The sequence below is a fragment of the Marmota flaviventris genome, chromosome 11, assembly GCF_047511675.1.
Source record: "Marmota flaviventris isolate mMarFla1 chromosome 11, mMarFla1.hap1, whole genome shotgun sequence".
Classification (NCBI taxonomy): domain Eukaryota; kingdom Metazoa; phylum Chordata; class Mammalia; order Rodentia; family Sciuridae; genus Marmota; species Marmota flaviventris.
The window spans coordinates 37,507,632-37,651,810 of record NC_092508.1 but is presented as its reverse complement, the minus strand read 5'-3'; the positions used below and the strand labels follow the sequence as shown (position 1 = coordinate 37,651,810).

At 37.2% G+C, this 144,179-nt stretch overlaps 4 protein-coding genes and 1 non-coding gene across 10 annotated transcripts in view; 2 read left to right on the top strand and 3 right to left on the bottom strand.

The window, feature by feature from the left end:
• Hspd1 (heat shock protein family D (Hsp60) member 1) overlaps positions 1 to 9,429 on the bottom strand; it is a 10,023-nt gene extending 594 nt beyond the window's left edge. Inside the window, exons 1-11 of one of the 2 annotated variants that reach the window (XM_027924963.2) lie at positions 9,337 to 9,429; positions 7,996 to 8,171; positions 6,370 to 6,622; positions 5,824 to 5,906; positions 4,435 to 4,530; positions 3,874 to 3,967; positions 3,311 to 3,479; positions 1,681 to 1,780; positions 974 to 1,219; positions 488 to 662; positions 182 to 360 (exon numbers count right to left, since the gene is read on the bottom strand). In XM_027924963.2, coding sequence (XP_027780764.1) covers positions 182 to 360; positions 488 to 662; positions 974 to 1,219; positions 1,681 to 1,780; positions 3,311 to 3,479; positions 3,874 to 3,967; positions 4,435 to 4,530; positions 5,824 to 5,906; positions 6,370 to 6,622; positions 7,996 to 8,169 — 1,569 coding nt within the window. In that variant the 5' untranslated portion in view covers positions 8,170 to 8,171; positions 9,337 to 9,429. Of the gene's footprint in view, positions 1 to 181; positions 361 to 487; positions 663 to 973; positions 1,220 to 1,680; positions 1,781 to 3,310; positions 3,480 to 3,873; positions 3,968 to 4,434; positions 4,531 to 5,823; positions 5,907 to 6,369; positions 6,623 to 7,995; positions 8,172 to 9,110; positions 9,214 to 9,336 lie in introns of those variants that run through there. The other variant, XM_027924962.2, reaches the window with a different exon arrangement.
• A 94-nt stretch (positions 9,430 to 9,523) lies between these two features.
• Positions 9,524 to 48,308, top strand: LOC114083716 (MOB-like protein phocein). 4 transcript variants are annotated; one of them, XM_027924967.2, is made up of 9 exons: positions 9,524 to 9,764; positions 10,397 to 10,561; positions 26,517 to 26,579; positions 31,096 to 31,196; positions 35,514 to 35,556; positions 35,751 to 35,837; positions 39,749 to 39,828; positions 41,301 to 41,412; positions 41,530 to 48,308. In XM_027924967.2, the coding sequence occupies exons 1-9, from the start codon at positions 9,762 to 9,764 to the stop codon at positions 41,659 to 41,661; spliced, it is 786 nt and encodes a 261-aa protein (XP_027780768.1). In that variant the 5' UTR covers positions 9,524 to 9,761; the 3' UTR covers positions 41,662 to 48,308. The 4 variants fall into 4 exon arrangements, with proteins under 4 accessions (XP_027780768.1, XP_027780767.1, XP_071475064.1 ...); XM_071618963.1 differs by lacking the exons at positions 9,524 to 9,764; positions 10,397 to 10,561 and adding an exon at positions 20,883 to 21,029 and having other exon boundaries at positions 35,514 to 35,568; XM_027924964.2 differs by lacking the exons at positions 9,524 to 9,764; positions 10,397 to 10,561 and adding an exon at positions 20,884 to 21,029.
• Positions 25,339 to 25,411, bottom strand: Trnav-cac (transfer RNA valine (anticodon CAC)). The gene has a single exon. It is a non-coding gene; the product is annotated as a tRNA-Val (tRNA).
• Positions 48,309 to 71,729: 23,421 nt separating the features above from the next.
• Rftn2 (raftlin family member 2) lies at positions 71,730 to 134,516 on the bottom strand. Of its 2 annotated transcripts, XM_071618959.1 has the most exons (10): positions 134,277 to 134,516; positions 133,813 to 133,959; positions 114,991 to 115,174; positions 113,078 to 113,192; positions 108,888 to 109,167; positions 105,629 to 105,832; positions 98,908 to 99,029; positions 97,011 to 97,114; positions 82,496 to 82,574; positions 71,730 to 72,907 (listed from the first exon to the last, which is right to left on the bottom strand). In XM_071618959.1, the coding sequence occupies exons 2-10, from the start codon at positions 133,949 to 133,951 to the stop codon at positions 72,635 to 72,637; spliced, it is 1,500 nt and encodes a 499-aa protein (XP_071475060.1). In that variant the 5' UTR covers positions 133,952 to 133,959; positions 134,277 to 134,516; the 3' UTR covers positions 71,730 to 72,634. The 2 variants fall into 2 exon arrangements, with proteins under 2 accessions (XP_071475060.1, XP_027780834.1); XM_027925033.2 differs by having other exon boundaries at positions 133,813 to 134,516.
• Positions 134,517 to 143,431: 8,915 nt separating this feature from the next.
• Positions 143,432 to 144,179, top strand: part of Mars2 (methionyl-tRNA synthetase 2, mitochondrial) — a 3,201-nt gene continuing 2,453 nt past the window's right edge. The window contains exon 1 of the mRNA XM_027925039.2: positions 143,432 to 144,179. This exon is cut by the window's right edge and continues 2,453 nt beyond it. Within this exon, the coding sequence (XP_027780840.2) occupies positions 143,454 to 144,179 (726 nt within the window). The 5' untranslated portion in view covers positions 143,432 to 143,453.

The following is a 144,179-nucleotide window of genomic DNA, read 5'->3' as shown; positions in this document are numbered from 1 at the left end:
AAACTTCAGCCCCTTCTAAAAGAATTTTTAAAAAATATTCTACTAGGGCTGGAGCTGTAGCTCAGTGGTAGAGTGCTTGCCTCACACACGAGGCCCCGGGTTCAATCCTCAGCACCACACAAAGATAAACAAAAATAAAGATATTGTGTCTATCTACAACTAAAAATATTTAACTACTTACCTTTGTTGGATCAATGATTCCTTTTTCTACCATATTCACAAAATCTCCAAGCATAGCATCATAGCCAACTTCTGAGGAACTCTGCAGAATTTTCTCCACTATTAAAGAGCCTTCAACACCTGCATTCTTAGCAATAGTCATTGCAGGAATTTTGAGTGTTCTTTTAATGATTTCTATACCTGCAAAAAAGCAATTTTTAGCAAATTTACTTTCTTTCATTACTATCACTATATTATTCTACTTCAGTTATTCAGAAAACCAAAATCAGGCTTCAAGTAAACTCATTTGAAAGTTTTGTTTCTTTACCAATTTTCTGATCTTCATTAGCTGGAGTTAGTGAGTCCAAGGCTGGAATGCACCGAAGCAGAGCACAGCCCCCACCCAGAACAATGCCTTCTTCAACGGCAGCTCTTGTAGCATTGAGGGCATCTGTAACTCTGTCTTTCTTTTCATTCACTTCGACATCACTTGTCCCACCAACCTAAATGTTAAAAGAATTCCAAGTAGTATGGTCTCTCCCATTCAAGATGTAGACGCCAGATCATTTTTAAAAAGCACCCAGGGCCAGCCATGGTGGTATATACCTACAACCCCAGCTAACTGGAAGGCCCAGGCTAGAGGATCCCAAGTTCAAGGCCAACCTCTGCAACTGAGATCCTTTCTCACAAAAGAAATGTTTGGGGCAAGAAATCAGAATTTCCACGACCAAGTTAATCCCATAAATATTTATTTAAAAAAAAAAAAAAAAGGCTCAAGAAGTCAAGACACTTTACCCCCTATAATAAATCTTACCTTGAGCACAGCTACTCCATCTGAAAGTTTTGCCAGTCGTTCATTCAGTTTTTCCTTTTCATATTCACTATTTGTCGTTTCTAATTGCTCTGTAATTTCTTGAATACGCTTTTCAATTTGAGCTTTATCACCTTTTCCTTTCAAAAGCATGGCATCATCTTTGGTGACAATGACCTCTCCAACTTTTCCTAAATCATGAGGCTGAACATCTTCAATATTTAGGGTCAAACCCTCCTCACCAAACACCTACAAAAAACATTACAAAGTGAATGCCTATAAGTTACAGTGTCTTCCTTTGTACCAAGTTTATTAATGCAAGTATTTTGACAGGAGAAACATCTTGAAATACCACATAGTTTTTCAAAGCTACTACTAGGTCAGAACAAGATTTGAATAGTCTTTCATTGCATTTCCAACTTCTCACTTGATCATCACAACTGTCATTAGTATTATTTGAGAAAGAAAACACCACCCAGTCTAAATTCCTCAAGTTCTATATCCATTCTATCATATTCCTTCAAAACTGAAAACAGATATAGTCAGTAAACCCATTCTTATGCCAGACTAATTGCAACGAAAGAAAGGGAACCCAATCTAACTCCCACTTTCCAAACATCCAACAGAAACAGATAGTAGACATTTACTCATACATTTCAGACCTGGAAGTATAAATAACATTCAGTAAATGAACATCACATTTAACTTACTGCACCACCAGTAGCAATAGCCATATCTTTAAGTTGGTTCTTTCTGTTGTCACCAAAACCTGGAGCTTTAACTGCCACAACCTGAAGACCAACTTTCAGCCTGTTAAGAACAATTAACGATAAGATTTAAATAGAATAAAAATACCCGGCTTAGTTCCCCTTAAGTTGCAGTACTATTACTTAGGACTGCTGCCACTGGTTTTTCTTTCTTATTTTCTAACTTTGGTCAAATTAAGACCAGAAAGATATGAGACAGGTAGGACTATTTTCTACTCATATACATATTCCTATCTGATTACCTTTTAAAAAAATAAACGGTAAACCTCCCATTGCAGTTCAACAGCTAGACCCAGGAACAAAGATCACACCATTTTAGGTTAAAGGGTACACTGATAACTATTTTATAAATGGTAAAAATAGTAATAGATACTAAATTTGAGTCATCTAATAATCATTTTGCTCTATGGGTTCCAATCAATATTATAACAAGTTAGTTAGTATGAACAAGCAATGTTCTGAATGGATTCCTTTAAAATAAATCTTATATAAAGCTGATGGTGGCATTAAATTTACCTGAAATTTTATCAGGTAAATGAATACTTGGAATACAAAATCAAAGAAATGTCCATCTGAAAGCAGATTGTAGAACAGAAGGAATATTTAGATTTGACTCAGAGCTGGTCTATAGTACTGAGACAGACAGAAATCAGAACAGTAAGCTGTGATGATATGCCAAGTGAATCAGATATCAACTTCACAGCTATCAGTAAATGATTCAATAAAAACTCTGTAGGCTTTAGGGGAAGTGGATGTAGCTTCATGGTATATAGTACTTGCCTAGCACATGTGAGGCCCTGGGTTCAACACTCAGCACCACAAAAATCAAAACAACTACCAAACAAAACAAAACACCAAGGTAGGTAGGCTTCAAGTTTCACTATCTACAAGGTTTTTCTTGACTCCCCTACTCCCCACACTCTGGAAACCTAAGCTAAGGAAGATACTCCACATTAAGCAAGCTCACATAGAACTTTTCGATCAACTCAAGGTATTTTGTATCTGAAATACACTTGCTAATTAATTTGTACATTTTCACTATAACAAAACTAGGAAAGTATTGGGTTGGATATACCTCAATTCTAAGATAAAAAAATCTTAATGCTCGAGATTATGTTTATAGCATGAACATTACTTGTATTAAATTTTAAAGTGATATTTAAATACAGATTAGTGAAGAACTCACTTTGATCGCTAATTTCTTTCAGATTGTTTATTAATATTTACACGACATGAAGTGCCTAACATTGTTTTATTACCCTAGCTACAAACAAGTTAATCAAGCCAGGCATGGTAGCACACTCCTGTAAACCTAAAGATCCAGGAGGCTGAGGCAGGAGGATGGAAAGCTCAAGGCCAGCCTTAGCAACTTAACAAAGCCCTAAGCAACGTAAGACTTTTTTTTTAAAAAAAGGGCTAGGGGTGTAGGTTGGTGGTTCTGCACCCCTGGGTTCAACCTCCTGTACTGAAAAACATAAGTGAATCAAATGTGGAGACACAAAATTAATATCTCAAACAGAAATATAAATTAATTTTTCCCCTAGAAATATAAACCACATACACTGCCTATTACCTATTCAAAACAAGTGTACTTAGAGCTTCTCCATCAACATCTTCAGCAATTATGACCAACGGTTTACGGTGAGCATTGGCAATTTCAAGAGCAGGTACAATGGACTGGACGCTAGAAATTTTCTTTTCACTCAACAGAACATAAGCATCCTGGAATTCACATTTCTGACCTGCAAAAACAATGTATGTTTCACATCAACATTTCACTACTGAGAATAATTCGACTACAACTTATTTAATGAAAAGTTAAAACAATGCTTCAATACCATTATTAAAAAAGTGGTGAAAAGGTTCATATTTTTTCCTTCTTCGCTTACTATAATATTAACTTTTAAAATATCACAAATCTGGGCTGGGGTTGTGTCTTAGAGGATTTAGCACTTGCCTAGCATGTGTGAGGTACTGGGTTTGATCCTTAGTACCACGTAAAATAAAATAAAGATATTGTGTCCACCTATAACTAACAAATGTTAAGAAAAAATATTACAAATGCTTTCTAGTGGTGTGCTACCAACTAATTAACACCTATACTAGTGAGGTGTATTTTTAAAGTTTTGCTCTTACCTTTTGATGTATTAATAAAGTACGGAGAGATATAACCTCTATCAAACTTCATGCCTTCAATAATTTCTAATTCATCCTCAAGTGTTTTTCCATCCTATCAAAAGTCAAAGAATTAGATATAGGACTTCACAAAACTTGGAATTACAGACCAAATTAATAACAATACAACCCACTGGTCATAACTCATTTAGAAAGAAGTATGCAAATGCCTAGAGCATTCAACTCCAATTCTGCAACAATTTCCCAAAATATATATTTGAATAATTCTTCCAGGGGAATGAAACAGTATTACCTAACTCAGAACAGATTCATTGCAGGAAACCAAAGCTATTAGTTCACACAAAACCCAGTAAGTACTAAACTCCGTAGAGATGAGAACACATTAAGTAAAGTTTCAATTACCAGACACCTCATTCAAGCTATAGTTAAAAATACACAGTTGCCAAGCAGATGCAGTGGCACATGTCAATGGTTCCAGCTACTTGGGAAAAAGGAAGAGTTTAGGGCCCATCTGGACGATAAAGCAAGACCCTGTCTCAAAACAAAAAACCAAACACTTACCTTTACTGTAATCACACCCTTTCTTCCAACCTTTTTCATTGCATCAGAAATAATGTTGCCAATTTCTTTGTCTCCATTTGCAGAAATGGTAGCAACCTGAAATAATTGTTACTCCTCAAAATTAAATGGTAATGCTATTGTCCTCAATCAATACCCTTGGAGTTTCCTAGTAGCTTCCAAACTGATACTTCTATCCAGAAGAAAGGGGAATTCACTACATATTTTTTTCTTTTCCATAGTGGATATTGAACCTGAGACCTCACACATAACAATGTATAAGCAACACCCCAGGCCTTTAAAACTTGGTTTTTTGTTTGTTTGTTTTTAATTTTGACACCAAGTCTTGTTGCTCAGGCTGGTGTGGAACTTTGGAAACCCCTGCCTCAGATCCCCGGTAGCTGGGATTATAGGTGTGTATGTGGTAGATTTAATCAAATATTGATTCTCTGGTTCAGTGCTTTTTAAATTTATTACTTTGAAGACGGAATAAATACACTATCTTTTAAAAAAATATTTATTTCTTAATTGTAGTTGGACACAATACCTTTATTTTTCTTTAATTTTTTTTAGTTGCTGATACTTTTTATTTATTTATATGCGGTGCTGAGAATCGAACCCAATGCCTCACACATGCCAGGCAAGTGCGCTACCTACTGAGTCACAATCCCAGCCCTTCCACAATACCTTTATTTTACTTAATTTTATGTGGTGCTGAGGCTCGAACCCAAAGTGCATGCTAGGCAAACACTGTACTGCTGGGCCACAACCCCAGCCCAAATACATTATCTTAAACAAAAACAGCAAGAAAAAACTGATCTCATTATTTTTTGTTGGCAAATGAGGTGATATCATAAATTGACATCAAGGATAGGAGTATAGCACCATAATAAGAGTGCTTGCCTGTCACATGAAAGACCCTAGATTCAATCCCTAGCACTGCAAGTAAAAGCATAACTGACAAGAATCAAGAACATGTTCATGTGTGTATGAATCCATTTTACAGCCACACAGAATAACCCATAAAGATCTAAATGACAGGGCTAGGGATGTGAATTGGTGGTCTTGCCTAGCATGTGCAAAGGCCCTGGTTTTATCTCAAGCACAAATTATGGCAAGAGAATTTTAAAAACATTTTAGAAGTGCAGGGCATGGTGGCATTAGCAGGCAAACCCAGCAACTGGGGATGCTAAAGAAAGAGGATAACCCAGCCTGGGCAACTCAGGAAGACCTGCCTCAAAACAGAAAATAAAAAGGATTGGAGGATGTAGTTCAGTGTTAAAGCACCCCTGGATTCAATCCCAAGTATGAAAAAAACCAAAACAATAACATACCAACCCATACATATCACTAAAAGCAAACCCTTATCATAACATTACAAAATGTCCTTACCTGAGCAATTTCTTCAGGAGTTGTCACAGGTTTAGACTGCTTCTTGAGTTCAGCAATTACAGCATCAACAGCTAACATCACACCTAGTTCAAAAACATATATTGGTTTCATTACTTCCATGTACAGTAGAAATACTGAGGTGACTATTTACTGGTACTACACACTGAAACAAGGGTTCTTATGCATGCCAGGCAAGCACTCTACCACTGAGCTACACTCCCAGCTCATGACTAATATTTTAATCCCTTAATTAAGCCTGTATACAGCTTTTGTACCAGTGCTTTTCCTAATCACATGGAGCTGGATAATATGCAATGAAGCAGTAACTTAAGATTTACCTAGTAAACCGAGTCTCACAATACCAAAATTATTTTGAAAACCGGACCAAGAAAAGGTCCATGGGTATGATTTCAAGTCTTTCTAATTAAAGTATGTTGCCTGTTTCTAAGGTTTACTCAACACCTCTCACTCCATTGTATGACAGAAAAGAAGTCTTACTTCCAAAAAGTAGTATTTTTAGAAATAGTGAAATAAAGACATTCGTACCTCTCCTGATTTCCACAGGATTAGCACCCTTGCTAATCTTCTCAAAGCCTTCTTTGGCAATAGAGCGTGCCAGTACAGTAGCAGTGGTGGTGCCATCCCCGGCCTCTTCATTTGTATTATTGGCAACATCTTGAACAAGTTTAGCTCCAATATTTTTGTATTTATCCTTTAAATCAATTGACTTTGCAACAGTCACACCATCTTTTGTTACTTTGGGACTTCCCCAACTCTGTTCAATAATTACCGTTCTTCCCTATAATTGCAGAAGGAAAAAAATATGACAAGATCACTTTGGGCAACTATTTAAAATCCTCAATACAAATTGTATCATTCGTATCAGTCCCACAATATGAACCTCAAGGGCAAGTTCATCCACATTCTTGGTTTACAGACAAAATGACCTCTCCACTTCTCTGCCAAGAGCATTAACTTTGAATGAGGTATTATGGGAGGTAAAAATCCTAGGGACTAAAAGATGTCATCTTATAAAATGAACAAGAACACAAGACAAACTATAAAATTCCAGAACATTATTAAAATATTTCACACTTAAGTTTTGGCTAATGCCTGTTTGCTTTAAATTCAACAAAATAATAACCATCATTAAACAGTCTGCTCTTCCAGGTTTACTAAACATTAAACACAGCACGTATAGGACTGGAAGTGTTGGGATCTCAACCAAGCTACTACTTTCTATTCCTGAATGTGAAATGGAATACTTTATAACTGAGCAGATAAAAGAAGCATCACTTGGCTGCATACCACCTTCAAAGGCTTCCTCAAAATATTGCCACTCAGTATTCAATGATATAGAATTTTATATGTGCTTTGGAACAAGTGATGGCATAAACACACTATTATCTATGGGGAAAGAAAATGAGACGCTATAGTTCAATGGGCAATAGTTTTCCAAGTGCAGATGAAAAAAATTGTGGAGATGGATGGCAGAGATGGTTGCACAATGAAAATGTAATCAATGCTCCTAAAGTATACACATAAAAAGAAAAAAGGGTAAAATTTTAGCTAGGGTGGCACAGGCCTGTAATCCCAGCTACTCAGGAGGCTGCACAAGGAAGATCAGGAAGTTGGAGGCCACCTTAGAGAACCTGCCTCAAAATAAAACAAAAATGGATGGGGATGTAATTGCAGGGGTAAAACAACTGCCCAGCATTCAGGAGGCCCTGATCCACAATAAAGTGTAAATTTTTTTAAGCATATTTTACTACAATATAAACACACACTCATTTGAGATATGGTAAGACATAAGCCATACTCTTTCATCCCTCTATACTTAACATTAACTACTGGGAAAAGATCCAAAATTTCAAGTAGGCAATCAAAATTGTACCTCTAAGTTTTAAGAATCCACCTTGAGCTATGAGTTACTTCCCGATTACATCACACACTGTACAAAATAAATGGTCGATCTGGCTGAAGCAGTTTAAGTTTTAAGACCACTAGATCTAGATAGACAACTAGATAGACAAAACAAAAAACGGTCCCCAGAAAATACAATAGCTTCAAATTCTTTTAAGTACTGTTCCATAGTTCAGTGAGACTACCTACATTAACAAAACGTTATTCCTTACTTAATATTGTAATTAAAATAATAAAGAATACTGATACCTTTGGCCCCATTGTAACAGCTACAGCGTCGGCTAAAAGGTCTACACCTTGAAGCATTAAGGCTCGGGCATCTGCACCAAATTTTACATCTTTGGCATAAGCCCGAGTGAGATGAGGAGCCAGTGCCCTAGACACTGGTCTCATCTGGCGAAGGACTGTGGGTAGTCGAAGCATTTCTGGGGAAGAAAAGGAGATGATCAATAATAAGCACTACTCTCGTGTCTCAGCAGAGACATGTCTACCTGTGTTTAAAAAAAAAAAAAAAAATACATGCAACGTTTGATGTGGGCTGACCTCTGATAACCACCACTATGTCAGAGCCATGGAACGCAGGGCAGCTTCAGAACAGTTACTAGCCCTAGCTTAGAAAAGACGCCCCCAGGCCTGACCTACAGCACTAGCACAAAGCATATCCAACTCCTTTCCCATGGCCACCTACCCCAGTCGCTCCAAACGAGTTAATATTTTACCGCTAAAATGGCCTTGAAAGAAGAACCACTCCAAAAATGTCCCTGCGAAACCCAGGCAGTGGGAGTAGAGAGGAAGGTTACAAATCCGAGTGAGCACGTAAGTATAGGTATACTTGGCGATGCAAAACGCCGCTCAGCAAAAATTGTCTCCAAGTATCCACCCGAGGTTACTGTATCAGAACAAATTACCAAGGCCGCGATGAGGAGGGCACCCGCCCGGCCCACTCCGCAGCCCCACGTGTCTTCCCTTCAGGACGCCCCCAGCAAGGTCAAAAAAGGAGGTACAGTATTTCTGCTACCAGCGGGGTAAAAACCAGTTCCTTCACGGAAGCTACCACTCGCCTTAGCGCCCCGCAGTCGGCCTGGAGCGGGTTGCACATGAGCGCCCAAGTAGCTACTACCCCCAGATTCTATCCCGCAGGCATGTCCGCCCTCCTTCCCACGCCTGGACTGGGGCCGCGAACCGTCCGCACGTGATAGGAACCCTCATGGCCGCGCGAGGCCTGGCTCCGCCGGCTAGGCCCGCAGAGCCGTGGAGAAGTACCGGCTGTAGCCCGCCGGCACTCTCAGGGACGTCTGCGTTGGAGGAAGGCCTACTCCGGGGTCGCCAGTCCTAGAACGAAGCGGCGCAAGGCGGCCGCGTACCTGCGGGGCGTCGGCAGGGAGTGCACGCGGCAAGGCAGACCGTCTGCGGCGAGTGAGGGACAGAGTGCAAGGCGCACACGGCAAAGAGCCCGAATCCCCTCCCTCCGCCACCCCTTACCCCCCCACACCCGCCTTGCGGCACCGCGCCTGCAGGCGGCTCCCGCCCCCTCCGAGTCGGCGGGCCCGGCCATCAGCATAACTTGCTCGCGAGCCCCGCCCCTCCTACCCGCGCAGGGTCAGGCTAGCGGGCCCAGTCCTCTCTTGCCCGCTTAGGCTAGTTCCCGGGCCACTCTCAGTTCCAGAACTTTCCGGAAAGCTCCGCGCTCTCTTAGAGTCAAGGGTCAAATCGCGTCATTTCCGGGAGGGGAAACAGGGGTAGATCTTTCACCTGGGCTGGCTGCCTAGAAAAGCCTAGAAAGAGCGCCTCTTTTCTTCCGCCTCCCAGCCCTCGCGTCAGTGGCCTGCGCTGAGTCCTTGGGACGAATCACGGCGCGCGCTGGCGCGGCCGCCCTCTCTCCCGGGGGCGGGGGCGGGGCAGGGTCCATCGCGCGTGCGCGCGGGACGGTCTTTTCACGTGTTCCGAGGGCCGGACTGCGGGTCTCTTTGCGGCGGCGGCACGAGAGCAGAGTCCGAGCTGCGGCGGCGCGAGTCATGGTGAGTCCTGCGTGGCCCGGAAGCCGCCGGATCCTGCTCGGTTAGGATCCAACGGGGAGTCCCTAGCGGCCCTCTTTTGGGCCTGGTAGGTGATATGGTGGGCCACTTGGTGACCGCCCCCACCTGTACCCCGGGGAGGCGAGCCCCGCTCGACCCCTTCCTCCACCGCGAGTTTTTTGGACGTACGCGTTCCGCAGGCGTGGTGGGTAGGGGGCGGGAACTTGGACGCGTGCGTGGCTGCCAGCCTGCTTCTGCGGGGCCTTCGTGGGTGTGTGTCTTGGAGAAAGAGCATGGCCTCAAGTAAAAAGATTGACCTTCATCGTTTCCTGAAAATGTCCAGAAAACCTGAGGACGGAAAATATTTGACCTTGGAATGAAACTAAGGTTACCCCTAAAAATAGACTGGTTGCTGATGGCGAGAAGCCACAACGACCCTAAAGGGACATAGGGAATGGGAATTAAACTTGACGTATAAAGCGGAACGTTCAAATTCACCTCCTGTGAATAATATAAATTTTGGTATTAACTTTGAACTCCAGAACATGTTAGATGTAATGCTTATAGTGGTGTGGTCTGTTGAATGTAATTTACATAGTGTTGTTTCAGCTCTTTTAACATTTTTTTTTAAACAGGCTGGACAAGCATTTAGGAAGTTTCTTCCACTTTTTGACCGAGTATTGGTCGAAAGGAGTGCAGCCGAAACTGTAACCAAAGGAGGCATTATGCTTCCAGAAAAATCTCAAGGAAAAGTATTGCAAGCAACAGTAGTAGCTGTGGGATCAGGCTCTAAAGGAAAGGTAAATGGGCCACAGTGTGGAACTAATATTTTTGTGTGCATTGCAAGAAAAAGAAGAAAGAAAATCTTGTGTTATTTTCTAGGTAATCTCTAACCTTATTTTAATGAAAGTGATTGTAAAATAATCACTTTGCTTGTTTTATATGATAGGGATTTCCAGTGTATTGAAATTGTCCTTATTTCCAGTGTTGAAATTGTCCTTAGCTTTTTAGTAGGTTCCTTATGATCGTTTTCTTCAAATTCTAAATTTTTGACTAGACAGAAGGTTATGTCTCAAGAAGTCACTGGGTTTTTTAACAATTCACTGAAATTAACTCCAATCATTGACCTTTGTTGGCATACCTGTGAAAGGAACAGTTGACCTTATCCTTGTAAATTTTCTCCAGTTAACTGTGTAGACCTCCAGCTTTTAAAAGTGTCGGACAGTAAATGCTTTTATATATATTTGGGAGTCAAATATGATAACCACATTGTTCCAGTCTCCTCAAACTTAGTTCTACTAAGGAACTGTCCTGGAATTAGGAATAGGAGGACTTTCAAGAAATCCTTTTATTTCACGTGTCCATAGATTATGTTAATATTTAACAATTTTAAAGTTAGGTTTGGTTAGTTAAACTTTGCTTTTCCAGTAAAATTCCTTGGGCTTTTACCCTTTAGTCAGAACCTGAGTTTCAGTTGAAGTATGTTCCTTATTGCAAATTAGGATTTTAAAGTGATGTTTTTGTTGTGAAAAACTGCAATTCTAGTATAAAGTAGCCACCCAGTTACCTTCATTAAGTGAGGGTTGGGATTGTTTCTCAGCGGTAGAGCACTACCTACCATATGCAAGGTGCTGGGTTCCATCCTCAGCACCACATGAAAAAACAAAAGTATTGTGTCTAACTACAAAAAAATAAATATATATTTTTTAAAAAGTTAAGTGTTAACTGGATGTATTTGCTGATAAACATCTTTATTATCTTAAGGGTGGAGAGATTCAGCCAGTTAGTGTGAAAGTTGGAGATAAAGTTCTTCTCCCAGAGTATGGAGGCACCAAAGTAGTTCTAGATGACAAGGTATGTAAACTTAATAGTTCTAAAAAGAAGTTAAGTATTTGCTCTTAGCTGTCTTAACTAATAGTTTCTCTATTTGCAGGATTATTTCTTATTTAGAGATGGTGACATTCTTGGAAAGTATGTAGACTGAAACAAATCACTGTTGAAATGGCATCCTATGAAGCTGCCCATTCCACTGAAGTTCTGAGATCTTTCATCATGTAAATAATTTCCATGTGTCTTTTATAATAAACTGATGATAATCTAATAACATCCACTGTCTCAAAATCTTAGTTTCCCCGTACTTGTGTAAACATTTCCAAATAAAATATGTAATGAATGGTTAGTCTTTATTTTATAACTTAAGGTGGTTTAGAGTTCTCCAGCTTATGCTTTTTTCAAGTAATCTAGAAAATTCTGAGAAAGGAGGTTTCTAGATAGATGACTTTTCATGTTGAATTTAACATAGTTGTTTCATCCTGATACAAAGCCATGGATTTATACTTTTAAAAATTCTGGCTTAAATATAACAACCTTGTAGTATAGTCTTTGGTTGATGAATCCATTGTTTGGGTTTTTTTTCTTTTTTTAATGCCTCGTTTCTTAATTTTTGTGTTGAAAAATTTATTTCCTGAATGAATATTTCCAGTTTTCAAAACAACACTACTACTTAATCTATTTGGCAAAAACATGCAAGGCGAGATATAGTCACTAACATAGGCTGAATGCCTTCTGTTTTCCAAGGTAGGAACTTTGTGGTGGTAATAATAAATAACCAAGGACACTCAGTAGGAAGTATCAAAGCCAGAATTTGGACTTCAAGATGCTATTTAAAACTTTATCCTTTGGCTTTTGCTAGCTACTTCTGAGCATTTAGAACACATTATTTGAATTAATTCTGCTGATCAACACTGGTATTGGGGAACAGGTAGTTCATTACTTACATATTTAGTATACCGTATGTTGATTTTTAAAAATTTTTTTTGGTGTTGATGGACCTTTATTTATATGCTGTGCTGAGAATTGAACCCAGTGCCTCAAACATATGAGACAAGCACTCTACCACTGAGCCACAATCCCAGCCCCCATAAGTTGGATTTAACAGAAAGAAAATGAAACATTTTCACTGAAGGAGATAAATAGCAAGAAATTTAAGATTCCAACCTCCCACCTCTTCAGTCCTTTTCTTCCTCCAGGGAGAAGTCTTTTCTTCTTTTCTGCTGTCCTCAATAAAGCTTCTACTTTCCACTCTTAAAAAAAAAAAAAGATTCCAACCTGTTCTAGAGTTAACTCCTAAGCAACAATCTCAGCTAATGGCTGTGTCTTTTGTACCAGGGATTGAACTGAGCCATATCCCCAGCCCTTTTTTTTTTTTTTTAATAGAGACAGTTGCTGAGTTGCTTAGGGCCTCATAAGTTGCTAATGCTGGCTTTGAACCCCAAATCCTCCTACCTCAGCCTCCCAAACCTTTGGGATTATAGGCATGTGCCAAAGTAGTATGTGCCATTAATATGTATATACATTTCTGTTTGTGTTGATGTATTTATTTTTTAGTTAGACACAACATCTTTCTTTGTGGTGCTGGGGATCGGATTGAACCTGGGCCGCACGCATGCCAGGCGAGTGCGCTACGCTTGAGCCACATCCCCAGCCCAGGCTAGATAGTTTTGAAGCCCAGGTTTACCTTCACAATTATTTCCCTTTTGAGCAAAGGTTGAAAAGCAACATAGTGGTCTGAAACATGCAGTTCCTAAATTTTTAAGACAAAGTTGTTTTCCCTATTTTAATCAATATTATTTATTTATTTAGTCATTCTGCTAGGCAAACATCACAATAGAATTACTTAAATGTTAATAAATTTATCTCCTGATTTAGTAGGTTTGGATGGGGCTTTCACATTTTATGTGTAACCAGGTAATTTCCAAAGATGAATCCAAGGTTTGAACACTTTGATCTCAAAACTTACTTGTGTGGGTAAGTTGGAGAAATGGGAAAGCCATGGCCTTGAAGTGTCCTAGGTTCTTTGTGACAAGCTGTGCTGTTGCTGCTTTATTTTAAAACTGGCAAAGCACAGCTTTAGGGAAGGTGAAGGTGAAAGTAGTGCTCTGAAGAATGAGCCAAGGGGGAGAGCGGCTCAAGGCCTTTTTGTGATACATTTTTTTTTCTTACAGTTTATCATTTTGACTTTTTCTGCTTAGTATGTGCAGGAAGTCATTTTGGTATAATTAATAGCCCTTTTGGCTCCTGGGTATTATCTCAAATTCTGAAGCGTTTACTACCTGAAAGTTCTTCCCATAGTTTCAAGTTTTTCTTTTTTTTTTTTTTTTAATGTTGATGGAATTTTATTTTATTCATTTACTTATATGTGGTGCTTAGAATCGAACCCAGTGTCTCACACATATAAGGCAAGCACTCCACCACTGAGCCACAACTCCAGCCCCTCAAGTTTTTCGTTTTTACTTTTGGCCTTAAATGGGGAGTGAACTCAGGAGCACTCTACCACTGAGCTATGTTCCCAGCACTTTTAGGTTTTTTTTATTTTGAACTGGTCTCACTAAATTGCATAGGTTGGCCTCAAACTTGCAATCTAGGCCCAGATTGAATTTTGTTTTGTCATGCTGGGGATTGAATCCAGGGCTTTGTGCATGCTAGGCAAGCACTCTACCAACTGAGTTATATCCCCAGCCCTTGTTTTTTAATATTTTGATCTTGGCTGTATCTGGAGATTTTCCTATTAAAAAATAACAGGCAATGTATCAAGCCACTTTACTCTTTTACAGATTAAGCCTAGTTCTTTAACCATGTAAAATTTAACTCAAGTTATGCAGAATTTCATCTCATTTAATGCCTTAAGACGTTGACTTGGAAAAACACCAATGGGCATTGTCTGGCTTGTGTGTCACTTCAAAAAGACCAGTTATTTAATAGTATTTTTAAGTCACTTTTTAATCATGTGGGAGGCATTGTAGGCAGTGAGGATTCAAGAACTGTAGGAGAGGCACACAATAAACAAATTAATAGCATGCTTTTCATGTGAAGAAATTGGAAAAGCTGCTTAGGGAATAACATAAGTAAGTACCCTGTTAAGAGGATAATACTGTGACTTGTCTCTTCTGATCATTCTACTTCCCAGAAAGTTAAACTATTACATTATCTGTTGCAACCTTAGTGGCTTTACACAACAGTAAACATTTCACACTATATATATGTAGATCAGAAATTGGGAGCTGGTCGAAGTCTGGGGGTCTAATGAGGCTGCCATTATCTGAAAGCTTCACTTGGGCTAGACAGTTTCAAAATACACTCACGCCAGCAAGTTGATGCTTTTGGCAGAAGCCCTCAATTTCTCACTACACAGACCTCTGATATGTCTGCTTGACTGACTTCACACTTGAAAGCCATGATCATAGGGCAAGAGACTAAGGCAGAAGCCCACTGTCTCATAACATCAAAAGTCACATTTCAACAACATCCTATTGGCTTTTCAAATCAGCCCTATTCAATGTGAAAGAATCACAGAAGTGTGTAAATACCAGAAGATCACAATCATTGGAGGCCAACAACTGCAGCCACCAATTTGATTAAATATTTTGGAATATTGCTAAGAGAGAAGTCACAAGAGTTTAGTATCATTTGCAGTCAGTTACCTAAGTTTAAATCCAAAAAAATTAACTGATAAATGTTCAGCAAATTTACTGAAGATGCATAAAATCATAAATGACACTGTTTTGTCCAACTGTGAATGTACATTATTACTATTGTTTTCTGCTGCTTCAACTTTACTCGGCCTGCAATGAAATTTCCTATATCTCATGAAAGTGCTACCCATACTTTAAAGCATATTTCAGCTACTTCTTACATTGTTCACTGGCTAAACTGTGCTTGACCTGACTTCCTTTAAGCCAGGATTGATGCTACAGTCCCATACTTGGCAATGCCCAGTAACAGAAAAAATGAACCATTTCTTTTGGCATCTCCTTTTGAAAACAAGAAAACTTTTTCCCAAAGTGCTCCATCAGACATCCTTAACATTTCTTTAGGATAAAATGGAGTTAAATGCCTACCCCATACTAATCATTGGCTTAAGCTAATAGGGATTTATCCCTCACTTGGAGATGAGATTTACCTTTCCTTGGTCACAGGAACAAACAGACAAGGAGCAAGATCCAAGTCTGTTTGCAAAGAGACTGCAAAAACGGAAGGGGTAATGAATAGGCAACCAACAGGAGCTGCTATACACTGGAGGCATTCTGTTTTGTAGTATAGTAATCTACATATTGCCCTTAAAGTCTTGGAGGAAAATCATAGCCTCTAAAACATTCATGTTTCTCACCATCTTACTCTGTACTTTGCATATGTTACTTGTTCACTCTTAATAGTCCTGTGCCTCGATGTTTTAGTCAACAACTGCATATAAAACAGTGTTCTTGTAAGATTATATTGCCTAGTGACCTCAGCCATTTTTGTTTATGCAAGTACACTATGATGTTCGGTCAATGACAAAATTGCCTAATGATGCATTTCTCAGAATGTATTTCTGTTAAATAAAGCAGAATTGTACTTTGATTTAAAAATTACCCAAAGTCACCAGGTGTGGGGGGCACATCCCTATAATCACAGCTACTTCAGGGGCTGAGACAGAAGAACTGCAAGTTCAAGGCCAGCCTATGCTATTTAATGAGACCCTATCCTAAAATTTTAAAAAATCATCAAGGCAGAAAGAACACTTCTGGATTTAACCTTCAGTATCCCTGTCTCTCATACACATACACACACACACACACACACACACACACCCTGAAACATACTTCCCAAAATGAATTTCATACTAGAGAAGATATTTTGAAAATTATGATACTTTAGATTTATAAAAATATTTTCTTCAGGAGACTTCTAAAACTGTTTAATATTAATTTTGCTTTTGTAGTCTGTTCAGTAGAGGAAAAGGACTATGTAGAACCTTCATTACAATTTAAGAAACTTTTTTTTTTTTTTTGGTACTGGGGATTGAACTCAGGGGCATTCAACCACTGAGCCACATCCCCAGGCCTAACAGGGTCTCAGTGGGTTGCTTAGCACTTTGCTTTTGCTGAGGCTGACTTTGAATTCAAAATCCTCCTCTCTCAGGTATGTGTGTCACTGTATCTGGCTACAAATTAAGAAGCTTTTAATTGATAACCTTGTTTGAAGTCTTAAACTTTTACTTTTTTTGGTGGTACTGGGGATTGAACTCAGGACCTTGTATATGTTAAGCAAGTGCTCTACCACTGAGCTATATCCCCCCAGTCTTTGTTTGAAGTCTTAGTCAAATGAATAGTCAATAGTCAAGTGAATCTAGATTGATTCTCAGTCCAGGGTCATTTTCTTTGGTTTATATTGCCTTTACCTGAAATATTCAAATAGGCTCCTTGACCTGAAATATTCTAGTAACTCTTCATTACATCTGTTATTACTGATTAAGTTCTTTTCTTCTTTTTTTTCCTGGTGGTGGTTGGGATCAAATCCAGGGCCTTGCACATGCTTAAGTAAGCACTGAAACACACATGACTGAGCTCATTTTAAATTTTCTTTTCCCCTCACCCCCAACATTTTTCTTGTTTGAAGATCATAATCTGCAGGCTGACAGAGGAATGAAAATGTGAAGGTTGTGAAGTAGAAACATTTCAGCCCTAAAGAACAAGGTTCTTCTGTGAACAAGGTCAGGATTGACATCACCATGCAAATTTATTGGACTTTCCAAAGAGAATGATGAGTATTTTTTTCCTGAGTTTAACATTTATTCATACATTTTTTTTTTACTTTGACACAAAATGGGCTGAAACTATTTAGCAAATCTGGAATTAATAGAACATTAAAATGACCCCCCCTTTGACTGTAGGTAACTACCATTTACACTCCGAGAAATTACCACACAATCTGTGGAATTTAAACGTAGTCCTTAGAATGAGGTAGAGTCATCTATAGACCAAGAGACATACCAAGAACTCTGCCTTTTCACAGATCCTTCCTCCATCTCTGGTAGGGAGGTAGTTTTTGAGTGTCATTTGTCCTAGGATGTTCTACATTTAGTGTTAAGAATTGCTGATCTGCACGTCTCCTTTGTTAAACTCTAAATAACATATGGTGAAAGTCTTGGGCTTTTCATGCTTGTACTTCAGTGCCTACCACATAGTGGGCCTTTTTTGTTTTTTTGCAGTACTGAGAATTGACACAGGTCCTCTGCATGCTGGGCAAGTGCTGTAGCCCTGAGCTACATCCCCAGCCCTTAATAAATATTTGTTGTATGAGTAATTTTTTTTCTTTGGTGGGGGTTACTTGAGGTTTAACCTAACTGAAACACATCTCCAACTCTTTTTTTAAAAAATTTTTGTTTTAGTTGTTGATGGACATTTATTTATTTATTTATTTATTTATTTATTTATATGTAGTGCTGAGACTCAAACCCAGTGCCTCATACATGGTAGGCAAGTGCTCAGCCACTTGAGCCCAAATCAAGCCCCCTAGCTCTTTTTATTTTTATTTACTTATTTAATATTATGTTTTAATTGTAGTTGGACACAATATCTTTATTTTTTTATTTTTATGTGGTGCTGAGGATCAACCCAGTGCCCCGCACATGCTAGGCAAGCGCTCTACTGCTGAGCCACAACCCCAGCCCCTCTTTTTATTTTTCATTTTGAGACAGGATGTTGTTGAGCTGCTCAGGGCCTCACTAAATTGCTGAGTGTGAAGATGACCTTAGGCCTGAGCCTAAGCAACTCCATTTAAAAAACCCCAGTTTGAAACCTCCAGTCTCATTAGGCACACCTAACAGAACCCTCCAGTATGGCCTCAGACAAGTTACTTCCTCTCACCCTGATAAACAGAGTGAAGCCTCTGGCAGGCTGTCCTCTCCTGATAAGAGGAAAGGTAAGAAGATCAGGGAGGAGACTACCTGTTTCTGACCCCAGGGTAAATAAGGATTGAAAGGGAGGGGGGGTCAAAAGCTCCCAAATTTGTTAAATAAAGAGCTAATGAATAGGGATTCAACCAGCCAAAACAAGGATGCACTCCGCATGATGAGGACCTGGACTGACTGACATCCCATCACTTGACAACGTTTTTCCTGATCCTCTGCATGATCCTCACTGCTCTCAAACTCTACCGCCTCTTCTGGACCCTTGTGACAGCTGCAACTTTTCCGTAGTACCTGACCCTCTCTTCAACTGGTTATCCACTCCACACCAGGAGAAGCCTGCCTTGGTTCCAGATCTGATCACCACAGTTTGAGTGAGTGTGCATCTGCTGGACATAAAGTCTAAGGTTAAGACCTTTGAATTTAGCACACAGAGGGAATGTCTGTCTTAGGCTGTCATGATTAAGTGTGTTTGCAGTGCTTATAATTAATCTAGAATTGTTTGCTGTGAATTGATTATGTCTATTGCAGTGCCTAACATTAAGGATTGTTGTTTTCTTGATTAAGAACCTATAGAGTGAAACTGTATTAATTTGAGTGAATAAAGCATTGAAAGGGGCAGAAGCACATGGAGATTCTTTATTTCTCCCTCTTGACTGCACATGTCGCAATTTTGCCCCCTTGTGACACTTAAGTTGGCCGTTAACTTGTGATCCTCCTGCCTCAGCTTCTAGAGTCGCAGGGATTACAGGCATGTGCCACCAAGCCTGGCAAATCTTTTAACAGATAGGAGCTAGTGCTAGGCAGAAAAAAAATAAGTCATTACTCTTATTTAAGAGTTACCAGTCTGCCTGGTTTGATGGCACACACTGTAATTCCAGCTATTCAGGAGGCTGAGGAAGGCGATCTCAACTTTGAGGTTAGCCTAGGCAATTTTTTTTTTTTTTGGTGGTGCTGGGGATTGAACCCAGGGCCTTGTGCCGGTGAGGCAAGCACTCTGCCAATTGAGCTATACCCCTAGCCTAGGCAATTTAACTAGACCCTATCTCAAAACAAAAACCAAAACAAAAATGGTGAGGCTGGGGATGTGGCTCAAGCGGTAGCCCGCTCGCCTGGCAGGCGTGCTGCCTGGGTTCGATCCTCAGCATCACATACAAAGATGTTGTGTCCGCTGGAAAAATAAATAAATAAATAAATATTAAAATTCTCTCTCTCTCTCTCTCTCTCTTAAAAAAACAAAAACCCAAAAACGGTGAATGGGGGCTTGGGATGTAACTCAGTGCTCGCAGGAGGCCCCAGGTTTAACCCCAAATACAGAGAAAAGAAAGTTTTTTTCCTTGAACCCAGGAAGCGCTTTACCACTTAGCTACATCCCCAGTCCTTTTTTAAAAAAACTTTTTGAGACAGGTGTCTCTCTAAATTATTTAGGACCTCAATAAATGCTGAGGCTAGCCTCAAACTTCTGATCCTCCTGCCTCAGCCTCCCCAGTTGCTGGGATGACAGTCCTGTGCCACCGGGCACCGGCCCGGATCTTAAGTTTTCTTTTTTTGGGGGGGCGGTGCTGGGGACAGAACCCAGGGCCTTGTGCATGCAAGGCAAGCACTCTCCAACTGAGCTATATCCCCAGCCCCTAACGGATCTTAAGTTTTCTAAACAGGATTTTTCTTTCTTTCTCTCTTTCTTCTTGTTTTTTTTTTTTTTTTTAACTTAACTTTAAAACTTGGAATCCTGGAAGAAGTAAAAATCCCACCATCAAGGACTACTCATTTCCTTCTGCTTCCGACTTCCAAAAACGCTAATTGTAAGTACACCTAACGTAAAATACCAGACATCCACTCTACATTTTATAATGGCCGTCTGCGTCTTCTATCTACGCAAACTTGTCATTGAAAAAGTCCTTGGCTTTGTAGACAGCAGGTGGCAAAATATTTAATAGTCAAATTTCCAGTCTAATTTCAGATTGGGTCGATTTCATGCAGATTCCTTATTATTTTTCCCAGACTGGTCCGTTTTCTACTTTGCTTCCCTTAGGTGGATTTTGGGGAGAATTAAGTTTCTTTAAATTTTTGCTTGCACATGGGTTTACCAAAACGGTCGCCATTGCGTAAACTCTTCCCTTGTAATATAATTAACAAGAGCCCAAGGGGAGGCACCTAAATGTGACGCAAGCCGTGCACACTGCCACAGGGGTCACCACCCTCGGAGCCCGCCCGCGGTCCTCCCCAAACCGCCAGTAAGCCCCAGCCTTCCTGCCACTATTTCTCCAAGTCGACACCGGAACCTCCCTCCCCCTGCCTAGCCCGCCCTACTTCAGACTCCTCCCTGTCTTCCCGTCCTGCCCCGCGCGGACTACGGCTGTTCCGCAGAGTGCCGCCCCTCCCCAGATTCCGGACCGAGAGTGCCTCAGCGCCCCGCCCCCCGCGCAGGCAGTCGTCCCCTACATCCGGGTACCGACTCGAGCCGCCCAGACTCTGGCACTATGGTCATGGCGGAGGGGACGGCAGTTCTGAGGAGGAACAGGCCGGGCACAAAGGCGCAGGTATCATCTCCACACCTTTCTTGCCAGGGAACTCTCGGTACCCAGCGGTGCCGCGCTTGCAAGCTGGCGGCCGCCGAGGGAAGGTTGGGCCCCGGCCGCGGGCGGGCGGGCGGGCGGGGGCACTGGTGCCCGGCCTGCTCTTCCGGAGCCGCAGCCCCTCTGTCTGGCTGAGGCGGCAGTGGCCGCCCTCAAGGCCTGCAGAGCTCAAAACTGAGTGGGGGCGTGAGGCGCGCGTGGCGGTGGGGAACAGGGGTGCCTGCCCCGGCCCCGGGCTGTAAGCCTGTCCGGCGACTGCAGGTAATGATCTTGGGGATGAGTTCCAGCTGACTGGCGCCGAAGGGGCGCGGCCAGCCAGGTGGAGACCTTGGGGTTTTCCTAGGGTCAGGGCCGGCGGTGTGGTAGGGGGTGCTAACACAGCCTACCTCCTCCCCGCTTCCATTGCCTACTTGCCTTGTGACGTACCTGCCGGTCTGCTCCCATCCAGCTTGTCTAGCCGGATGCGGGTGGCAATAATTTATCCTCCTCCGGTTGTTTGCCTTTGACCATCACTCCCTCTGCTTCCCTGCAGCTGTTTTCTGGTCCAGCAAGTTTTCAACACCAAGTTGCGACTTGTTAGATATCATTCTTTTTTTTTTTTTTTTTTAAATATTATTTATTTATTTTAAACTTTCCAGTGTTTTTTAGTTGTAGTTGGACATAATATCTTTATTTATTTACTTTCATGTGGTGCTGAGGATCGAACCCAGTGCCTTGCACATGCTAGGCAAGTGCTCTACCGCTGAGCCACAACCCTAGCCCCCTAGATATCATTCTTTATAAATTTCCTTGTTAATTTCAATGAAGCATAGTCAGGGAATGAACTGATTATAATCTCATCAACTTTTAGTAGAGCACTATTTGGGGTAAGCTGGTGCTTATTTAGGTATTGCTTCTTAGGATTTGCAGAAGATGGGATGCTTCCCTTAAAAAAATTGAATTGGCATTCATACTTGATTACTCTCCCAGCCAAAATGACTTGCCATAAAATAGATGCTCTAAAATCAGAAGAGCATGTTTAAAATGTAATTTTAAGAAAAAGTGATGAGTCAGAAAAGAAAACAGTCATGGAGCTATTATCATGTTTGTGAAAATAGATTTTAATTTCTTGTACAAAATTATGGAAAAGAGACTTTTCAGAGGGAGTTTATATATCTGCACCTCTTTCCAGATCCATTAAAGGTAAGGAAGCTGAAGCCTAGGGAAACAATTTACTGAATTTGCTTAAAGTTACCCGGTTAATTCACTAGTGACTTTAACAAGTTGTTTCTGCTGCTGTATTTTAGAATTGTTTTGAAAAGTTTTAGTATATAGTCACTTTGTCAGTTACTTCTACTGGCAGTTTTGCCTTCATACTACTGGAAATTTTGTAGGCTTTCTTTTACCATTTCTAAACTTTTTTTTTCCTTCTACAGGGTCTTTTCTCAGATAACTATTTCTTATTCTGTGGCAACATTGTTTCTGATTTTCTGATTTTTAAGTGATCAAGTTTCCTTTTTTTTTTTGATGGTGGGATAGGAACTGTGGACCTAGTATGGTAAGCAAGAGCTCTGTCACAGAGAGCCCTGGCCAAAAGTCCTTAATTTTGAAAATTTATTTTAAACAAATACTGTAAAATATCTGTTTGCTATGTTGTTATAAGAAAGCTACTTTGCATTTTTCCACATTATCACAAATCAAGGCTAAGTAAAATGTAGGAAGATTAAAAGAAAAAAAGACTTTAGCAGTATTCTTGTTTGTCACATGAATTTCCTTCAGTGAATATCAAAAATGATGTATTTAGAACTATAGTATAAAAAGTAGGTGATCTATCTTTCTACTTTTTTTTTTAATTGGTTAGACTGGAATGTAGGCACATAGTTGTTTTTCAATAAATATTAACGATTAGATGAGAAAAATTTCCCCCTTACCAGAGATTGAACCCAGGTTGCTTAATCGCTGAGCCATATCCTCAGCCTTTTTATTTTTTATTTTGAGACAGGGTCTCATTAAGTTACTGAGTCTGGATTTGAGCTTGTGATCCTCCTGCCTGAGCCCCTGGGATTAAAGGCGTGTACCCGGCAGAGCTAGATTTTTGGTGTCTCATAACATGTCTAAAATATCACAATTATGATAACTGGGGTTTGGCTTAATGGTAGAGTGCTCACCTCGCACGTGAGAGACCCTGGGTTTGATCCTCAGCACCACATAAAAATAAATAAACAAAATAAAGATATTGTGTCCATGTATAACTAAAAAAATGTTTTTAAAAAATGATGCAAAACTTTTTATTCCCAGTGAAATCATTAACATCTTTTCTATATAGTATTACTATGTATACTCATTAATATTTTTAAAACAAAATAATCTACAGTTTTTATTACCATATTGTTTTTTTTTTTTTATTTATTTGTTTAGTAGTGATAGGGATTGAACCCAGGACTTTACACATAATGGGAAAGTGCTCTTATCATTGAGCTACATCCCAGCCATAATCATTCTAATTTTTTAAATGAAAGAATAAGAAACATTTTTAAATGTGAGTCATGTAGGAAAAATTTAAAAACTGCTCTTTAATATTTAGATAATGTCTAAGGAAAGCCATCTGGGAACAAGTTCGAAAAGATTATTTTATTTATTGACATTTTTCCTTAATAAATTCAGTTCAATATTTTCTTTCAGATAGTACAACTATGAAAACTTAAACATTGGTGAAATGTTTAAGATAATTAAAAAGATATAACCATCACCTAACCTCAGAATATGATGTTGCTAATGTTTTTCTGTCTTCTACTTCCCCCAACCATCCAGAAATGGTGATTTCTTTATACTTTTAATATATGTGCATTATATCTGTAAATATATCTTGCATTTTCTTAAACTTTTATTCATGTGATATCATACACTGTATATTCTTCCAGTTGTGGGTTTTTTTGTTTTGTTTTTGATACCAGGGATTGAACTCAGGGCATTTGACCACTGAGTCACATTTCCAGCCCTATTTTGTATTTTATTTAGAGACAGGGTCTCGCTGAGTTGCTTAGCACCTCTCCCATGCTGAGATTGTCTTTGAACTGGCTATCCTCTTGTCTCAGCCTCCAGAGCCACTGGGATTACTGGCATGTGCCACCCATTGCACCTAGCCTTTTTTTTTTACTCAATGTTTTGAAGACTTGCCTATGATGGTTGATTCAAATTTATTGAACATTGATTCAAATTTATGGAATATTACTACCTTTTCCCCCTTCTCAGTTTTACCCCAGAGACTTTTATTGAAGACCAACTGTGTGTCAGGCATTGCTTACTTACTAAGAATATATAGGTACACTTTGCTGGAAAATCAGTCAAATCTATTAATCACTTAGCAGGGTTCACAGACATTCCCCTATCTATAGATGATTCAGAAATAGTACCAGGTGTGTCACAAAAACATCCCCCTTAGAAGAAGTCATTTGTGGAGCCCGAGTTGTGGCTCAGTGGTAGAACACTTGCCTCGCATGTGTGGAGGCACTGAATTCGATCCCTGGCACCACATAAAAATAAATAAAATAAAGGTACTGTGTCCATCTACAACTAAAAAAAAGAAGTCATTTGTCCAAATGCTATATAATCCTAGTTACTTGGAGACTGAGGAAGGACAATTCTAAATTCAAGGCCACCTCAACAATTTAATCTTGTCTCAAAATGAAAAAAGGGCTAGGGATGTAGTTCAGTGGTCAAAAGCCCCTGGATTTAATCTCCAGTAGCCTAAACCAGCAAACAAAATAATCGTCTTTTGGATACACACAGCCTTGGGGATCCAACTGGGATCTAACCCAGGACCTAGAACATGCCTAGTGCTCTACCCTTGACCTGGACAGCCAAATGGAGAGCTACTTGTTTTGTTTTGTTGTTGTTCTTTTTTTTTTTTTTTTTTCTTAAACCAGGTATTGAACCCAGGGATGCTTAACTTTTGAGTTACATCCCAGACCTGCTTATTTTTTTTATTTTGAGACAGGCTTTTCCTAAATTGTTTGGGGCCTTGCTAAGTTGCTGAGGCTGGCTTTGAACTTGTGATCCTCCTCCTCAGCCTCTTGAGTTTCTGGGATTATAGATGTGTACCACTATGCCTGGCTGGATGACTACTTTTTGATGGAGTTTGTTTTTATTTAGCAATTTGAAATTATCTGGAATTAGAATGATTTATAATATCTTTCTAAAATAACACTTATGGAGCCATAAATAAGCTACTTTAGGTAAGAAACTGATTTAGTTTTTTGATGCCTGGAGACTTTTTTTTTTTTTTTTTTGGTGGTGGTGGTGCTGGGGATTGAACCCAGGGCCTTGTGCATGTGAGGCAGACACTCTACCAACTGAGCTATATTCCCAGCCCTAGACACTTTTTTTTAGTGCAACTTTTTTTTAGAGGTGTTTAACTATCATCAACAAAAAAATGATAGACTCACCTCCCCAATTAAGTTATACATGAAAGGTTAATGGGAACCAGCTCTGAGAGATTTGTGGTTGAAAAAAATGTGATTTGTAGTTTGCTTGTCTGTTTATTTATTTATTTATTTTTGAGATTTTTAAAAAAATATTTATTTTTTTAGTTTTAGGTGGGCACAATATCTTTATTTTGTTTTTTTTTAATGTGGTGCTGAGAATCGAACTCGGTGCCTGACACATGCTAGGTGAGCGCACTACCACTTGAGCCATATCCCCAGCCCTGACTTGTAGTTTAATTTAAAAATAATCTTGATGTTCACCTAAAAACATTGACTAAAATTTTTTTTTGAAAAGAGGAGATATTTCCTTGTTCTTTCTTTTTTTAAAATATGTCTGTAGTTGTCGTTGGACCTTTATTTTATTTATTCATTTATATTTGGTGCTGAGAATTGAACCCAGTGCCGCACACATGCTAGGCAAGTGCTCTACCATTGAATCATAACCCCATCCCCTTTTTTTGGGGGGGTGGATACTGGGGATTGAACTCGGGCACTCAACCACTGAGCTACATCCACAGCCCTATTTTGTATTTTAGTTAGAGACAGGGGTCTCAGTGAATTGCTTAGTGCCTCACCATTGCTGAGGCTGGTTTTGCACTCACAGTCCTTTTGCCTCAACCTCTCCAGCTGCTGGGATTACAGGCATGCTCCACTGTGCCTGGCACTCCAGCCCCTCTTAATTTATTTCTTTTTTTTTTTTTTTTTAAATATTTATTTATTTATTTATTTATTTTTTAGTTTTCGGCAGGCACAACATCTTTGTTTGTATGTGGTGCTAAGGATCGAACCCGGGCCGCACGCATGCCAGGCGAGCGCGCTACCGCTTGAGCCACATCCCCAGCCCTTAATTTATTTCTGATAATCACATTATAAAGGCTTTTCTTCCTCTCTAGTGTGAGCTTTGGATTTTTATTCAGAATCAAAATTAATATTAATGCATCCTCTTTATAACTTTGTATATGTTTTAACCTTGAATTTATTTTTATAGGATTTCTATAATTGGCCTGATGAATCATTTGATGAGATGGACAGTACACTTGCTGTTCAGCAGGTAATAAGAGATTCTTTTATAACTCAGCCTAATTATTTTATTACCTCTTTGGCATAGTTAAGTATTTCTATTTTTTTTTTAAACAGCATAAACCAGGTTCCACTGAGTTAATGAAATGCCCATTTAAAACTTTAATCAAGCCTCATTTTAAGATGGTATATTAAACTATAGTCAATCTTAAATTCACTTTAATATGTTATTTTATACCAGACTAGAGTACTAAATTTGATTTTATAATGAACTTAACTCAAAATTATTTGAATGATAATTTGAATAACAGATAATTAAACAACATCTGCAGTTTGGGAAAAACAGTAGTACTTAGAGCCAATTATTAAGGATTGCATTAAGGGTTTAATAGAAGAGTGACAAAGAGTGAGGTGTAATAAGAGCTGGGGGTGTAGTTCGTGTGGTAGAGCATGTACAAGGCCCTGGGTTTGATCCCCAGCACTATAAAAAAAAGAAGAAAGAAGGTAAAACAACAAAAATAAAAGCAAGAAATTGGGGTATACTAGTAGATTAGGTATTAGTTAAGCTATAATTTTATTTGCTTTTAACAGTGCTAAGAATTGAACCCAGGCCCTCATGTGTACTAGGCAAGTGCTCTACCACTGAGCTGTATTCCCAAGCCCTAGAAGTGGTTTTTCCATTCCTAAGCCAGAATTTCTATTTGACCACTCTCTGTCATCACTGTAGTATTTATTTTGGGGTTTCATATCAAGCCTAGAGTTCTTTTTTTGGTAGGGGAGGTGTGTGTGTGTGTGTGAGGGGGGGGGGGCGGGGAGGGAGGGAGGGAGATTGAATCCAGGGCCTAGCACATGCTAGGCAAGTGCTCTATCATGCTACATCTTTAGCCTTTTTATTTTTTTTTATTTTGAGATAAGGTCCAGGCTGATCTCAAATTTGTTATCCTCCTGCCTCAGCCTCCCAGGTAGCTGGGATTATAGGCATGTGCCACTGTATTGAGCTGTTTTTGGTTTTCTTTCTTTCTTTCTTTTTTTAAGAGAGAGAGAGAGAGAGAGAATTTTAATATTTATTTTTTAGTTATTGGCGGACACAACATCTTTGTTTGTATGTGGTTCTGAGGATCGAACCCGGGCCGCACACATGCCAGGCAAGCGTGCTACCACTTGAGCCACATCCCCAGCCCTTTGGTTTTATTTCTAAACTGAAGATCTCTAAGACAACTGATGAAAGTGGCTACTCTAAACAGAATTTCACTGTAGACAAAACAGTCTCATACCGAAAAAAAAAAAAAAATTATATTTAGGACATTCATAGCTAGAGAGAAGTCAATACCTCCCTTCAAAGCTTCAATGGATAGACTACCTCTCATGTTAGGAGTTAATGAAGCCAATGGCTTCAAGTTGAAACCAAGGTTCGTGAACTATTCTGAAAATCCTAGGACCCTTAAGAATTATACTTAAGCCAGGTGCAGTGGTGCAAGCCTGTGAAAAGAATCTTTTCTGAGCAGAAGGTCTCAACAGTGGGCTTAAAATATTCTGAGGACTGTGTTATAAACAGATTTTGCTGTCATCTAGGCTTTTCTTTTTTTGAAACAGGATCTCTCTATGTTGCTGAGACTGACCTTAAGCTTGTGAGTCTTCTGCCTTAGCCTTCTGAGTCACAGGGATCGCCAAGAAATACAAAAGAATCAGGGTGTATACTCTATTTTTGATGAATTTTGTTCTCTTTATCACTCCATGGCTTTAATATTTCAAACCATTATTTGTCTTTGACCTCAAGTAAGGTGGTTTAAGTGAGGCCAGTAAACATTAATGAAACACTTTCTCTGTTTCAGGTGCTAATACCAAAATGCAAAACAAAACTTAAGTCTTTGTGTTCATGGTCTCACTATTTGTTGGAGACATAAGAAAATAAGTGCTATTTTTTTGTGTGAAATAAATGCTAGTAAAAGTTCTGTAGAAGGAATCGTGGGGTAGGAAAGATAAAAATGAATAGACAGATTGCTAATTCAGATGATACAAAAAACAAATGTGGTCATAAATCAGAAAATTCTGTGTAGACTGGAATTCAGGCATACCTTAGAGAAATTGTAGGTTTGAATTCCAAACCACCACAATAAAGATATTGCAATAAAGCAAGTCACATGATTTTTTCTGTTTCCCAGTGCATATAAAAGTTTACAATTACCCTGTACTGTAATATCTATTAAATGTGCAATAACAGTCTAAAACACTAATAAGTATACCTTAATTTTAAATTATTTTTTGAGTTGGAGGCGCATTTATTTATTAATATTTATTTTCTAGTTTTTAAGTGGACACAACATCTTATTTTACATTTATGTTGTGCTCAGGATCCATCTCAGTGCCTCAATCATGCTAGGCAAGCACTCTACCACTGAGCCACAACCCCAGCCCCTGGAGGTGTAGATTTAGTATAGCTTGCACTTAGCATGCATGAGGCCCTGGGTTGGAACCCCTGCACTGCAAAAACAAAGCAAAAAAGCAAACAACTTTATTGTTAAAAATTGCAATCGATCATCAGAGTTCAGTAAGTCATAATCTTTTTTTAAGAATGGAGACTGCTTTATAACTTGCAACAACTATATTTGATAGCATTTTCCCCCTTTTGGTACTGGGATTGAACCACTGAACCACATTCCCAGCTTTTTTTTATTTTTGAGACAGGCTCTTGCTCAATGGCATAGGGGATTGCTAAATTGCTAAGGCTAGCTCTGAATTTCTTGCCTTAGCCTAATCCCACATGCCTGGGATTACAGGCATGTGATACTGTGCCTGGCTGTTTGATAGCATTTTACCCACACTAGTTTGACTATAAAAATTGAAATCAAGCTGGGTATGGTGGTGCACACCTGTATTTCCAGCTGCTTGGGAGGCTGAGGCAGGAGAATCACAAGTTCGAAGCCAGCCTCACCAATTTAACAAGGCCCTAAGGAACTCAGCAAGACCTTGTCTCAAAATAAGATATGAAAAAGGTCTAGGGGTGCTGGGGTTGTGGCTCAGTGGTAGAGTACTCGCCTAGCATGCATGAGGCACCGGGTTTGATCCTGAGCAGCACATAAAAATAAAAGGTTTTGTGTCCACCTAAAACTAAAATATATATATATATATATATGTTTTTTAAAAAGCTCTTTTTTTAAAAAAAAAAAAAAAAGGTCTGGGATGTGGCTCAGTGGGTAAGCACCTGTGGGTTCAGTCCCCCATACTAAAAACAACAACAACAAAAAATTGAAATCAATCTTTTCAAACCCTGCTGCTAAGTTTATATAATATTCTAAACCTGTTGTTGTCATTAACAGTATTTACAGCATCTTCATCGGGTGTTTCTTCTCAAGGAAGCATGTTTTTGCTTTTCCCTAAGAAGCAACTCCATCTGTTAAAGTTTAATCATGAGATTGCAGAGATTCAGTCACATACTAAGGCTTTGTGTCTAATTCTATTGTCTTGCCACTTCTATCATATCTGCAGTTCCTCTGCTGCAGTCTTTAACCTGTAAAAGACATTTGTGAGGGTTGCAATCAACTTCCAAACTCCTGTCAATGTTAACGTATTGACAGCCTCTCACAAATCACAAGTGTTCTTTCTTTTTTAATTTAAATTGTTTTTCAGAATGATACATAAAAACATACAAGTTGTACATGTTAATTGGGGTAATGAGTGTTTTTTTTGGGGGGGGGGGGTACCAGGGATTGAACTCATAATCACTGAGCCACATCCCTAGCCCTGTTTTGTATTTTATTAGATACAGGGTCTCACTGAGTTGCTTAGCGCCTCATTAAATTGCTGAGGCTGGCTTTGAACTCCTGATCCTCCTGCCTCTGCTTCCCGAGCTGCTGGAATTGTAGGCGTGTGCCACCGTGCCTGGCCATGAGTGTTCTTTATACCATTTAGAATGGTAAATCCTTTCCAGGTTGCTGGGATTACAGGTGTGCAGCACCAGGCCTGGCTGCTTGTCAATTTTTAAAACAACTTTCCTTGGGTATAATTAATATGCCATATAAATAACCATTTAAAGTGTACAATTCTGTGGTTCTATTCAGAGTTGAACAGCCTCAACTTAGTTTAATTTTGGATTGTTTTTGTTGACCCTAAAAGAAAACCCCATCCCCAATAGCAGTCAGCTTCATTCTCCTCTCTGCCTTCCTCTTCTCCTCAAACCTTAGCAACTGATAATCTAGTTTCCATCGCTAGAGGTTTGCTTAATCTAGATATTTTATATAAATGGAATCATATGATATATTCACAGTCACATTTACATTGTCTATATTTTATATTCATATGAAAACTATGGTTTTTCAATTTTGATCCCAGTTCTAGTTTTGATACTCTATCTCCAATGAAGTTGACTTGGAAGGGTTACCTCCTTTTTTGAGTTAACGGATGATTCAAAACTTGATTTTCTTTTTAGTGTATAACCCAAAAGTTGAACCACAACTGCAGTTTTGTATTAAAAAATGGAATACATTTAAAACCAAATTTGTCACGTAGTACAATATTTTAATTAACCATAAGAACTTCTTTGTTTATAGTATATTCAACAGAACATAAGGGCAGATTGCTCCAATATTGACAAAATTCTTGAACCTCCTGAAGGCCAAGATGAAGGTGTGTGGAAATATGAACATTTAAGGTAAGTTCTTATGATACATTAAAAAGCAATTATGCTTATGGTAAAGATATCCTTCAGTATCTACTAATGATAATAATGAATCAGACCTTGTAAAGATCAAAACGCCACATTCTAAAGCTTTTGTGTCTTAATTGTTAAAAAGGTTCTTCAGCTTTGTTGTTCACTGGTTGTTTCCATGTGGAGTAATGCTACAAAGTCACTTGTTTTGAAAGGTGGCTGCAGACTTGCTTGTGCATGTTTCTATATTTAGGGATTTGGGCTTACTGTCTTTTTACATGGTTTTCCTTAATTGTATCCCTTAACTACAGATGCATTTTTTTCCATTTTCCCACTCATGAATAACTTTAATAGAGGATCACCTCTAGGTCCTAATCTAGGCTTAATATCTGATGAATTACTTAAGAACTGTCCAAACTTCCAGTCTTCCCTTTGGTAAATAAAGATTAATTATATTCCTAAAGTAAGGATTTTTATGCTTTCATTATATCCTTTGAATGAGATTATTGTTGACTAGTGAATAGGTAGAGTTAACATTATTATTTTTTGTTCTGGGGATTGAACCCAAGGGTGTTGTTACCACTGAGCTAAGTTCCCAGCCCTTTTATTTTTTTATTTTTATTTTTGAGACAAGGTCTAGTTGCTTAGGACCTCACTAAGTTGCTGGGGCTAGCCTTGAACTTATGAGCCTCCTTCCTCAGCCTGTTGAGTTGCTGGGATTACAGGCATATGCCACTATGCCCAGTTTAGAGTTAACTTTGGAAGCAGCAACATCCTGAAGTTAGTACTAAAATTGTAAACTTCCCAGTGCAAGTAAGAGCTGGGATGAGTTGACAGATTAAATATAGAGAATACAGTATAAGTTTAACTGCATAATACATTCTCAACTTGTAGACGGGGCTTTTTTTTTTTTTTTTTTTTTAATTCTTGATGCTGTCTGTTTGCTAAGATGTATATGTCTTGATATGTTCTGTTAAAATGGTTGAGCAATTTTAGAATGATACAACTTCTTTATATGCTTTGCCAGTTTATTAGACAAATCACTTGAATATTTTATTTTAATATATTTATTTTTGTGGGGGTGAGAATCAAACCCAGGGCCTCACACTTTCTTTCTTTCTTTTTTTTTTTTAAGATCTCGCTCTATTGTCCAGGCTGATCATGAACTTAAGCTTTCTAAAAGTGAGGTCTTCCCGGGGATAGAACTCAGTTGGTAGAGTGCCTGCCTCACCTGCACAAAAGCCCTGGGTTCAATCCCCAGCGTGCACTCGCGCGCGCACACACACACACACACACAAAATCTAAAAAGTAAGGTCCAATTTCAGTGTACAGGGTTTTATTTCAGATCTAAGAAAACATTTTGTTCCCTATTTAACCTATACTGTGAGATATGCATTATATGAAACATATAAAAGTTTTATTCTGTTTTTCCTGGTGCTATTATATTTACTTTTGTTATTTTTTTCTACTAACCACTTTTGGAGGGGTGAATTTAATATTGTAGTCATATATGTATTCTTTGGTCTCTTTGTTATATTGTATGTCACTGTAGTTGACCAAGAAGAGTTCCTTAAGTAGCCTTTTTGGGCTTTTTTTTTTTTCCTACATTCTTGATGTTATTGAACCTGAGGCTATGTACTTGCTGTTATTGGTTAATTAATTATATTATGATGTTAGTTTGAGTTGGATCATGACTTTATTCAAATCTCCCAGTAGCTCATTCTGAATCTTTATGATTAGAAAAAGATACCCCTTTGAATGGTGTACAGTTTTATGCCAGGATGTGTGGCTTGATACCTGAGATGTCAGACTAAATTTCTGTCCTAGCCTGTCTCTTCAGCTCTGCCATTGTATGTATTGCCCTGTATTAGATTAATTTAAAGCCTTGCTGTTAGGTTTGTACTGTTTATCCCAGATTATACCTGCAACACTTCAAAACAGTTAATTTTACTGTAGACTATAAGAAGGTTGGATTAGGTAAGACATTTGCTTATCACCACCACTGTTCGTTACCACTTAATGGGAAACAACTCAAAAACCCATAACCTGTAGCCTACTGATACAGGGAAATAGAAGATGATGGATAATTTAGAAGTAGTGTTATTTTTGCAATCTAAGAAGAAATATTAGGCATCTGGAAAGAAAATTATAGACAACTAAAAATTTGATTCTTGTCTTTTTGTTTTCTTCTATTATAGTGTACCTAAAATAAATATGTAAATGAGTGTAGTTTTTCTTTTACCAAATTAGTTCATATATGTCCCCTTTATTCTTATCATTTGGAAATCCCTTTCATCTTCTAATTGTTTAGGTTTTAGCTTTGCATTTGGGGGGAAGCAAAGTTTGTTTTGGTTTATTTGGTTGTTTGGTAGTTTGTATTTGGGATTTAACCCAGGGACACTTTCCCACTGAGCCATATCTCCAGCCCTTTTCAATTTTATTTTTTTGAGACAGGGTCTCACTAAGTTGCTGAGGGCTTTGCTAAGTAGCTGAGGCTGACCTCAAACTTGCAGTCCTCCTGCCTCAGTCTCCCGAGTTGTTAGGATTATAGTTCTGCCATGCCTGGTGGAACCAAAGTATTTTAATTTGTTTGCGGGGGAAACAGTTTTGATTTTCAACCTTGATATGGTACACTAAATATTATTAGATAGTATTTTTATAGGGAACACATTCAGTAGCTTGACAACTATAAAATTATTTTTATGACATAGAGGATTGTCTTACATCAAATGCCTGTCTAAAACTGTCTTGTAATTTCCTACATTCTTCATTTATTAAAAAATATTGAGGGGCTGGGGTTGTGGCTCAGCGGTAGAGCACTCGCCTCTCACATGTGAGACCCTGGGTTCAATTCTCAGCACCACATACAAAAATAAACAAGTAAAATAAAGGTGTTGTGTCCAACTACAACTAAAAAAATTTAAAAAAGAATATTAAGCACTTACTGTATGTCAGTCATTATATAGGCTTTACAATTATTAGTTTGTTTTAGAAGAAAAGAATATTACCAAAAAATTGCCAAAGGCCTGGGGGTACGATTTAATGGTAGAGAACTTGCCTAACATACACAGGGCCCTGGGTTTAATTTCCAACAGAGGGGGAAAAAATTGGCAAGATCTGTTAAGTAACAAAAGCATTTTAGAAAATTGTATATGATCTGATCCCAAAATATTTTTAAAAAATTTTTTTTGTACTTGTAGATGGACATCATGCCTTTATTTTATTTATTTTTGCATGGGTTGCTAAGGATCAAACCCAGTGTCTCACACATGCTAAGTGAGTGCTCTGCCACTGAGCCACAACCCCAGCCCAATACCAATATATTTTAATCTGTACATAGAAAAATAAATTTGCATTAAAACAGTAGTTAACTTTTGGGAGAAATAGTTGAATTATAGAAAATTTACATCTTCTACATTATAAATTTGGTAGTGTTTGACTTTTGTTTATTGTTTTAGTTTTATGGTGCTGGGAATAGAACCCAGAGCCTCATACTGGCTAGACAAGCAAGTGCTCTTCCATTGATGTACACCCCCAACTCTGAAGATTTTAAAGGAGTATATTATTCATAATGAGAATAAAACTTTGAAAATACATATAACACATTTATTCTATCAGAAAAAGTCTAGTATTCTGTGTCTCTTTGTATATGAATATATACATATACTTTTTTAGACAACTGAAATATTACTGTAAACAGACATTTACCCTTTGTATGTATATATGTGCCAAAATTTTACTACCCTCCAATTGAAATATTTCAAAAAAATTTGTCATATTATAGTTCCTGTGAACATCTTTGTAATCTGTATCTGCTGCAGTTCTAATTATTTTATTACAATAGATGGATGACCTAGTTTAAAAGTACACAATTTCTAAGACTCTGGTTAAATATTTTCAAATTACCTCTTACAAAAATCATATTAATTTCTAGTGTATAAAAGAGCAATCAGCTCTCTGGACTCTGCTGTTGAACCTTTTTGGGTCATTGCTTTTGGGTTTTAATATGTAAATCTTTGGAAGAAATGTGCCATTGTCAGTTCTGGTGGTGGTGATAATAGTGATGAGAAAGGAAAAATGATACTGATGAGATTCTATTTCTACAATTAATTTTCTAAAAATAACTGGAGCCAGGCATAGTGGCATGTGCCTATAGTCCCAGCTACAAGGGAGCTAAGGTGGGAGGATTGCTTGAGCCCACAAGTTCAAGATCAGTCTGGGCAACATAGCAAGATCCTGGCTCAAAAAGAAAAAGAAAAAAAAAAAAAAAAACCTGTGGAGAATAAATGTGATTTTTCATTTATATATTTGCATTTTCAGGCAATTCTGCCTTGAACTAAATGGACTTGCTGTCAAACTTCAGGTAATATTTTCTGTAAGTTAAAGCTGTAATTAAAAGTTCTGATATATTTCTGTTTTTGTAACTTAATGTGATTACAAAGACTTATCCGACTTTTCTAATAATTTTTCTTGTATTTTACATGGAAATGTAGTAACCCAATGATAATCATTTTCATCATTATTTTACATATTAACAAATACAATTATTTTTAACAGAGTGAATGCCACCCAGATACTTGTACTCAAATGACAGCAACTGAACAATGGATTTTTCTTTGTGCAGCTCATAAAACTCCAAAAGAGGTGAGGATTTATGAAATAGAATAACTAGTAATCATCATAACCTAAATATATTCAAGACATTGGTAGGCAGATTTTTAGGATTTTCAATTTCTGTTTGTTTGCCACTTGGTTTAGAATGTCTTGCCTGCAAGGTTATTACCACAGTGCTGTTTTAGGATTTCTTATGATTAGCATCATTTTTCATACTTCAGCAATTACGTGCAGTAGAACTCACTTTCTGATTAACTGACTTACCACAAAATAATATTTTCACACTAATAGTTGAGATATGCTTGTTTATATTTTTGTTGTCATGTTCTTTTTTTAAAACATTTTTTATTGTTGTTGTAGATGGACACGTATCTTTATTTCTATTTGTTTGTTTATTTATTTATTTATTTGGTGCCGAGGATTTTGAACCCAGGACCTCACACCTGCTAGGCAAGCGCTCTACTACGGAGCCCTTATAATTTCTTTTGAGAGGCAGAACCATTGATTACTTATTGATGTCTAGTCTTTTTTTAAAAAAATACTTTTTTTGTTGTTGATCGACCTTTAATTAATTAATTAATATGTGGTACTGAGAATCAAACTCAGTACCTCATACATGCTACGAGAGTGCTCTACCATTGAACCACAACCCCAGACCTGATGCCTAGTCTTAGTAGAAATGTTACTTTTGAGATTTTTAATATTTATGTTGTTTTTCTTCTCAGTTTTTGTCAGGGTATACCCTGAGTGTGAACAATAGCAATTGTTTATCATATTTATTTTAAGTCATTCCTTTTTATTATCTGATGCCTAATATGTATTCACTTTTCCTTGTTTTAAAAATGTCCTTTATAGCTGGTTTGTTTACACTATGCATTGTGTTTCCCATGATCTGCATTTTTAAAAAATCTATAGTAATTACTTTTTACTTGACATTTATTAAGGATATTGGTCTAGGCCAGTTCTGTAGAATTATTGATCTTCAAATGCTTATTATATTGAGAGATCTCTAAAGCTAAAGACAAGCGATGTTCAACTTGCAAAATCAGTATTTGGTGTTCTTTTGTTTGAAAAAAGATAAATTCCTATAGGCGCATTGGCTCATGCCTGTAATCCCAGCGGCCCTGGAAGCTGAGGCAGGAGGATCACAGGTTCAAAGCCAGCCTCAGTAAAAGTGAGGCACTAAGCAACTCAGGAAGACCCTGTCTTTAAATAAAATGCAAAATAGGGCTGAGGATGTGGCTCAGTGGTCGAGTGTCCCTGAGTTCAATTCCTGGCACCCCTCCACCCCCCATCCCCCCGAAAAAAAGGGGATAAATTCCCAGAATAAGGAGTATGTGGTACCTGTGTAAGCAAATGGTAATTATTTGGAAGACCAGTTTCATTCAGGATTACATTTTTTGTATTAGTAGAGTGAAGTAACATGAAGATTGTGCATCAGTTTATATCTGGGAAAATCCACATAGCTTTTCATTGATAATTCCCTGAAGTTGGCTAGTTAATGTAGTGATCAATATGATAATTGAAGTTAAGAAACTGTATTATGTCAGTTTTTCATTTCTGTGACCAAACTACCTGACATGAACAACTTAAAGGAAGAAAGATTTGTTTTGGCTAATGGCTTAAGAAGTATAAGTCCATGTTGGGCTGGCTGTAATACTTTGGGCTTCAGGTAAGACAGATCATGGTAAAAGGGCATGGCTGAAGAAAGCTGCTCAGCTCATGACAGCTGGAAAGCAGAAGGGAGAGAGTGGCCAGGAACTATAAATACCCTTTAGGGCATGCCCCCAGAAACCTTCCTCCAACCACGTCCCAGTGCCTACAATTTCTACCACCTCCTAGTATTCCATTCACTTATTAATGGATCAATCACTAATGAAGTCAGAGCCTTCATGAACTAGTCACCTCCTAAAAGCTCCACCTCTAAACATTGCTGCATTGGAGACCAAACCTTCAGCACATGAGACTGTAGGGGACATTCTATATCCAAACCATAACAAAAACTAAGTCAAGAAGACCAGGTTCATTTTGCCCAAAGGTAAAGATGCATTTTTCTCACTTTGGGTTAGAGATGTTCTTCTGTTTGTAATACATTATGTCTTAAATATAGTGTCATTCTCACATCTACTGTCTTCCTTATTAATATTAAATGTAAGCTGGGATAATCATTAGCATTAGGACCTATAGTGAAGTCTTAAATTGCAACATTGCTTGCTGAGTTCTAGTTACAATGAATTGGCCAAATGTCGAGGAAGGATGATAGTGCTATTTCCAAGTGATAATTTATAGAATGATGTTAATGTTAAAAATAAAAACAGAAAGCCAGGCATGGTGGCACACACCCATAATCCCAGAGGTTTGGGAGTTTGACAGGAGGATCAAAAATTCAAAGCCAGCCTCAGCAACTTAGCAAGGCCCTAAGCAATTTAACAAGTAAGCACCCCTCGGTTCAAACCCCAGTATAATTTCTGAACTCTTTTGAGGTAATTGTGCATAATCAAGAAACTATAGAAATTGACAGACTAGTAGATAATAAAATTGCCTTTAATTTGATACAGGGTCTCACTAAATTGCTAAGGCTGACTTCAAACTTTTGATTTTCCTACCTTAATTATCCAAGTTGCTGAGATTATAGGTATATACCTCCTGCCCAGGATTTTTTGTTTGTTTTTTGGCACTTGGGATTGAACCCAGGTATGCCTTACCACAGAGCTCCATACCCAGCCTTTTATTTTTTATTTTTCCCATTCAGTGAGTAGGGCCTCCCTAAGTTGTTGAGGCTGGCTTCAAATTTGCAGTCCTCTTGCCTCAGCCTCCTGAGTCTCCTGGATTGCAGGTGTGTACCACCATGCCCAGCCAACCCCACCCCCTTTTAGTTGTTTATATGTTTGCCATGCTACCATACTGAGCTGTCTTTAGTAGTTATTGCATTTCTAAATATCAACTTCAGTTTCAGCACCTGAAAAATAATTCAAATTACTAAATAAAGCTAGAATCATTATTATTCCTTTCTCTAGTTGTTTTCCTTCTGGTCCACTCTTGGCTTATTCCTAATCATCCTTGTCCCTTGATGTTACTTCCTTTCTGTCTTCAGGGAAATTACTTTGTAGTTTTATTTTTCTCTTTAAGTTTACTGACTCTCCATGAGCTGATATATTTAATTGTTTCTGATAAATGTAATAGAATAAGACAGGTTTATTAAAACTTAAAGATACTTAAAATTTTTACATGAGAATTTAAAAGAGGTTCAAGGAGAAAGTGTTTTAGAGAGCTTTTAGATTGGCAAATGGCATCCCAGGGGGATAATGAGGGATGTTTTCCAGGTTGTAGGAAGGCAGTGGTCCCTGGAAATAATTTGTGAAGGGAAGGAGGCTTTGGGACGCTTAGTAATGTATAAACCAGTAGGCTAGGAATTATAAACCAGTAGGCTAGGAATTAGTGTATCTGGGATGTTGTTTGGGAGCCCTTTTTCCTAACTATATGATTTGCATAATTATTGACCATTCATTTGACGTTGAATGTATAATCAGGTTGGATTAGTTAAATTAGGGGTGCTTTTCACTTGCTTTTTTGTTTTTGTTTTTGCATTGCTGGGGATCATCCCAGGACCTTTTACAAGCTAGGCAAACGCTTTACCACTGAGTTACATCCCCAGCCATCTTCCCAGTCCTAAACATTGTTTTCTTCTAGGTTTATTGTTTGGAATGAAATTGGGAGACTGATTAGTGTATTTTCTAGAAGCCTGATATTATGGTTCATGTGAATATAAAAGCTTTATTTATTGATGTAACATTGTCTTTTATGATCATTTTGAAATTGTAAAGGACTTTTTTCTTAGAATATACTCAAGTCTTTGGAGTAAGTTACCTAGATAATAAATATACCTAATTTAAGAGATAGAGCTTTTTGCTGATGCATTTTTAAAATCTTTTCTTTTCTAGTGTCCTGCTATAGACTATACTAGACACACACTTGATGGTGCTGCGTGTCTTCTGAATAGCAATAAATATTTTCCCAGCAGGTAAACAAAGCTTTAAACATGATGTTAAATTTTGTGAGTTTACTTTAAAAGATTGATGTTTTAAAACTAAAATTAGGTGATGGTTATTATTTTTTTTAAGCTATGTTTATTTGTTTATGGATTTTTGTGGGCTTCTTGGTTTTTGTTTTTATTTTGGTGGTACTGGCAGTTGAACCCAGGACCTTGTGTGTGCTAGGCAAGACTCTACCTTTGAACTACATCTTTAGTCAAATTACTGTGATATATTTTGGCTTGCTCATATAATTCAAGTTTTAAAATTAGGATTATAGTTAAACAGCAGGACTTGTTTCCCAAACCTCATAGACCAAGTCAATCAAGATTAGTTCTGCCTCTGTGCATCATTTCCTAGGTCTCTTCCTATTATGCTTTAGAGTTGAGATATTTACGAGCTTGTTCACTTGAATCGCTGATAGTCAGCCTCTACTTATACAGCATGCCTACAGTACAGACTTTCCTAAGTTGGAGCACTTGTTTTTGTAGGATTCTTTTTTCTCTCCTATAGTTTTTTTTGTTTGTTTGTTTCCCTATAGATTTTTAAGATCTGGGAAGAAGCCATGTATACATTATATTATTGGTGAGGTTTGTGATTGGTCTTTTATTCTTTTAAGACATTTGTTACTAACTTGGGAGGCTGAGTCAGGAAGAAGCAAGGAAGATTGGCCAGCTTGGGAAACCTGGGGAGACTCTGTCTCAAAAATTTTGAAAAAGGGGATAGGAATATGTAGCTCAGTGGTAGAGTACTTGACTACCATGTGTGAGGCCCTGGATTCAATACTCAGTACTGGGGAGTAGGGGATGGGGAGTCAATTTGTTTCCTGGTGGTTGGACTTGAGATTTTTTTCCTCCAAAATATTTATATTTGCTCAAGAAGCTCATATAAAATACTTTTTTTTTAAAGTGGGGCTGGGGACATAGCTCAGTTGGAAGAGTGCTTGCCTCGCATGCACAAGGCCCTGGATTCAATCCCCAGCACCACAAACAAACAAACAAAAGTGATTTTATTTCAATATCCTGTATATACATATTTTTTAAAAGAATATCAGAAATAGGCATATTTTGATTTTTCAAAAAATCCAGTTCTATAGAATAAGGAATATTCCTCTTTGTTTTAATCTCCTCTACTGGACAGAGTATTAACATAGTAAAATATTGTATTAAGTTTTGAGTTATCAGGGATTCATTTTAACTGTATTGAACTTTATAAGTTTCAGAACTGTAATATTGAATTTAACTTCAGTACTGTGGTTAAGGTGAAAGAGCACTGGCCCGGGAGTGAGTATTGGGAGGGTTACAGGTCTGCTTCTGGCACTTGTTAGTATTGTGTGATTTTAGATTAGTCACTTATTTTTTCTAGATGTAGATTTCTATACTTGTAAATTGAGAAGATTGTATTATATTGTCCTAACATTTTATTGAGCTCTACGAATCCATGATTTTGTTTCTGTTTTTAGGGTTAGCATAAAAGAATCATCTGTAGCAAAACTAGGATCAGTATGCCGTAGAATTTACAGAATATTTTCACATGCTTATTTTCATCACCGGCAGATATTTGATGAGTATGAAGTAAGTATATTTCATTAATTATACTAATAACATTTTTATCAGAATGATAATATGTGTTGATATTCTAGTTTTTTGATTTTGGATAATGAAATAACTTCTTTTCCTTCCTTTCTACAGAATGAAACATTTTTATGTCATCGATTTACTAAATTTGTGATGAAATATAATTTGATGTCGAAGGATAACCTGATTGTACCAATTTTAGAAGAGGAAGTTCAGAATTCAGTTTCTGGGGAAAGTGAAGCATGAAGGGAATCATACAGAAAAATGTACTGATCACATAATTAACGTTAATTATGTACTGTATATATATATATCATTTTAGACACATCAATCATGTATCCACATTATAGCTTCTTTCTTTAGTATAGGTTTTTGTATGCTGTGTGTTGCCTTTTAAAATGGGAAATACTTTTTAAGTTATTCATGAGCTGTATATTCACCAGTGTGGCACTCACAGTTTTTAAATAAGATTAGTATTATCTGTTTATAATGCTTGTTAATAAAAGAATTTACAGTTTGGTAAAATTGCTGCTAAACAATCATTGGATCACAATCCTCATCAAATAAACCTATCTATAAAAATGAGTGAGCTTGAAGTTTCAACAAGCCATTTACTGAAAAGATAGTAATGTTTTCCTTTGGTTTTACCCCTGAGTTTAGATATTTTAAACAATTCTGTAGTACATAGTTTCATCTTAACTGTTAACATTTTGAAAATTAGGTAAGTGTTTTAAAATTCTGTTTATAGTTTTTGATATACATATGTGATTATTATCCAAATAAAAGAGCAAATGAGGGATTAGTAATACTTAAATAAGTTTACTATGCTACATAAAGTATGTTCTAGGCCAGTATAGTATAGTTGGAAAGGTTTTACCTTTTCATAATAGCAGATTATTAAATATGTGATGATGATAACAGTAAGGCACTAAATGATGTTCCCACTGGAAACCTGCCCTGTCTCCTCCTTCTCATATCCCTTAATCCTCTCCCCAAACCACTTTGGCTTAGAAGTTTTTTCACCATGATTTAGTTGTGGCTTATTCCTATTTATATTTGTATTAATTGCTTACAGATTATACCTCATATTAGCAATTATATTACACTACAGGAAAACTGTATTGGCATAGGCTCTTGCTTATCTTTGTTTTGGGAAATTGTTCTTACTACTTATAGCCTTAAGATAGTTTGACGTTTCCTGTTAGTGATATTAATCTTCTAATCCTAGCAGCATTAAATAGAAATGAAGACATACTATAGTATTTATTTTATGCCCCCTCCCCAAAAATTTATGTTGAATTATTATACAGGTGAGATTATTTGTAGTAATTTACAGGTTCCAATGATGTTTATGCATGGTCATATGTTTTGGGACTTTGTTATAATTCATTGTCTTTAACAAAAATTCAAGTGCAGGTTTAACAATTTTATAATTTGTTGAGTAAGGTTTTTTGTAAAGTGTTGGAGGTCTTATTGCCAAACTGGTTTTAATGACTCACTAAGATAGGATAAAAAAATTGTACGTGTTGTGAAGAAAATACTGAAAGCCATCTCTTGACCAAACTTAAACAAACTTGAGGAACTTTTTTTTTTTTTTTTTTTCATTTAAAGGAGTTATTTTGAAGTGAAGATGAAAATGTATTCATCTTAATTTTTTGTTAATTTGAGGAAATAAATTATACTGTATTACAAGGCAAGTATGTACAGAAAAGGGTGGGAAATAGTAGAAGACTGAGAGTATGTTTATATAGTTTATTCTTTTCCAAGCCTGCCTGTCTTTTTGACTTTAAACAGTACTATCCCAGCAGCCACAGTCATTACTGTACCACAAACCACAATTATCTTTCAAGAAGTTTTATGTTCACAGTGAAAGGAATGTATTGACTTTGAAATTATGCATTTATATTAATGTTAGTATAAACCAATGGGAATAGTACTTTTTAAACAAATTTGCTAAATATTGAGAGACTAAACTACTAAGTTAATAAATTATATGTAGCAATGTAGCTGTTCTCTGGATGGTGTCTCACAATGGATTTCTGTTGCTTGAATATTTTCTTAGTGAACATTTGAACTAAGGTAGTGACTGGGATTGGTGATTTGGCTAAATATTTTGAATCTTAGTGTTAACAGGGAAATAAAATACCATTTTTTTCCTAACTCATTCCATCCTCCTCCCTGTACTGTGTGTTTGGAATTGATCTTTAAAAAACAAACTCACTCACTCCAAAAGAAAACCTCAGTTCATAGTCTTGTTTTTGTATTTTGTATTCATGTTGACATCTCACTAATCCTCATTATACTGTGAAATTAATTGACTATACTTGTTAAGACCTTAAATGAAATTATTTCTGGTTTTCTTTAATACTATTTACAGAATTTTGAAAATTCACATGTACATAAGTGGTGTTTTTTTAAAAAAGGATTATTGAACCTGAGCTGGCAAACCATTGATTAATAAAGTGTTATAAGAAGAGGAAAAATGGGGAATTCACCGTTCTGTGTGATAAGGAAGTTAGGCTTTACTTTTTGTTTTAAAAACTTTATATAAATCCAAAAGTTAAAATTAGATTTTCTTTTCATAAAGACATATAGTCAACTCACTCTCTTTTTCCTGTTAATTCTGAGAAAGTAGCCAACTTCTAATCACTTACATTTCTCTTAAGAATTATAAAGTTCCTTTGTCTATATTTTCTTTTCTATGACTTGAGGTGTCAAATTTGCATTTCTAGAAGTATCTCAGGTTTTTTTTGTTTCATTTTTGCAGTGCTGAGGATTTAACCCAGGGATGCTTAACCACTGAGTCATATCCCTAGCTTTTTTTATTTTTGCAGTGAAACAGGATCTCACTAAGTCACTTAGGACCTCACTAAGTTGTGGAGGCTGGCTTTGAATTTGTGATCCTCCTGCCTCAGCCTCCCGAGTCACCAGTCTTATAGGTGTATGCCACCACACCCAGCCTGGTTAAATTCTTAATAACCACATTTTTTACTATCAGAATAAAATTAGAAACCTGTGATTGAGTTGTGGTTATAAACACATTTACTGATTGTGAGAGTCATTGTAGTAGAACTAATTTTTTTTCCATGATATTTTGCCTAATCTCTATATGTTGACAACTTTAATTTTCAGGACTTTCTGTAATTTTATTTCTGCAATTCTGTAATTAATATTCAAGAATATTTCTAGAATGTACTAAAGCTTTTTTTCTATAGTTTCTTGCTAAGCAAATGTTTTAGTTAAAAGTAATTGATTTTTATTTTTTGAACCATCTAATTTTTTTCCATGTTCATTAATTTCTTTAAGGATATTAAATAATAATTTGGAATTTTTTTCCGATAATGGCATCAGATGCTTTTGCATCTGGTTTTCTTTTTTAAAATTCTTTTTAGTTATATGTGACAGTAGAAAGTATTTTGGCAAATTATACATACATAGACATGTATTATTCTAATAAGAATCCCCTTGTAACTAATTGTTAATGAAACAGACAATACAGATGTATTTGTACAACACATTTAGCAGTTTGAGATAGTCAAAACATTCACATCTGTTTCCTGAAAAAATAGGCATTATTACTGTCTGGCACACTACAAAACTGGAAAACTACTATGAGTCCACTAGGTGTTAGATGACTCATCCAGCAGGTTGAGGAGCCTCATTCTTTGTGTGATTTCTTTCCTGCCATTGATAATTTTTTATAATACAGAAAGTTTAATATCAAGTATGTGAAACTAAATTTTCATATTAATCTGACTTTCTAAAAGATAAATATATTAACATTTAGATTTTTTTTTTAAAAGAACAGGATAGAGTATTTTTGTTAGTTTGTTTTGTTTTTTTAAGAGAGAATTTTTTAGTATTTATTTTTAGTTTTCGGTGGACACAACATCTTTATTTTTATGTGGTGCTGAGGATCGAACCCAGTGCCCCGCGCATGCCAGGCGAGTGCACTACCGCTTGAGTCACATCCCCAGCCCCGACATTTAGAATTTATATCCATGAAGATAGTATATAAAGGGCCTGATCATTGTCAAATTATGATGACATCAACATTCAAAACTAGTCAGATGTTCATTTTTTAGTGAAATCGGGATTTTATCTGGAGCTAGATTTCTATAAGCCTTGGTAAGTGCAATTTATAATTACATAAACAGTGTGTTTACCACTTTAGGAAGACCTCATGAGAGCCATCTGTACCTTGTGTAACAAAACTTTTCCCTTCAAAATTGTAGTTTTGGGGTCTGGGAGTACAGTTCAGTGGTAGAGCATTTGGCTAGCATGCTTGAGGGTCTGGGTTCGATTCCCAGCACCAAAAAAATTATGATTTACATTATAGGTGGTAGGATTATCAGTTTGTATATGTGTGTGAGAGAGAAAGAGATGTCAAAGTAAATGTTCATGTTACAATGCATTGTTAAAGAATTTTTCTTTCTTTCTCTCTTTCTCTCCTCTCTTTCTTTTGAACCCAGGGGCGCTTAACCACTGAGCCACATCCCCAGGCCCCCTTTTTATGTTTTATTTTGAGAAGAGAGAGCTTCACTAAGTTGCTGTGGCTGGCTTTAAACTCAAGATCTTCCTGCCTCAGCCTTCCAAGTTGCTGAAATTAACAATGTGTGCCACTGTGCCTGGCCGTAGAAGAATTTTCTACATCCCTATAAGTATTTGCTTATTTTAAATATTTTTGGTTTTCCTTAGTATCAATGTCTAGAAGAAAGTTGTTTTTAAGAGCTTAAATAGAATTCTATTTTTCCCCAACCTCTCTCAGAGATAATTTGAAAGGAGCTGATAAAGAACTAAGGGAACCCCATCTAAGGGAATAATGGGTAAAGTCATTATTGCAATAGCAAATGAGGTGATCCTTTATTCACTTCCAGTAATTCAATTGGATCTCTTTGAGGTTAAATCCCTACTTACCTTCTCAAAAGGTACCATTATGTTTTTAAAACTACTGGGGGCTGTAGCTCAGGGGTAAAATACTTGCCTAGCATCTGTGAGGCACTGGGTTCGATTTTCAGCACAAAGGTCTCTTGACAACTAAGAAAATGTTTAAAAAAAAAAAAAAAACAGGAGGGAGAGAAATTATACTTGATTTTTGATAATACTTAGATCACTTTAAAAATCTTTGTTGCTTTTATGGAAATAAAGATTTAGCTTAAAAAATGGTGGTTTTGGCTTTTTAACATTTTATAAAACAAATGTGTTTCTCGGGTTCTGATGTTGAGATACCATGTCAATGATTATATTTGTTTCCTGTGGCTGCTGTAGTAAATTACCACAAATTTAGTGGCTTAAAACAATACAGATTTATTCTCATTTCTTCAAGTCAGATCTCAAAATCAGTTACACTGGGCTATAATCACATTTCTGGTTCCTTCTGAGGCTCTGAGGGAGAATCCTTTCCTTGTTTTCTTCTAGTTGTTGGTGGCTACTAGCATTCTTGGGCTAATGGCTGCATCATTCTAGTTTCTACATCCATTATCTCCATGCTCTCTTCTGCAGTGGGATCTCCCTCTACCAATGAGCACATTTGTGATCACATCCTTGTGGCCACTTGAATCCAGGTTAGTCTCCCACGCTCAAAAGAATTTTTCTTTCTCTCTTTTTTTTTTCTTTTTTTGTGGTGCTAGGGATCAAACTCAGGTCTTTATCCATGCTAGGCAATAGCTGTACCATAAGCCTAAGCCATGTCTCCCTCAAAATTCTTAATCACATTTGCAATGTTTCTTTTGCTATCTGAAGTGACATTCACAGGTAACGTGGTTATAGGGGCCTTTGTTCAGCCTGCCACAACAGTTCTCTCAAATTCATATTGTTACTCTCAAAGACTTCTCTTTCTATGGACTTAATCTTGACTCTGATAGAGCTATTATTTATTTCCTACTTGTTATCCACTTCTTCATGCCTCCCCCCATTTACACACATTCAAGTCTCTAAAAAGGTTGAATTAATTTGAGATCACTTCCTACAAATTACCATTTACTTCACCCTCCTCATAGTTCTTGGTAAGATTTATTTTTAAAATTTATTGTGGTAACAACACTTTTAGGGTCTCCTCCTTCTTTCTGTGTTCTGATAAAAAAACACAGCATTAATCGTTTTGTGACCTACCAGATTTTTCCCAGCAGGCTTGAGCCCAAACCAGGCCCTTGAGCATTCCTAGGCACTGATAAAGATGTTTAGGTTGTTCCCCAAAACTAAAGGAAACTGGCCCTGGTCCTGAGACAAGATTCCTTAAATACTGGAATGAATTCTGTACCCTGGCTTCCGTGCTGCAAACATACCTAAGTAAGACACCTCTTTCTTGCCTCTGTTGAGAGGATTACCTGCAGCACTCTTAAATTTCCCTAATAGTTTGAACTGTTCACCCTGGCATTTAGGGCTACTTTCTTTGGAATCTGAACTGGCCCCATCTCAGTATGGTTAGGGGCATTCCATTTTGGGAATTTCCATGCATCAGATTTTAGGACAACTCCAGCTTTGTTGATGGGAAGAAATATTTGAGATTTACCAATTTACAAGTTTTAAGTATATAGTATTGTTGACTGCAAGTACAATGTCAGATAGCAGATTTATAGAACTTATCTCACTTGACTGCAACTTTTGATTAGTGACTCCTCGTTCCCCTTTCCTATGCTCCTGATAGCCACCATTCCACTCTTGGATTCAATACATCTTTCTATTTTTTAGATGCCTCATATAAGTGAAATTATGCAGTATGTGTCTTTAATTATTTCATGTAGTGTAAGATCTTCAAGCTTAATTCATTTTCTTTTTTAAAACACTATATTGTATGTATTATCACATTTTTTTGTTCATCTGTCAATGGGCATTTAAGTTGTTTGTATACCTTGGCTATCGTAATAAACCAAAGAATGCTAATGTCTTTTCAACATTTGGATTACAGTTCTTTTGCATATGTGCTCAGAAGTAGCATATGCATTTGTACTCTTGCACTCTGCCCAAACCCAAGTTTTAGATTCAAGTTTTAGATTATTTCCTAAAATAAAGCCAAATCTGGGGGCTGGAGGTCTAGGGGTAAGCACTAGTCTAGCATGCTCAAGACCCTAGGTTTGACCCCGAGTACCTCTAAAAAATAGAAATATAAAGCAAATCATATTGATTTTGGTGATACGAAGTCACTATACTGTCCCCAAATAGATAAATCTCCTCAATGTATATGCCAAACAACACTGCACAAACCTGATAATGAAACTGTTATTATCCCTTCTGGATGCTCTGGAGACTATAGACTAGCTGGTAAGGAGCATTCCCCACCCCCTGCCTCGGAAATGGAGATTGAACCCAGGACCTCACACGTGATAGGCAAGCACTCTATGCACTGAACTACATCCCCAACCTGGAACACACTTCTTTTTTTTTTCAGAGGAATATTTTTTTTCTTTTTTTTTTTTTTGTATTATTAGTTGTTCAAAACATTACAAAGCTCTTGACATATCATATTTCATACATTTGATTGAAGCAGATTATGAACTCCCATTTTTACCCTGTATACATATTGCAGATTCACTTCGGTTACACATCCACTGTTTTACATACTGCCATACTAGTGTCGTATTTTGCTGCCCTTCCTATCCTCTACTATCCCCCCTCCCCTCCCGTCCCCTATCCTCCTATCTTCTCTCTCTACCCCATCTACTGTAATTCATTTCTCTCTCTTGTTTTTTTTCCCCTTTCCCCTTACTTCCTCTTATATATAATTTTGTATAACAATGAGGGTCTCCTTCCTTTACCATGCAATTTCCCTTCTCTCTTTCCCTCCCCCCTCTCGACCCTGTTTAATTGTCATCTTCTCATGCTCTTCCTCCCTATTCTGTTCTTAGTTGCTCTCCTTTTATCAAAGATGACATTTGGCATTTGGTTTTTAGGGATTGGCTAGCTTCACTTAGCATAATCTGCTCTAGTGCCATCCATTTCCCTGCAAATTCCATGATTTTGTCATTTTTTAGTGCAGAGTAACACTCCATTGTGTATAAATGCCACATTTTTTTTATCCATCTATTGAAGGGCATCTAGGTTGGTTCCACAGTCTACCTATTGTGAATTGTGCTGCTATGAACATTGATGTAGCAGTATCCCTATAGTACGCTCTTTTAAGGTGTTCAGGGAATAGTCCAAGAAGGGCAATAGCTGGGTCAAATGGTGCTTCCATTCCCAGCTTTCCCAGGAATCTCCATACTGCTTTCCAAATTGGCTGCACCAATTTGCAGTCCCACCAGCAATGTACAAGTGTATCCTTTTCCCCACATCCTCGCCAGCACTTGTTGTTGTTTGACTTCATAATGGCTGCCAATCTTACTGGAGTGAGATGGTATCTTAGGGTGGTTTTGATTTGCATTTCTCTTGACTGCTAGAAATGGTGAGCATTTTTTCATGTACCTTTGATTGATTGTATGTCCTCCTCTGCGAAGTGTCTGTTCAGGTCCTTGGCCCATTTGTTGATTGGGTTATTATCTTATTGTTTAATTTTTTGAGTTCTTTGTATACTCTGGATATTAGGGCTCTATCTGAAGTGTGAGGAGTAAAAATTTGTTCCCATGATGTAGGTTCCCTATTTATCTCTCTTATTGTTTCTCTTGCTGAGAAAAAATTTTTTTAGTTTAAGTAAGTCCCATTTGTTGATTCTTGTTATTAACTCTTGTGCTATGGGTGTCCTATTAAGGAATTTGGAGCCCGACCCCACAATATGTAGATCGGAGCCAACTTTTTCTTCTATCAGATGCAGAGTCTCTGATTTGATATCAAGCTCCTTGATCCATTTTGAGTTAACTTTTGTGCATGGCGAGAGAAGGGGATTCAGTTTCATTTTGTTGCATATGGATTTCCAGTTTTCCCAGCACCATTTGTTGAAGATGCTATCCTTCCTCCATTGCATGCTTTTAGCCCCTTTATCAAATATAAGATAGTTGTAACTTTGTGGATTAGTCTCTGTGTCCTCTATTCTGTACCATTGGTCCACCCGCCTGTTTTGGTACCAGTACCATGCTGTTTTTGTTACTATTGCTCTGTAGTATAGTTTGAAATCTGGTATCGCTATGCCGCCTGATTCACACTTCCTGCTTAGAGTTGCTTTTGCTATTCTGGGTCTTTTATTTTTCCATATGAATTTCATGATTGCTTTATCTATTTCTACAAGAAATGCCATTGGGATTTTGATTGGCATTGCATTAAACCTATAGAGAACTTTTGGTAATATCGCCATTTTGATGATGTTAGTTCTGCCTATCCATGAACAGGGTATATTTTTCCATCTTCTAAGATCTTCTTCTATTTCTCTCTTTAGGGTTCTGTAGTTTTCATTGTATAAGTCTTTCACCTCTTTTGTTAGGTTGATTCCCAAGTGTTTTATTTTTTTTTTGAGGATATTGTGAATGGGGTGTTTTTCCTCATTTCCATTTCAGAAGTTTTGTTGCTGATATACAGAAATGCCTTTGATTTATGCGTGTTGATTTTATATCCTGCCACTTTGCTGAATTCATTTATTAGTTCTAGTAGTTTCTTTGTAGACCCTTTTGGGTCTTCTAGGTATAGAATCATGTCTTCCGCAAATAGTGATAATTTAAGTTCTTCTTTTCCTATTTTTATGCCTTTAATTTCTTTTGTCTGTCTAATTGCTCTGGCCAGTGTTTCGAGAACTATATTGAATAGAAGTGGTGATAGAGGGCATCCCTGTCTTGTTCCAGATTTTAGAGGGAATGCCTTCAATTTTTCTCCATTCAGAATGATGCTAGCCTGAGGCTTAGCATAGATAGCTTTTACAATGTTGAGGTATGTTCCTGGTATCCCTAGTTTTTCTAATGTTTTGAACATAAAGGGATGCTGTACTTTGTCGAATGCTTTTTCTGTGTCTATCGAGATGATCATATGGTTCTTGTCTTTAAGTCTATTGATGTAGTGAATAGCATTTATTGATTTCCGTATATTGAACCATCCTTGCATCCCAGGGATGAATCCTACTTGATCATGGTGCACAATTTTTTTGATGTGTTTTTGTATCCGATTCGCCAGAATATTATTGAGGATTTTTGCATCTAGGTTCATTAGAGATATTGGTCTGTAGTTTTCTTTCTTTGAGGTGTCTTTGTCTGGTTTTGGAATCAGGGTGATGTTGCCTCATAGAATGAATTTGGAAGAGCTCCCTCTTTTTCTATTTCCTGAAATAACTTGAAAAGTATTTGTATTAATTCTTCTTTAAAGGTTTTGTAAAACTCCGCTGTATACCCATCCGGTCCTGGGCTTTTCTTGGTTGGTAGTCTTTTGATTGCTTCTTCTATTTCATCCATTGATATTGGTCTGTTCAAATTGTGTATATCCTCATGACTCAGTCTGGGCAAATCATATGACTTAAGAAATTTATCCATGTCTTCACTATCTTCTATTTTATTGGAATATAGGGTTTCAAAGTAATTTCTAATTGTCTTCTGTATTTCTGTAGCATCTGTTGTGATATTGCCTTTTTCGTCCCATATGTTAGTAATTTGAGTTCTCTCTCTTCTCTTTGTTAGCATGGCTAAGGGTCTGTCGATCTTATTTATTTTTTCGAAGAACCAACTTTTAGTTTTGTCAATTTTTTCAATAGTTTCTTTTGTTTCAATTTCGTTGATTTCCGCTCTGATTTTAATTATTTCTTGCCTTCTGCTACATTTACTGTTGTTTTGCTCTTCCTTTTCTAGGGCTTTGAGATGAAGTGTGAGCTCATTTATTTGTTGTTTTTTTTCCTTTTTTTTTGAGGAATGACCTCCAGGCGATGAATTTCCCTCTTAAAATTGCTTTCATTGTGTCCCATAGATTCCGATATGTTGTGTCTGTATTTTCATTTATCTCTAAGAATTTTTTGATTTCCTCCTTTATGTCTTCTGTAACCCATTGATCATTCAGTAACATATTGTTCCTTTTCCATGTGATGTAGGATTTTTCCTTCCTTTTTTATCATTGATTTCCAGTTTCATTCCATTATGATCAGATAAAATTCATGGTATTATCTCCACCCCTTTATATTTACTGAGGGTTGCCCTATCGCCTAATATATGGTCTATTTTTGAGAAGGATCCATGTGCTACTGAGAAAAAAGTATGTCCACTTGATGATGTCAGTTAAATCTAGGTTATTGATTGTGATATTGAGTTCTATAGTTTCTTTATTCAACTTTTGTTTGGAGGATCTGTCCAATGGTGAGAGAGGTGTGTTGAAGTCACTCATAATTATTGTGTTGTGGTCTATTTGATTCTTAAACTTGAGGAGAGTTTGTTTTATGAACGTTGCAGCACCCTTATGTGGTGCATAAATATTGATAATTGTTATGTCTTGTTGGTGAATGGTTCCTTTTAACAGTATATAATGTCCTTCCTTATCCCTTTTGATTAGTTTAGTTTTGAAGTCGATTTTATTCGATATGAGGATGGCCACCTCTGCTTGCTTACGAGGACCGTGTGCGTGGTATATTTTTCCCCAACCTTTCACCTTCAGCCTGTGTATGTCTTTTCCAATCAGATGTGTCTCCTGGAGGCAGCATATTGTTGGATTTGTTTTTTTAATCCATGTTACCAGCCTATGTCGCTTTATTGGAGAGTTTAAGCCATTAACGTTTAGAGTTACTATTGATATATGGTTTGTACTTCCAGCCATGTTTGATTATTTATCTTTTTTTTTTTTTTTTTAATTTGGTTTGTTTCTCCATGATTAGCTATCCCCTCGCCCTCTGGCTTTACTGAGGTACTTCCCACTGTTGGTTTTGGTTATTGTTTTTAATTTCTTCCTCGTGTAGTGTTTTGTTCAAGATGCTTTGCAATGCTGGTTTTCTGGCTGCAAATTCTTTTAACTTTTGTTTATCATGAAAGATTTTTATTTCGTTGTCGTACCTGAAGCTTAATTTTTCTGGATACAAAATTCTTGGTTGGCATCCATTGTCTTTCAGTGTTTGAAATACGTTGTTCCAGGATCTTCTCGCTTTCAGCGTCTGTGATGAAAAATCCGTTGTTAACCTTATTGGTTTACCCCTGAATGTAATCTGCCTCCTTTTTCTTTTAGCTTTTAATATTTTCTCTTTGTTCTGTATATTGGATATCTTCATAAGAATGTGTCTTGGCGTTGGTCTACTGTGATTTTGTATGCTCGGTGTCCTGTATGCATCTACAATTTGTACATCCATTTCCTTTTTTATTTCTGGAAAGTTTTCTATAATTATTTCATTCAGCAGGTTGCTCATTCCCTTGGTTTGAACCTCTATACCTTCCTCTATCCCGATGACTCTTAAGTTTGGTTTTTTTATGTTATCCCATATCTCTTGGATGTTTTTCTCGTGATTTTTTACCAGCCTTTCTGAGTTGGCTAGACTCTTTTCAAGATGATATATTTTGTCTTCATTATCTGACGTTCTGGCTTCTACTTGCTCCACTCTGTTAGTGATACTCTCAATTGAGTTTTTAATTTGGTTTATAGTTTCCTTCATTTCTAGAATTATTGTTTGATTTTTTTTTATAATCTCTATCTCCTGATAAAGATGCTTATTTGCTTCTTTTATCTGTTTATGTAAATCATTTTCAATGTGTTCTTTCATTGTTTGAATTTGCTGTCTCATATCCTCTTTAAGATTCCATTCCATCTGTCTAAGGTATTCCTTGACTTCTTTATTTGACCATTTTTCTGATGCCTCTAGGTCCTCCTGAATATTTAGGCTGTCCTGCATTGTTTGTACTCCTTTTCTTCCTTGCTTTTTTATGCTGCTCATGTTACTTCTTGTTCTGTTTGACTGCTGAGTTACTGTTTACTCCTGTAAATTTATTTGATGCTTGGGAGGAAAGGTATTAGAAGGGAAGGGAAGAAGTCACTAAAGAGAATGAGAGTAAACAGGTAGAATTCAAGGAAGGGGGAATAAGGAAACTGAAAAGAAATGAAAAGACAAAAGAAAAAAATAGAAAAGAAAAAAAATTTAAAAAAAATAATCAAAAAATAAAAAATAAAAAAATTAAAAAAATATTTTAAAAAATAAAAAAATTAAAGAAATAAAAAAAATGAAAATGAAAAAAAAACAAATAAAAAAAATTTAATAAATGCAGTCTTAGAGTTTGATTAACTTCTCTTCCAGTAGGTGGAGCTGTGCCCACCGGTCCAAGCTTCTCCTCTCAATACGCGGCAACCAATCACTGTGCAGCAGCTCCTCCTCCCAGACTGGGTGGGTCTCCCATCCTGAGTCCCTGGGGCCTTTTCTTGGTCTAGTCACTTCCCCACTTTTCCTCAAGCCAGGCCCCGCTCACCGGTGTTGCTCACCACAATACTGGCTACACGCCAGGTCTGCTGCTCCCGGGTGCCCTATTTTCTTGAACGACTGGGCACACTCTCCCTGTTTGCCATTCCCTCAGACCCTAAGTTTGTGGAGGTTGGGGCTGAGAACCGTCAGCATATTTTGCTTGCCCTCCGGTAGCCACGCCCCCGGTAGCTGGTGCAAGAGACCTCAGTTGTCAGCACTGGTGGGAGCGGTAGCCGGGGGTCCCATGCCGCGGGTACCGCGCCACTCCCGATTCCCTCCGTCTGACTATCACGGAAGAGCTGGGAGGGGCCCTTAAGGTTTCCCCGCTGTGTGGAGAGGGAAGGCTAGGGGGTTACACACCTGTTGCCGCCGGTTTCAATGAAGTTATCTCCTCCACCGCATTCTGGTGACGTCAGTTCTTTGCTATGGTGGTACCCCATGCAAATGGCGACAGTTCATTCCCTTTGCCGGGTGACCGATGCAACGGGTGGGTCCTGACTGGCTCTCTCAAGCCCCACTCAATCCTGTGGCCACTGCCTATGAAGGCTCGGTTGGTATTAACCTTCGCAGGTTCAGAAGGGCCAACCAGTTGTTTCAGCGGGATCGTTTAGCGCTGAGTCACAGCGGTTTGTCTGCAAGACACAGGCGAACGGGAGCTTGAATTCTGGAACACACTTCTTGAGAAGAAAAACTAGGCAACCATGTCCTCTATGCTACCCATATCCACCATAGGCATGTTTGCAAACGAGGCCTTCTTACTTTGTAAGCATTCAAAACACTACAGACTTGCTGGAACTTATCTCATTTCCTTAAATTCCATCAAACCAAAATATAAAGGGTTTATCCTCAACTAAATGCCATGGCTGAAAGTCCTCACAAACAGTATTATGGTCTCATTATGAAACAGCTTCAATCCCGTCAAGGTGTGGAGCTCAAGATCTCAAAAAGCTCTGCCAATTTTAGCAACAAAGCCATTTAAGAGCAGAGGGTTAGCTGAGGAGCAAGTCCTCCTCCATACTGTTCCTATGCAGCCTCCTTTAACACTGGGAGGAGCAGAGGGTATACTCCAAACTCGTTCCTTCTTCTGGGAACTTCTTTGGCTACAATTACTGTTTACTTATTTGAAGGAAGTGTACCTTCTACCTCATCTGATTTTCCTAGTGACTTCCAGAATGAATAGCATATTAGATGCTGCCGCAGTCTGGCAGGGCACAAATCACGAGCCACTCAAGCAGGAACAAACTTTATTTCCAAACTCCCGCGAATGACACACGCACGCAGCCTTCTCTCCGACACACCACACACCAATCAGAAATCCTTCTTCCAGAAATCCCTCCTCTGGCACTTCCCCAACAAAGGAGAACTCCCCAGGAATCCCCGGGAGAACTCCAAAGTAGCAGGCTGATGTGGACAGCAGGGATCTAATATACAATTGAATACACAGCTTAACATAACCATCATCATCTCAATGGCTTGCTGGCTTGTGGTCACCTCTCAACCACTCCGTTGTGGCAAAAATGCCATGCGTCATCCCAACTCGGCTGTGGCCCTCAACAAGATGCTTTTAAAACCCAAGATGCAGCCCTTCCCATTTCCAATCTCAGATCCCAAAGATAAAGCCCAGGAATCTCTCAATTTTAATTTTGTTTTTTGATACATAATAGAGGTTTGAAAAACATTTTTCCACCCCATTTTTTTCTATCTCTTTTACTTTGTCTTTCACAAACTGATATGCAAGGCCTGTCAACCACAGAATGATTGATTCTGTGCTTCAACTAAATGGTCATATAAATAAATCCATGTCCCCCTCCAAACAAACTGAGAAAAGATATAGTCTTTTTTTTTTTTTTTTTTTTTTGGTCCTGGGGATTGAACTCACGGGCACTGGACCACTGAGCTGCATCCCCAGACCTATTTTGTATTTTATTTAGAGATACGGTCTCACTAAGTTGCTTAGCACCTCGACTGGCCATTGCTGAGGCTGGCCTTGAACTCGAGATTTTCCTATCTCAGCCTCTGGAGCTTCTAGGATTACAGCCGTGTGCCACCATGCCCTGCAAGATATGGTCTTTTCAACAAATGAGTCAACAAAATTGGATATTCATATATATCCCTCTCCTTTTCTGTTTTTTTTTTAAAATATTTTTTAAAATATATCAATAGACCTTTATTTTATTTATTTATATAAATATATTTTATTTATTTGTTCATTCGTTATTTGTTCATTTACATGGTAATTCTGTGTGGGTTTTAAGGAGCTTTCATACTGATTTTCCACAGCTGCTGCACCATTTTGCATTCTCACCAACAGTATACATGATCCCATTTTCTTCATCAATACTTCACCAACACTTGTTTCATTGATAACAGCCATCCTGACAGGTGTGAGATGATACCTTAATGTATTTTTGATTTGGTCTTCCCTGATGACTAGACATCAAACATTTTTTCATATACCTGTTAATAATTTATATGTCTTTTTTGGAGAAATGTCTATTCAAGTCCTCAGCCCATTTTTAAATTGGGTCACTGTTTTTTTGTTGTTTGTTTGTTTGTTTTACTATTGAGATTTAGGAGTTCATTGTATGTTTTGGAGATTCAACAGATGCAGGTTTACAAATTTTTTCTTCCATTTTTTAGGTTGTCTTTTCACCCTGCTGATAGTTTCCTTTGCTGTGCAGAAGTTTTGAAGTTTATTTGTGTTTGTTGTCTGTGCTTTTGGTGACCTATGTATGAAATCATTGCCAAAATTAATGCCGTGAAGTTTTCCCCTTTGTTTTCTTCTTCTACATTACTATTTTGGATCTTACATTTAAGCCTTTAATCCATTCTGAGTTGATTTTTTGTATATGGTATAAGAATCCAGTTTCATTCACTTGATAGTGGCAGAGTTGGGGCTGCAAATCCCTGAAAGGCATGGTTGTGAACACAGAGAGACAGAAGGAGAAAAGTTGTTGGGTGTTGTGGCGCATGCGATGATCCTTCTTGGTGACTCAGTAGGCTGAGGCAGGAGGATTGCAAGTTCCAGGCAACTTAGCAAGACCTTGTCTCAAACAATAAAATGGGCTGGGATGTAACTCACTTGTAGAGTGACCCTGGATTCAATCCCCTGTACAAAAATAATAATAATAAAAAAATTTTTACCCAATGGGTCCCGAGAAATCAGCATCTTCCCCTCATGACTTCTCAGTAATGTAAAGATGCACCATTAAGCATTTCAATTTTAAAAAAGCAAGTTGTATTTTAGCCAGATCCTACAACCCAACAGGAAATGATGGGATTCTCTAGTTGGACCCAAAAGTGCTTCTTAAGGCCAAATTTAACATTGCCATCATTGTCTAGTCTCTGGGAATAGGTGATAATTTGGAAGTTGCATGAAATCTTTTCATGTACTAGAGTATTTGGTACAGCAGCAAGCTTACAAAACCCCTGATTTCCTTCCAGGGCATATCTTGATCATATTGTGATTTTAACTGTTTATAAAATAGACCCTTCTCCTACTTACAATTCTAAATAAAAATAGGCCAGTCATCAACTGCTAAAATCCCATCTGCCTTCAGTTAATACATAAGTAAACCAGAAGCTTCACGATGTCCCCATTCTTCCACAGGCCTTCCTATTCAGACAGCACTAACTTGATAATTTCTTAAGTTGGACCCAGATGTGCTGCTTCAAATCAGTGTGTGCAGTTGTTATCACTTGGCCGTTGCATTCTCTGTTTATGTATCAAGTGATTTAATATAAAATCTGAAATTCCAAATAATTGCCCTGCAAAAATTCAGTCTAGATAATCTATTTCCAATTGGGTGAATTAATAAATCAAGAAATTGTAAACTGAGTTTAGGAAAGCCCACCTGTAATTCCATTTTTTTTTTTAAGCAGAGGTGAGGATAAATTAAGAAAAAGTGCATCTTTTTAGGGTTTGTTTTTTTTTATTTTTTGTAATACTGGGAAATGAACCCAGGAGTGCTTTACCACTGAGCTATATCTGTAGTTCATTTTCTCTTTTGTTGAGACAGCATCTTGCTAAGTTGCTGAGGCTGAACTTGAAGTTGATATCCTGCAGTGATTACAGGTGTGTGCCATTGCACTTGGCTATTTTTCAATTGGTAAATTTGGACTATCTTACAGTTTATAGTTTTTTAACTCTACATTTTAGTGTGGTACTTTATGAAATTGTGTCTGTAAATTTATAAAATTTTGGTGAATAACAGATAAATTGTATTTTACAATATAATATTGGCTATATTAATGTCTTATCATGCCTAATTGGAGGTGCTAAGGCCTTGGAAACAACCTCTATTAAAACACGGCTTTTGAGCCAGGTGTTGTGGCACATGCCTATAGTCCCAGTACTTAGCAGACTGAGATGGGAGGATTGCCGGAGTCCAGGAGTTTGAGGCCAGCTTGGGCAACATAGCAAGAGCCCACCTCAAACAGCAAAAAAGCCATCCTTTGCTGGGTGTGATGATGCACACCTGTAATACCAGCAAGTCAGGGGGCTGAAGCTAGAGGATCACAAGTTCAAGACCAGCCTCATCAATTTAGCAAGACTCTCTTTCAAAATAAAAAAGGGCTGGGGATGTTGCTCAATGGTTAAGCACCCCTGTGTTCAATTACTGGCAGAAGCTTTTTCTAAGTTGTATTCACAGCCTGTTTAGCAATCAATGAAGATTTTCCTTTAGAATTGTGTTTACATATGGTTATTTTGAGTATCTGAATATAGTTAAATGTGTTAATACAACAGGATTTAAAATACCTTGCAGTGATTTGGGGGGAATTAGAAGAGAGACCTACTCCTTGTTATTTTAATTATGTACCAGTTCCCAAATATAACTACCAAGGCAAAAACCCAGCCGTCCAGAGGAAAGCTCAGATTTAGCAAGGTAACACCAAAAAGGATGTGACCATACTGATTGGAAAGGCCACAGTTTGTGAAGTAGGGTGCTAAGTATCAGAAGGAGGGACCTTTCTGGCTATCCAATCTCTATATATAAGGCATTATCTCTTCTGACAATCCTCAGGCTCCACTGATCTGCAAGTGAAGATTCAAAGGCCCTGAAATACACTTGTTCTCATTACAAGTCACAGAAATGAAAAAGATTACTCAGGTAGAATCAGAATGAAGCATGAAAAAGGACCAAGATGGATGGTTAATATAGTAGTGAAGGTGAAAGGGGGCCAAATGGGGAGCAGCCAGTAGTACAAATTTCTCTTGAAGCAAGGTCCTTTCTACCTACAGGGGAAGAACTCATCCTTGTGAGTTCTCTATTACCTTCTCTTTTCCCTTGCCTATACCTGCTGACAAGGAGCCATCTGCTGTTGTGCACCATCTGAGATCATCTCTCACATCAATGTGACCAAAAGACCTGACAAGAACATCTTAGAGATGGAAAAGTTTATTTGGAGCTCACAGTATCAGAGATCTCAGTCCCTAGAGGGCCAATTCCATTGCGTTGGGCTGAAGGTGAGGCCATACAACATGCGGGGGTGGGGGGGGGAGGTTGTTTCAGCTGAGAGAAACTGCACAGGTGGGTTTAGGAAGAAAAGAGAAGGCTCCAGGTACAAAAATATAACCCCCCAAGGCATGCACCTAGTGACTTACTTCCCCTAGCCACACTCTACTTGCCTACAATGACCACCCATTTAATCCATGATTCATTCATTGATAAGGTCACACCTCTCATAATCTAATCATTTACCTCATATCCAAACCATAACAGCTCCTGTGTCACATAGTCTTTGTTAAATACATTTGTAAGGAGCTGGGCCTGTGGCTCAGTGGTAGAGCACTTGACTAGCATTTGTGAGGCACTGGGTTGGATTCTCAGTACCACATATAAATAAATAAAAGTCCATCAAAAACTAAGAAAAAAAATTTTTTTTGTGAGGATTTCCCCACTTTTTTTTGTTACTGGGGATTGAACCCAGGAGTGTTTAACCACTGAGCCACATCCCAGCCCTTTTTATTTTTTAATTTTGAGACAGAGTCTCACTGAGTTATGTAGGGTTTCATTAAGTTGCTGAATAGCCCTCAGCAAACCTGGTTGGGGTAGTTGTGACCAAGTTTTGTTTGATAAGGTAAGGTTGTGGCACCCTGATCACAAGAGACATTGACGACATGGCTGGAAACAGTTTCCTTAATTAGCCCTGATTGGGGGAGGTCCTGACATACCGGGCCCTATTTCCTAAAGCTTTTCTGCTTTGATCAAGTTCCCATGATTTCAGGTAATAGTTCCCTTAAAGGATTATAATATTCTACAGCTTGAGGAAGATTGGACCTCCCAGCTTCCTTTGTCCAGATGCTTGCCTGTTCTGATAAGTTTCCCTGTTTTCAGTTTTCTGACTCATGGATTTTTCTTAATGCATGTGTCTGACATGTTGCTTGTAAGTTACTGCCTTTCATTGTACTTTCCTCTAGCCACCCGTTCATAGCTGACTAACCTGTTTAACAGTTCACACAAACTTGGGTCTGTTCACAGTAGCTCTTCACATGAAGAAGTGGGGAGCAAGGGAGAAACAAATACAATGTCAGGCTGGAACTGTATTGTCAACTGGCAGTTCTGAAACTGAAGAAAAGAATGAATTTCAAGAAGAAAACTCTAGAGACACATTGGTTTACTAGAAGAACAAATTCAAAAAAACAAGAGATGGTTAAAGAACTAATGTTTGCAGAACAAATATTGAAATTATAAAACCCATTTTTGAGTGTGGTATTATCAAGGAAGGAAAGGTGTCTCTGAAGAAGAGCCCAAGGAGTTCTCCGAGAGAAGCAAGAACTGGACTCAGGACCAGCAGGGTTCTTGGCATAAGTGATGGAAAAGAATTTCTGCATGAGCCAGTCAGAGGCACAGATGGAGGTTTATTTAGGAGAGGTTTACTTAGGAAAGCAAGGAATAAGCCTTCAAGGGAGAATGCAGGCTATTTCTGGAGTGAGTGACATAATTTGGGGATTCTCAGTACTTCTTTTAAAGGCAACTTGGTGAGAGGTGGGTATGGAAAGGTATGTAGGAATGACATCTGTCCCGTGATCTCAAGATGGGTCTAGTGGTCTGGTCAGTCTTGGGATCTTTAGGCTGATGTGGTCTTCATTTCTGATCAATAGGTTGCTCAAGAAAGTCCCCTATACTGTTAGTTTCTGAAAATATTATCTTTTTACTTAATTTTTTTTTTGGTGGGGGTAGCTTAACAATGCTTAGGTAGGTTTATAGATTTTCTAGGAATTTGGGAATGAAATAGGCCTGGGAAGGAGACTAATTTAAGGAGCAACAGATATGGAAAAGTACACAGAACTTTTCAATTAAAATCTTATTTCCTTGTCCTTCCTTTGTCTCATTTCAACCCATTTCTTATTCTTTCTATCCTACCTCTTTATAAGCATTAAATTGGGTCTCCAAATCAGTTGCAGTGACACTCATTTATAATCGCAGCTGCTTGGGAGGCTGAGGCAGGAGGATCCCAATTTCAAAGCCAACCTCAGCAATTTAGCAAGGCCCTAAGAAACTCAACAAGATCCTGTCTCCAAATAAAATACTAAAAAGGGCTGGGGATGTGACTCAGTGGTTAAGCACTCCTGAAATTAAAAAAAAAAAAAAAAAATTATGGCTCCAGACTGAAAGAAAAAGCAAATGTAAACAAAATATCCAGATTTGTTATGCTTAAGTTTTATAGTAATTGATGAAATAATAAAGCATGCTATTTTCTGAAATAAAAAATTATTTTTCTGACCAATCTCTTACAATAATGTGAGTGGTCCTCTTTTTGAAACTTTAACATGTGGAAAACAACTCTGTCCCTAAGGATTAGCATGCCCATTAAGAATGAGGCATGTGGCATTTCATAGTTTTTTGTATAACCAACAACAATAACAAAAATTCTTTCATTAGAAAGCCAGGACTACAGATTTCCCACTTGCTCTTTTGGGCGGTTCTTGGCCACTTCTCCTAAGGACTGTAACACTGCAGTGACTAGCTAGGGCACAATGAGCCCTCATTGAAACTTATCTGATTGCTTCAAACTTAACCTTCCATGTAAGTCTTCTAATTCCCCTAGCAGTTTTATTTAAAAATTTTGGCATTGATAAGAAAATATGGATACCTATTCTTCTTTTGCTTCATTGACTTTTTTTTTCTTTTGCTTCAGTGCATCTTGACCAATCTTACTCTTCCTACTGTACTTTTTGTTTGTTTGTTTGTTTTTGCTTTTTGGGGGGCTGGAGATTGAACCAGTGCCCCACGCATACTAAACATGCTTTCTGCCCTTGAGCTCCATCCCCCAACCCTCTTGGGAACTTCTTTTGTAACAACTGAGTTAATGTTTTGCAGGGAAATGACCCAATAGGTGAAGAAAGTACATAAATAAATCTCGTATTACTAGAGCTTATTTTCCTTCGAAGCTGCTGTCTACATATGGCAACCATAACCACCACCGAATGTGGCAAATGCTGGTTTTGTGCAATCCTGAGTATACTTCTATCAAATATATACTTACCCCCATTTTACACATAAAGAAAGTAAATTTCAATAAGATTAAGCAACTTGTCCAAGTTCACACAGCTCAAAGAAAGTGGATACATCAAAGACAAGAACCCTGGTTTCCCGGTAACTCTGAAGACTGCTCCTAGGTGGGGATCTCCTTTCTCATTTGTTCCTATGGCTATTTTTCCTACTAAATGTGGGCTTCCCTTCATTCTTTTTCTTTTACTGCTAGGGAATGACCTGTCACATTGCCCTTGAAATTCTTCCCAACCTGTCACCTGTGTTGGGACTCTAGGATTTTCTAAAAAGTTTAAAGAACTTAGTTCAAAAATTGTACAGCATTTTAAACATGCTGGGAGAATTCTGAATAGTGTAAGCATGATCTTTAATGTGGTGGAGAAGACATGTTCCATATAGCTGTGATGTCAGGGATCAGTCCCAAAAGAAACCCAGGAGAAGGATCTTCCAAATTGTGAGTTTGCCTATTCAAAGCAGACTTGATGGAAGCCCATGATTTGTAGTAGACACAGGTCATGTTTTCTGGCCAACTGTTTGGGGAATCTCAAGTCTGATGAGTTCTGCCTCAGAACTTAGAACACCTCTCTTCCAACACACTGTGTGTGGAATTCCCAAGTCAGGGCATAGGCTCACTCACTCCTGGGATTCGGACCCACAGTGAGTCACAAGGGGAAGAAAGCTGCACCAAGTATAACTATTTCTCTGGCAAGGATGACAGCGAACATCTGTGTTTTGAGGGCTTTCAGATCCTGCAAAAAGTCGAAGCTGGAAAGTTGGATTTTCTGGCAGCAGTGCCAGGGCAGACCCCAGGTTTTGTGTCTTGTGTAGGTTTGCACGTTATTCTGAAAGCCTGCATTGAGCTAGCTTCTCTGGCCTTTCCAACAATTCTGTGAACTCCCCAATAAATACTTTTTAATGAAGACACAATTTACACACAGTAAAATGTGCCTATCAATGGATTTGACCATTTATAATCTGTATTACTTTATTATTAAATAAAGATGTAGGACATTTTTAAAAATGTTTTTTTATTTTTAATCAACATAGTAATTGTACATATTTGTGGGGCACACTGTGATATTTCAATGCATGTAATGATCAGATCAGGGTAACTGATTTTTCTATCAGACACATATCATTTCTTTGTGTGGGAGCATTCAAATTCTCTCTTGCTTTTTTTAGTGGTACTTGCGATTGAACCTAGGGTGTTCCACACTTGGAATCCTCCAATCCTAGCCTCCAAGCATCTGGGATTCCAGGTGTGACTGTTCCTGGCTTCTACTTGCTATTTTTAAATGTTCAATTCATTTTTGTCAATCATACTCTTCCCACTGTACTATAGAACTTAGGAAATTATTTTTCCATCTTTTCAGCTGTACCCTTGTTCCCATTAATCATTCTATCTCCATCTTAACCTCCCACACCCTTCCTGGGATATGGAACATTTCCATCATGTCAGAAAGGGTTTCTTTTTTTTCTTTCTTTTTTTTTTAAAGAGAGAGAGAATTTTTTAAAATATTTATTTTGTAGTTTTTGGTGGACAGAACATCGTTATTTTATTTTTATGTGGTGCTGAGTATCGAACCCAGCGCCCCGCTCATACCAGGCAAGTGCGTTACCGCTTGAGCCACATCCCCAGCCCAGAAAGGGTTTCTTTTGGTCAACTAATTCCCCCAGCCCACTCCAACAGACAGCTGGTTGTTGGGGATGCAAATCAAGTCAAGATGGTGCCTGGCAGTTTGCCTGGAGGAGTGGTTTGTGAAGCAACGCCAGCGAGCCATTAAGTTGGTGGAGATTCCTTATTGGCTGATTGCCGTAACTGGATGATGCTAATTGAGTCAAGCTGTGTGTAATCAGTTAGGTATATATACCTCTGCTGTTTTGCAATAAGGCGACTCCTGCTACCTTGGGTGCCCGCTACTTTGAGTTCTTGCTCAGTTCCCGCTGAGTTCACTCACAATAAAGTAGTTCCCGCTTCAACCTTCACAAGTTGCTTGTCACCTCCTTGTTATTTGCCCAGCCGGACTGCTGCAGCTGGTCTTCTGACTTTCATCACCATATAGATTTGCCTTCTCAGACTCGTGCATACATATGTCTTTTAACCAAATGTGGGGAGTTTTTAGCCATTAGTTCTTTGAGTGCTTTTTTAGTTTCATTCTCTTTTTCCAACCCTCCCATGAGAACTCTATGACATGGATTTTAAAAACTTATTTTAAAAATTAATTTGTTGTCTATATTCTGTTTTTCAGATTGGATAATTTCTATTACTCTGTCTTACAGTGCATAGATTTCTTTCGGCCTCTCCATTCTGCTGTTGAAACCATCCAGTGAACTTTTTATTTTGGTTTTTGTATTTTTCATTTCTAAAATTTCCATTTGGTTCTTCTTTATGTTTCTTCTCTATATTTTTTCCGAGGCTATTTTTTTTTTTGTTTCATAATTGCTTGTTGAACTTTTTTTTTATGACAGCTGCTTTAAAATAAATCTTTTGAAGAAGATGATTCTAACATCTCTGTCATTTCAGTGTTGACATCTCTCTGTTCTTTTCACTTAATTTAGCATCTTCCTGGTATGATGAGTAGTTTGCTGTGGATAGCTGGGCATTTTCTTGTGAGATTTTGGATCTTATGCCTCTGTGTTTGTTGGCTTTTTCAGACACCACTCTAGCAGAATGGGGTGAGGCCTAGTTATTGCAGGTGGAGGCTGAAGATCAGGTTCCCACTTTTCTCTGTTCAGCAGACACCAAAGTGGGGTGGTTCCTCACTACTGCTGTGAGTGCCAGCTTATGTGTCTCCATTGACACCTCAGTGGGAGTGGCATTGAAGTGAAAGTCCACCTAGCTTCCTCTGCCTCCACCTCAGTGAGAAGAAAGTTTACCTCATTACTACCCAGAGGGGTAAAAGTCCAAGCTCTGGGGATTGAACTCAGGGGCACATAACCACTGAGCCACATCCCCATTTTGTATTTTATTTAGAGACAGAGTCTCACTGAGTTGCTTAGCACCTCGCTGTTGCTGAAGCTGGCTTTGAACTCATGATCCTCCTTTCTCAGCCTCCCAAGCCACTGGGATTACAGGCATGTGCCAGCATGCCCAGCTACCCATTCCAAGTTTTCTGAAGAATCTATACTGCTTTCCAGAGTGGTCACACCAATTTGCAGTCCCACCAGTGATGTATGAGTGTGCCTTTTCCCCCACATCACCAACATTTATTGTTGCTTGTATTCTTGACATTGCCATTCTGACTGGAGTGAGATGGAATAGTTTTGATTTGCATTTCTCTAATTGCTAGAGATGTTGAACATTTTTAAATATATTTTTTTATCATTCATCTTTCTTCTGCCTGTTCAGTTCCTTAGCCCATTTATTGAGTGGTTATTTGTTTGTTTTGGTGTTAAGTTTTTTGAGTTCTTTGTATATTCTGGAGATTAATGCTCTATCTGAGGTGCTGATGGTAAAGATTTTCTTCCATTCTGTAGGCTCTCTGTTTATGTTCTTGTTTCCTTTGCAATGATGAAGCTTTTTAGTTTGATACCATCCCATTTATTGATTCTTGATTTTATTTCTTACACTCTAGGAGTCTTATTGAAGAAGTTGGTTCCTAAGCTGACATGGTGGAAAGTTGGGCCTACTTTTTCTTCTAGAAGGTACAATCTCTCTAGTGTAAAAGGTAGGTCCTTGATCCACTTTGAGTTGAGTTTGTATAGGGTGAGAGATAGAGGTTCAATTTCATTCTACTACTCATGGATTTCCAGTTTTCCCAGCACCATTTGTGGGAGAGGCTGTCTTTTCTCCAATGTATGTTCATGGTGCTTTTGTCTAGTATGAGATAATTGTATTTATGAGGGTTTGTCTCTGTGTCTTCAATTCTGGTCCATTGGTTTACATGTCTGTTTTGGTTTCATTATCATGCTGTTTTTTGTTACTATAACTCTGTAATGTAATTTAAGGTCTGGTATTGTGATGCCTCCTGTATTGCTTTTCTCGACAAGGATTGCTTTGGCTATTCTGGGCCTTTTATTTTTTCCACTGAATTTCATGACTGATTTTTCTACTTCTATGAAGAACATCATTGGAATTTTAATAGGAATTGCATTAAATCTTTTGATATTAATATTATCAAATGGCCATACTATCAATTCTGCCTATCCAAAAGCATGGGAGGTCTTTCCATCTTCTAGGGTCTTCTTCAGTCTTTCTTTAATGTTCTGTAGTTTTCATTGTAGAAATTTTTCACCACTTTTGTTAGATTGATTCCCCCTTTTTTGGTTTTTTTTTTATGAGGCTGTTGTGAATGGGATAGTTTTTCTGATTTCTCTTTCAGTTGATTTGTCATTTGTATATAAGAACACAACTGATTTATGGGTATTAATTTTTATACTGCAAATTCATTTGTGAGTTCTAGAAGCTTTCTGGTGGAGTTTTTTGGGTCTTCTAAATATAGAATCATATCATCAGCAAATAGGGATAGTTGAGCTCTTTTCCTATTCACATCCCTTTCTTTCTTTCATGTAATTGCTCTGGCTAGTTTCAAGGACTATGTAGAATAGGAGTGGTCAAAGAGGGCATCCTTGTTGTGTTCCAGTTTTTAGAGGGAATGCTTTCAAATTTTCTCCATTGAGAATGATGTTCCCCTGGGTTTTAGCATACATAGCTTTTACAATGTTGACATATGTCCTACTATCCTAGTTTTTCTAGTATTTTGAGCATGAATGGATGCTAAGTTTTGTCAAAAAATTTTTTTTCTACATCTGTTGAGATGATCATGTAATTCTCATATTTAAGTCTATTGATGTGATGAATTACATTTATTGATTTCTGTGTTTTGAACCAGCCTTGCATACCTGGGATGAACCCCATTTAATCATGGTGCACTATCTTTTTAATTTTTTTCTATGTGATTTGCCAGTATTTTATTAATAATTTTTGTGGGCTGGGGATATAGCTTAGTTGGTAGAATGTTTGCCTTGCATGCGCAAGACCCTGGGTTCCATCCCCAGCACCACACACACCAAAAAAAAAAAAAAAAAAAATTTTTTTTTTGCATTTATGTTCATCAGGAATATTGATCTGAAATTTTCTTTCCTTGATATGCCTTGTCTGGTTTTGGTGTCAGGTGATCTTAGCTTTATAGAATGAATTTGGAAGGGTTCCCTCCCTTTCTATTTCATAGAATAATTTGAGGAGTATTGCTCATGTTTATTTTACAATTAACGTTCAGGTTTTTTAGTTGTACTTCATGGAAGAATCAACTCCATCTTTCTGAAAGGGAAATCTGTATATTTTCTTTTGTGAAGTATCTGTTCATGCCTTTTGCCCATTGATAATTGGGTGCTGGGTCTTTCTATTATTGATTTATAGGAGTCACATATATAGTTATGAGCCCTTTGTCAGATAATCTTTTGTAAATATAGCCCTCCAGTCTATGTCCTGTCTTTTCATTTATTAAATTGTAAATTTTGATCAACAGAAACTTTAAATTTTGATGAAGTCTAATTCCAAATATTTTTCCCCCCTGGTACTAGGGATTGAACCCAGGCACTTAACACTGAGCTATATCCTCAGCCCATTTTATCTTTTATTTTGAGGCAGGGTCTCACTAAATTGCTTAGGGCCTTGCTAAGTTGCTGACACTTGTCTTGAATTTGTGATCCTCCTGTCTTAGCCTCTGGAGTTGCTGGGATTATAGGAGTATGCCACTTTGCCCAAATATCTTTTGAAATAATTTCCTTTGCTGATAAATGAAACAAAATCAGCTCTGTTGCCTGCAACTAAGAGTGCTGGCTGATAGAAACCTTTAGAATTACCTTGATACTTACACATTTATTTTACACGTACATTGGTTTTACTTATTTGATAATTACACAATGATTTTAATGCTCAAGCATTTCTTGAACTCATTTTTGCCTCCACAGAAACTTTGAGGCTCACTAGAAATTCGATTCATTACTTTAGAGTTTTGCCTAATTTTCTACCTCAAATACCATTTTAGAACTTTCTCATCGGTCATATATACTTGCTTCTGTGAGCTTTTGCTATTGCACAAATAAAATTCCCTCTCAAGGGATGATAAATTGCCACAACAAATATTATTTGAATGGCTCTGCTGCTAGTTCTGATGGTTAGTAGTTAGCTAGTTTTCCTACATATCCAACAGCATATTTTTAGTTAACACACTTAGTTGCAGACTCTCGCCAAAGTTAGGAGCTCCTCCATTTTTGTTCTCACTCAGAATTTAGTCTTTTCACATAGAGTGACTCTGTGGCCCCGAGTTAACAGGAGGAAATTCTCATCATATGCTGAGGGAGAGTCCTTCCAGCCCAGAATGGTGGAGGGAAAATGAGACAACTCCTCAGCTATTCCAGAATGAAAGTAGTAGAAGAGCACCTGGTACTTGATATTAGAAACATCTGCTCCCCATAAAACAAATGATTTGGAAATAGTTGTGATTTGATATACTGTAGCTTTGCTGTCTGCTTATATGGAAGTCCAAGACTCCTGAAAACCTTAGAATCTTTTAAAGCAAGTGACCCTTCCCTGTGTCTTTCACTGAGGAAACAGTAATGGCATTGATAGAGCTGCTCCTCAGTTCAATGGTGATTCTCCATGATGAGGGGATAAGTGCTGCCCATGAAGGATAGACGACAGGGTGACATTCCATCCAAATGGGATAGAACTACCAAGTGATTATTGAAAGCTAAGACAAAGTGCCGTGAATACCATACCAAGGGGAATGGCAAAGCTTCACATCCTTGCCTTTGATCTTGTACATTTTCATCAAACTTTGTAAGTTTTAAGGGCTCAGGGTCAGCTCAATGGTTGAGTGCTAGCCGAACATGTGTGAGGCCCTGGGGGTTGAATATACAACTGGAAGATTAGTCTCATTTAACAACTTATGCACACGGAGTCCTAGTTTTGTTGCTTTTTTTTCCTTTCCTTTTCTTTTTTTTTTCTTTCATAATAGGCTCAGCTACTTATGTATATTTAAAATGCTCTAGAGCTGCTTGGTCACTATTCACTATTATACACATTTATTACATAGAATTGGAGTAAGTACTTACAGAATAAGGGTGTGTGTGTGTGTGTGTGTGTGTGTGTGTGTGGCACACGCGCGCGGTACTGGAAATTAAACTCAAAGTTCTTTATAACCAAGCCAAGTCTCAGCCCTGTTTATTTATTATTTTTAGATAAGGTCTCACTAAGTTGCCTAGCCTGACCTTGAACTTGTGATCCTCCTGACTCAGCCTCCAAGTAGCTTGGATTACAGGTGTATGCCATTGTGCCTGGCATGAAATAAATACTGAGACTAGGACAGACTGCCAAGTTTATTCTAATAAAAGGTTAGTTTTTGTTTATTTATTTTTAAATAGTTCATGGTTTCCCAGGCTGGCTTCAAATTCCTGGGCTCAAGCAATCCTGCTTCAGCCTCCCAAGTAGTTGGGACTATGGGTATATGCCACTGTACCCAGTTTTGTTTGTTGTTGTTGTTTTTAACTAGGAAAATATAACCCCTAGATTAAAAGCAAAATGTAAAAATCATGTTTACACAAAATTTAAAATAAAAACTTGACATATTCCTGAATTTTCCCTTGTTCAATATAAATTTCTATCTCTGTTCTTGGTATTTCACATCCCTATGTGCAGGATGACAAAGGAGCCTCCATCTCTTACAGACCTTGGCATTGGGAAACCTGTCTGATTTTTCTCAGTACATTCCTGTGCTTTGTAGTTTCATAGCATTTTGTGGACTTGTGAAGTAGTGATTGTTTCTATCAAAAACCCAAGGACTCTTGGATATAGAACTCAGGTTCATTTGAAAATCAAGACAAAAAGCATTTCTGAAAATACTGTTGGTAGCTTTTTTCACAGAACAAGACTGAGTAGACAGTTCTTAAGTCCCTTTCTACTTGTACAAGCAGATAGCCATAAAATATTTCCTGTTAATCTTGCCAAAAATTCATGCAGATTGGTTTAGTTTAATTGCACTATATATTTGATCATATATATATATATATGTATATATATATATATATATAAAACATATGAGTGTGTTCAATAAAATGATAGCCCAGTAACAAATGATATTTTATTATTTAAATGATCTTACAATGTCAACATCAGTACTAAAAAATATAAATATAATGGGCTGAATTCATCAATGGGTAAGGTCAACTATAATTCACTTGAAGGTCCTCACCTTCTAAAGTAAGCTATTCAAACATTCATGAAAATCCTCTATTTTGCAGAATATTATTAGAGCAAGGCAAAGGCATGCCTATTAGCAGTAGTGAGAAAGGCAGAGATGAGCAGATTGTCATAAACATCACACGTGCTATGAGCACCTCTCCACTCCTGCAGGACTGAAAATTCTGGGTTTCAACATTCTTCAGGATTTAGCAAGTCAAAATAAAAGCATAATTCAAATCTAGAAAGATGTAGACTTAAATTTGATATTTTGTTCTTTTTATAGTGTTCACAATTAAAGACAATTAAATATTTCTGTCTACTGAGGTTTTTATAAGTTGGGATTTTGTGTTGAAATTTTTTTTCGTGTGTGTGTGTGTGTGTGTGTTTTGGTACCAGGGATTGAACCCAGGGATGCTTAGCCACTGAGCCTCATCCCCAGCTCTTTTTATTTTCTGAGACAGGGTCTTGCTAAATTGCTTAGTTGCTGAGGCTGGCCTTGAACTTGCGATCCTCCTGCTTGAGCCTCCCAAACTACTAGGATTATAGGTTTGCACCACCATGCCTGGCTTTTGTATTGAATTTTAAAAGATGCTGCTTTGCTATATTTCTAAGCTAGTAGGAGCAATAATGTTTAAGCTCAATGAATCAACACAGGGCTGGTAACTGATGAGTCTTTAAAAGCAAAGACACACAGAAAGAATTTATGTTTTTCAGAGAATATTTTAACAGGTAGGGGCTTCCTTTGTTTGTACAGTCCATAGTCAAAGAGAAAATTTGGATTAATTGTTTTATTCAGAAAATAGGTATTTATTTTCACCAATCAGTTATGTGTCTGTGCGCTGGGCATGTGCTGATTTGTATGTAAGAGAAAGAGAGATTATTTTTCAGTTTAAATAAGCCTCTGTAACTTCCTGAGAATTCTCTAATTAGGTAAAATACCGACTGGGATATTCAGTCTTCTTAACGGGAATGGTAAGCAAAGTATATTTTGTGCATTCATGAGAAACTGAAGTAGATTATTGCTTAATAACCTAATGGGACATCTGTTTAGACAGATGTTTTAGTTGAGAGAAGTGTAAACATGACTCTAAATTTACAAATAAGTTGGTTATTCTTCCTTGTCTAGAAGATTGAGCCAAAGTTTACACAGATTAGAGGAAAGGTTGAGTCTAAAAATTCAAGGATATCACATAAATGCAGGTACAGTAACAAAGTCAGTTGGCAATTATTTTAATGACTATTTACAGGACCTCTGTTCTTTCACCTGGAGGCTCACATGCAAGTGACCTGAGTCACTCCGTCCTCCTGGTCAAACTGTCCTTCGTCTAGTTCCCGGAGGACACTGTCGCTGCTGCTGAACCCCGAGAAGCCACTGCACTGTGCTGGCCTTCCCTCCTTGGTCCAGCATTCTCCTGAAGGCGAGAAGCGGCCCTCTTCCGGCGGGACTCTGGCCTCCGTAGGCTGTGACCCGCCTTCTTCTAATCCGATGCTCCTGCAGCTGACTTTGTTTCTGTCGTCGCCTTTCATAAAACGGCTTGCTTTCCTCTGAAACACAAGAGATTGGCAACCAGGAGTTAAAAGACAGTGCTTCCTGTGCCTCTGCTCTGGCACATGCTGCTTCTTTGCCTGAAATGTCCTTTCCCTGCTTCTGTTCAAAAGCCTGCTCATGACAGGGCTGGGGGTGCAGCACAGGGGTAGAGCAACTATTTAGCCGGCAGGAGGCCCAGGGCTCAAGGCCTGGGGTTCAATCCCCAGCATGGCAAAAAATTATCTAAATTAACTGTAGTCACCCTCCTCATCTCCTCCCTCTACCCCATTTTGCAACTCTTGAATGTTCCTGGTACATCCTCTCACTGGCAGGTGAGTTGTATACACCTAAGGAGAGAATTGTGTTCCAGTCATGTTTGGGAACAAAGCAAGGGAGAAATACAGATACATTTTGTCTTGTTGGAGTTGGCTGGGATCTAGACAACAGCAACTGTGCTGAGAGGCCACCCTACCCCCATTTCACCCGACCCCATGGCACAGGTGGCATTTGAACAAGTGCCTGGGATGTCTTCCTCGGCCAAGCAGACCCATTGCCTTATCTTGCTACAAACTTCTTCTGCTGATGGTATGAAATGCTCAGCAATTTGATCTAGTGCATTCGTCAGACTGCGATAAGCTGTGGATGTTTTGCTAATAAATATTTACTGAGGACTGACCATGTCCTTGGTACAGTTCAGAATAAAGAGGACATGGTCTCTGCCAAGGAAACTAAGTCAAAAATAAGATATCTAAGTCAAAAAAGGAGCCTAAGGAGAATCAGCAGCTCAACATGGATATTCGGACTCCTGATGAGATCTTATTACAAGAGTTTCTTTAACACTGATACAATGCAACATATGGGAATGTGATCCATAATCTTAGGCACATAAAAAACAAACAAGGATTTAAAGATAAATTTAAAAAGCACAGTAGTTTCCCTATTTAAAGTGTCTTTTTTATTTTTAAACCAAAGATTCATTTATATGTTAGTTGGCAACTAAGATTATATTTTCCTAAATGTAAGAATGAAACTCTATGAAAAAACTTAGAAGCCCATGCTGGTCTTCCCAAAGTGTGTTAATCCACAGGTTTGTTGAACTGTAGTGTATAAAATATATAAGTATTTTCTACTGATTTTCATGGCAAATATAGAAAACAAACAACTTTACTGAATTGGATTTTATGGGCTATATGGAATGAAACACCATGGAGACATTAAATAGGAAGATCAGCCCCAGGTGTTGCTTAGAAAGGAACACACTGGCAGCACCCGGGCAGCTCATTTTCTCATGGTCGACTTGCTGGAGTCTGTGGGCAACTTTAAGGGAAAAATCTACCTGGTCCTTCCTCAGCAAAGGCCCAATTCAGATATAGTTCTGTGGTGCTCACATTTTCCATTGGCACCCCGCACTCACCAAATGCAAATACTAGATAATTAATCCTTTTCCTCTGTTCCCATTCACCACATTTATTGAATTCAGCACAAGCAGTTGAAACCTGAATTTACTCTCAGATAGGATACTGGATTTGAGAATGGCACCTTCTCCCTGGCACTGTGTGTGTGGTCAGCAAGGATATAATCTTTTGGCTTCAGGCAGGAGTGACAAGCTCTGCCAGACTGAGCTCCTTTCTCCAGCCTGGTTGGGGGTGCCTTTCCCACAGGAATAAAGAACACATTCACTCTCGAAAGATGCTCTCAATGCTTTTAACACTCATTGAATCAAAATGGGAAGGCAGGGGTGCCTAGTCCCTTGGCTGCTTGGATCATTCCTTCCTCACCAGCAACAGGGCCAAAGGTGAGTTTTGCAAGAAATTCCTAATTGTATACAAGCTAACAGAGGCTAACTCTCACATATTTAATAAGTACTTACTTAATAAAAATTGAATATTTCTCAGAGTAAGATATTAATATTTCTCCACTTTTAGAGATGATCACTAATAAATTTCACTTCATATGACAAAATACTTAACATTGTACCTCTAAAAGAATTCAGAACACACATTTTTATTTTTTCTATCCATGTGACTGATAAATTCAATAAATACATCTTTAGCAATGAAATTGCCTCTCCTACCCCAACCCCATTCCACAGGAAATAACAGCTTTTCCAACAAACCAATTTGTAGTGTCCTTATAACTCAGATTGTAGGAGTCTGAAGCCCAAGCAATCTTTAGAGGCCATATCCTTAAATTCCCTTATTTTTTCAGAGGTAGAATTCAGGCCTAAAAATAAGGTAGGGTTTGTCCAAGGTCATGGAGTAGCAGGCCCCAAACTGGTGCCTGAGTCTCTACCTTCTTCTTTTTATAATGTATTGGTCACTTTGGTAGAAATACATTTGTGGTAAAAGGGTTTGTGTTTCTTAAATACAATTTTCTTTCAATTACAAAAATAAAAATGTTCAATGTAGATAACTTGGCAAAAGCAAGAAAAAAGCAAACTCATCTATGATCCTATCTCCCAGAAATACTACTGTTAAAATTTTGTTTTCTTCTTTAAATACATATGCATTTGCATCATGTACACAATGTATAAAATATTACACAAAAAGTTTTATGCCTCACTTTTCCACTTAGTACTATTTTACAACTATCTATGTCCATAAAGAGAGATTTTTTCCATGCTATATGATAAGGTTTACTCACATACCTTTCCACTTTCTTATATTTTCACTATAAAATGGGAGAAATTTTACCAAGGTTTGGATGCAAATTTAATGCTTCCCTTGATTTAACCTATTAACTTTAAAGAGTCATTTCCATTGTCAAAAAAAAAAAGAGGGGGGAAGTGACCCACTAAAAATACACTAGACTCAGTGACAAGTTGGTTGATTTTAGGATGTCCTACCACTCTACTTTTCATTTTTCACAGTCAGTGTCTTAAAAACAAAATAAAAAGAATTAAATTAGAATTACTCCAGCAATCCTAGGACACTGTGTTGGACGAGTAGGAAAGTGGCCTACTCATAAAGGACAGAATAGAAGAGTGATCAAGAGAGAATTTATAAAGAGAGAGCAATGTAGAGTGGATGGTCAGAATTTATTTCCCTTAGATTAGGAAGCCACTTCAAGCCCAAGTATCACTCTTGGTTTGAGGTTTTGAAACAATGCAAAGGCACCACCTCTACCTTCTCTTTTCCTGGATCATCCCAGTTTGGGGCTATCAAAATCATTCAAGCCTATGAGGAGAAAGGCTGGAGTGGACTACCTACTTCTCTAGCCAGCTTTCTAAATTCACCTCCTATGCTGCAGTGTGGGCAGGTGACCCCAGCAAATCCAAAATTGTTCCCTGGGGCTATTATACTGACTCTAGGATAAAGAAGTACTTCTTTTCTTTCCTTTCTCTCTCTCTCTCTCTCTCTCTCTTTTCTTCTTCTTCTTCTTCTTCTTCTTCTTCTTCTTCTTCTTCTTCTTCTTCTTCTTCTGTGTGTGTGTGTGTTGTGGGGTGGGGTGGGGGGACAACCTATAGAATGTGAGAAAATATTTTTGAACTATACATCTGACAAGGAGTTAATATCCAGAAGGTATAAGGAACTCCAAAAAACTCAATAGCAAAATGACCCCACAAATAACTCAATTTAAAAAATGGACAATAGATTTAAATAGATGTTTCTAAAAAAAAAAAAAGACAATGGCCAATATGTTCAACATCACTAATCAAAAGGGAAATGCAAATCAAAACCATGAACAGATTTCACCTTGCCCCAGTGAGAACGGCTATTATCAAAAAGATTAATACTGGCCAGGATATGGAGAAAGGGAGCCCTTACATACTGTTAATGGGAATGTAAATTAGTACAGTCATTATGGGAAACAGCATGGAGGTTTCTCAAAAATTACAAATGGAACTATGATATGAAGCAATTCCATTCCTGGGTATACCTATCCAAAGGAAATTAAATCAGTATGTCAAGGAGACATCTGCACTCCCATGATTATTGCAGCTCTACTCACAATTATGAAATGGAAACACATGTTCATCAACTGATAAATGTGTAAAGAAAATGTGGTCCATTTTGGAATTTACATACATATATAATGGAATGCTATTCTATCATAAAATTGAATGGAATTCTGTCATGGATGGAACTGGAGACCATTATGTTAAGTGAAATAAGCCAGGCATAGAAAGACAAGTACCACATTCTTACTCATGTGGAATATCAAAAGTTCATCTCATAGAAGTGCAAAATAGAATGGTTATTACCAGAGGCTGGGGAGAGTTGGGTGGGGGGAGGAAGGGAACTGTTGATCAATGTGTACTGAACTGAGTTACAGTTAGGAGTAAGAAGTTCTATCTATAGATAACAAATTAGTACCATATATCAAAAAAAAAAAAGCTAGAAGAAAGGATTTTGAAAGTTTTCATCATAAAAAAGTGATAGAAATTTGAAAATATACATGTTTAACTTAAATTAAACATTATTAAACATACCAGTACTCCATTAATATGTACAATTTTTATGTTTTTATGTATCAGTTAAAGTATAAATCCAATTTATATTTAAAAAATTGAACTCCTGGGCTGGGGATATAGCTCAGTTGTGCTTGCCTCACATAGACATGGCCCTGGGTTAAAAAAAAAAAAATTAATTGAAGGATCCATTCGGTCCATCTTTCTTTTAGTAACCGAATATCTCCCCTTGAACATCCCATACTTTTGTACTAGCACATGGCTGCCCAGATTAATCTTCCTTGCCTCCCTTGAAGATGTATGTAGAGTCATAAATAAGTTCTGGCCAAGAGGAAGTGAAAACAAATGATGCCTATGGTGTGAAAGTCAGTCTGAGAAGCATGCTTGGAATTCCTTTTTCCTATTTCTCAAGGCTGAACATGGTAACAATTGCTGTAGTAGCCCTGGGTCCAGAGGCAAGAGCCAGACACTGAGGTGGCAAGGCTGACTGGTCATGAGGCAGAGCCATTACCCACACTGGAGTGCCATCCTTATACTATTACAAGAGAGAATAAGTCCCTCTTCCTGCATTAGCCATTCTTTTCTCTGTCATCTTTGTTCGAGTAGCTTAGAAACTAATGAACAACCAACATGGAAAAAAAGTTGCTGGAAAAAATGCTTTTTAACTTGAGACAATTTCTTTCTCTCAACTTTCCAAATATGAAAAATGTCAAGTAATACAGAAAGTTTGAAGGAGAGTACAGTATGCACCCATGTACCCATAACCTAATTCAACCTTTTTAAAATATTTTGCTATGTATGTATGTGTTCAGGAAAGTACAGAATCATTAATAAATTACATTTCTATATAATAGTTGAAGGTAAATTTTAGTTGGAGAAAATAGAAGCCCTATATTCAGTTTCTGAATAGTTTCTCCATACAGTTAGTAGTGTTTAATGGTATTAAAAGAAAAACATTCCTATGAAAACAATCGCTCATACTGTCAGGCATTGTGCCAAACACATCTACATGTGTTTCAGACTGAATCCCCCTAAGAGCCCTGGGGTATGTCCTAATGTTAACTGTATTTTATAGACAGGGAAATGGAGGTTTCGAGAGTGCAGCAGACACTGTGTGTTTCTACTTGACCCCAAGCCCCAGAAAACCTTTCATGGTTGTTGCCTACTCCTGAGGCCACCATTGGATGAGTTAGTAGAAACCAAATACTTTAAGTGACCTTTTGTTTCCTTTAAATGAATATCAAAGGGAAAGCCAGGCCCAGTGGTGAAGACTTGTAAACCCAGTGACTCAAGGGGCTGAGTCAGGAGGATTGCAAATTCAAAGCCAGCCTCAGCAACTTAGCAAGACCCTGTCTCATAAACAAAAACAAAAAGGGCTGGGGATGTGGCTCGGTGGTTTAGCACACCTGGGTAAATCCTAGTGCCAAAAAAGTAAAAATTTTTAAAAATTAAAAGAAAAAAGATTCAAAGGGAACATGGGCTGAGTTTTATTTGAAACAAAAAATTAAGAAAGGAGATCTTGGAAGAAAAATTTAAGAGAACATTTAACTGGATGAAGGTAAAATCCAGATCAGAATTTCTTCCCCTTCCTAGCATGGCTATCTTTTCCTTGAATCCATTTAGAGACTGAAGGGAAAGCGAGGAATGAGAAACAGGTAAGTGAGAAATGAAAGGCTGAGACCAGACAGAGATACACATGAAAAGTTTATTTGTCAGAGTTGCCAAATAAAGGCCATCTCTCTATAGGAGAGAGAGAGGCGAAACAGACTTGGGTTCTGGGATTTTTATAGGGCAGGCTCAGAAATCAGAGCTGGGTGGGTCCTAATGGTAGTGGATAAGGGTGGGGTTGGTATGAGGGAGTGATGAGCCTTTTTCAGAAACGCCCTTGGGCAGGAAAGTGAAATTTTTCTTAAAATGGAAGCTGTCACTTAAGATGGTTGTCCAGATGCTAAGCAAGGACCTTATAGAGACCTCTCCCTATAATAAAGTAAAAACAGATAAGAACAGAAAAAAAGAAAAGGACTTTATCACACCACATAACCTCATGTAGAAAAAAGGAGGTTAAGAACTTCATTGTACTTAATAAGAATTACATTACCCAACAACAGCCTTTATAGACAAACAAGACATTAAAAATGTAGTCTATGTAATTTACAAAGCAACTGATCTTTTGAAATTTTATTCATTTATTTATTTTTATTATTTTGAAATGAGGTCTTACTATATTGCCCAGGCTGGCCTTGAACATTTGGACTCACATATTCTTCCTGTTTCAGTTCCCGAGTAGCTGGGACTAGAGGCATGTGCCATTGTGCCCAGCTTGAAATTTTATTTTTTAAATGATCATACAGTAAAAGTGACTTTTGAGTGTATAGTTTTGTGAATTTTAACACATTTATAGGTTTGTGTAATCATAATCAGTACACAGAGTAGTTCTATCACCTAAAAAAACTCCCTTTACCCCTCTATCATTCTGTTATTCCTCCCCTAATCCCTGACAACAGTATTGTGATGTGTTCTTCACACTATTGTTTTGTTTTCTTGATGTCAGATGAATGGAATAATACAATCTAACCTTTTGAGCCTGGCTTCTTTTACCCAGTATAACACCTTGGAGATTTGTTCAAGTTATCATTTGTATCACTAGTTCATTTCTGAGTTATGTTTAATTGTATGGACATACCATAATTGTTTTATCCATCTACCTGTTGAAGACATTTGGGTTGTTCCCAATTTTCAGTAGGTATGACTAAAACTGCTATAAATATTTGCATATAGGTTTTGGTGTGAACTTAAGTTTGTATTTAGCTTAAGTTTGTATCTTAATTATTAATCCTAATTAATTATTAATATAATATAATTAATATAATTACTTAATTAATTAATTTAATTTAAGTTTGTATCCTGGAACTAGGATAAACATCTGAGAGAATTGCTAAGTTATATGGTAAATGTATGTCTAACTAAAGAAACTGTGAAAAAGTTTTCCAGAGAGGCTGGAAAGTACCATTTTGCACTTCACCAGCAATGGCATGACAGTTCTGTTTACTCCTTATCCTCACCAGTTCTTTCATTTTTCTTTTCTTTTTTTTAGCTGTTCTAATAGGTGTAGTATGGGGTATCTCATTGGATTTTCATTTGTACTTCCCTGAGGGCTAGTGGTTGAAGCATCTTTTCATATATCTACTTCTCATGTATATGTCCTCATTGGTGAGGGAGTCAAGTCTTTTAACTATTTCTTAAATTGCATTATTTTTCTTATTGTTAGATTTTGAGAGTCCTTGATACATTTTGGATACAAGTCCTTTGTCATGTATGTAAGGTGAGTTTATTTTTCCCCCCTCTCTCTCAATCTATGGCTTGTCATTTCATTCTTTAACAGTGTTATTCATAGAACATTGTCACTCATAATTTTGATGAAATCTAATTGAACAAATTTTTAATGGATTATGTTTTTGTGATTATGTCTAAGAATTCTTTGCTTAACCTCACTTTATGGGCAATTTATTCAACATTTTTTTCTAAAAATTTTCTAGTTCTACTAACATAGACCATCTTTTAACAGCTTAAAGAAAACTGAGGCCCACCCAGCACAGTGGTGTAGTCCTATTATCCCAGTAAATGGGGAGGCTGAGGCAGGAAGACCCCAAGCTCAAGGCCAGCCTCAGTAATTTAGCAAGAACTGTGTCAAAATAAAAAACAGAAAGGGCTGAATGGGAGTTCATAACCCACTTGAATCAAAGTGTGAAATATGGTAGATCAAGAACTATGTAATGTTTTGAACAACCAACAATAAAAAATTAAAAAAAAAAAAAAAAAAAAAGAAAGGGCTGGAGATGTGGTTTAGGGGTAAAGTGCTTCTGGATTCAATCCCCAAAGAAAGAGAAAGAAAACTGAGGCAATAGTAAATGGAAGCATGTTTTGACTTGATAATTTTCATGTTAAAACTTTTTAAGCTACCTAGAATATTGCATAAAATATATGAAACATAAAACAAATTCCAAAAGTAAAGTCTTGATAACTGCAGAGAAAAATTTCCAACAGCAGACTTCTTAGACCTTTACTTTATTTATTTATATATTTGTGGTGCTGAGGATTGACCCCAGTGCTTCACACATGCCAGGCAAGTTCACTACCACTGAGCCCCAGCCCCAGTCCCTTGACATTAGTCTTACTAGAAGAAAGGGAAAATATTTTTTCCCCCAAGGGTCAGACTCTAGGTCAATATCTAACAGCTCATGAAATTGATCAGTTTAATAAAAACTCATTGACAATCCTAGGGCAACACTTGTCAAGTCCAAATTTCCACCGACTGTTTTTAGAACTAAACATCTTTGACAAAATTATCTGAAAAACCTATAGAGAAATCTCCCAAACAACAACTGATTATAAAGTACAAACAAAGAACAACAGTGCCATTACAAATGTATGATTGCATAATTTTTTCAAGGTATATTATAAATTTAACTTTCACAAAATATATATAGATAGCTAAGTTGACTGTGGTAATATTAATAGTTTTTGTATCTCTAGAGAAAACTAAAAGAATTTGCAAGTTGGCTTGTTGTTATAGAGGTTAGATACTCCAGATTGCTCTACCCACATGTTCTGCCTGAAATAATCTCAACATCCTGAAATTTTTAAAAAATATTTTTAGTTGTAGATGGACATAATACCTTTGTTTGTTTATTTTTATGTGGTGCTAGTCACTGAGCTACATCTACAACCCTTTTATTTTATTTTTATTTTGGTACTAGTTCTCAAAATTTCCCAGTGTGACATTGAATTTATGATCTTCCTGCCTCAGCCTCCCTAGTTCCTGGGATTACAGGTGTATACTACCACACCTGGTTTATGATGTGAAATTTATGCCCTGTTTTTCTGGAGAAAAAAGGAGGGTGGAGAGTTTCTCTTGTATCTGCTATTTCTTAATTCCTTCAACTCAAAATAATCCTTATAGCAAAGTGGCATATTTTGGAATGGCATATTTTAGTCCCCTTCAGAACTATCTCATGTTGCCTGATGGCTAGCATATTTCCCTTCTTACAGAAGACAGAAGGGAACATTCAGAAGAATGTCTTCATATCAAGTCCCCACTTCATCATCTGTACTCACCATTTGGAATTACAATGAGAATTTAGGGATTAAATGCTTTAATATCATATCCAATTCATAAAGCATCAATTCTACTCACTTCTGGGGTCTGCACAGCTGAATTCCACATAACTGGCCTCTGAAGGAATACCACCTGCTTTGTAGCCAGATTCCCCTCACTGTAAAAAAACAAACAAGCACACACCAGCAATAGTATTTGTCAATCAGTAATTCTTTGTATTTCACACTTGGCTAGAAATGATCCACACATGTCCTTTGTAAAATAATCTTCTGACCCCCAAGATAATTATGAAATATGATTCTGTATAAGTTACAGCTGGGAAAATAAGATGAAAAAACAAAATATGGTCATTATGAAAGAAAGAAATTTTTATGTTTAAAAACTCTTATAATATCTCACTGTAACTGTTTTCATCTCTGTTTTCCCTCCTAGTCTTTAGCAACATATGTAGTTTTGTATGTCTATAACCACCACATATTTACATTTTTGTTTCTATACCTTTCATTGAATACCCTTTTCTTTGTTAGTATGATATGATCATATTATAAGAATTAAGATACCAAAAGGTACTAAGCCTTTTCTTTATTTCTGGAGAATAGGTTGTTTCCAGATAATTATAAATCATGGTGTTATAAAAGTATACATAATCTTCATCTTATAAATTATTTCCTTAAGATAAATTCTCAAGAGTGGGTTTACTAGGTCAAAAAAATATGATCTAAGCTTCTTGGTATGCATTGTCAAGTCTGCCTTGTCAAAAAAGAGATCAATTTGGGCCCCACATGTGAGAAATTTTATATACATTTCAAATGACAGACATCAGGCACAGCCAGTTTTATTTTCAAGATGCTTCTTTGTAGTCAGCCACTCAGTATTCTCCTTATTTAACTTCATCATGGCAAATTACCCCTTGCCAAAGACTACTTGGGGTTTGTGTTCCTCTGAAATGCTTTCCAGTCTCCATGGATTTATGGGGAGGAGTGTCTGCTGCTAATGTTGCTCAGTTACGACTTTTATTATGCAAAAAACCTCAACAAAACCTTACTATTAGCTGCATTTTATGCTGAGTTCTTTTTCTGGAAAATGAATGCAATGCTGAGATTCTGGCCCTAGTATATGTCAACTGCACACCATCTGAAAATCTCAACACACTGATGCTAGTGAATTTTGTGAAACATCAAATTGCCCCTCTAAGTGGTGATGGGAGACTGCTTCTTTTTTATTTTTAAAAGATTGCTTTTAGTAAAGTCTCATTTTAGTTGGACTTTATCTTCTATTAGAACTATTAAACTTGGTATGAAGTATAATGTAATTTTTGGGAACAACTTAAATCATTATAAGATACCAGTTGGTTGGAAGAAGGTATTTGCATGCTTACAGAACAGGCCAGACATGTGTTTAGGAGGCTCAGAAAACATAGCTTTGGAACCAGACAGTTCCTGGGTTCAAATTCAAACTCTACCATAGTACCTAAAGTGGACTACTTCAGTCCAAGTCTTTACATTCTCTGACTCAGTTTCCTATCAGGAACCTGATGACAGATGAGTCAACTGTGTATGAAGAGCTTCCTCTGTGCCTGTTACTAGCAGAAGCACGACAAATGTGATCTCCTTCCACTTTCTCCATCCCTTTAGTGGAATGTGGGGTGGAGTTCAGGAGAGGGGGAAGTATCTCAGAATCAATAATATCTCTTAGAGAGCAAGTTCAGGGGAAAGGGAACTTGAGAAGAGAAAAGAGATTTCTGAGTGAGGTTCAAGGTGTGCAATCCAGGTAGAGAATGACATGAAAGAACCAGGCCTACAACTATCCAAAGATAAGGAGGAGGGATCAGGGTAGAATTATTCTTTAATAGAAAGCAGGAGTGTCAGGGTAGGAATTGTGATGACTCTATAGGGACTGACCATGGCACGGGCAAGTGTGAATGCTCTAGGATGCAGTGTCTGGCCTGGGGCAGACTTCCCCAGCTTCATTGTGCATCCCAAACCCAAATGCTTGTTGATTCCAGATCTGTGGATTCTCCATTTCACTAGGCTCCACAAGTAGCTCTAATGTACTATATTTAGGAACCATAGCTAAAAAAGACAGACTTCCAAGAGTGGAATTCTTGGGCCCTGGAGATTACTTGGTAATAATTCCTACAATTCCTACTAGCAGAAGGCATTCAGTGTTTTTGTCCCTTAAATGATAACACCCATCAATGGTTCCTCTTGATGTCTAATTTTGTCTTCATATTCTTCTAATATGACTGTGTGTATTCTTTGTTTCTTTGAGTGAGTACCTATCAGTGGATATCAATGAGGTGTGGGAAGGAGAAAGGACATGGTCTACCAAAGCCTTAGTTGGTTGGAGGTGGTGGGTAGGTGGGTGTGTGGGGGGGTATTCATCAAGAAAAATAGTTCTCAGCTAGTCTGAAGCACAGTACCCTGGGCTGAGAATTATTGCCTGAATGTTGGAAATAGGATTCCCTTCACCAGCGTTCGGCTTGGTATTTACCACATCATGCAGAGAGGTAACATACTAGCAAATGGGAGGGCAAAGCAACCATAGTCACTTTGATGGGACAGTGAGATAGTCAAACTTATCACTCCTGTGGTGTGAAGAAGATTCACCTGTGAGAGGGCAGGACTACTACTTCTTCTTCTTCTTTTTTTTTTAATTGGTACTGGGAATTGAACTCAGGGTTGCTTAACCATTGGGCTTCATCCTCAGCCCTTTTTATTCTTTATTTTGAGACAGGGTCTCACTAAGTTGTTTAGGACCTTGCTGAGACTGGCCTCAAACTTGTGATCCTCCTGCCCCAGCCTCCAGAGTCACTGGGATTACATGGCATGGTGCCCATCAGGCAGAAACTTTTAAAAGCAAAGACAAGTATCCATTCATAGGCAAAAGTGACAATGAGTAATACTTTCTACTGGCTCTGTGAGGATTGGTGTTGTGGATCCTCATGACATAAAGTAGTAAAGGCAGAGGTGATTTCTCAATTTTTCTGGGCAGCCTCCAGATGCCCAAATAAGTCTTTGGAAGGTCAACATGTGCCCACTTTTTGGGGAGGTCCTTGGAGTCCAATCTGCAATTTGAGAGATGTCTGCAAATTCTATGGCACTGGTGTTCTGAGGGCCATTCAGATTTAAAGTAGGTCCTGCTATTTTCAGAACACCAGTGAGACCATGTTGTCAGGATCAGCCACATAGGAGCTGGGCACCCTTAGCCTTGAGTGGTGGAGGTGTGGAGACTGGCTTCCAATATGCGCAGAAGCAGGTGGATCCCACCTCCCCTCAGCAGGGGAATGAAGCCTTGGGAGTGGGCGTCACCCAGTGAGACTGGGCTACACCCCCCTGAAACCCAATCCCTTGCCTCATTTGGGTGGAACTTTCTTGAGTATTTTCCCTTCAATAAATAGGGCTTCAGGCGCACTCTCTTGCTCTTTCTCTTTTTTGTCTGCCTCTCTTGTGGGAACTGGGGCCAAGGAACCATTGCTGAATCCCAAGAAAAAGGTATTTTCTCTGTCTCTGTGTGATTATTTCATGCCAACCCAATTCACCTGGAGTGACCCTGACTGATTTAGTGGCATGTGGCGGCACCATGTAATTTGGAAATTCTAATCATGGCAGAGCTAATACAAAGAGGTCAGAGCTTTGCAGAGAGATGCCTATTTGGTAAAGAAAGTGAGTATCTCATGCTGCCAGTAACTCTTGAGATAATTCTACTTACAGATATAGGATAGAGTATTTTCCCCATAGTGCAGACTGAAGAAGTCGTCATGGGACCTGAGAGTTTGTTTCAAATGCCCTGGATGCTTTCAGAGAGGACAGGGTCCACATCTGTTTCCATTCAAACAGTGATTTAGCTGAGTAACTAAGTCCCTCTCATGCCTTCTTGAGGGGAATTTAAGAATCTTCAGATTCCTTTTTAGATTATATATTTATATAGTATAATATATAATATATATAATTATATAATATATAATTAATGTAGTCCAAATACTATATATATATATATAATAGAAAACAAATGCAGCCTTTTTTAAAAAAAATGATTGATTTACACAAAATAATTTAAAAAGTTCTGGTACAACCTACATTGGTGAAGTATATAGCAAGTTGTGAAAACCTCTACTAGTCCCTTCAGGTCTGAGGTCAGAGATAGTCCTTAGTGCTGTTGTCAGCCCCAGGGCTCAGGCTGAGCAAGGGTGGGTCTATTGGGCAGTCCTGGAGGGGCAGAGTTTCTTGTCAGCGGAGATGGGCCAATACTGTGGATGAGACAGTGAATGTTTAGTTCCTGCATGCTTCTATGCACTTCATAAGAAAATACAAAGAAAACCCTATTTGAGTGTCATTTTAAAGAGAGGGATTTGGTATGGCAACAATATGACTATCAAGAAAAAGATTAGAGTTTCCCAAGAGCAAAATCTTCTATGGGCTAAATTAATAAAAATAACTTTGATCTGTGTAAGTGCTTTTAGTACAGTAAGTATTAGTCATGTATATTAGTGTACCTGTTTTAGATGTTAATCCTTCAAGGTGGACAGAGTGAATAAGATTTTCCCCATTTTATGGGTAAGGAAATTGGATCCAGAGCTTTAAGAGCTTTCTCTGGGGCCATTGCTAGGTCCCACTCTTTCCACAATATCATACTACCTCCACAAGTAAGTGTAGAAAGAACTCAGTGAAGCCCTGGCCACAGAAGAGAATGGCTTAATTTAATCCCATTTTCACCAGAAATCTTTATAATTAGTGGATAAGTGTAGATTATTTTGTAAAAGTTCAGATTTTTATTTAGCATCTCCTGAATTAAGCATTTCAGCTTATAATGTTCAGTGGTTATACTGAAAAATAATGAAGAGAATAAAAAGAAGTATTCATTTATCCTGAATCAAGTAGACTATTATAATAGGTCAGTCCCAATGTTAGTATCTCAAAAGGAAAAAGGAGCAAGTTCATGACCTGTTTATGACAAGTTCATAAAGATGAATCACTGAAAGCTTTGCCTAAAATTCCTCCCACGAATTTAGTTTTGCAAAGAGTTAGATAGTTATTTATAAAAATAAATGATGAAAACAAAACTAAAAAGGAGTTCTATTGTATAGTTTGATAATATCCTTAGTGATATCTAAACTTTAAAATTATTTTTGTAGGAGGTATAAGGACAACTGGAATTTCTGCTTAGTCCAATAATGTACTTATGATTCAAGCACCTTTGAAACTAAGGAGAAATAATTGGAACTAATGAATAGATGGAAGAGTCTTATTATGTCTTAGATCATGTTTGATTGTCCCACAATCAATCGCTGAAACTCTGCTGGAGCTTTTCCCCATTTGGAATGCCCACACCACCACTGCTGGCTGGTCCCATCTTTCTTATCTTTAGAGATTAGCTTTAAGTGTGACCTCTTTCATAAAGCCTTCAAAAATTCTCCAGTTGACCTTTTTTTCAGAGCTCTCATGGATCCTTCTTGTGGCGCTTACCCACTTTCCCTGGTAATATAGTTGCTGACATTTTCCTCCCAACAGAAGTAAACTCCTTGAGGAGTTTTTTCTTCTTTTCTTTCCATCTTCCACATTACTTAGCAGGAAGCCCCCTTTTTAAAAGAAGCTCGGTAATATTTGAAGAATCAAAGAATTTATGAATATCTGGTCATTTTATCTCTGTGCTAACATATTAATGTGATGGAGCATGCTTTAAAAAAACCCTAACAAGTCAGGCTTGGTGGTGCAGTCTTATAATCCCAGTGACTCTGGAGGCTGAGGCAGGGGGACTGCAAGTTCAAGACCAACCTCAGCAATTTAGCAAGGCCCTAAGAACTCAGCAGGATCCTATCTCAAAATAAAATATAAAAAAAGGGCTGGAGATGTGGCTCAGTGGTTAAGCAACCCTGGATTCAATCCCCGGTAACACCCCCTTGCCCCTCCCAAAATTATAACAAGTGAGCAAAGGTTTGCAGCAGAGATGAAAATTAGCTAGGTCTTTTTATACCCAAGAAGTTCATTGACATTTAATATGACTGTAACTATTACTTCTCATCTTCATAAAACTTATTCTTTAGGCTCATGACCCTATAATAACTATAGCTGACAGAATTTTATGCTAATTTAGAATTTATTAAAGTGTCTCAAATTATAAAGTCATTCCCTCTTTCCATTTCCTAGTTATTTCAGTGAAGGAGAAATTTTCTTTCTTTTTTTTGGTACTGGCGATTAAACCGAGGGGTGCTTTCATGACTGAACTACATCCCTAGTCCTTTTTATTTTTTTATTTTGATACAGGTCTCACTAAGTTATCCAGGCTGGCCTTGAACTTGTATAAGTTCATGCCTCAGCCTCCTGAATCTCTAGGATTAAAGGTGTGGGCCACCACACCTAGTGAAGGGGAGAAATTTCTTAAAAATACACAAAAGGCTAAAGACTGATACATTTGCCTATTTTAAAATTTAAACCTTTTTGGAATGGAACCACCATCTGACCCAGCTATCCCACTCCTTTGTTTATATCCAAAGAACTTAAAATCAGCATACTGTAGTCACATCATACTGCAGCCACATCAATGTTTACAGCAGCTCAAATCACAATAGCTAAACTGTGGAAGCAATCTAGATGCCCTTCGGAAGATGAGTGGATAAAGAAACTGTGGTGTATATGCACAATGGAATATTACTCAGCATTAAAAGAGAATAAAATTATGGCATATGCAGGTAAATAGATGGAGTTGGAGAATATCACGCTAAGTGAAGTAAGCCAATCCCCAAAAAACCAAAGGCGGAAAATGTTCTCTCTGATAAGTGGATGCCGATCCACAATGGGGGGAGGGGCGTGGGAAAAATGGAGGAACTGTGATTGGGCAAAGGGAAGGGTGGGGAAGGGAGGGGGCATGGGGGCAAGAAAGATGGTGAAATGAGATGGGCATTATTACATGTATGACTGCACATATGGTATAATGCTACATCATATACAACCAGATAAATGAAGTTGTGCTGTTGTTGTGAACAATGAATCAAAATGCATTCTGTTGTCATATATACTTAATTAGAATAAATAAATAAATAAATAAATAAAAATTAGAACATTTTGTTCATCAAAAGATATAATAGGGCTGGGGGTGTAGCCCAGTAGTAGAATTTGCCTGGCATGTATGAGGCCCTGAGTTCCATCCCCAGCACAACAAGAAAGAATCATAAAAAGAGTAAGGAGACAAGGCACAGAACTAGTGCAAATAACTGCAACCTACATGACTAATAAAAGATATGGTTGTTATATTTAAATAACTCATAAATATAATTTTTAATGTGGACAAAAGACTTAAACAGATCCTTTAAAGAAAGATCCACGAGGCCAATACTCACAAAAATGTGCTCAATCTCAGCAGTAGTCAGGTAAATATGAATGAAAATCACACTGAGATCTATATACTTATTCAACTATCTATACACTTTTTTTCCACAGAATGGCAAAATTTAAGGTATGATAATATTTTATGTTGGAGCAAAAGGGAGCTGTCACACTCTGCTAGTGGAAGTGTAAACTGAAACAAACTTTTTGTAAGTTTGGCATTTATCTAATCAAGCTAAAGAAATGCTTTTCGACCCATCAGTTCATTTCTAGGTTCTCACCTGTGTTTGCTATGATCCCTGCCAAACTCAGAAGGGGTTGCTTGTCACAGCTAACAACTGAAGACAACAAAGCTGCCTGCAGCAGAATGGATAAATGTATGGCACAATGGGTAAATAATCTGCAATATGCATGATAAAACAATAGTAATTAAGTGAAAGCAGCTCATGTAAAAGAATATACATGATATAATTCTAGTTCTATAAAGTTAAGATAGGTGAAGCTAAAATGTATTGTTTTGGATGTGATTATAGTGAAAAACCAGGCCTCTAGGTAATGGAAGTGGGTGTGATTGGGAAACATAGGGTGCTGCTAGGGTGTTGGTAATATCCTGTTTTGTGGTTGGTGGTGATTACACGGATGATTGTTTATAATTATAACATTTGTGTTTTATGCATCTCCTATATGTGTTTTATGCCACAACTGTCTTTTTTTTTTTTTTTTTTTTTTTTTTTTTTTCACAACTGTCTTTTTAATTTTTAATTGGTTAATTATAGATATACATAATATTGGGTTTCATTTTGACATAATTATAAAAGCATGGAATATAATTTGCTTCAATTCAGTCCCTAGTACTTTCCCACAAAAATTATTCTAAAAGAGCATATTTAATGATGATATGTGAAATATGGTTAACTGATAGAAAACCTCCCTCTATTTTCACATTTTTTTTTTTTTTGGAAAAATCAGTCTTTAATTTTATGGACTTTATTTTTTTATTATTTTTTAAAACATATTTTAAATTTATTTGCTAGGTGTAAATGGACACAACACAATGCCTTTATTTTTATGTGGTGCTGAGGATCGAACCGGGGTCTCATCCATGCACATATGAAATTAACAAAACCTTTATTCTTTTCTCTTATTAAACAGCTCTTTATTAATTGGGTTTCCAGATCCACCAAAGAGCCTACAGTAACAACTATCCCTTACACAGACATTACCACCTAAATACCACATTTTTTATGTGGGGGTTGGGGTCGGTAACTAGAGGTTTACTCAGGGGTACTTTCATTCTTCTTTTTTTTAATGTTTATTTTTTAGTTGGACCCAATATCATATTTATTTATTTAATGTGGTGCTGAGGTTCGAACCCAGGGCCTCACACATGCTAGGCTAGGTGAGCTCTCTACCACTGAGCCACAACCCCAGTGATGCTTTCATTCATAATATTGGGTTTCATTTTGACATAATTATAAAAGCATGGAATATAATTTGCTTCAAATAAACTAAATAGTAAACCTAAATAACTTATTATGTATTTTTCTGATTACTTTTCTTCCTTATATCCATTAATTAATTGTCATAGTTTAGCATTTGCAACTCATAAGTGAGTGAGCTCTTAGCTTTTTTTTTTTAAATTTTTTTATTTTTTAGGTGTAGATGGACACAACACAATGCCTTTATTTTTATGTGGTGGTGAGGATTGAACCCGGGTCCTGCCTGTGCGAGGCGAGCGCCCTACCGCTGAGCCACAATCCCAGCCTGAATTCTTAGCTTTTAAAAAGCAAAATTATAAAATTACATTTTAGTTGCAACTTTGTAGATTTGTTGCTTAGTCACAAATTTCTTTGTCTTCTGACTCTAATTTGTTTCTCAGGTATTAGTGTGTATGCATCAAAAAAAGAAAAGAAAAGAAAAAAAAAAAGGCATGGGCTGGGGTTGTGGCTCAGTGGTAGAGCACTTCCTCACGTATGTGAGGCACTGGGTTGGATCCTTAGCACCACATAAAAACAAACAAAGAAATTGTGCTCATGTAGAACTACAAAATATTTTTTTAAAAGCACTACCACAATTTAGTGCCTCCATCCCAACTCATAAAATGTTAAAAATGTAAGTTCAGATGAACAAGAGTGATGATAATGAGGAGTACAGGGCATATAATGACAAATTGGCTACGGAAAAATATGCTCTCTGTCAAAATGCTCCTCACAGCAAGATTACCATGAGTTTAACTCACTGTGGGATTATGTGATACTGTTACCAGAATTTAAATTAGAAAGGAAGAGAACTGCATTGAAATGGATCAAATCCCAGCTTCTCCCTGGACTGAATATAAATATGCAAGTCCTGCTTTGACTGCCACAGGAGGATTTAGAGAACGTTATTGGGACACAGAAGTGACTCCGCAGGTTGTAGTGCTTCTGAGCTGTGCTGCTCACAAGGCTATTGAGCCTCCTGAATGGGCAGGAGAAAGGAAGAGCAGGGCTCCAGACACCACAGGGAGAAGACGATTCTTTTTTTTTATTATTCACATCTTGTCTTTAGAGATCACACTTAAAAAAATTCTCAGTAGAGTATAACTTTATTCAATTGTACCCAAAAGCTTCTGCCTTTTCAGATATAAATGAGGGTGTATCCTTTGGCTTTTCCTTCCATATTATTCCTGTGATTTTTTTTTTTTTCCTTTTTCTTTTTTGGACTGGGGATTGAACCCAAGGGTGCTCTACCACTGAGCTACATCTCCAGTCCTTTTTATTTTGACACAGGTGCTCGTTAATTTGCTGAAACTGGCCTTCAACTTGTGATCCTCCTGCCTCAGCTTCCCAAGTTGCTGGAACTATAGGTGTGTGCTATTACACCCAGCTATTCCTGTGATTTTTAAAAAGTCAGTATCATGAGCTTCTAGCTCAGCTAATTTGGTCTTCCACTAAATTTGTCTCAAAGACTTTAATGTCAATTTTCACCTTTGTTTCTTAGAAAAAGGATCCGCCCATTGGTATAATTACAGTGATGATGGTTAAAAAGGGATATGGCACATTTTCAGAGTTGACAACAATAACCCTAGGTAATGCAGAGAGATCAGATTACAATATGTTCCCATGGTAATGCAGCTTTAAACCTTGGTGATGTGATACTGCTTAAGAAAATGAATCTTAACCTAGAGACAGGGGGAAAATATTTTTATGTAATGTGATAATAGGATATGTTTTAGTAAAGAGGGAAATTAGGGGAAATGCCATTCAAGTATAGCTTAGGTGATTAGAAAGAGTAGGAGAGAGTTGAAATGCTGAAGACACTATTGTTACACACTGGACAAACACATTTAAGGAAGGAAGGTTTCACCAGAAGTGGTTCTAAGCTATATTATCAGACATGTGGGGCAAAAAAAGATCATGACATTTGTTTTTTGGATGTTAGGTGTATATCTTTATGATGTTGCATTTATTTCTGTTGCTTTTATTGACTTATAACCCACAATGCTGATTTTGTATATGGCAAACTAGTATTTGAATTTTCTGAAACATCCTTGTTTAGGACAAGACAAGTTCTCATGATTGAACAATTGGTTTCAACTTATTAGGGATTTTGGTTCTGTTAAAGGTGTAGGCTCCAAAATAATAGCTCTAATTTATTAGCCTAAGATGCTCAGGCCCTGTGTAGGTACTCTGCATATATTATCTTCCTTAATCAAATGTTAATTCACTAGAGGTGACATTCTTATACAATTTTCCAGTAAGGAAACTAAGCCTTAAAGAGGTTAGGTGTCAAATGGACGGAACTGGAGTCTATTGTGCTAAGTAAAATGAACCAATCCAAAAAACCAAAGGCTGAATATTCTCTCTGATATTTGGATGCTAAGATACAATAAGCGGGGTTGGTAGGGAAGAATAGAGGTACTTTGGATTAGACAAAGGGGAATGTAGGGAAGGGAGGGAGGGTTGGAATAGAAAAGACAGTAGAATGAATCTAACATTACTTTCCTGTGTTCATATATGAATATATAACCAGTATAATGCCATTTTATGTACAACCACAAAAATGGGAAATTATATTCCATGTATGTATAATATATTAAAATACATTCTACTGTCATATATAGATAAAAATAACAAATAAAAAATTAAAAAATAAAAAGAGGTTAGGTACCTCACTCAAAGTCATACAACTAGTAAAAAGTAAAGCTACTGTGGCTGGGGTTGTGGCTCAGTGGTAGAGTGCTTGCCTAGCATGTGTGAGGCACTGGGTTTGATTCTCAGCACCACAAATCAATCAATCAATCAATCAATCAATCAATAAATAAAGGTCCATTGACAACTAAAAAAAAAATTTTTTTTTAAAAAGTAAAGCTACAATTAAACAAGATCTTCTTGGCTTCAAAGTCTGGGCTCTTAACCATTCTAGTTTCAGAGCTAAAAAACTTTAGGCTCTATCATACTTGATCAAGATCAACTATGTATAATTTTTCTTTATATTTAAAGATGACAGGACTTTCAGTGATTACTTTCTTTCTGTGTACTGAGGGAGCTAAGAACAGCATTTGAACAAGAATAAAAAGGCGGAGGATAAGCAGTTTTCACCAACAATCCTCATTACCAGATAACAACAGTGAATCTTAACCTTCATCTTATGTTGTCTTTGTTGAAGTCACGTGAAAGACCCAAATCACAAAATGTAAAGGAACAAAATAAACGTTCAATGCACAAAGTTCCCTGGCCTGCAAAGGAAGAGTAGACACTGTGTGTTGTGGTGTGCCTTCTGGCATAAGGACAATTGGTGTTCAAGTACAGTTTTCTACTTCCCTCTCTCCAGCACCAGGGCAGATTCCTAAGCAAGAATCTGCTAAATGGTGATGCTCCCCTGAATCCCCTTAGTATTTGAAGATCCTGTTTCACTTTGACAGCCCATAATCCTCTTCTTTTTAACACTCCTATAGAACCTATAGACTAATGTTTCTCATCTAGCCCTTGATTAGTTACTGGATTATATTATATAATATGTAAGTTTGACCTTCTCCATCCAGAATGAAAGCTCTTGGCTATGTCCTGTACTAAATGTAAACTTAACCCTCTCACAAGCACCTTCAGAGCCAGACACCATGTATAGCTTCCACATCTTTTTGTTAGTTGATAGACTTTTTGCTTTTTAACTCTGATTTTAAAAACGCATATTTATTATAAAAACCAAATTTAAAAAAGTTTAAAGACAAAGAAATCCTCAATTCCTTTTCCTGACAGCTAATCATTCACTAGAATTTGCTATATAGCCTTTCAAAGTTTTGCTTAGATATATTAAAAATACATAAATTGTAAAAATTGGGATTGTGCTCTGAAATCATCCTAAAAGTTGTCCTTAAAAGACCAAAAAATTCTCAGTGGTTATCATAGAAAGAATTCTATGACAATGCATATATGGATCTATTCATTATTTTTTCTCAGTTTCATACTCTTCCATTGTTTGAGTACTTCATAACTTTTTTACCCAGTTTCAAAATCATAGACTAAATAAGAAACTAGCTCCTTTGCCATTCTAGTGAAGATAAGCTTTCACAGGGAAGGCATAGAAAATCCACTTTTGTGACTCCTTAATGGCTTAGAGGATCTAGGGTACAGGGGAAACTTAAATGGTGGTAAGGTTCTGGAGCCTCCCTCCCTCCCTCTGATCTAGAAACAATATACTGCCATCTCAACGCCGTGGGTCTCTCAAGAACTTGGTACAGATTGTGACCTTAACTATTTTGGCACAAGGGGGTCAAATCAAGTGCAGCTTCATGCTTCCCAAGGGAGTTTAACTACTGAACTACATCCCCAACCTTTTTTAAAAAATTGTTTTAAAATTCTGAAACAGAGTCTTGCTGAGTTGCTTAGGCTGGCCTCAAACTTGCAATCCTCCTCTTGGGAGTTGCTAGGATTATAGTCATATACTTCCATGCCTGGCCTGAAGCCCAAATCTTAAGAATTAGTGTTGTATTGTGATTTGATAGGTATGTCACAGATATAAAAAGTTGGGAAATAATGTTTCAGGGGGTTGTCACTCAATTCGAGAATAGTTACAATAGATAGCCTAGAAGAAAAACTGATTAATCCCTTCACTTCTCTCTCTCTCTCTCTCTTTTTCTTTGCTGCTGTTGTTCTTACACTTCAGTGTCTTCACTTTGTATCCTTCTTAAATCCTATCCCTACCTAACCCCTCTTCCTTCTGAAGGTGTGGAGTTTTTAAATAAAGATATGTCAATCAAATGTTTTTACAGATTGTGGGAATGCTAGGTAGTGGCAGGGCCAAGTTGCTACACTGGGAAAACCAGAGAAGGTGAAAAGGATAAGTGAGATACAGAACGAGGAGAAGCTGCTTCCCGTAGTCACACCTGACTATCACTCAGAATGTGTGGAACCATGCTTAACTCTGCAAATGGGGAAGGCCCCTTTGGTTAAGTGGTACTGTGCTATCCTGTGTAAGTAATTACCAGCCCAGTCACAGCAGTCTTGGCAATCAGTCATTTTCTGGATGCCAAAGACGTCAGAGGGAACATCTTTGGGTTGAATGGCTAGCAATCCATTTTATACAGAAGATTTAATTGGTGTCTCTCAAAAACAAATTAAAATTAAAGTTCAGTGGTTCAATTTTTCCCTCCCAGCAAAGTTAGTAAAAGGAGAAAAGAAAAAGGAAAACTGTGAAGTTTTCACATTTTGGTTTTAATGTAGGTATTTTAGTGGAAACAGCAAGTAAGTAAGTCCATGCTTTAGGGGAAAACTAACCAACTTTGGTGGAGGGGAGGATGAAGGCAGAAATACTTCTCTACCCTCGCCTGTTCTAGGCCCTACTGCAGCCCTAAATCTGGTTGTGAGCTGGGGATGAGAGCATTTTGCACATGTAGTGCTGAAATCTGTTCATCTGTAACATGAAGGGATTTAATTTGTTAATCTCCAAGGTCCATAATATCAGATTAGCAATTTGCTGAAAAGATTTTTGTGGAGTTTTTTTTTTTTTTTTGTACTGGGGATTGAACTCAGGGGCACTTGAACACTGAGCCACATGGTCAGCCCTATTTTATATTTTATTTAGAGATAGGATCTCACTGAGTTGCTTAGCACATCAGTTGCTTGCTGAAGCTGGCTTTGAACTTGCGATCCTCCTGTTGCAGCCTCCAGAGCTGCTGGGTTTTTAGGCATGTGCCTGGCTGATTTTTGTAGGTTTTAGGCAGGCATTTGTTAAACAAATTGTAAACTTATTTTAGAATTAAATGAGAGCAGAAAAGGATACTTTTGCATTACCTGTCATGTCTCAATATGGGTGTAGGCAACACGCTTGTCAGGAGCCATCCAAATTCAGCCAGAGTGTGTAGCAGAGGGCCATAATCTGTTTTGATTTCACAGCCCTGCATAAATAAGCATAAGAGTTCACAATCTAATGGCAAAGACAGTTACATAAGTAAATTACAGTTACACAAGTAAATCTGACAAGGTTGATGGGTATTATGACAAAGGAAGTTCATTCTCTATTATGTACAATTTCATGGGGCTGCCAGATTACTGGGTTCATTTTCTGCTACTGCTGTCTTCAAACTATTGAACCAAGTTAAAAATGCTGGGAATGGGGCTGGGGATGTGGCTCAAGCGGTAGCGTGCTTGCCTGGCATGCACGGGGCGCTGGGTTCGATCCTCAGCACCACATAAAAATAAAATAAAGATGTTGTGTCCACTGAAAACTAAAAAATAAATATTAAAAAAAATGCTGGGAGTGGAGAGTGGGAGTTTGGACCTTCCTTTGGTTTTGATAGAGCATGGGGACTGATAATCTACATTTAAAAAAATTTTTATATACACAATGGAATATAACTTAGCCTTAAAGAAGAATGAAATTATGGCATTTACAGGTAAATGAATGGAGCTGTGGAATATCATTCTAAGTGAAATAAGCCAAATCCAAAAAACCAAAGGCCAAATGTTTTCTCTGATAAGCTGATAATGATCCATATTGGGGCATGAAGGAAGAATGAAGGAACTTTGGATTTGGCAAAAGGGGAGTGAGGGGAGGGGAGGAGGTGTCAAGGTGGGAAGGATGGTGGATTGAGACAGACATTATTACCCTGTACACATGTAGGATTACATGACCCATGTGACTCTGTACCATGTACAGCCAGAAGAATGAGAAGTTGTGCTCCATTTGTATACAATGTGTGAAAATGAATTCTACTGTCATGTATGACTAATTAGGACAAATTTAAGAAATTAAAATAAGATAGTAAACGTAAAAAAAAATTTCTAGGGGATTTGGATGCAAGTACTTTATGAAGCATATTTAGGGGAATGAGGATGAAAGTTTGGAGTGAGGACTGAGTAGTGAGGGAGGGAGGAACTTGGCTGTATTTTTTTTTTTTTTTTGCTGCTTTTTATTCATTTGGAATTTGTTTTTTAAAACTGAAAACTTCACTTCTTCCCCTCAAACCTCCCCCACGCCCAGTGGGATTTCTAGTCACTTTGAAAATAGGCTATGTCTCTCTAACCTTTGTAAGGCTAGGAAGGCACAAGTGTCACTGTAGGAGCCCATCAGCGAGGGCCATATACACATAACAGAGTATACCTGAATTCAGTCTGTCCACCTCAAGGGCAGTCCATTCGGTGACATCTGAATTCAGAGTGCATAACATCAGCAGCAATGTCATCTCTGATTACGAAGGACAATGCTGTGTGTACATATTTGGCCTGGTAAGAAAGAGAACACCTTTCGGATATTTTTGCTTTCAAAAGTCAATTCATAAAGTTAAGAAAAGTCAGTCACATTGGTTGCTTGGAGAGAAAATGCTTAGTTGAGTGACTGAATTTTTTTTTTTTTTTTTTTTTTTTTGCTTTCAACCAGTTGTCATGGCATTGTGTAAAGAGAATCTCAGTGCCAGGAGACTGTGTTTAGGGTGAGAATTCCAAGTTTTTGGAACCTCCTGCTATTTATGTAAAGATTTTATTTTGCTATCTTACAAAAATTAGCATTGAAGAAAACATTACTTTCAACATTGGGTAAAGGGTATGAAAGACATTTTTTATGCATTTGTGATGAAATTCCAAACTATGGTCAAATCTGTGTTTAAGGATTCTACATGTTTCAGCAATGAAGGTCTCCAACATGTGAAATAAATATAAAGGTAAGAGTAAAATGTTAGAGACTGCAACTCACCTCAATGACAGTCCATTGTTCTACTACAATGGCATCATTTCCTTTCCTGTTAGAACCTGGAACGCCAGAGCCTTCTTCTTCGTAGATAAAAAATCCTTCCAAAGATTTAGGCAAATGGTCCCCTGTGAGGAAAAGCATACAATTAAGAAGAGTTATAAATATTAAAAAAATTCTAAAGATTGTCTAAGTCCTTAAGTAATACTTATAGGAAGCTGGGAGAAAAACATTTCAGTTAAAAACATATCACTTAAAAACATATTTTGACTGAATCAAACATTCTTTTTGAAGATTTTCTTTTCCTCCTAAAGGCAAAGACAATTTTGTACTTCACTGAATTAAAATCAAAGTATCCACATTAAAACTATGGTAACAGAAATAGGATTAAATAATGTGATACAATGAGAAGCGAGTAGAAAATAAACCTAAAAATCATCTGGAAATGATCTTTAGCTTGAAATCAAATTTTGGTTTCTGCTCTACATGTTATGTTATACCCTATGACAAACAATATAAACATTAATTCTTGAAATTGAAGGTATGATATTAAAATCAGTGCAAGGCAAATTCTTTAAGAAATACAAACAGAACAATTCTTTACCTCAGTGATGCATTAAAAAAAGAACACCCCAAAGCCCCCAAAATAAACAGTGACAGGAAGACCCTAAACAGAAGTCATTGTCAAAAGAATTCCTGCTGGGAAGGAAGTTTTAGGGGAGGGCCTCTCTGACTTTTTCTTGAATAGCTGACAATAACCAGCTGGCCTAAACCAAACTAACTTTGTAGACTTTCTTTTGTCTCTTGTTTTGCAATAGAAGACATTTTTCCCATGGTCATGTGAGGGTTAAACATGGTTTTTATGCAGCACAATGTCATAACGAAGTTTCCCTGGTTGACAGTTCTCTAAATAATAAAGGACTTCAATATTTTCAAATGACATTTTAAGCTTAAAGATAATATTTTAAGTAATATTAATTTCAGTATGATTTTCTGTATTAATTTTCATTAACAGGCTATTGAACTTTTAGATAAGTAAGACATTCTTACTTTTTTTTTTTTAACTTCACTCATATTTAGGGTAGAATATCACAAAGAATTTATATTTTTCAGATTTGTGCCCGAACAGAGTAACAGTTAATTTACTAGTTGGAATTGGTTCTCTACTTACAGTATATGTACCACCTCCTTTAAATTTACTTATCTACCATTACAACAAAGTAACTAGCAGAATCAAATCCAGACAATTTTTAAAGTGCTATATGCCCTAAGTCCTTTTTTGGAACGGGGGTATGAGTTTTAAAAATAATTTTTACTGCAATAATTATGTGGATAATTACAATCTACCTTTTATTTCCGTTGGGATTATGTAATATGAAAATTACAGGTGTTGTGACTCTCAATATTGTGATACATAGTATTTCTGTACTTTTTAGGTTTTAAAGAAAGAATGAAATACAACATAATACTAAATGGAAATTTACAAAAGAGACTCAGTGTTATGCAACTACGTGGATGAATTTCAGAGATACTATGGTGAATAAAAGAAGCTAGTTTCAAAAGAATATACTCTGTAGAGAGTATTCAACTGTGTGAGGATCAAGAACAGGCACAATTGATGATGATGATAAACCAGAATGATGTGTATTTCTGAGCTGGGAGGAGAAGGACTGAGAAGGAAGGGTCACGGGAAGACCCTCTGAGATGCCAGGAATGTTCTATATTTTGTGTATATTCCACTGTACACATAAGATCAATGCACTTTACTATGTGTATGTTGCATGTCAGTTAAAAATAAAGGTCCTTTCTTGTTTTAAAGGTCCCCAGTGCCCCTAACTAGCTCTCTTAGGATCTATACCAGGCTTCAGAACTACGGAAGTCTGACACTTCCACAGGAGTGAGTTCTGAAGATTTCTTAAGACATTCTCCCAGAAATGGCAGCTAGGGATGGTGGCAGGGAAGGACCTATAAGGACTTCACCTTTTGATTGTTCAGTGTTAAATCTTCGATCTGACACGGAGAGATGATAATTCTGAACAATTACCTAATAACTGTCTCCTCAGGGGAATCACCTGTTAACATTACACAATCCAAAGCAAACTTTCTAACCAATGTGCCTTGGCCCACTAGTGTCTGAGACCAAAGTGACAGGTATGCCAAAATACAGGGCGCCCCCTCCTGCCCAGAGCAGCTTCATCCACTCATACCCATGTGCCTTACAGTAGTACCATTTTCCGTGCATGTGATATGAAAAAATTACAAAGCACTGGCCTGACTCATTGTTTCTCAACAACAATAAAAAGATTTTTAGCCAAATACTACCACTAGCAAATGAAAGTGATATTGTATCCTTGAAGGATGATCTCCAAGCACAGTTGAAATGATCCCTTTTAAAGTCTAATGTTATGTCTTAAAAGTGCACTCAGACTTTGCATTCATGAGGCTGGGGGGCAGGAGGATCACAAATTTGAGGACAGTCTGGGCAAAACATCCTGTCTCAAAAAAAAAAAAAAAAAAAAGTTCTGTGGATGTAGCAGAGTACTAAAGCACCCTGGTGTTCAATCCTTAGTACCTAAAACAAAACAAAACAAAAAAAACAAACCAAACCAAAACATCCAAAACCAAAAAACAAAGCTTCACACTCTGTTCAAATATATTCATCTTATCTAAAAAAGAAAATCTCTTCCATTCTACCCCCATCTTAAAGTAATATTGACACTCTATAAAGAGATTTATCTTGCAAATTTGTGAACGTGAATACCCCCTGGGACAAGGATGCATATCCTGAGAATACCTTGGTTAGAAATATTCAAGCTTGGAGGATTACCAAGGAATGGTTTGTTAGATGTGCGATATTATATACTCATTTTAGCTAGGTATGACATTGACATTCCTCTAAATGTAAGAAAAGATAATATTTCATTTAGTATTTTTGGTCCATGTGTCATTTGTGTTATTAAATTGTCCAGGGGATGGGCCCAGGACCATCTTTGAAGTGGAGAGCAGGCACATATGCTGTCATTCTGCAGTTCCAGTATGTCCATTTTGTTTCCAAAACAAATCTCAGCTCATCTACTTCTCTCCATCTCTACCATCATCTCTCTAAAGATTTTTAATATCCTCTAAACAACCTTACCACTTCCACTCTTGCCCTTGGTGATCCAGTTCCTGAAATGAGATTGAATAATTGTCTTTAAAAATGCAAATCATATCATGACTCCCTCTTCAAATACTCAACAAATGAATTGAAATAAACATCCTGGCTTAATGGTTAAGAGCACACACTCCACCTACGTGGCCCTACTACTTTCTAGTTGTGTAAAAATGTGCTCATTATTTAATACCTGTGTGCCTCCATTTCCTCACATGTAAAAGAGGAATAATCAACCTTATCTCACAGGGTTGCTGTGGGGATTAAAAGAGTTGGTCAATATTCAGTATTTGGAACAAAGCAGGCGTATACTAAGTACATCTTACACATTAGCTCTTGTTATTGCTTTTTTGACAGTACAAGACTGCATAGACTGGCTGCTGCTTGCCTCTTCCACTTTGTCTAGAGCCATTTTTTCTCTTACCTATCCTGCTCTAGCTACATAGGTCTTACCCCGATTCCTCTTTCCTGCCCTCTGGTCTTTGTGCATTTGGAGGTGTTTCTGCTGCCTAGAATGCTCCCCTCCTGGTTCTCACAGGCCTGCTCCTTTCTAGTACCCTAATCTCAGAGTAATTACTACCTTCTTGGACAGGACCTCCTGACTACCCCTTCAAGTAGGTTCTTGTCTGGTACTCTTGCCACAGTCCTGTTTCTTAATTTTTAAATTAGGTAAATATATTTTTGATACCTTCATAACCAGTGTCTGATGCCGCATGCTAGTTTCTGAGTGTAGCAGACATCCATTTTACTCATTATTGTAAACCCAGTGCCTAGCACAGGGCCTGTCATAAACATACATGTAAAATAAGGAAATATACGTTTCAATGTTATTACTTCATCTCGCTCCTCAGTGTGATACTTTGAAATGAACATCAAGAGAAGTCTGAAAAGAGTTCACAAAAAAATCAAAATGTATCCCTAAGAGGTAGCACACTAAGGTGGAGAAAGACTATGCTCTGAAATGATGGGGGCATATGGTAGGCTAGGGAAGAGTAGGAACTTCAGGGGTGTGTGTGTGTGTGTGTGTGTGTGTGTGTGTGTGTCTTTCTGTGTCCCAGGGGTTTTTTAAAAAAGAAAAGGCTGTTCATAGTAAGTATAAAAGGACATCACACAGGAGTTTCACAGCTCTTACAGCTTTTACATCATAATCCTGCTAAAGTAGAAAACTTTTTAAAAAGAGTTTTCCCCCCTCTCTTTCTATATCCAGGGAAAGCTATTTTATTCAGTGTGATTTGTGAGGTAATATATTTAAATTTCTGAGCAATGTCTGGATTTGTACTTTCATTTCTCATGGTGAGCTGATTTCTGACAGTATTTGGGAAGAGGACAAAAACAAGATAGAACAAAATAACATTGTCTCCTATGTGCTTTAGATGTCAGGCATCAAACATCCCAGAACAAAGCAACCAATTCAGCCCTGCTTCCTCTGTCTTGCTTCTCACAGCGACACAGACATTGGTCACAATTTCCCCTCTGCAGCTTCCCTGCATACTCCTAGGGAAGTCCTGAATGACACACCCAGTGGCCAGACCCCACAGACTGAGGTGGCTTGGTAGGGGCTTGGCATAGTGTGCAATGTAAAATGTCTAATGAGGCATTCCAGAGCTGCTGAGGGGGGAGAGTCTCCCCGGGGGCTTTCTAAATAGTTCTGAGACTTTTAGAACAAAAGCCCCACAGAGTCTCTGGTTGGCAACTGCTGTGGCTAATTTTATTTTCATCAGGCAAGGCCCATGGCAGGGGTGCCTGAGGGAGACTGTGAAGAGTATTTTCGGTTTTCCTTAGGCAGTTAGTCACAAACCAAAATTTGAACTAGCTCTTAGACTCTTTGTGGTGGTGGTGGGAGAGAGGGAGAGGAGGAGAGAGAGAGGGATAGATGCAGATATTATAAAGCATAAAATTAACCTCCACAAAGATGATCTCTACTACAAGAATTAAACCATATATAACAAGTGGCAGGAAGAAAGAAAAAAAAAGAGTTTAGAAAGTGAACTCTCACTGAAGTCTAGGTACCACGGGAGTTACTTTATCTACATTGTATCTTATTAACATTCACATCAATAAAGATTATTATTATACTCCTTTTAGGAAACTGAAGCTTTGTGAATTCAACCTACTTCCCACACAGCAAATAAGTAAAAGACATAGGATTTAAGTCCTGGTCTTTCTGATTTTAAAGTCCATTTTCTTCCCATTAAAACTTGCTATTTCCATATAAGACCAAGTGGAAGAACAGACAGATAACCAAAATCACTAAAGTATATTTTTTTAAATATTCATTTTTAGTTTTCGGTGGACACAACATCTTTATTTTATTTTTATGTGGTGCTGAGGATCGAACCCAGTGCCCTGCGCATGCCAGGCAAGCACTCTACCGCTTGAGCCACATCCCCAGCCCACTAAAATATTTTTTGAGCACTATGCCAGGAGTGATAATTCTAGGTGCTGCAATGGGCTTCATCCTTAATCTCAGTGCTAGTTCAAAAGATCTCCTGATAGTTTTTAGTATTCATCCAAAGTCTTCAATTGCATTTTACTGAGTTATTACTGGGCTGGTTTAACAATACTAAGTTGTATTGATCTCATTTACCTTTTCACTCTTTCCACCAATGTGTTTGAGACAGGGTCCTAAGTCATACTGCTTTTCATAACCCTCATGATTCCTTATGCATTTTCTCAGTCTCCTTACTATCTTTTTTCTCCCTTTTAACAATAATTTCTTTTAATTTAAATTTTTCTTTTAACACTAATTTTTCTCTCTTAATCATTTTAAAGTTTCTCTAGAAAATCATTGTTGAGAAGCTTTTGTTGTTTGTTTTTATGACAGACATGAATAATTATGTATTCCTTTATAACTGAGAAAGATTAAAGAAAGAAGACAAAGAGGAACCGAAGTAAGAACAGGGTCACTTTCTGAACCAAAGATTACTTTTGTACACAAAATAGGTATGTATACACTGACTACATATGGTAGTAGTATCCAAAATTGGGATAATGTAATAAATGTTGACTACTAGCAGTTTAATGCCATCATAAACCTCATGATTGGGCTGTCATACTACATTGTGCTTGGAAAATTCCACTAGTCAGTCCCACAGTGATTTGTCTATTTGACAGTTGCAAACCAATGGCAAAGATTACATTACAATTCTACAGTGGGTGTCAGTTTGTTCTCAAGGATGATTAAGCTTTTAAGTTGAAACTTCACAGCTATGTAATGAGTGGAAGAGTGGAATTTATTTCCTAACAATAAAATCTGTACTATAAGCCATAGAACTTTTTTTTTTTTTGTACCAGGGATTGAATTTGGGGGTGCTTAATCACTGAGCTACCTCCTCAGCCCTTTTTATTTTTTTATTTCAAGACAAGGTTTCACTAAAATGCTCAGGGCCTTGCAAATTGCTGAAGCTGGTTTTGAACTTGCAATCCTCCTCCCTCAGACTCCCTAGTCATTGGGATTACAGACACACACCTACGCTCCCAGCAAGCCATAGAACTTTAGAGGCAAAAATATTTTCAACAATTTTGATAAAAGTTCAAATTATTTAGATATAAGTATATCATTAATATAAAACTTACCTTTAGGTGTTTCCCAGCATACAAAAGAATCCACTAAAGACAAGCCTTGCTTATAATAAAATGTAGTTAACTGTAGCCAATCAGCATCAAGTGTACTAATCATAGATCCTTTTCTTGTTACTTTCATTGATAGGACTCCTTCCTGATAGGTCCAGCATGCTGAATCATCATCAAAAACATTGAAAACTATATACAACTTGTTATCTGGGGATAGACATTCAGAAGGATGCAAAGATAAAAGTTAAAATTTTATTCATCAAAGAGTCTTAAATCGTTTCTTTTTAACATGAGATATTTCAAGCATACAAACAAGTGTAGAGAATAGTAAAGAACCCATTACTGAATTTAATCAAATGTTAACATTATGCCTTACTAGCTTCACTCTCTTTTTTCACAGAAATGAGAAATGCATACAGTTGAGGCTACTATGTAGTATAATGAATTTGGTGTTTATTATTTTCATGAAAGCTTCCATTCTTTTAATATACACTTATATATTCATATGATATTGTTTTGCAGCTTAATTTCTTTTTATTTAAATAGTACCATACTGTACTATATCAATCTGCAAACTGATTTGTGTGTGTGTATGTGGCTGGTTCAATCCCAGGGCCTTGTGCATACTAGGTAAGTGCTCTACTACTGAGCTATACTCTCAGCCCTGCACATTGATTTTTTTGGTTCAACATTATGCCTTTGAAATCTAAATAGTTATATCAATTAATTCATTTATTTTAACTGATTCATGGTATTCCAGTTAACATTTTTTTTTTTGTACTGGAGATTAAACCCAGAAGTGCTTTATCATGAAGCTATATCCCTAGTCCTTTTAATTTTTTTATTTTGAGACAGGATCTTGCTAAGTTGCTTAGGGCCTTACTAAATTGCTGAGGCTGGACTCAAACTTGTGATCCTCCTGCCTCAGTCTCCAAAGTCATTAGGATTACAGGTCTGTGACTATTCTCTTTTCGATGGACATTATTTCCAATATTTTGTTTTTAACAAACATTTTTCATATATCCTTGGACCATGTGTGAGAGGGGCTAGAATACATGCTTAGATATGGAAATGCTGGGTCATATCTTCTGCTTTACTAGAAATTGGTAAATTCTTAATTTGGGGCTAGGGACCCACACCCATGATTATATTTCAGGAGGTTTAACATAACTTGTTTTACAACAAAAGTATTTGAATTTCATAATATACTCCAAGAGGTCTTTAGCATATTTCCTCAACCCCCTATCTCCTCTCAAGAGCTTCTGCCATTGAAAGTTATTAAGTACATAATTTAAAAATATTTAGAAAGCATACTCTAAAGATAATTAAGTAGTATATTGGACTCAGGACTTGAAGAACTAGAAATAGACATTTGATCTGATCAAACAGGGTGGGAACCAACATGGAATTTAAAGGTAGCAGTGGGTGGAAGATTGAGAATAGCTTTCTGACCACTGACAACTCTTTTTTTTTTTTTTTTTTAATTTTTTATTGTTGGTTGTTCAAAACATTACATAGTTCTTGATATATCATATTTCACACTTTGATTCCTGTGGGTTATGAGCTCCCATTTTTACCCCATATACAGATTGCAGAATCACATCAGTTACACATCCATTGATTTACATATTGCCATACTAGTGTCTGTTGTGTTCTGCTGCCTTTCCCATCCTCCCCTCCCCTCTTCTCTCTCTGCCCCCTCTACTGACATTCATTTGTCCCCCTTGTATTATTTTTCCCTTTCCCCTCATTTCCTCTTGTATGTACTTTTGTATAACTCTGAGGGTCTCCTTCCATTTCCATGCAATTTCCCTTCTCTCTCCCTTTCCCTCCCACCTCTCATCCCTGTTTAATGTTAATCTTCTTCTCATGCTCTTCGACCCTACTCTGTTCTTAGTTACTCTCCTTATATCAAAGAAGACATTTGGCATTTGTTTTTTAGGGATTGGCTAGCTTCACTTAGCATAATCTGCTCTAATGCCATCCATTTCCCTGTAAATTCTATGATTTTGCACTGACAACTCTTATTCACTCTTACATTCCATTAATTTTCACACTGCAGGAAAAATAATGGTTGTTAGTTAGGAAAATGTGAAAAAAAGGGAAGGTTTCTGGAGGTTGAATGAGGTGATGAGTTGGGAAATGTTGCCCATTCTTTCTTCAGGAGATTGTGCTAATGTGGTCTAGTGTATCTTTGCTATGCACAGGATGTTGACAGTATCTCGTCATAACCCAGAAAGGCCATGGCTCCACTATGCACCCCTCCAATGCCAACAATGACCAGAAGATCAGCTAAGAGTAGTTGCTTTACCACAGAGTTTATTCTGTGCTCTGCACAAGGCTAAGCACTTTGTAGATAGTTCTTATTTACTTCTTAAAACAATCTAATGAGGGAGGTTTTACAATTATCCCCCTCCTTTTTAAAAAAATATTCACTTTTTTTTTTAGTTTTAGGTGGACACAATATGTTTATTTTACTTTTATGTGGTGCTGAGGATCGAACCCAGTGCCTCATGCGTGCTAGGTGAGTACTATACCACTCAGCCACAACCCCAGTTGCCCCCCACCTTTTTTTTTTATAAAGAAATTGAGGTATCTGACTTCAGTGCCCATGCTATTAACTCAAAGGTATACAAAGTCTTTGATTTTCTTTGATAATGCTTTTAAGAAGCATGCTGAAAAGTCATCACAAAACTTTAAAAAGTCCAAAATAAAGGAATAAAATATTCTCAATTTCTTGGGAAAACTTGCTATTTGGCAAAGAAGAATAAAACTATTGTTTGAAGTTATTCTAGGCTGTGGGTACTATTGTTATAATAATTGTTTCATCATGATGGGCCATTGTCATATGTTAGTTGCTGACCAAAGAAAGTCAATTAATTTCAAAGATGAAAATCATCCATGAAATGAGAAAGGCTCAAACTAAATTTCTCATGCATTGTTTATAAGGACAACAGTAAATACAGCTTCCTGATAGACTTACTTCTTCAGGCACACATAGAACCCTCCATTTCACAAGGGAGTTTTGTATGACTATATGAAAATCAATCTTAAACACGGTTTCATTATATGTATCATTTGCTAGGAAGAATTGCAGTCTAAAATGCTGTGCTGCCTTATCTCTGGCTGTAATGATCTTTTTAAAATCATGACAAAATTTATATTAGCTCATTTAGTCTTTATAATTTTACTTTGCCTTGTATTTCTTTTTAATAAAACCTCGAATATGTATTTTTCTAAATTTAAACTACTCATGGATTACCTTCTCCCTTTCTTAGTTTAGAGGAGCTGGGGCTGTCATTTTGTTCCATTTGATACTGTCCACTTTCATGATGAAGTTCTTCTTCAATTCCACTTTCAGACGATTGCCCACTTAATGTTCCTTCATTCCAACTTTTACAGTTTTCATCTGAACTATGTCTCACATGCAGCATTGATTCTATATCTCCATCATAGTTGGTTCCATTACAGTATTTAGGTGGTGGATAATGCTGTGATATGAATCCAACAAATTTCATTCCTTTTTTAGCAGCGACATTAATCTGAGGTTTGAAAAGAGATGGCAGAACAAGATGTAAACTCCATTTGCACTGAATATCAATTAACCCTTAGCTTTATGAAGGAAATCCATTAGAAGATTGAGTAAGTTGACCAGTAACTAAAGACCCATTATAAATTATTTAATAACCCTTAAAACAGCACTCCATAGGTTAGAGCACATTATCATCATGATTTCTTCAAACATAACTAATGTACTTTAGACATTATAAAAGGAGGAGCTATGTTTTTCTCTGAAAGGCCACGGTTGGGAAGAACTTGTAATTTTTATAGCAAGATCTTTAGAGGCCATGAAATAAGATCTTTCCAATTGGAGCAAAATTAAAAACAATTCTAAGGGCTGGGGTTGTAGATCAGTGGTATAGCGCTTACCTAGCATGTGTGAGGCACTGGTTCAATCCTCAGCACCACATAAAAATAAGTAAATAAAATAAAGGTATGTGTCCATCTACAACTAAAAAAAAAACTATTCTAAAAATCTCCACAAGTAACCAAATACATCTTCATTATGGGAAAATTAATTTAAAAGCAAAACTCATGCAGTACTCTATGTGTGGTAAAGAAAAGTGTACTTGTTCCATGTTGATAAAGAAAAACATTATAAGACTAATGTGTTCATACAGATCATAAGCCCAATTCATAGCACAATTCTTCTGAAGCTTTCTGAGTTCATGGGCATTTGCTTATGTACTTATGCTTATATACTTACTTACTAAGTATCTGCTAACACTGTATCTTGGTATTGTTGTCTCCTATCTGGGCCAAATACTAACAATTAGATTCAATCCTATCAATTAAAGGATAGGATTTTGAAACAGTTGGTTTAGTTTTCATTTAAATGCATACTACCAAAAACCTAAGGCATTTTCTTTTCTGCTTTTCCTTCATTTCTTTATTCTCTTTGTGTCTATGCCTTTCTCCTCTATTCAACTGGCAAGTCTTCTGAGAGCAGAGGTTGGGTCTTATTCATCTTTGTTTTGCAGTGTTTTGTAGTTACAGGTGCTCCATAAGTATTTGTTATATAAATTAAAATAAAAGATAAGCAATGCCTTTTATAAGATTACCATTACATGTTTTAAATGTTACCTGGGAAGGTGAGAAGGGTTATGATGGAGATTTCAAATGGAAACATCTATAGTTAGAAATAGAATGAAAAAGGCCAGGAAGATCTGGGGGAAAAATCAAGAGCCCAATCAAAGAATGAAATTTAACTCAACTTCAGATGAAGAGGCAGGAAAATTTGAGGAGGGGGGAGGCTATGATGGTGTGAAGTCGGACAAAGAACTATGGTTGGCACAAACTCATTTATTCCTATAAATTAATATATTAAACTTATAACGGTGCATTAAACCTTAAAAACTTAACCACAAAACTTCATTTTTATCAGGGGTCCTGGAAGAGAAGGGGGAGGGAGGGTTGGGTAAGGAGGCATAGCATTTTGCAGGTGGAAGTGGGTGAATTTATTACCTGTGTTTTCTTCTAAGTTGATTTGAGTTAGATTTTTCTATTACTAGAAAATCTTATTTGGAAAGGTCTGGTAACAAATATAGTATTAATGTCTTTTCCATTTTTTAAGTTGGATGATTGATATTTTTAAAATGCCATTTTAATTTCAAAATTCTGAGGTGAGGGAAACACTTGAAAATCTAATTTTAAAAACAGTAAACATTGGTATAATGTTTAAGCTTGATGTGAAAGCTAAATGTTCAACTATCAACTCTACATAAGGCAGCCATTCAAAGATAATATTTGGCACTCATATATTGCTGTTGTTCATACTCAGGGCAATGTTCAAATATTTCATGTGCTATGTTTCCTGAAGCTTTTCTATTCATGAAATAACCCCATTACTCTAATTGCTGAAATAACAGTACTTTCCTGTTTAAATAGATCTTTGACTGTGAACAGGAAGTCCAATGAAAACAAGGATTCTGACGGTGATCTGTTAAGTCTAAATTAGTAGCTACATTTTTGTTTTCAAAGAAGTTTTCTGGAGTGGATTTATTCCAGGGGAAAAAAAAATCTCCCAGAATAGTAGCAGTAAACAGTATGTGTACTTTGTTTATAAAAAATCAAGTCTCGAAGACCATTCCTAAAAACCCTTATTGAATGTTTACTTTATACCTAGATGGGAAACATTATTAGCAGCTATAACTGGCTATACACAAACTACAGGTAATCTTACATACATGGTTATTTAAAGTATGTAAGCAATAACAAATAAATTTCAGTTACCTGAAAGGAAATGCCTTAGGTTTTTGGCTGTGTGCATTAAAAAAAAAAAAATTATTTTTTAGTTACAGGTGAACACAATATCTTTATTTTTTATTTTATGTGGTGCTGAGGATCAAACCCAGTGCCTCACACGTGCTAGGCAAGCGCTCTACCTCCAAGCCACAACCCCAGCCCATGGCTGTGTGCATTCAAACAAAAGCTAAAACCTTACACATAGATCAATGTGGCTAAAAAAAAAAAAAAAAAAAAACCCACAAAAACCCTCCCAAACCCCACAAAATACCACCAAATTTAGAATATTTATGAATACATACTTTTTTTTGGTTTTAATCAACCTCAGTGTTCAACTTTTCATTTGTTTCAACTAACTTATATTGTCAGATATTTCATTCTTAACAATTAGTTGTTGCATTAAAGCCCATAAAATATTTGATTGTATTGATATACCATTGTTTCCTTGGGAAATCTTTCAGTTTTTGGAAATGTGATTCATTAATCACTGTTGATTAACTATCTCTGTACAGAAATGACTTTTTTTCCTTTCAAGTATTTTCTTGCAGTAGCCTCCTAACGAGATTACCAGGTTAGAAAAATAAAGTAGAACTTGTGATTCTTATTACTAAGTTGATATTCAGGAACACTATCAATTTATTATAATACCAGTTGTAAAATGATCTTTTTTTCTTAAAGTTTTGCCAATACTGGATTTAATAATTTTATTTTTCCAGTTTAATACTGGTGATGTGTTAATTCTTGGTTTTATTTATATTAAAGACTGTTAGGTTGAATCTTTTGCCAGCTCTTGTTTCCATTTGCATGTGCTGCCTACAGGACTCTGTCCATTTAAGACTGGACATTACTTTAGTGTATTTATATTTATTTCTGTGTATTTTGAAAGAAGCTCTGATGCAAAACATTTATTGCAGATTTCATCTTGATACTTTTTTAGAAGTTAATTTTTCTGTATATAATTCATTTATACTTAAATTCCTAAATCTATTCATAATCTATTTCTCATCTGAAATGTGTAGAATCTATTTTATATAGAATGACTGCTCACTTTCCCAGTAGAATTTATTAAATAATGGCTATTCTGGGACTGTGGTTGTGGCTCAATGATAGAGCACTTACCTCGCGCATGTGAGGCACTTGGTTCAATCCTCAGCACTACATAAAAAAATAAAGTTATTTTTTAAAAAATGCCTATTCTTCCATTTTTTTATTATCAGGTTTGTCATTAAGTTTTCTGTATGTGATTAAATTTACTTCTGGTATCTTCTGTTTCACAGGCCAGTATTTCTGTTTTTAACACCATACAATTTAGTTCAAGTGCTTCAATACATTTTAAATTCTGGTAAATTGGGCTGGGGATGTGGCTCAAGCCGTAGCGCGCTCGCCTGGCATGCGTGCGGCCCAGGTTCGATCCTCAGCACCACATACAAACAAAGATGTTGTGTCCGCCAAATACTAAAAAATAAATATTAAAATTCTCTCTCTCTCACTCTCTCTTTAAAAAAAAAAGATTAAAAAAATAAATAAATTCTGGTAAATTGAGTTATCTATTATTTCTCTATTTATCTTAAAGAAAAAAAGGAAAATTGGTAAAGAAGAAATACCAAACTTTTTCAACATCACAAGAAAAATGTATGTATTTAGTACCTTTTCTATCAGTTCTTTAGCCATGTCATTTGTTTGTGTCTCATAAGTTAGAGGACATTCCTCAATCACAAGTCTTGGGTGTCTCTGTACCCTGGGTGCTGCTGAATGCTTCGGGCTGTAACAGAGAGAATATGAAAATGAGTGAGAACTCACAAATAAGGTCCAAAACAATCTTTTTGTTGTTATTTCAAGTCTGATGGCTATCTTCTCATATAAAAATATCAGAAACACATAGTAACATCTATGCTGGTTTATAGGCATGTGCCACCGCCCCAGGCCCTTGCTTATTTTCAACTTTGTTAGGGCACTTTTGATCTATTTGCGGGGCTAGGGTTGTGGCTTAGTGGTAGAGCGCTTGCCTAGCATGTTTGCGGCACTGGGTTCAATCCCGGGCACCACATAAAAATAAAAAGTAAAGGTATTGTGTTCATCTACAACTAAAAAACAATTTTAAAAAGAAGTCACATTAAAAAACATCTATTTGAATAATGCTATAAACAGAAAAGATTATTTATACACGGTGAAAACTATGTCATGTTTGTTTAGCAATGCTTTAACTAATAAATACCTGATGGGACTCTGTCTCTTAGAGAAAACTGAAACCTGTACACCCACTGCTAGACATGTATAGGGAAGCAACTTCTCAGTAGCAGACAGTGTCTGTTAAAAGCACACCTGGGATTGTTTAAAGCCCTTTCTTTTTATTTAAATTTTCCTATTTTCTCATCCTTTTCCTCTTATTTCTTTCTTTTCTTAGCCATTTCATAGTTAAAGCAATTTTATTGTTCCATCACTATAAAAAGAAAGAAGTTTTTACTCTGGTCTTAGAGATGGTTTTTAAGAGTTGTATAAAAAAAATTTAATGTATTGTTGGCAAGGTGACACATGGCTGTAATACCAGCGACTCAGAAGGCTTAGTCGCAAGTCACAGGACTGCAAGTTCCAGGCCAGTGTGGGCAACTTAGTAAAACCCTGTCTGGAAAAAAAAAAAAAGCGAATTTAAGACATTGTTCTGGTTATTTCCATTCTTCATTGGTAAGAGCAACAATATTTTTACCATTAAAAAAAATCCATTGTGGGCTGGGGATGTGGCTCAAGCAGTAGCGCGCTCGCCTGGCATGCGTGCCGCACGGGTTCCATCCTTAGCACCACATACAAACAAAGATGTTGTGTCCGCCGAAAACTAAAAAGTAAATATTAAAAAATTCTCATTCAAAAAAAAAACCATTGAATTTGCAATCTAGACAGGCAAAAATTGTTGTAGTATTATTTGAAAAAGTAGCTGTTAATATTTTTGAAAAAATAAGATAAAATGGATGACTCTAAAATCTTATATTTCATGTGCAGGGCCATGGGTGCTATCCTCAGTGCAAAAAAAACCCAAAAAATTTTGGTGAAAAAAGTTGATAATCAGTTTGTCTAATTTGTGAGAACCTGATCTAATTGATCTTTCTGCTGTAAAGTTTTAGATGAGGAGATAGTTTCTGTTGCTACTATTAATAAAACAACATATGGCAGTTCAAAGAGCTCAGTGAGAATGGACTGCATAGCTCAGGTCAGTATGGTTAGCCCAGTGATAATACTTATAGCTAACTGCTACTCTCTCACGTGCTTTATTTGCTACAGGAGTTTCCAGGTGCCTTGAGTCTAGTTTGCTTTCTTTTTGTCTGCTGCCATCCTCACCTGCAACCTGTTGGCCTGCAAGGAGTTAGGGTCAGTTAGGAGTTTTAAGGAGGAGAGGTATGAATTTCCTTGCTTCAGTCCAGTTTCAACTGCTGAAAAATGTGTCTTAAACCTAAATCTCTAGTTTTTCTTTACTTTCCACCATTTTTCAAAATTATTTTTCTTTAGGCAAAGAAAACTCATTTTTAACTGCATTGTAGCATGATGGTTTCCTTGAGCATCATGCTTACCTTAATTTCAAGCGCAATAGCACCACCCGATATAGGTAACTTGCTGGTAGGTGTTTTCGCTGCCCCACAGATTGTATAGCAGGATGAATGGCCCCAACAACATATCCTTTAAGATAATAGTCTTCCACTTTTGTTACTATATCCAGAATTGAATTTATCTTGATAACTTCTGGATTTGGTGAAGCTAAAATATCAAAAGCAAAGAGAAATTTGCACATTAATAGGATTTAATTATACATTATTTCTATCTATGTACAATAATACCAATGAGTAGGAAAAATATCCATATGGCTTAAACTCAAAAAAGTTACACTATTTTGTATTATATATTTTCTAAACTTATTTCAGAAGAAAGCAAAAGTGATCTTATGAGCTGATATATTAACAATATGTCCTAAAGCAGAAATACAATGCCTTATATGTTGTTTTTCCAATTGAGGCAGCTTTACTTTTTAAGGTTTCATTTGAGGGACTATAGTTCCATTAGTAGATATTGAAGACAAATATAAAATACATAATAATTCAAAGAGCCAATTGTTTTTATGTTGAATACAATGAGATGCGTAATTTCTAAAAAACCCAAAATTCATACAATTTTTTTTTTTTTTGTACTGTGGATTGAACCCAAGGTACTTAACTACTGAGCCACATTCCCAGCCCCTTTTATTTTTTATTTTGAGATGGCGTCTCGCTAAGTTGCTTAGGGCCTCACTAAGTTGCTGATGCTGGTTTAAAACTTGCAATCCTTCTGCTTCAGCTTTCTGAGTTGCTGGGATTATAGGCATGAGCCACTGTGCCTGCTACAAATCTAAAACTAAAAATGGAAGAAGTGGCATTTGATAAATAGGAATCATCAAGTGCTTTCTTATTTCCAATTAGTCTTCAAAAGTACCATGATTTCTCTGAAATGCTAAAAATACAATTTCTTGTGGCATTTATATAAATGTTTCAGTAAAGGAATTGAAATTTAAAGTTATAAAGAAATTCTTTATAACAAGTAAAAATCTAAATGTAGATGAAGTCTAAATGTAAAATTGATATGCAACTGAATTATCATTTGAAGGACTTGTAGAAATCTGTACTATACAATAGCACTATTTATATAGACTAGAATATAAAAGAAAAAAATGCATTATTTTAGAAAATATTCTTAATATTATAGCAACTTTAGTTTATATAATTAGCTTATTTTCTGTAATTATGTCTGTTATTTTATGGAAAACATTCAGAATTGTTATCTAGAAATAAGCCTGCACTTTGATCATCTCTTGAGTTGCAATACACATAAAATTACTTCCAGGTATGAGCTGAGTTGGCTCCTGGCCTTCTGTTAGTGTGGTCAGTGGAGTCTCGAAAAGAACTGCGGCTGATTTGAACACAGGAAGAAGGTTAAGAAGCAGACGAGGAAGAAGGGTCAGAGGAAATCCCCTCCTCCCCTTACATTAATATCCACGTGATGGAAAAGAAATTCACCATCAGTGGGTATTTATGCCAACTTCTCAAACTAAAATAAAATACTCAACAGAAAAGCTCTACAAGCCAGGATGAATTCATTTCCTCCAATTTTCATCTTCTTTTGGATTTAAACTAATATTCTACTTTTAATACATTTTCTTCATTATGATGAATAGAAATGAAAACAAAGAGAATGATCCTGGACTTTGAAGAAACAGCTGGGCTTCCATGTAAACATCCCAGCCCTGGCTGGTTGTGTGGCAATTATTCCATGATTCATTTGGCTTTACTCTTAATATTTGGACCCTGATTTCTAAACAAAGGAACTGAAAAACTATGAAATAAAATTAAACAAGCTCTTAAGACTAAGGAATGAAATACAACTTATACTTATTTTAGAGATATATATTAATCCTACAAAATTTTAAAGAAAATTTACAGCATTCTGCCATTGCTGAACATGATATAAAAGAATCTTCACAGTCTGGCCTCTGCCTATGGGTTCATATTTCACTCTTATCATGCTATCTTTTGTGCAGCTTGCTTTGGCATGTCAGAACTACTGTAAGTTTCTGACCCTGCCACTCTGTCAGGCCACTAGGCCTTCATTTCCTTCCCTGCCTAGTAAATCATCCCTTTCTCTGTGCTGTACCTACTCCCACCAGTGCCCTTGTCAGACTATGTTATAGTTATTTCTTTATATGTCTGTCTTGATTGTTAGACTGAGAATTCCTTAAGGGCAAACAAACAAAGAAATAAACAAACAACAACAACAACAAAAAAACTACCTTATTCATGTCTTTCTGTGTCTATGTTCCTTGAATCACTATGTTAAATTGGAAATAGTGATTGTTAGGGCAATTTAGAGGCAAAAATATTACATAAAAGGGGGAAAGAAATCAATGTGAACTAGTGCAAATGAAAAACATTAGGTTAGGGAATTCAGGAACAATTCAGGTTATTCAGACCTTGCAGGAGAGAGGCAAAATAGAAAAAACAGCAGTGATGTGGAATTGTTTTTCATTCTTTTGATCTTGGAAGTGAGGGTGGTCAAGAACATGGTGAGGATCCAGAGTTAAAAAGTAATGTTCACAGGCTGGGGCTGTAGCTCAGTGGTAGAGCACTTGTTTCGCAGGTGTGAGACCCTGAATTCGATCCTCAGCACCATATAAAAATAAAGATATTGTGTCTTTTTTAGTTAAAAAAAAAGTCATGTTCACTCTAGTTCAACTTTATGTTCCTTATGTTAATGATATTACAATGAGAAAAAACATATTGCTAATGAAGTAAAAAGTATGGTGGCACACACCTGTAATCCCAGCGGCTTGGGAGACTAAGGCAAGAGGATCTTGAGATCAAGCCAGCCTCAGCAATGGCGAGGCACTAAGCAACTCAGTGAGACCCTGCCTTTAAATAATAAACAGAAAAAGGCTGTGGATGTGGCTCAGTGGCTGAGTGCCTCTGGGTTCAATCCCTGGTTACCCTTCCCCCTGAAAAAAAGAGTCATGAGAGGTGAAGCTGCATGGGATTTAATTGGCTCTATGTTGGAGTGAAATTCAGAGAGACATTTGGGACAGGATTGTGCTACAGACAAAGAATAATTCAATGAAGAAGAACAGTGTGGCTTTTATCAAAAGGGTTCTTTTGAGCTTGTGGGCTTGGGAAACTTCTGGGTACGGCTGGCCTTGCTTCTCTGGCTGACTTGGTGGCATTCACTGTTAGGTCACATGTTGCCTCACCTAGTTGACTTTGGCATTATTGCTTGGGAGGAAAACTCAGATATCAAGAACTCAAGAGCTGGGAATCTACTCTCCTGGAGGTATAGGTTAGAGTTCAGAGCAATTTAGGCAGTTTGATGCTCTGTATGTCCTCTGTAATCTTCCTTGCCATCATCCCAGAAAGTGGAGTAATATGGGAGCCAGCACAAAAAGAGTAGCTAATGGGCTCACAGAGGCACTTATGTTGTTCCTACACAAAGAATATTTGAAATGTTTCAGTTTTTGTATTTTCACCACCTGCTCAGCAGTTAATTCTACTATTTTAGTTTTATAGTTCTACATTAAAGATTATATGTCATCTGGATTGTGGTGGTTGTACAATAGGTGGATGTATTTAATGTCACCAAACTATACACATAAAAGTAGTTAAGATGGTATATAATAGGTGGATGTATTTAATGTCACCAAACTATACACATAAAAGTAGTTAAGATGGTATATCTTACATCATGTATATTTTACCATTATAAAAAAGATTACATGTCAAAGATTTTTATTTTATGTATGTTTAATACATAACACATATTCATATATATGTCTCTGTGTGTGTATGTATGTGTGTGTGTGTGTATATATATATATATATATATATATATATATATATATTTTTTTTTTTTTTTTTTTTTTTTTTTAATTGGGAATTGAACCTAAGGGTCTCAATCACTGAGCCACACCCCAGCCCTTTTTTAAAAAGATCTTTTTTTGGTTGTCAACAGACCTTTATTTTTTATTTACATGCAGTGTTGAGAATTGAACCTAGTACTCCACAAATGTTAGGCAAGCGCTCCATCACTGAGCCACAACCCCAGCCACCACCACCACCACCTCTGCCCTTTTTTATATTGTATTTAGAGACAGGGTCTTGCTGAGTTGCTTACGCCTTGCTAAGTTGCTGAGGCTGCTCTGAAGTTGAGATCCTCCTGCCTCGGCCTCCTGAGCCACTGGGATTATAGGCATGCACCACTGTGCCCGGCTAAGATTTCCTTTGTTATTAAGAATGAATAATATTCCATTTTATGTATATACTGCATTTTGGTTTTTTATTTGTCCATCAAATGATAGTTGGGTTGCTTCCACCTCTTGGCTACTGTGAATAATGTTGCTATGGACATGGGTATCTCTTTGAGATACTGCTTTGGATTCTTTTTACATAAATACCAAGAAATGAGATTGCTGGATTTTCTCTCTGTTTCATTCTAGGAATTTCATAGTTTTAGGTCTTACTTTTAGGGCAAAGATTTTTTTTAACTTTTGGTTTTCAACTTGGAGAGGCCAATAAGTAGCTACTTGTCATCCCAAATCCAGTTCATCTAAATCTGATTACTTTTACCATGCCACTCAAGTTTGACCCCAACAAACCAAATCATGTTCTTGAGGTGCACCCACAGCAAAGTTGGTAACATGTTTATCCTGGCCTCCACAAGTGGGCCCCTATGTCTGTCTCTTAAAAAAAGTTAGTGACATTGCCAAGGCAACCAGTGACTGGAAGGGTCTACTACAGTGAAACTGACCACTCTGAACACACACAGTGATAGCACTTTTTGCTTCTGTCCTGATCATCACAACTTTCCAGGAATGGTCCAAAAACAAAAAGAAAGATAAAAACATTAAACATAACAAACATATCACTTTTGGTGAGATTATTAGTATTGTACCAATCTTTTAGTCAGACAGAAAACTCTCTGGAACCATTAAAGGGATACTGCTTTGTTCCACTTAACTGGAAAGCAGACTACTGGCAACCTAAAAAATCTAGCACTCATAACCACCACTCACCTAAAAAAAAAAAAGTTCTCAAAAATCCCATGCACTTTTCCCATAAGAAAGACATGGAGCCACCTCCCCTAGCAGCTCTTTCAACAGAGCATGTGTTAGAGAGGTGGTGTTTTCCAAACTTCAGTCTGTGGAGTACACTTTTATGATTTTGACCATATTTGAATACCACCATATCCTTAGCTTTCCCTTTTAATTTTCGTATTAAGAAAAATAAAGTTATTCCAAAAAGAATTCATATAATTCCTATAATCATAGAACACTTATTTACCATAAGTAGCAAGTTGTCTTACAAATAAATACAATGAAAACTTATTATATTTAGACGCTGTTATCTGTGAGCACAGATCTACTATTTGTTGAAATGGAAAATTAGCTATTAGAGAGGTGTTAAAGATTTATCAACTGATTGGAAGACTTAAAAAAATTAAAAAGGGCACACTTTTCTGTGTATGATCCATTGTTATTTAATTCTGTTTCTGAGCATGTGACCTAAGATCATCTCACGTCCAATGCCAAGTTATTTGGTGGAGGCTTTGTGACCCATTTGATTAGAAGTAGCAAGAACACAATGATAACAGCAAAATGGACAGATGACACCAGAAGGAATAAAATGAATTCCAAAACTAGATAAGGAAAATATAAGAACATTTTAAATCAGGGACCACTTTAAAGAGCTTTACAGTTATCATTAGCCCATATTGATAATGACAATGAACCCCACCTCCATTTCAGAACTGTTTTCAGAGGCCAAGCTATGTAACATGTTAAAAATAATCACTAAGAAGACAGCTATAACAGAGTAAAATTGGTGCTTAAAGAGGTTCCTGTTCAGGTAGAGAATGTACTTGTGAGGAATACCTCATCTCTGGGGATGTCAGTTAAATTCTGTGTCAATGGAATTAAATCCAACATTTCTGGTCTAATTAATCTACATCCTCTTGTACTCTCCATAAAGTAAGGGTATTATCTTAAGTTTCAATATAAAGGAAATGTGAACACAGTAAACATACATATGCACACACACAGGAGTTGTTTCAGGAGGAATTACACATAGAAATCCAGAAAAGCTATAAAAGGAGAAAAAAATGTATATCAATACTAATAAACATTTTAACATAAGCTAATTTAAAACCATATTCCTTTTGGGCTCACTGCTTTTCATCAATTATTCAATAATTTCAAGTGTACAAGTTCTCCTATCTGGACATCTGGGTCTTTTGATAAATCTTTAACATGCAGTACAGAGATGACAATGGTTATGGTAAGTACTTTAAAAATACTTAAGAGACCAGTTAAATAAAAAATTGGATGTAATATTAATTACATCAATTAATTAACAGGTCCAGAGTGCTCTTGGAGCAGTGGTTTAGGGTATAGAGTCCAAGATCAGACCACCTGGATTCATATCCTAACTCTGCCTAACGGCTATTTCATTCCTGTGTACCTCAGTTTCTTCAACTGCAAAATGAGAATGATAGAAAAAAAAATCCACCTTATATGTTTTTTAGGATAATTAAAAAAACTAACATTTGTTCCTAGAAAGTGTCTGGCATGTAGAAATTGCTATAGTAATTGCTTTATTAAATAAGGTCCTCCTTATTTAATAAGGCAGCACATTATTTTTCTTCCTTTTTTTTTTTTTCCCAGATGTGATCTATTTTATTTATTTATTTTTTATGTGGTGCTGAGGATCAAACCTAGGGCCTCGTGCTAGGAGAGTGCTCTACCCCTGAGCCACAACCCTGGCCCACATTATTCTTTCTTTCTTTTTTTTTTTTTTAGAGAGAGAGAGAGAATTTTTTAATATTTATTTTTTAATATCAGTGGACACAACATCTTTGTATGTGGTGCTGAGGATCAAACCCAGGCCGCATGCATACCAGGCAAGCACGCTACTGCTTGAGCCACATCCCCAGCCCTGCCCACATTATTCTTTGTTTAGAGTATTAGGCTCTGGAGGCAAATTGTCTGGGTTTGAGTTCTGATTATGTCATTTACTAGGCATATGATTTAGAACACATTACTGTATTTCTCTGAAACCAATATAAATAATTTTACTGATTTTATAAAGTTGTTATGATAGTAATTACCAAACAGGAGCCCAAGGCCTGGCACAAAGCAAAGTTCAGCAATATCCTCATCTGTTGACCCAGATCTGATACTTCCAAATGAATCCCTTAGAAATAAGTTATTGGTAAGTTTAAGACAAATTTGCAGGAAAAATATGATTGTAGGGATTTGGATTGTTCTTTTAGATACACATGACAGTAGTATGTATTTTGACACTTATACATATATGGAGTATAACTTCCTTTTTTTGTGATGCTGGCAATCGAACCCAGGGCCTTGTCCATGAAAAGCAAGCTCTCTATCAACTGAGCCATATCCCTAGCCCTAACTTCCCATTCTTGTAGTTGTAGATGATATGGAGCTACACTAGTTGTGTATTCATATATGAACATAGGAAAATATAAGCTACTATATAAATTATGTAGAAAAATTTTTTTCTACTGTCTTTCTTATTCCTATGCCCCCTCTCTAGGGATCTGGACTTATTCTAAAAACATAGCCTGCAGAACAGAATCTGTATGGAGGTCCCTCCCTAACTCACACTCCAGGTTAGGGGTCCCTCACTCCTGTTTTAGATCTCAGGTTCCTAACTCACACTCTAAATTAGAGGTCTCTAATTCACAGTGATCTACTGTGATGAGTCTTGTACTGAATTGCCCATGGATACCAGGATGACAAAAAAAGGCAGTTATGCTGGAATTCTGGGGAACACTCAAGGCCTCTTCCAAAGAGTGCAGCTGCCCCAGATCAGTGCTACAATCAAGGGTGTTGAATTCTTAGAAAAGTCCTCAAATTTAGATTCTTATGTACTGTCTCCCAATTTTTTAAAGGGACAATTAATCCAAATAATTTAACACTGTCAACTTTGAGACCTTTCTGATGTCTGAATACAGCTATGAGTTGTTGGTTTGTGAGTACTGCTGAGTCACCCCAGGGATCTCCATATCAGAGCCTGCCCAGATCCAGGTAAGCCTCCTAAACCATCTTTGACAGTGGTTATCCTCCTAGCACTCCAGAAAAAGTGATCCAATTCTTTCTCAGAATGGGTAGGAGTAGGAAGATGGTGGAGAGTTTGAGGTTCATTTTATTTACAAGCTGTCTTCCTTATAGGGACATTGCTGTAAACAAGAGACATTGGGGACTTGCTATAAAAAGGCCATTACCATTCAAGAAAGGTAAACCCAGGAGCAACAGCAAAGAGGAATAACAAATGTGGGAATTTTGTTGAAAATTTTTTCATATAATCCTCCAGAGTTTTAATGCTGAAATAAGACTGGAAGGCTGTTAGGGAGTCGTTCACACCTGATTCATCTTACAACTGTGAGGAAAGGGAGAGCTGTGCATACAGAGTGAGCAATTTTCATCAGCGCTCATTAGAGTAAGTAATTATGTCTCCATGATAGGCTCAGTGTTTGAGGCCAGTCTTTGATTCGATATCCTTTTACTGGGGCAGTGAGATCAACAGGTCTATTACTTTCTAAACACAGGAAATTAAAGGGGTGGTGGTGGCTGTTTTGGCTAGAATTTTAACAGTATAGGCAGTTTGCAGCAGCTGCAAGCCTTCTTGCTCTTTTTAGATCCCCACACCAGCAGTTCTTTCTTGATATCTTTGGGAGCAGGAACAAATGGTCCTTTTATAGCTTTAATGGGTGTGGCTGGTTACTGTTACATTAGTGCTATGTAATTTGTAAAACTTTATTATATCTTATAGGGCTATTGTAATTGCTATTACAGGCTACTTTGCAGTCATTTTGAAAACTGTACAAATGCAAAGTGGATTTTTATTTAAAATGAAATATGCTTTCATTTATCCTTATAGTTTCTTTTATTTTTTGGTACTCAACCACTGAGCCACATCCCCAGCCCTATTTTATATTTTATTTAGAGACAGGGTCTCACTGAGTTGCTTAGTGCCTCACTGTTGCTGAGGCTGGCTTTGAACTCTCAATCTTCCTGCCTCAGCCTCTTGAGCCCCTGGGATTACAAGCATGTACCACTGTGCCTAGCTTATCCTTATAGTTTCTAAAATAAAATATCCATAGACTTTTTTTATGCTTCTTTGCTTAAAAGTTTCATAGACAAAGATCACAATTTAAAAATAGAAACACATTCCAGTATAAAGCTAAGAACTTGTTCAATGCTAAAAGTTTTGCTTTGATGTTGTAACTATGAAAATAGTCTAAGACATACATATTTATTTTCATCAGCTCACCTCTGAAGATTGGTACGTTTTTTGAAATATTTATAAAACATTGTTTCCTTAAATAAATTGTGCAGACACTAACCAGCAATTTTACCACTTCTAAAAAACAGAATAGACTTTTAATTTCAATGTTATCTCTAGCAATTATAGTAAAAAGGAAACTCAGGAAAAGAGAGATAAGGTAACTTGCCCAAATTTCTAGTAAGTTGTGAGGCTGCAATTGAACCCAGACAGAACGACGTGAGAGCCAGTGCACTCTAGCCTACAGGAAAAGAAAACTTCATTGATTTGATTGTTTCAGAATTTGTGAAAATTCAGACAAACTGGGCAACAGCTTTTAGACTAGGATAAATTTTTAAGCCATTTAATGTATGGATATTAAAAAGTATCTGATTTATTTGTCAAATGTTTAAATAATCTGGAAATATAAGCTACTATATAAATAACATCTCAATTGCATTATCTTTTGTTTTCAATGAAAGCTTCCATCTTTGTAATTGTTCATTAATATATATATGTGCTTTAATTTTTTTTTTTCAGTACTGGGGACTGAACCCAGGGGAGCTCTACCACTGAGCTATATAACCAATCCTTTTAAAATTTTGTTTTGAGACAGGGTTCTCTTTAAGTTGCTCAGGCTGGTCTCTAACTTGCAATTCTCCTGCCTCAGTCTCCCAAGTTCCTAGAATTATAAGTGTGTGCCACCATTCCCTGCCAATATATTTAACTGAAGTAATATAATTACAGTTTTAAAATATGGTAAAACTCTATTGAACTATACAGTTCATTACTACAGGCAGATACACAACACATCAACTTAGGACTGTCTTGAACTCTTGCAGCCTTATGTGCCACTGCTTTCTCCTGCATATGCTGCACTCCTCTCTGTTGTAGACGCAGTTTCCAGAGACCATAGAATTTCCTCTTACTTCTGGGTGTGTGTTTGTACATCTTTTCTTTCAGCCTTGTCCCTTTTTTTTAAATCCTTTTTTGAGGGGGAGAATTGAGGGGTGATAGAAATTTAACATACAAAAGGGAAAAAAGCATGCTTAAATCTACCAACACTTGGGTACCCATCATCCATTAAAAAATTAGAATGTTCAGGCATGGTGGTGCATGCCTGTAATCCCAGCCACTCAAGAGGCTGAGGCAAAGGATTGTGAGTTCAAAGCCAGCCTCAGCAAAAGTGAGGCACTAAGCAACTCAGTGAGACTCTGTCTCTAAAATAAAGTACAAAATAGGGTTGGGTACACTGCTCAGTGGTTAAGTGTCTCTGAGTTCAATCCCTGGTACCTGGTACCCCCCACCCCCCCAAAATTAGAACGTGGCCAGCACACTGTAAGCCTCCTACTTCACTCTTTTCAATCACAATCCCCTTTCCCTTTGCACTCCCTTGACTTTCAATGGTAATCACTTCCTTCTTGTTCTTTTTAGTTTACTACCCAAGAATGCATCCCTAACCACTTTACAGTTCAGTTTGCTGATTTTTGTACTTCTGGGGATCAATACAAGGCCTTGAGCATACTAGGCAAGTATTCTACCACTGAAAAACTGGGGTTTTGAGCTTCATATGAGAGAGGTCATACAGTGTATACTTTTATGTCTTCTTCACTCAACATCATGCTGTGAGCGTTACCTTGTGGAGTTTGTGTAGTTGTAGTTCCTTCATTTTCATTGCAGCATCGCAGGGGTCAACAACCTATGGCCCACAGCTTGTTTGGTTATGTATCATCATGGCTGCTCTAGCATGACAACAGCAGTGTTGAGTAGTTGTGAGTGAGACCACGTGGCTCAAAGAGCCTAAAATATTTAAAATTATCCTTTTATAGAACACTTTACTGACTTCTGAAGTACAGTGTTTCCTTTTGTGAGTATGCCACAATTTCTTTTTCTATTCTCTTGTTCTTGTTATTCTGAGTTGTTCACACTTTCGGGTTATTACAGATAATACTTCTGTGGCCATCTTTGTATGTGACTCATGCTATACATGTGCACACATTTCTTCTGGGCATATCTTTATCCAGGTAGATGAAGTCAAATGTTATGTTTTTCAAAATGGTTATAACAGTTTACCAACACTTGTTGCTGATAGTCTTTCTAAATTTAAGGTATTTTGGATGATTTGTAGTGGTATCTTGCTGTGGGTTTAACATGCATTTTCTTGATTGTTAATGAGGTCAGAATTTCAAATGCCTGTTGCCTACTTGGACTTTCCATTTTGTCTGCCCAAGTTCCTTGTCCATTTTTCTGTTGGGCTTTTTCTTTATTGACTTATATTTTTTATACTCTGCATACAAGCCTTTGTCTGAGTCCCACTCATTCTTTACTTCCCAGATGAGGTGATACTTCTCAGGCCAAGGTGCTCTTCTTCATACTACTTCAGCTTGTATCCCAGGGTATAGTGTGCATTGTCTCTGCACATGCACTTAGCAGTTGCCCTCACTAGGATGCTCCTAGGATGTAGATTCCTAGAGGGCAGGGACTAGGCTTTATTTTAGCACAGGAAGTGCTCAATGTTTATTTATTAAAAAAAAAAAAAAGAAGAAATGTCCATCTAGATATAAGAAACATAGGAAAAAACCCCAATGTACTGTAGATAGCTAATGGAAATGTATATGTATTATTTCCCAGCATTATTTTTTAAAAAATGTTTTTTTAGACATTGATGGGCCTTTATTTTGTTCATTTATTTACATGGGGTGCTGAGAATTAAACCCAGAACCTTACACATGCTGGGCAAGTGTTCTACCATGGAGCCACAACCCCAGTTCCTTCCAGCATCATTTTTTAAAGTGTGTCAACTGTGCATTGTTATTACAGGTTCCTTCCTCTCTCAGTGCAGAATGGAATCTTTCTCTCCTACAATAGTCTGGATTTGTGAGTTTTGTTATTTTTCTCAACCAAAACATCTTACCATTTCAGACATAATGGAACATCTTAGTTTTTTTTTTCCATCTGGAAGAAAGGTGACTAGGCACCATAACAGGGATTATGTTGACACTTAGTTGAATCAGTCATTTTTATTATTAATTTCTTCTTTTGTAGCACTTTAGTTTTGAAAATTCTTTGACCGCTTGAGGAAATGACCAAGAACTTATTAGATTGACACAGACATTTTTCTTTTTAACCTTCATTTAGGATCTTTTATTCATTCCTTGTTGATTTTTTTAATGCATTTCTTTCTTCATCTTTCTTGAAAGTTCTCTAGCATTTAAAATTATTGATTATTTGCATTATAAAACCCTCCCTTTCCTTATGTTCTCTGGTACTGCACAGTCCTGCTTGTTTTCACTCTGTCATGTTTACTGAGTTGTTCTTTTTTATGGCTATGTCCAAACAGCCCAAGACAACTGTGCTCTGCCCACATTCCCTCTCTTGAAGACTTGATTTTAATCCCTCATTGAAACGGCCACCTCTGCAGGGATGTTCCACTGCTGCCTTAGATTTGACATGCCTGCAATGGAACTGTATCCTTTGATTACATGCTTGACTCCCTTTGGGATCTCTCTCTTGCTGAAAGAGGCATCAGTATTTCCATATATACTGGGCTCAGAACCAGGAAGTTACCCTGGGTTCCTCATTCTTTCTGGCCCTTCATATCTAGCCAGTCACTGGCTAAGTTCCTCTTTTATAACATCTGTTGTATATTCTCCTTGCATTCCATCCTTATCATTGCCCCTCACCTGTGGGTTCTTATCACCATTAGTATTGGCCACTACAAGCGGTCTTTTTTTTTTTTTTTTTTAAATTTTTTATTGTTGGCTGTTCAAAACATTACATAGTTCTTGATATATCATATTTCACAATTTGATTCAAGTGGGTTATGAGCTCCCATTTTTACCCCATATACAGATTGCAGAATCACATCAGTTACACATCCATTGATTTACATATTGCCATACTAGTGTCTGTTGTATTCTGCTGCCTTTCCTATCCTCTACTATCCCCCCTCCCCTCCCCTCCCCTCCCCTCTTCTCTCTCTGCCCCCTCTACTGACATTCGTTTGTCCCCCTTGTATTATTTTTCCCCTTCACCTCACTTCCTCTTGTATGTACTTTTGTACAACTCTGAGGGTCTCCTTCCATTTCCATGCATTTTCCCTTCTCTCTCCCTTTCCCTCCCACCTCTCATCCCTGTTTAATGTTAATCTTCTTCTCATGCTCTTCGACCCTACTCTGTTCTTAGTTACTCTCCTTATATCAAAGAAGACATTTGGCATTTGTTTTTTAGGGATTGGCTAGCTTCACTTAGCATAATCTGCTCTAATGCCATCCATTTCCCTGTAAATTCTATGATTTTGTCATTTTTCAATGCAGAGTAATACTCCATTGTGTATAAATGCCACATTTTTTTTATCCATTCATCCATTGAAGGGCATCTAGGTTGGTTCCACAGTCTAGCTATTGTGAATTGTGCTGCTATGAACATCGATGTAGCAGTGTCCCTGTAGCATGCTCTTTTTAGGTCTTTAGGGAATAGACCGAGAAGGGGAATAGCTGGGTCAAATGGTGGCTCCATTCCCAGCTTTCCAAGAAATCTCCATACTGCTTTCCAAATTGGCTGCACCAATTTGCAGTCCCACCAGCAATGTACAAGTGAACCCTTTTCCCCACATCCTCGCCAGCACTTGTTGTTGTTTGACTTCCTAATGGCTGCCAATCTTACTGGAGTGAGATGGTATCTTAGGGTGGTTTTGATTTGCATTTCTCTGACTGCTAGAGATGGTGAGCATTTTTTCATGTACTTGTTGATTGATTGTATGTCCTCCTCTGAGAAGTGTCTGTTCAGGTCCTTGGCCCATTTGTTGATTGGGTTGTTTGTTCTCTTATTGTCTAATTTTTTGAGTTCTTTGTATACTCTGGATATTAGGGCTCTATCTGAAGTGTGAGGAGTAAAGATTTGTTCCCAGGATGTAGGCTCTCTATTTACCTCTCTTATTGTATCTTTTGCTGAGAAAAAACTTTTTAGTTTGAGTAAGTCCCATTTGTTGATTCTAGTTATTAACTTTTGTGCTATGGGTGTCCCATTGAGGAATTTGGAGCCCGACCCCACAGTATGTAGATCGTAGCCAACTTTTTCTTCTATCAGACGGCGTGTCTCTGATTTGATATCAAGCTCCTTGATCCATTTTGAATTAACTTTTGTGCATGGCGAGAGAAAAGGATTCAGTTTCATTTTGTTGCATATGGATTTCCAGTTTTCCCAGCACCATTTGTTGAAGATGCTATCCTTCCTCCATTGCATGCTTTTAGACCCTTTATCAAATATAAGATAGTTGTAGTTTTGTGGATTGGTTTCTGTGTCCTCTATTCTGTACCATTGGTCCACCCGCCTGTTTTGGTACCAGTACCATGCTGTTTTTGTTACTATTGCTCTGTACTTTTCTCCTTATCTCCATCTCTCTCCACTGCAATTCCAACACTGGAGTTTAAACATCTCTGCACCTATTGACTACTCATTCAAAAAAGCTTTGTAATTATTTATTCTTCATATAATTGAATTTAATCAATGCAGAACTCCTTCCAAACTCCATTTATGTCCAATCTTATTTTTTGCCTCTTTATTTAAAAAATATTTTTTGGTTGTAGTTGGACACAATACATACATTTATTTATTTATTTATGGTGCTGAGGATAGAACCCATCACCTAGCATGTGCTAGGTGAGCACTCTACCGCTGAGCCACAACCCCAGCCCCTTATTTTTTGCTTCTTTCCTACAAAGCCTTCTTTAGGTCATTGCTCTGTGTGCTCGCCCTTGACCATACACCAACCTCTTAATTTTTTTCCTTCTTATCTAAGCCTTACTTTTTCTTCAAGGGTCAGTAAAGTCCTAACTCAAGTTCCAACTGGTCCTATTCAAAATTGATTTCTCTTTTAACTGATACTTATTGTACCATATCATTTTCTCTAATGTGTACTTTATAATTTTTCATTCATTCATTCATCCAACAGCCACTGCTATGTGCCAAACACAGTACTAGAAACAGAGAATATAAAGATGGGCAAAATATAGTTCCTGCCCTTGAAGAGTTCATAATTTCGTTTGGTTTGGCCAAATAGAATAAAAAAAAATCTGCAGGAAGAAACTGTCTTATTCCTTTTTGTATTTCCAATGTTAATCAGTCTCTTCTACAGTATATATACATAATATGTACTTATTGCTATTAATAATGTCCATGAAAGACAAATATTTTCTTCTTCTAACAGTAATGCAGCAAGCTAGCAAAGTTTACTTCATATTTGTATTAGAAATTCAAATAAGAAAGCTGCCACCTGTCCTTCTGATGAGTTTTTAGTGTTATAGAAACTCTATTCATAAAGCTATAAATGGTCTTAAAAACTCTTCAAGCTATTATTATTCAGATTGTTTTCCTGGATTGTACATGAATCATGTGCAAAGTTAACTTTTCATTGAGAAATTCTATAGTAACATATACACACATTACATGCTAACACACATCTATAGGTATATTGTAAGAAATCTCTAGATAACTTATAATTTTCACTGATAAGCAGGAGTAAAAAACTGTTCATGAATTGTTACCTTATCATAATGTAACAAACTTGCTACAGTTAGTAAAAGAGCCCAGATTCAGGACCCATGGAACTACAACTTCAGAACCTTGTATGCCTTGTATGATTATGTTATTATTTCTCCTGTGGCAATGTAAATAAATTGTTGGAAGACCAAAAAGAACAAAGAAAATGAAAGAGGAAGGCAGAGAAAATGAGGGGGAGAGAGGGAGAGGGAGAAAGGGAGGAAGGGAGAGAGAGAGAGAGCAAGAGAGAACTCAAGAGAGCTAAAGCAGCAAGAGGGAGCAATAGTGAAGAGACTAAGAGGTGTAAGTTGTTTTGTGGGTGGAGCTTTGAAGGTGAGGGTAGAGGGTAGAGAGTGACAAGTGAGTTCATTGGTAATATAGGGGATAATTTTGAAATATTCTGCATTATAGTGAAAATAACATTTGAAGTTCATATTCCACCATGGAAACTTCTTGTAAGATAATTTGAAATGTATTTGTAAAGTTGTGGTGGAAGAGGGAGCATAAAATGGAAAATAAATAAGTTGTTCCAGATAATGACAGCCACCACAACACAACATAGGGTACTGGAAATTTTTAAAGGATTTCCTCCTGTACCCATGGGCTTTTTATTTTTATTTTTATTATTTGTGTGTGTGTGGTACTGGGATTAAACCCAGGAAGACTTTACCATTGAACCACATCCCTAGTTTTTTTATTTTTATTTTTTATTGTGAGACAGGGTCTCACCAAGTTTCCAAGGCTAGCCTCCTACTTGTTGATCCTTCTGCCTCAGTGAGTAGGCTTGCTTTATCGTGCTGGGCCCCATTGGCATTTTATTCTCTGTCTCATGGCCTCTGTTTGGAAAAAAATGAGGAAAATAATGTAAGAGACAGGCTCATTGTGACCACACACAGCTGTCACCAGGCCATTTTGTCTCTTCAAAGGTTGCTCATTGCATGGTGACCTCAGACAGGCAGGAGGTGCCACTCTTTACTACCACTTTGAGCAATCATGGGACAGAATTGCCAGGGCCAAACAGAAGGCTAGCATATTTTAATTCACTCTGATTCACTCCTGTATACACTGGATTTTGGCAGGTGGCAGAGATAAAAAAAAAGAAAAGAGAGAGACAGAGAGAGAGAGAAAATCAGGTAAACTATGGGCTGGTGCTGGGGTGCTGGCTTCTGAAGCAAAGGCAATGGCAAAGACCAAAACAACCAACCAACCAACCAAATAAGCCAAAACAAAAACATATGGAAGAATTGGAGAGAAATGGGGTACCAGGAGACTAGGCGCCTGTACCAAATGGGAACCAGATGCAACTTTAAAATATGTGCCTGCGGTATGAGTTAACATTTGCCCACTATGCCTATACCTATACTTTACGGTGGAATACTCTATTACCTTCTCCAAACACCTACCATGGAAGATGGAAATTATATTCTTTTCACAAATTAAAGAGCTTCTGATAGAACAAAACCAAAATGATTTTTGAATGAAACTATAGATCTTCCTAATTCAAGGATGATTGCATTTATATAAATTTGTTTGAGATGTTAACATTGTTGAAAATAAATGAATCCAAAAAAAATTCAAGTTACAGAAAGCCTTAGGATCCTGGAATGGATTGTGCTGTGAATCTTAAAGAGCAGATCAAAATGACTGGCCTAAATTTTATGAATAGATTCAAGGTTAAGGGGGGTATATGTTTGTGTCCTATGATTGACAAGGAAAAGAAATGGAATAAATAGTACCATGTTACAAATATTTTCTCAAATTGTGATATTTTAAAAAGTACAGAAAAAAATATAATTGTTTGGTTACTTCTCTGATTATTACTATCATCTTAATCAATTTAAAACTCTCAATTAAAAAGAAAATTAAGAATACTAATTTTTTTCTTTTGGTAGCCTTAACTTTAAATAAAATTAGGCATGTGAACATATATAGATTTTGGGTTTTGTGTATGTCCCTGGAATGGAATTTGTTTGCTGGCCAGCTCAATTTTTGACAAAGAAAAATGGGCTGTTCTTGCTTCTTGCACAAAGATGCACTGTTTCCAGAGCAAACCAAAAAAAAAAAGGATTTGCGTAAGTTGAAAAAATCTTAAAATAATATCCAACCAATAATTTAGTTAGTATAAACTTTCTATTAATTGATAAAATTTATGATTTCTGAGAATTAAAATTATAACTTTATAATAAGAACTTAAAATACTAGTATCTGGAAATCTTAACTGCAAACAAGTTACTCTAAATCTCATTCTTAGTACCCCATAATTAAAGATACAGTTCTTTTTAAAAGGTGTTTTGTTCATGCAGTTGTACAGTACTCAAAGTTTCCAAAAGAAATGAGGCAAAGTATTTGTGAAGTCGAGCTGCCTGGGTCCCTTCCACAGAGCTGCCATCTGGGCTTGTTTATTTGTGTTTCCAACTTTCTGGAACAGAGAGTTTCTCTGTTAGCGACAGAGCAGTGAGCAAAGGAAGTGTCTTATAGAAGACTCTCCTTTTTCCTCTTTTTTCTATAGTTTCAAACTTTAGCCTGGTCAAAAATATCAAATGAGTAATATAATCACAAAATTCAACCCAGTTGGCAACTTCAGAATTGTCTAAGCAAATCATCTTGCACAATTTGATACAAGCAATATTGCCTACATGCCACCGTCTTGTGCCTTTCAAACCTTTTTCAAAACACAAGCTGTCATTAAGGATATATAGCTACTCAGCCTGGAAACCCAATGTTGTTCATCAATCTGTCCACAAATAAGTATTTGATTTAAAAATGAAAGTAGCATTTCCAAGCAGTTTTCCTAATTTTGGAAAGTACATATGAGCCATGTTACAAAAACAAACAACCAAAACAACACACAAATCTTTCCAAACGAAATGAAAAAACAAACAGCATTATTGTTAAATCTAATTATGAAGAAAAGCTTAAGAATTTATAAGTCAACATTTAAAAAAATTAGTAGTCTCTTAGTTTTAAAACATTTAATAAATTAAATAGAAGCAAAAGTACCTTGTAAAGTAAAATCCAGCAATACATATTCGTAAGCAAATTCTGTCTTTGTTTCCACTTGCGGTCTCTTCAGGGTAGAAAATATTTTTCCAGGGCTGCTATCATCAGGGTCTTCTAGCTTTCTAAGTCCGCACCCCATGGCAAAGTCTGTAAGGAATTAAATTGCAGGAAAGGGGAGGGAGAACAACAAATTCTGTTGTTTAAGCTGCAAAAAGAAAGTTACAGACTTAACTGCTTTGATTTGATTTTCAGCAAAACCATAGACACCGGAAAAAAAAGGTTGGGGTCCAAAGAAAGGAGTTGAAGACTGACTTTTTCTATCCATTTTTCTGTAAAGTCACTGAGCCCATGATTAAGCTACAGCTCTGGGAGGCTGGGCTTGATGTTAGTGAAACATGCAAGCTGCTACAACTTAGTAGAGAATTTCCATGCCACGTCAATTTACAGCCAGCCAGCCCCCCTACCAGAGTTCTGTCGCTCAGGGCACCAACAGTGCTTTGTCTATCCCAGTTGGCTGGATGATAAAAGAGGTGTCCCAAAACGGAAATAAAAAGGCAAAAGCGCAACTCAGATGTAATTATCTACAAGTTAAAGACATATTCAGACACAGTAGCATCCAATTCTTTTTGTTTTCTTTCTTCCCTCTGTCTTGTGCCCACCCTCCTTCCTCCCTGCTACTATTGAGAGAGGGAGAGAGAGGGAGAGGGGTGGAGAGAGAGAGAGAGAGAGAGAGAGAGAGAGAGAGAGAGAGAGAGAGAGAGAGAGAGAGAAAGGGGGAAAAAAACTGGATTCTCAACATGGTTGGAAACAAAAATCATTTCCAGAAAGGAAGTCAGCTTTATGAGAAAACCGTTTCTGGAGTCCAAAAGGAGAAAAGAAAAGTGAAGGGAAAAAAGAAGCACTTTAGTCTTTAAACAGCACTTTTAAAGATTTTTTTTTTCTAACATGTAGTTTCTTTTTGCCTGAAAAATCATATGCTGATTAAAACTGCCAAGTATAAAAAATTTACATTAAAATGTTTTCATAAAAATTTCTTAATTGCTAAAGGGAAACAGATATATGGATAATTAGTTTTCCTAACATCCTTAAATAGTTTGAAACACTCCGCTATTAGAGCACTTAAGATAATAACTGATATAACACTTCTGCAGTTTTCAAAGTGTACTTAAACAAAACAAAACACTGAAACTCTGACAACCTGATTTCTTCAGTTTTATAAATTGCCATTTACTTGAGGTCAAGAACAACTTATAATGGATGATTTGTGATGAGTGTTTATTACATTTAACTATGTGCAGATCTGTTAGTATGGTACACTCATCAAAACTATAAGCCCTGGAATCAGACTGCCTGGGTTCAAATACAGCTTCAGGCCTACTACAGATGTGACCTTGGGCAAATTACTTGACCTCTTTAAGTTTCAATTTTCTCTGCTCTAAAATGGAGTTAATTATAGTACTTATCTCACAGGCTTGTTATGAAGGCTGAGTGAGATAATCTTATCTGCTATCTTAACACTTGTCCTGGCAAATAGCACAGAATACATTTATCTATGTATGTACATTATAAAATGGGACTGGGAGTAGTAATAGGAAGGAAGTGATTCTGCCACCACTCCCATTATTTACCTGATTTCTTACAAAACAAGTCCTGATCAAAACTGAGATTCTGGAGAATATCAGTTTGAAAAGATTTTTCAATTACATTCAAGTGTACAATTGGAAACTCTCCAAAGGAGGGGACAGGCTCTTTAGTTTGTAGATCACCGTCATCTTTTGCCCCTTCTTCTGGCCAACTTGTCTTCATGTTTTCCTCCTCAAAAATATTTTCTTTTAATATGTATTTTTTTTTTAGTTGTGGTTGGACACAATACCTTTATTTTATTTATTTATATGTGGTGCTGAGGATCGAACCCAGCGCTTTGCACGAGCTAGGCGAGCGCTGTACCGCTGAGCCACAACCCCAGCCTCAAAAGTGTTTTTAACAGAGGAAAATTCCATACTTCTCCGTGTTTATGTATGAGCATGGTTGGTGATAAGCAAATTCTGGGTAAATGTGACTAAAAAGACAGCAGACTCTGACCCACAGTGACTCTTTTGAGTCTATTTATAGTGCTTTCATGCCTGTCTTTTTCATGTTCTCTCTTGTAGGATCTGGGCTGTATGTGTATTCCTTTATGGCAGAAATGTAATCTTTGAAGGTTACTAGTACCTATTGAAGTGCCTAGAAGATTATTATTAATTTTAAATATAAATAATTTTAAAATTTCTTTTTTTGGAGACATTAAAGAAATCCAATAATTTACCATAATATTATACTATCTTAGGATAAGTGATTTGTGCATACAATGTTTTTTTTATGTTATATAATTATATAATATAAACTTTAACAAGAATTTGTACTGGGAAGTAAATAAAAATTTGTTTAGTACCCATTATATTTATTAAGTGCCACTTTCCAGGCACTCAGTTAGATACTGGGTATATAAGATGACTAAACATGGCCCTTTGCCCTAAAGAACCTTAGTTATATGGGGAAGACAGGCTTAGAAATAGAGAATTTAAATGTAATTTGGCAGCTGCTGAAATAGAAGTATGCATAGATTGCCTATAAGCCCAAGAAGGGGCCTCTCAGTCTAGAGGATGACGTCTGAGCTGTCTTCATGGATAAATATGTATAAGATAACGAAAGAAAGGTAGGGAGCATGTGTCCCAAGGAGAGAAAAGCAAAAGCAAAGTCATGAATCATAAAAACAGCATGGCATGTCTAAGGAACATGAAGCAGTTAAGAAGTACTAGAATGTAAAATGTGAAGAAAATAGAACAGGCTGTAAAGGAGAAAAGGGCCTAAGCTGTAATGGAGGTTTTTATGCTATACACAGGGAATTTGTACTTTATTTCATAAGTTAAAAAAAAGGGAGTAAAATATTCAGTGGAATAAGCAAATGAGTTTGGAGTAGGCATGTAATATCAATTTGCATCTTAGATACATGATTGGGGCTGCTTTGAGGAAGATGCTTTTAATTGGAGCAAGAAGGAGGGAGTGAATCAGGATGGTTATGCAGTATCCAGTTAAGAGCAGATAACCAGGGGCTAGGATTGTAGCTAGTGGTGGAGTGCCTGCCTTGCACATGTGAGGTTCGATCCTTAGCACCACACCACATATAAATAAATAAATAAATAAATAAATAAATAAATAAATAAATAAATAAAGGCACTGTATCCATTCAGTCAGTTGCCTGCCACTCTTTTTTTTTTTTTTTTTAATATTTATTTATTTTTTTTTTAGTTCTCAGCGGACACAACATCGTTGTTTGTATGTGGTGCTGAGGGTCGAACCACGGCCGCACGCATGCCAGACGAGCGCGCTACCACTTGAACCACATCCCCAGCCCTTGCCTGCCACTCTTATATCCAATCATTACAACAATTGTCCCCATATAAAATCTTTTACCAATGATGTTTCCCCACTTTTGTAATTAGGATAAATTTTTGAAATAAATGTCTTCTAACATTGGTTACTTTTTTAAAAAAACATTTATTTTTTAGTTGTAGTTGAACATAGTACCTTTATTTTATTTATTTATTTTTATGTGGTACTGAGGATCGAACCCAGGGTCTTGCACGTGCCAGGCGAGCACTCCACTGCTGAGCCACAACCCCAGCCCAACATTGGTTACTTTTTTGTATTGAATTATATTTGCTGACAACAGTGGATTTCAGGGACAATTTTCAGTTCTGTGTCACAAATGGGAATTCCCAGGTACAAAAGCTGGGTCTGATGGATTATCAATTCTTGTCTATGTGGCTAGAAACAATTAAAGTGTATTATTGATTTTTGTTCATGTTATAGTAGACACTTAGTCCCTGAATTAATGAATGACAATTATGAAAATGTAGTACAACATTATGATAGTTAGGAGGCAAGTTTGGACCATCTGAATTCACTGAAATCTTGAAGCTTCTAAGAGATAATTATCTATCATCTAACCCATTCTCTACAGAGAGAAACTTTTGCATAATAGTAATTTTAAAATCCAACCTATTTTATGTGTTCCTGCTCAAAGAAGTATATTCAACAAAAATCTGAATGTTTTTGGAGCACCTACTATATACGAAAGAACTGCAAGGAACAAAGATGAAAAGCCACATTTTATGCTCTCCAGAATTTATAAGCTGGCAAACACTAAGTTTTAACTATTCGATGTAGTGTTTCACATTTCCAAAGAAGTTGATGGCTTATTGAAAACATTATTTATTGGGACTGGGTTGTAGCTCAGTGGTGGAGCGCTTGCCTCTCATGTATGAGGCACTGGGTTCAATTCTCAGCACTGCATATAAACAAATAAATAAATAAAGGTCCATTAATAACTAATAAAATACTTAAAAGAAAATATTATTTATGTATTCTTTCTCTAATAATTAGAAAAGCTACAATCACCATCCACTAAGAGTTGTATAGACTAATACTTGTATTTTGACATTATTTTTTCTATAGTCTGGCTTCTCAGCCTAACACACTGAAAAATTTTTATGGCTTTGTAATTTTCAATGTCCAGCTGATGCAATAATTTTTTTTCCTGTTTGGTGCTGGGGATTGAATCCAAGGCCTTACACATGCTAAGCACATGCTCTACCATTGAGCTAAATCCTTGGCCAATAGTCTTTTCTTTACAAAATTGACTATTTAAAAAAATAATAATAAATTTGTTTTTTATGTGGTGCTAAGGATAGAACCTGGTGTCTCACGCGTGCTACTACTCTACCAGTGGTACTACTCTACCACTGACCTACAACCCCAGACCCCAAATTGACTATTTTCAACTGCTTATTCTTCTAGACAGTAGTTTACAAGGTGCTTATGGCAGAGCCTTTTGTTTTAAAGAAATGAAAAGAGAGGGATCTTTGAGCAGGCAGGGTTGTGGGTTGTGCTCTGTTATCTAACAGAACAATTTAGCTTTTATCAATTTCATACATCAGTAATAATTTTAAAAAACATGATTTTCAGAAAATGACACCATTTACATTATAAACTATTTGTTTTCTAGGAATAAATCTACTGAAATGTTAAGCCAGACTAGTATTTTAAAAATTATAAAACTTTACTGAACAGAACAAAAGGATAGTTTCTAATTTTAATATAGTTAAAAAGGACATTCATGGTCATTTTTTTTTTTATAATTTAATGTTGTAAATATGTCAGTCTCCCTTGCCCTTAACAGCTGTCATTGATCTACAGATTTAATGCAATGATTACCTAAAACCCAACAAGTCTTTTGTATGGAACTTTTCAAGTTGATTTTAATATTTTATGTGAAAGATAAAAAGTCAAGAAAGAATATTGTAAAGACTAAGAAGAAGAAATTAGTTTTGTATATGTTAATATTTAGTAAAAAGCTATACCAATTTAAAGTTATTTTTAAACAAAGCTCAGAAAAATTAGCAATACAATAGAATAAAGAGCCTGGAAACAAACTGATGTATGGGAATTTTCCATTCAATGGAAGTGACATGGCAGATCAGTGGAGAAAATGGAACTGGGACAACTCATTAGCCATGTGGGGAAAATAATTGGATTTCTTCATCTTACCATATAAAAAAATGTCAATTCTAGGGTTTGGGGTATAGCTGAATGGTAAAATGCTTGCCTAGCATGAGAAAGACCCTGGGATCAATCACCAGCCCCCCAAAACAAACAAACAAAAAGGAAAAGAAAAGAGAAAAAGAGACAATTCTATATAAAAATCTTAAACATCAAAAGCAAAATGTTATAATTTTATATGAAAATATAGATGTATATTCATCTTTCCTCAGAGTACAAGAGTATCTTAAGAGGAAAATGAGGACTGGGGTTTTAGCTCTGCGGTAGAGCTCTTGCATAGCACAAGTGAGGCACTGGGTTTGATCCTCAGCATCACATAAAAACAAATAAATAAAATAAAGGTTAAATTCTTTAAAAATAGAGGAAAATGATAATCATAAAATAAGTCTAAAATTAATTGTATTAAAATTAAGAACTATTCATTAAGACTCCTTAAAGTGAAAAGATGAAATATAGCTGGGATATACTGCTTATATTTGCCAAATATCAATCAGTAAAGGAACAGTATGAACAATACATAGAGAACTCTTGCAAATAAATAAAAAAGAGAATTTATAATTTTTCTAGAAGAACTTCAAGACCATTTTAAAGAAATATATTTTGTACAAAAATAAATAAGCATGTCATAGGAACAGAAACATGTATGTTCATTAATATATGAAGAGATGTTCAACTTCAATTGCAAATCAAGGCCACAACAATACAAAATTTTTAAAAGTTGTGGTAAAATATGAAAAATATAAAACTTACCATTTTAAAATGTATAATTCAATGGCATGAAGTAGATTCACAATGTTTTGCAATGGTTATTTAGCTCCAAAACTTTTTCATCACCCCAAGAGGAAATTCCATATCCATTAAGCATTTATTCTCTCCATTATAGTTCTTCCTCAAACTGTTGCAACCTCTTATTTGCTTTCTGTCTCCATGCATTTTCTCATTCTGAATATTCCATGTAGTAGAGTCATATAACATGCAGAATTTTTGTTTGGCTTTTCTCACTTAACATATTTTTAAAAAAGATTTATGAATATGGTATCATGTGTCAGTACTTCACTTTTTTTAATGGCAGAATAAATTTCCATTGTATGGATATCCATATTTGTTTCTCCATTTATCAGATAATGGAATTTGAGTTGATTCCACTTTTTGGCTATTGTGAACATAAGTTTCATAGTACTTTGTAGCCATTTGACTGGCAAGAATGAAGAAGCTAGACAACACCAAGCACTGAATAGATCTTTTTAAGGAAATGTTGCTAATCAGAGTGAAAATTTATTTAACCATGTTGGAAGAAAACTTCGTATTATCTTGTGAAATTGAACATTCACATCCTCTACAAGACAGCAATTTCATTCCCAGGCATATATTCAAGAGATACTTCAGCATAGAGGTACCAGGAATCACACACAAGAAAGTTAATAGCAGTACTGTTCCTAAGAGTAAAATATTTGAATCACTTGGGTTAATCAGTAGACATTTATTTTCTCTCTCTCTTATAAATTTTTAGTTGTAGATGGACAAAATACCTTTATTATTTATATGCAGTGCTGAGAATCAAACCCAGTGCCTCACACATGCTAGGCAAGTGCTCTACCATTGAGCTACAATCCCAGCCGCCCGCCCCCCCCCACCCCAATACCTTTATTTTATTTATTTAGTTTTTTTTTTTTTTTTAATGTGGTGCTGGGGATTGAAGCCAGTGCCTCAAGCATGCTAAGCAAGTGCTCAGTGGAGCCACAACCCCTCCTCTCCCCACCTCTTTCTTTCTTTCTTTCTAAGGAGTTCTGTTCTACAGGAAAGAGAAAAAATGGAAATGGGGATTGAGTTTTTTTTTTTTTTTTTTTTTAAGGTGAGAGAACAGTAGTAAGCAGAAATATGCATGAAGCACTGGTTCAATGGAAACCTTTTTTTTTTTTTTTTTGGCAGTAGTGGGGATTGAACCCAGGGACCTCTGCCACTGACTCATATCCCCAATCCTTCCCCTTTTTTAAACTTCTTTTTGGGGCAGGTACTGGGGATTGAAATCAGGGGCACTTAAACATTGGGCCACATCCCTAGCTCTATTTTGTATTTTATTTAGAATCAGGGTCTCACTGAGTTGAGACAGGGTCTCATTGAGTTGCTTAGGGCCTCGCTAAATTGCTGAGACTAGCTTTGAACTTGTGATCGTCTTACCTCAGCCTCCCTAGTTGCTAGGATCACAGGTGTGCGCCATCAAGGGCTCCCTTCTCCACCCTTGTTTGTTTTTTGAGACAGGGTCTCAGTAAGTACCCCAGGCTGGCCTTGAACCTGTGATTCTCCTGCCTGAGGCCTTGAATCTCAGCCTCCAGAGTCACTGGGATTATAGGTCATACACCACTGCACCCTGCCCCAGTTTAAGATTGACCTTTACTTGCCCTTCTTAAACCGCTGGATCAAATAAGAGAATATTGACTGATTATTTTTTTGGATATTTGTTTTATCTTTGGTATAGAGAATTCTATTAGTCCATCTTCCATATCAACACAGAAATTGGTTCCAACTTCCCATATACTTTCATTCGTATAATGTATGAAATAATCAGCCGTCAAAATGAACTATGGTTACATGCAACCACATGGATGAATTTTAGTAAGAAAGTATTGAATGAAAAAGGTGAGTTGAAGATTCATGTAATAGTATATACTTTTTTAGAATGTTTAAACACAAAATTAAATGATGTTACTTGAACATATTATATGTATGATAACATGAATGCACAAATACAGAATTCAGGACAGGGATTACTTCTCTGGGGAAGTGAGGAGCACAAGAAAATCAGTACACATGACTCACTGCTAATCTTTTAGTTTAGTGGTTCTCAGACTTTAGCACGCATCAGAATCACCTGGAGAATGCCTTGAAAATGTGGGGAACGGGGCCTAAGAATGTGCATTTCTAACCAAATTCCAGATGCTTCTAGTTTTCTGCTTTCCTGGGGAACATACTTTGAGAACCATTTCTAGTACTTCACTTTGGTTAGATTGTGGGTTCACAGGTACTCCATTCTTTTTTTTTTTTTGGACTGGGGATTGATCCCAGGGAGCTCTACCACAGCGACATCTTTTTATTTTTGAGAGTTTCACCTATGTTGCTAAGGTTGGCCTCCAACTTGCAATCCTGCTGCTCCAGTTTCACAAGTAGCTGAGATTACACCGCACCCAGTTGTTCCATCCTTTTTTTTTTTTTTTTTTTTAAATTACATGTATATCATGAACCCCTAAGTTACATGAGGGAGCACTTGGAATGTAATTCAATGGCAAAGCCCTTGTCTAGCACTGGGTTCAATTCTCAGTACCACAAGGAAAAAAGTATCAATTAAGTGGGGAGAGGGTGTAACCCAAATATGAGAGTGTGTTATGAACTACAGACTGTTACTTCAATTCTGGGCTCCTGAGGTTTCTCCTGCCCCCAAACTAGAGTCCCATTACTAGAAGAAACTTGAAAAACACTCCTAGAAGATTATCAAGAATATTAAAAAAATATTAACAACTCCTCTTGAAAAATAAAATTGAAAATTATTATTCTTTATGTGCACAGCAGCAACATTGCAGTCTACTTCCCTGGATCTCAAGTGTCTATGGGAAGGATTTAGCAGATCAAATCTACATCTTGATTCAGCAAATACTGTTTACATAAAATATTTCTCCAACTTTTTCAGCTCTTATTCTTCCCTTATGTTCAGGTTCTGAAATAAAATTTAGATCGACTTTTCATATATCGACCAGGGCATATGCAGAGGAATGTCTTCCCTAGAAAGGGAAACAGATCCATGAGTGTAAAACCACAACTTAGAGAAGGGAGCTGAAGATATTATAACAGAAAAGAGGCTATTTTCCGCCGACTTCCGCCAAGAAATCTACTGGCGCAGATCCTGTGGAGGATGGCAGCGCCGGCGGGCGCTTACGGCCGAATTCCATTGGTTTTCGGGGCGGAAGCGTCTGGGCGGCTTGGCTGCGCATGCGCCCCTCACATGTGCGTTTAAGACACCGCCTCCACAGTTTAGGCCGGCTGGAGCTATGCTGCGAATATCTGTCCTCAGGCTGCTGGGATACTCGGGGACCCGCAGGGTCTCTCTCCTGGAGAGTTCTGGCCCACGCCACTATGGTTCAGGCTCTCAGTGTACCCGCGATGATCCTCAGGACACGCGCGCCTACTTCACCACACCCATTTTCTACGTGAACGCGGCGCCGCACATCGGACACCTGTATTCCGCGCTCTTGGCGGATGCCCTCTGCCGCCACCGTCGCCTCCGAGTTCCCGGAACTGCCGCAACCCGATTCTCTACCGGCACCGACGAGCACGGTCTGAAAATTCAACAGGCGGCGGCCACTGCCGGCGTGGCCCCGATTGAGCTGTGCGATCGAGTCTCTGCCCAGTTTCAGCAACTTTTCCAGAAGGCTGGCATCTCCTCCACCGACTTTATCCGCACCACGGAGGCCCGGCACCGGGTGGCCGTGCAGCACTTCTGGGGGGTGCTTAAGTCCCGGGGTCTGCTCTACAAAGGGCTCTATGAAGGTTGGTATTGCGCCTCTGACGAGTGCTTCCTTCCTGAGGCCAAGGTCACCTGGCAGCCGGGCCCGTTGGGAGATTCGTGCCCTGTATCTCTCGAGAGCGGGCATCCTGTCTCCTGGACCAAGGAAGAAAACTATATTTTCAGGCTTTCTCAGTTCCAGGAGCCACTACAGCGTTGGCTGCGAAGCAACCCTCAGGCCATCACTCCAGAGCCATTCTATTACGGAGTC

Coding starts and splice junctions, on each gene's coding strand:
- LOC114083716 (XM_027924967.2), top strand. Junction 26,580..31,095: donor GTACACTTGCTGTTCAGCAG/GTAATAAGAGAT, acceptor CTTTGTTTATAG/TATATTCAACAGAACATAAG. Junction 39,829..41,300: donor AATAAATATTTTCCCAGCAG/GTAAACAAAGCT, acceptor TTCTGTTTTTAG/GGTTAGCATAAAAGAATCAT.
- Rftn2 (XM_027925033.2), bottom strand. CDS start 133,951: ATGGGGTGCGGACTTAGAAAGCTAGAAGACCCTGATGATAGCAGCCCT. Junction 115,175..133,812: donor GCTGGATTTTACTTTACAAG/GTACTTTTGCTT, acceptor TTGATATTTTAG/CTTCACCAAATCCAGAAGTT. Junction 99,030..105,628: donor ATGCTGGGAAACACCTAAAG/GTAAGTTTTATA, acceptor TTTTCCTCACAG/GGGACCATTTGCCTAAATCT.